At 36.1% G+C, this 144,179-nt stretch overlaps 1 long non-coding RNA gene across 1 annotated transcript; it reads right to left on the bottom strand.

The window, feature by feature from the left end:
* Nucleotides 1-44,449: 44,449 nt before the first annotated feature.
* Nucleotides 44,450-104,036, bottom strand: LOC139827759 (uncharacterized). Its single transcript, XR_011738685.1, has 7 exons — nt 103,683-104,036; nt 102,859-102,935; nt 87,518-87,570; nt 58,656-58,788; nt 54,658-54,727; nt 50,377-50,532; nt 44,450-46,330 (listed from the first exon to the last, which is right to left on the bottom strand). It is a non-coding gene; the product is annotated as an uncharacterized lncRNA (long non-coding RNA).
* Between the last annotated feature and the right edge of the window lie 40,143 nt (nt 104,037-144,179).

The raw sequence follows: 144,179 nt of genomic DNA, 5'->3' as shown, positions 1-144,179 counted from the left end.
TAACAAACCAGTTTGCATTGGAGATTTTCCCTTCACCCTACCTTTTTCTTCTCATTTCCTACAAGAATTGTTTAGCATTAATGATGGCTGCTCCCAAAATTTCAGCAGACAATGCCCTACTTTATCAAGTGTGTAGTAAGGGGAATGTTATGTTCCTGCCAAAGATAACCATGAGCAAAATAAAAGCTTAAGCAGGTCTACAGTAGTTTATTTGGCTATTATGAGGCAGGCAGCCATGTTTTAACACTGGCTTTTTATAGTTCCCACTTGGCACTACCTATCTTTAGTATGTCCCTTGTCTTGCATCAGTAATGACTGCCTTCAGATGCCTCAGGCTTTTCTTATGCTGCTTTCAACTCCCTTTTCTATTATTTCTCTTCAATTTTTCATGATTTTCCAATTATCTATTGACTGTAATCACATGACTTAAGCCTTTCAGCCTGTTTTACCTAGAAAGACTTTGTGAGTATATACAACCACTTTACTTCACTAGATATTTTATAAACTATAATGTAGTGTCAGATATACCTGTCAACATAACAGTTATTATTAGCTTCACAAAAAGAAAAAATGCAGAAGGACCTAAGGCCCTATACATAGGGAATGACTTTTAGAATGAGAAATGTGCAAGATTAATACCTAAAATATATATATATATATAAAAAGGCAAGTCAAAAAGCTGATGGAAGTATTTCACAATATAATGTTTCCATCTACAGGATATTTCACTCATTAATGTAAAATGGAAGCTAAATTACCTAAAAATAATTCCACATTCATCATAATTATCTAAGGAATAATCTAAAACTAATGAAATTGTGTCAAGAGGCAACCAGTAATATTTGAAAATAACATCCAAAAGTTTTTTTCAGAAAAACAGTATATGTATATAAAAATAGTGGTATATTCATTAAAGAGAATGAACATAAACACAGAGAAGGTATAGAGTCATATCTATAAGGTCTACTGCTTTAAAAAAACCTTATTCTAATAGTAGAAATTTTGTGATACAAGCATCACTGGATGATAGTCTATGTTAGGCATTGTCTGCAATCGACAGCAACACAGATATCCTTTTGCTCTTTAAATCTGTGGAGATGATCTTCTTTTTTGTTTTACTCAGTACCTGTGTAAAATGCTTCAGATTTCAAAGTGATGAATTAATTGTCTGATTATTATTGCTATTAACTGATATTATGGAAAGACTGAAATTATTTAACAAGATATCAGAGCCAGTTTGTGCTATGCCCTGTATATCATTGCCACCAAAATATATCCTTTGCCCCAAAAAGTTACAAACTAAGAATAAAACTGTAAAACTTGGTGGATATAAGAAACAGATGAGGAGAGCACAAAGTAACAGCATAGCAATTATGAGAAGTGTAAGAAGCAGAGGTCACAGAACTCCAACTGCCTAGACATAGTTATACGTCTTCTTTCCCCACGTTTTTTCCTCTGTCTTTTAATTAAAAATAAGTGGCCTGATTTTCGAAGGTCTTGAACACTCAACACCTCCACTGATTTTGCAGGCAGCTGTGGGTGTCAGTACATTAGAAAATTAAGTCCAAAGTATTTTTATCTTTGGAAACTTTATAAAACCTCCTTTAAATGTGAGCATCTTAGGGAAAACCTTGATGGCTGTAACTTAAAAGAGTGAAATAGTGCAGGCTTCTAAAAAGCATGATAACTCTAGTATGCTATAGGTACATTTTTTCTCAGACCTTTCTTTCTTTCCTGGTGGTGTATCTCATGCTTGACACCTTTCTTATCCATTTTTATTGAGGAAAGGCCTAATAATCCTGCGCAAAGTTCATATTGTTCTACCCCTATGTCAGGACAGTGTGGTGCTAGGCTTGAAAATTTACCTTCAAGTTGGGAATTTTAAGTAAATGTCAAGTAAACAACCTAGAAGTATCTATACTATCCTTAGATTTCTATTATTTTTTATACCATATTTCTTTAATAATAGGATATATAGGGTATCCCAGCCAATACAGTGGTAGTGACTTCAATATATTGGAATTAAGTATAACAAGAATTAAGGATGCCAAGCTTTTGTCAAAAAGCTATGTGAAATTTACATTATTTTTCTTTATTAATTTCTAAGAAATGGAGTCTCCATTTCTTAAATTACTTTGATATTGACACTAACCATGATAATACACCTTGTTCATATTATACTGTATTAGCATAGTAATCTTCATAGATTTTTATACTAGGATGTCTTACAAGCTTCCAATTCCTATGACCCAGCTTGAAGTAACTCATGTAATGGTCTGCATTATGAACAGAAATCCTCAAGGGACATTATATACAGTTTCCAACTAGTAGACTTCACATAACAGTGACGATCGATGTTCATGAATACTCATGTAAGTAAAAGAAATAAATTCATTTCAGCTGCATTTGAGTCCCTTTTGTGTTCACTTTCTCTGAACATTGAAGTAACTACTCATTGATTAATTTTTGGCTGAGAAGAGTTACTGATAATCTGTCTACAACTAGAAAGAGATGCATATTTACGTTTAAGCATCATGCTGTGTATTTTTTATGTTTTCATGTACATCGATTATAAAGTATCTATTTTGCTTTCTTATTTCAGATACATAACAGTTAATTAAGCAATTTAAATAAATAATAATTGTTTGGTTATTGGCTTGGGAAATGCAAGTGGCTTGGTTTTTAAGGTCTATAGTTAAGAAATGAACAAATATTTCCCACAACTGAAGATAACAAACACAAATATCTGTCTACAAAGTCTAATTCTGTGATGTTATTCAAAGTTATAAATATTTTTTTTACATTCATTCTCTGAGTCTAATGGGAAATATGTTTTGTAAAGAATTTTTAACATTGACTTAAAATCTGTTGAACTCAGGTAAATGAACATAACTTTGGCTTTAATTATCATCAAACAGTTTACATTGTTCTCTCTTCAATTATTAAATGTTATAATATGCCAGTTCTCATTATACATTTGAATTTTTCTTTTCTTCTCTTAACTTCAAAAAGGATATGTTGAAAGGTCATGGAAATCAGCTGATCAGAATTACCAAAGGCCAATTTAATTCCTTTTGCAGACAAACGAGCTTAGAAGAGGGTGGTATTTAAAGCCTACAGTCATTTTTGATTCTCTGTCCATCCAAAATGAGCATCAAGTGCTTTCCAATCAAAAAAATACAAAAGTCTAAACCACAACTTAAAAAAATCTTGATACAACAGGTTATATAGCACTTTGAACAAAATATCAGAAAACTAAACAAAGTCACAAATATATTGATGAAATTTATGCGTTCTGTGTCATGACTTTTTCAAAAACAAGAATAGATGAGCCACAAAGATTGTTTTGATTTAGATATCCTGTAAAATGGTCTAACATTGAAAGGTCAAAGACAGGTGGTGCATTAGTAACATTACTATTGAACTAATACTGGTTTTGCTGAATTAAAACTGTTTAGATATTTTTGGTTTGTTTGCCTCTTAATCCCCACTCTGCCTGGAGAATGAAATGCAGATTAACAAACTGGAGCTAATAGTAGACATTATATTGCCTTGTGCTTTGGCCATTTCCTCAGACCAAAATGTTAAATTAATTTAATAAAATCAAAACCAAACAAACTCTAAACAAAGCTTTTAGCCATAGATCCAATATCCCCCAAAAATGGGATTACTCACTAAAATAAATTTCCCACTGATGTATGTAATCAATTGTATATATGCATAACTTATAGTTGAGCTGGGTCATTAAAATAACAATCTTCATTGATTATGGCTTCTCTACATATATAATTCATCAGTGGATATGATTGTTAGAACCAATTCTAAATAGGCTCATGAAGTTAGACATTGTCACAGAAGTTTAGATCTACCCCTAGAACAATGTTTGAGAAAAGTACTTAAACTAGTAGAAACTCGAATATTATGATCCCTTAGTAAAAATTATCCCTATAAAAATAAGTAATTTCTGAAGAGTCATACTGTGTATAGTGTAAATAGTGCATCCATTTAACAGGTACTCAAGGTTCAGTAGATCATCTCTTTTCCCTGCAATAGGTCAGAACCAAAACCTCAGGTTCCTGTCCAGATACTGAAAACACCAAAACATCTGTTTTGACATTGTACAGTAAAAACATGTTTTCTCATTGAAAACAAACAAACAATCCCCCAGAGAGTAATTTGGCACATTCAAGTGTCGCTCTTCATTGCAACAAGAAATAATCTTAGAGTTCTCAAGAACGGGAGTTTGATTTTCCATGCAAATGTAAAGAATATTGCAATAAAGGAAAGTAAAAATAAGATTCTGAAAGCATCTTTTTTTTTTTCATTAACTGGTGTTCAGAGAGCATTCATTTCAGACACATATTGAATTTAAATAGATTCCAATGTGTGTTTTCAAATCCATTGTTGCCTTTTTCAGGGAAACTATCAGGAAAAGTTTCATCCAGCATTATTCCTAAAGTTTTTAAGATTCATTCCCACATCAGTTTAGTTTGATTACACACAAAGGTCTGGATGAATCCTGCCTAGCTGTATGCACTGAACTGAGTAATTTTGAAACAAATAAAGGACCATGAAGTAAACAAATTTTGTTCCTATCTCAAGAAGCTTTGTTAGCTGCTTGAAGCAGAGGTGGATAAATTGTCACCAGATGTCCCATAACTGAAATTCCTCCTCTTTAAGTCTTAGTGCTATTATTTAAAATTTCTGTGTTCCCCTCCTTTGAATTATCCTCCACTATATGCTGTGATTTTTAAATATATCTTTCCAATATTAGCTGCACTATCATAGTTATATCACTACATCTTCTTACATTTGTTCGTATTGCTTGAGTACTGTTTTTACAGAAAAGAAACAGACCTACTAAATGCAGTAAGACATTTACTCAATTCCTAAATTAACACAGGATATTATAAGAATGAATGCAGTGATTTGTAATCTCCATAGTTGTTCTTTTTTTATTCTACAGGCTTGTACAAGTCATTATATACTTGAATAAAAGTCAGATGAAACAGAAGCTGTTTGTTCTGTGGCTATGCTATCTTATGCTAAGATACCAGTGACAAAGTTACTGAGCAACACCTATGTACTGGTGAGAGACTTTAAACAAAAAGCAACATCTTTAACTGTCATAATTTAGATTAATATATGGGTGCAAAAAAGTGTGATACAGAATCCAAAATACTCTGGAAACATACAAAGGGATCAATTTAATCACAATATCACAGTATCACAGTATTCCAGTATCACAGTATGTTTGGGATTGGAAGGGACCTTGAAAGATCATCTAGTCAAATCCCCCTGCTGGAGCAGGAACGCCTAGGTGAGGTCGCACAGGAACATGTCCAGACGGGTTTTGAATGCCTCCAGGGAAGGAGACTCCACAAACCCCTTGGGCAGCCTGTTCCAGTTCTCTGTCACCCTCACTGAGAAGAAGTTTTTTCTCAAATTTAAGTGGAACCTCTTGTGTTCCAGCTTGATCCCATTACCCTTATCCTATCATTTTTTGCCACTGAGAAGAGCCTGGCTCCATCCTCGTGGCACTCACCCTTTATATATTTATAAACATTAATAAGGTCACCCCTCAGTCTCCTCTTCTCCAAACTAAAGAGGCCCAGCTCTCTCAACCTTTCTTCATAAGGGAGGTGCTCCACTCCCTTAATCACCTTTGTTGCCCTATGCTGGACCCTCTCCACCAGTTCCCTGTCCTTCTTGAACTGAGGGACCCAGGACTGGACACAATATTCCAGATGTGGTCTCACCAGGGTGGAGTAGAGGGGAAGGAGGACCTCTCTCGATCTACTAACCACCCCCCTTGTAATACACCCGCTGGATGGCAGCACAGCCTTCTGGCGTGTCAGCCACTCCTCCAAGCTTAGTGTCATCAGCAAACTTGCTGATAGTACACTCAATTCCCTCATCTAAATAGTTACTTTTGGTTTGATTTTTTCCCAGTTTTCTCTTTCATTGAACTGAATGGCACTGCTCTGAGGTTTTGCCTCATTAATGTCACCATCAACATTCAGATCACTTTCTCAAGAAGAATAATTCTCTACTGCTGCCTTTTAAATCAATGCAGGACTTCCGGAATACACTCAAATGCTGTGTATGTCATCAGCAATAGATGTCTTTGGACTTCTCTCCTGGATCTTTAACTGTGAGAATCAGATTAGTATTAAAAATGGCATGGTGATTTATTCATGTTGTTCGATTAACTTTCTACCATCCACCTTGTGACGACTAGAAAATGTTTCAGTTTTGACAAAGATCATGATGAATCATTATGAAGTGGCAGGGATCCAATAAATGTAATCCTGTGAGTTTGTATTGATTTTCTTACATTTACTGGCTTGTGTTGCTCTACTTATTAATTTCTGTACTTTGGTCTGTGTCAGTGTCTTTTACTATTTTATTTATCTCCATGTTCCTATTCTACTCAGAAATTATTTTTGTAAAATATCATCCTTATATAACTCAGTAGCACTCTTGTTCCTGTTATAAGTAAGGTTCCTGGTTCTTTGTAGGTGTTTGTCACATCTGGTATTACTTAAACTTTGCCTGAATTTCTCTGTAAGGCCTTGAGTCACAAAGTGTGACATTTGGCAACAAGTATCATAGACTCATTTAACAGTAGACAAAAATAGTAATCTGGCCAGTGCAATCAAGAAATGTTCAGGTATTTTATACTTTCAGACCTAGGACAACATTTTTTTGAAACAAAAGATTGATCCTAGTTATAGTTAAAAATCTTACGGATCTTCATATTAAAATTTTCCCTGCTAGACAGTCAGACTTTTGCTCCAGAAGTCTGTCAAGGAAAATATAATATATCTTGATGTCTTGATATTTTCATCATTATTTAGCTGTGTTATGCACATACGTTATGGTACCTATTTGCCCGGAAATAATCAGCTATTAAACAATTTCAATACTGTATTCTTTATGTAGTAAGTAATTAGAATAGAGATAATATATAAGTGAAATAACTTGTTATTATAGTCCATTGCTGGTTTTGTTTGTTTCTTTGCTTATTTTTCTGCAGTAAAATGTCTTGTGATACTATTGCCATAAGTATATAGCTAGGAAATTCTTAGAATCCCTATGGATGAAGCTTGGTTGATATCCTAAGAAAATGGGTCTCACCTTATAACATAATCTACATATATACTTATTTCTGATCAGAGCTCAGATTTTAGTTTTCTACACACAAAATAAGGTGTCTAGATATGTGTCTATATGTGCTATAGGTATGTAAGCATTCAGCACCATTTTACGTGCCCTTATTTATCAAAGACACACACAGGACAGTGTGGTACAATGGAAGACCTGTGCTATCCCAGGGTCACAGCTGGAGGCTAGACAGGGTATTCTGTAGAACTTTAAATAGCACTAGACCCTGAAGGTTGAGCAGCTGAAGGAAGCACAAGAGACCTAGTCAGCACAAGCAACAAGCCAACAAGTCTGGAGATTTATTCATCTGTGTAGCCTCTTGATGCTTGGTTCAGTTGGTCACATAGTGATGTTTAATGCCATGATAAATACCCTAGACTGTCTGAGATATCACATAGGACAGTTAGATATGACATAGAACCTGTGAGAGACTCATGCTCTAAAGTTCTATCAAATGCCAGGCAACGTGTTTAAAGGATTGCAAATGATACTAGACATCTACACATGGACAAATGAATCCCTATGTACTGTAGGGTCAGTTGAAATACTGCCTGGACTCTACTGAGTTTATTGACTGGATCTCTGTTGACTCTGGCAATATGAAAGACTCCTATGTATCTGTAAACTCCTACACAGAATTAAAATCTGATTTATGTATGTATCTGTCTTTCAGACGTCATGCTAGTAGCATTTCTATCTGCATAAGTTGTTTTAATAATCTGGATAGATACAGTTATTGAAAATTTAGAAAAGTAGTTGGCTGAAGGAGAGAGAAAGATTCTGGTATTTCACTACTGAAGAAGATATTTCTGTGTATTTTCAAATCTTATTTGACAACAGAGAATCCTCAAACTAAAACCCAAATTCACAGGAAACTGAGCTTTGCTGGTTCTGCTACTCCAGGTCCTACTTACTTTTCACATAAGTCTAGGTACTAGTTTTATGTTACTGATGCGTCTGCTTTGTCATCACTTTAATGCTAGCTTCCCTTCCACACAGCATAATGATGGTCTCTCCAAGATTTGCTACCTTATTCGCAAAATGTTTGTTGCCATTGAAACATCTTCAGATTTCTATGGTTTCCACAATAACAGTCTTACTTCCAACAAATAAAACAAGTGCAATCATTACTGTGCAGCATGAAGAATAACAGCTGATTTTTCTGTTTCAGAGAACAGAGTGATGGATTAATACTCTTCCTTGGGTGTCTTGAAGAGTTCATTCAACATGGTGAAATGAATTTTGAACAACTTCTAAAATATCAAACTGTGTGTATTATTGAATCCCAGAGCCACAATACTTTGCCTAATTTTCCTGTATGAAAAACACTCAAGTGTTCTTTTATCCATAGTTTCACTTTAATACTTTTCAGAGTACAAACCCTTCACTAACTGTCTTTTCATTTCACAGAGAATTAATATGAAGACATTAAAAGTCCTAATCAACCCACTAAAACATTAAGTATTTTGAATAATGTCAGGCATTAATGCACACTGTAAGATGTGTCTAAATATTCTACAACATGTACTCTCTGTGAGCATTTATTTTTATAGATCTGGTTACAGTACTTGTTAGAGTGATTTTCATTAGTACTACTATAAAAGGACAGTTTCCTATTTCCACCATGATGCTTTTCATAAATTTATGACCTGTCTTTTTTTCCCATGATTCCATATGTTGTGTCAACTGTTTTCAGAACTAGATGATAAACATAGAAATAATTCCATAGGCAAGAACAAAAAAACTCACCCTTTTCTATTGGTTTAAAATGTCTATAAAGAAAATAGATAACATTATTACATTTAAAAGATTTTCAGATTTCAATCATTCTTTCTGAACCTCTGATTTTTACAGATGAAAAGAATTAAGATGGTTGTTTCTTAGTGTTGAAAAATAACTCCTGGGCATATCGAGCAGATAGCTTTATTATGCTGTACTTTCTGCTTCAAAATATTTAATAAATCAGAACAGAACTCAAATAATTCCATTGACATTTGATTATCCTCTAATCACTGACTTATTCTAAATCTCAATAGAAAAAGTATATTTTCATTTTAAATTACTGTTATACGACTAGATGTACAAGAAATAATTGTACTGACTAGCCTGTTATTCTGCCAATAAAGGAACACCATATTGACTTCTTATTTGAATAGGGGTCATTATGTTAATAATAAGAGAAAGTAGGTTTTGAATTGACCCATATTATAACTTTGAAACTTTTATTCTGAGACAGTTTCTTACTTCTTTGTGTGTTTTGTACTTTGGTATCATCAGGACATAAGAAAATGAATAATAAAAGTTAATGTGTAAAGTAAGGTTGGGCATGATTTAGAGTAAAACAAGGAAAATTACTTCCATAAAGCTCTTGCTATGTATATGATGCTTCCTTGTCCCAAACACGCCTGTGCTCATGGTGACTGACACTAAAAAAAAAATAAAATACTGAGGTAGTTAAACATATAGCTCAAGGCAGGAGGGTGAGGGTGTATCTTTTTTTCAGTGTTATCCCACTAGTGTTTTCTATCAACTAAAATTTTTTTTAAAAGGCCTTTTTGGGGATAGGGCGTATACTATTCTCAGCTCATTATAGTGCTCGTTCTCCTTATCTTTTACAGCAGAGATGTCAAACTGTGCAGATATTTTTTCCGCAGCAAATGCTTGTGGGTCTCTGGCAGAACTCTCAGGCATCTGGTCTAGCAGCTTTGGTGTTGTCACTTGGACTGTCATACAGATATGCTGCTGATTAGTTCTTCTTGCTGTTGAATTCACCTTATTGTCATTGTCATTTGTCTTGTTGATGTCATTTTTCTTTTACTATAACTTTTGCTCTTCCATTTTTTTGATGGAGGCTTCCTTGCAACAACCCCTCATAAGATTTGTGTGTGTCATAATTTTTATCTGAGCTTCTCAATAGTCTCATATCAGCAAAACACAAGTAGAAGAGTCGTTTGCTTACCTAGTTTTCTTAGAGTCAGGAATGCCATCTTCCATTGTACAGTGCAATACCTAGGTAGTCATGTAGCATGCAAGAAAAATTCATTTTGCTGTGAGTAGCAGCCCAGCTTTTCAGAGATATAATGTGTTAAAATTCACATTTGAGACTTGAAGGATGAAGATGGTTAAATCTGCTACACAAAGTATTTTAATAATGTCAAAGAGGTAAAATGGACTTCTATTCTTCTATTAGAGGCTGTTTTCTCTGATATACATAATAAGAATTTTACTGAGAATGGCAAACCACTTGAAGTCTGTAAAAAATCCTGTGGTAAGTTCTGATGTTTTGATATAAATCAGTATTTGGCTGAAGGGAATGTCTGGGACTGTATCTGATGAGAAAGACAAATCATGGTAAGGTCTTCCTAGGAGAATTGCTGAAGCATATTAGAGAGGCTTTTAGCCAACTAACCCACAGGATTAGAGCAAAAGAAGAATAATATTAAAAGCAAAAAAGAAAAATGTTTGGTCTCTTTGAGACAAAATGAAGAGGTATAACAAGGATAGGAGATCTAAAAGGCTATGGGGGAATTAAAAGGAAGGATAAGGAGACTGTGACTGTAGGTCACATATGAATTGGGGAAAACCCATCAAAACAGTGCTGTCTGACTATGAAGTCTTAATGTAAGTTTAAAAATGTGTATTCTTCTTACAAAACGAAAGGGCTGCTTGACACAAAAGAGATATTGTAAAAAAGATTTTGGAAATCTAGTAAGAAAAGAAAAGATGGGGAATAGAGGGCAGACTTAAACACAACAGTCAGTCTGAACTCCAAAGCTAATGCTATGAGGAAAAGAATAATGTAACTTCTTTTATGTGTTGATGACAAAGCAGTGTTAAGAAAACTCCCGAGTTGAAACAAAACCCTTTTAAGACCAGTACCAAAAACTGGGAAATCTTGTGTGTCACTAAGCAAGGTCATGAATAAAAAGAACCAAAGGTACACTTCAGGAGATGAAGGAAAGTTCTTAAAGTTAGGAGAATTAAGAAAGCTTGATCAGTTCTGTTTCATGAACGTAAGATTTAGAAACATCATGATAGCATAAAAAAAAATTTCTAAAAATATGCAGCAGTCAAAATCTGCACAAAATATTTCAATGTTTTTTCTTACATTGTGAAGCGGAACTGTATTTGGTTTTGGTTTACATTTCAAACGCTTTCACGAAATTATTCTCCTGAATTTTTCAAAATGACAAAAGCTTTTGTGAGATAAGAAAACAATTTCCCTGCCAGGTCTAATTACAGTGCATAAGTACTTTCATGGGTAGGAAGCAGTAAAGCTTTTATTAATGAAACAGAGAAAAGTGTAATGATAATCAAGGGCTGAAGACTGAAGCCAGACAAATTCAAATACATGAGAAAACACAGGCTTTTAACAGTGAGGATAATTAACTGCTGAAACAAACAACCAGCAGAAGCAGGAGATTTTCCATTACTGAACATTTTTAAAAATTATAATTGAGGGCCCAATTCAGACTGCCTCCATTCATTTCCAAGCCTCTAAATGAGGCTGCATCATTTCAGAACACACAAGTGATGGTCCTTTCTAGATATTATTTGACTGAGTTGACACAAGCTATCACATGCTACCTTGTGAACCAGTGCAACCTTTAACATGAGTACGCAGTATGCTGCATGCCTTGGCCAAATAAAATAGTACTGATGTGAAGGTTCATTTCCCAATACTGAAAAGCTGAAGTGTTTAGATTACTGGACTGAACCCCTTCAACATCCAAAAGTTCACAAACTGTTCCAAATGTCTAAAGTGAAAACTACCCGCCTTCAATAGAATGGATGGCTCAGAGGCTCAGGCCTGACCTGCACTGTACATTCCTTTAATTTTTCAAACATAGCTTTTCTTTGTTGCTGCTAATGATAACTGTTGGATGGCAATACCCAAAGATTCCAGTGAAGATAGTGATGTGTGTTGTACAAATACAGATAAATCACAGAATCATAGAATAATTTCAATTGGAAGAGAACCTCAGAATCAACTCCAACCATAACCTAACTCTCATACTAAACCATGTCCCTAAGAACCTCATCTATACTCCTTTAAACACCTCCAGAGAGAGTGACTCCACCACTTCCCTGGGCAGCCTGTTCCAATGGTAGACAACCCTTTCCGTGAATATTTTTTTCCTAATATCCAATCTAAACCTCCCCTGGTCCAACTTGAGGCAATTTCTTCTCGTCCTATCACTTGCTACTTGGTAGAAGAGGCCAACACCCTCCATGTTACAACCTCCTTTCAGGTAGTTGCAGACAGTGATAAGGTCTGCCCTCAGCCTCCTTTTCCCCAGGCTAAACAACCCCATTTCCCTCAACTGCTCCTCATCAGACTTGTGCTCCAGGCCCCTCACCATCTTCGTCACCCTCCTCTGCACTCTCTAGTACCTCAATGTCTTTCTTATGATGAGGGGCCCAAAACTGAACACCAGTTTCAAGGTGGGGCCTCACCAGCAGCAAAACCAGTGACACAATCACTTCTCTAGTCCTGAAGGCCACACTGTTCCTGATACAAGCCAGGATGCTCTTGGCCTTTTTGACCACCTGGGCACACTGCTGGCTCGTGTTCAGATGGCTGTTGACCAAAACTCTCAGGTCTTTTTCTGCCAGGCAACTTTCCAACCAGTCTTCCCTGAGCCTGTAGCCTGCCTGGGGTTGTTGTGACCCAAGTGCAGGACCCGGAACTTGGCCTCGTGGAACCTCATACAATGATCCAGCCAATCCAGATCCCTCTGTATGACCTTCCTACCCTCCAGCAGATCAACACTCTCACACAATTTGGTGTTGTCTGCAAACTTACTAAGGGTGGACTTGATCCACTTATCCAGATCGTTGATAAAGAGATTAAACAGAACTGGCCCATATACTGAGCCCTGGGTAACAGCACTCATGACCAGCTGCCAAATGGATTTGACTCTGTTCACCACAACTCCTTGAATCCAGTTCTTTAAACATCACAGAATATACCCATCCAGGCCATGAGCTGCCAGCTTCTCCTGAAGAATGCTGTGGGATACAGAGTCAAAGGCTTTACTGAAGTCTAAGTACACGATGTCCACAGCCTTTCTCTCATATACTAGGTGAGTCACCTTGTCGTAGAAGGAGATCAGATTGGTCAAACATGACTGGGCCTGATAGCATGGTTTTCTTCTATGTGCCATGTGATGTCACTCAGGATGATAGACGGTTCTTCTGCAGTAGAGCTTATGATCTGAAAGGCACAAAGAGTTTGAGAGTTAGGAATGGAGATTCCTTCCAAACAAATGAAAACAGTAATGACTGGCAGAATTTTAGTAGCTGAATTCTTTCTTGTTCATTTTTCTTTTCTAATAGGAAAAGAGGTCTGATAGAGAGAATGGCAGGACTATGGGAAGTTAATAAAAAGAGAATAAAATATGAAAAGGAAGAAATAATCACAGCTTGCTGTCTGTCTGGTTCTGTTCTACCTTCAGGAGTAGGGAGTTTCAAGGGATTTAAGAATTCCTCAAGTTTCATTTCACACAGGAGCAGAGTCTTTTCTTTAAAACTAAGGAGGACTTGTGGTAACAGGTTATCCTGAGCTTCCAAGTCTCTATGCAAACATTTACCCAATTATATAATTTAGTAAAACACTGGGTAAAAAAATGTGTCTAACCAAACCCTCAAAATCTAAATGTGAATTTGCTGTATAGCTGGGTAATACCCTTCTTCTCTTCAGGTAGTCATATACTCCAGTGCAGTCTATAACTAAAACCAAAAATAAATAAAAAATTAAAACTGATGTGATGTTTAATAAGCTTGAAAAGGTAGAAATTATCAGCCTAAAAGCACTAAACAAAGTGAAAATCTTCCCAAGTTATTTTAGAAAGCTATGGATGCCAGGAGAGTTTGCCATCTCTTCTATCTTCCCATCTGTGGTATAATTCCTTCAAAGACTTAACTTCTGTTAAATTGCAGATGTGGACTGAAAATTGTAAAACAAATACATCAGAAGTGGGAGAGTATGGTGCACCCACCTGGCATTCAGAGGAGAAAGCTGGTTAGAGCTAGCCAGCAGAAAAGCTTAAAGACCATTCCTTTCAGCACATAAGTGCCTCAATCTCTCCAAGTGACACTAATGATCTTGTCCTTGGTAAAGCTCTATAATCTCCTAAATGGAGTTTATAAATTTTTCAAAAGCTATCCATGCCTACCCTTTAATGTGACAGTGGTCACAGTACCCTGTTTTCCCAGTGCTTAGGACACCTGTTTAGGATGCAGTGCATAAGAGCTCAAGCCCCTCTTGTGTCTGAAGGGATTCAAACCCACCACGCATTCCTCTCTAATGAAAATATTGTAAATTGTCATTAAATTGGTTAAATTGCTTTCATTAAGAGGTGATCTCAGTGCATACTGTTAAACCTTCTTTATGGTGCAGAAAATACAAAGATAAAGACAATGTCACTGCTTAGTGGGACTGAAATTAGTATCCTGTGCAAAATTTCAGGAGTCATTTCAATAGCTGTAATATTAAAAAATCGATTACACACATTTAGAAAAAAGGTCTGTATCTTTCTTATATATTGATACAAATGACACTGATACATTGTACTAAATAGCAATAATAGCTATATTAATATAATTGGCTATATTGCCTAAAGTTCTAACTTTAATTATTAATATAAAAAATTCAGCATACTAAAATATGTCAATGTCTGAAGTGCAAAAAATTTGTTCAGTCACTATTACAGAGCTGGAGTACACCAAATTCCTAAATGACTTACCAAAAATAACTTCAAAAATATCGCTTTTAAACCTGAAGTAACGTGTATTCATACATTTTTCAGCTTTGGTACTTGAATAATGGTGGCAGAGGAATGAATGAACAGTTCCACCCTGTACTAAAATTGTCTTTAAAATATATCTATTTACAGAACAAATAAACAAAGGAATAATTGTACTTTCTTTTGTGCACATTCTCGTGAAAATATATAGCATGTTCTGGCACCTTTGAAACCTTTGTTATTGTAAGTGGGTATCTAAGGTATTTCTTTGTAAACTTCCTCTCTCCATAGATACCACAGACAGTTAACCATAGGCAGGGTGGCCATTAAAAATTATTTTACAGATACAGGGAATAAGAGTCAGAGACGATAAAGAAGTTAAAGGACTTGAACATATATCATGTTATGTGTTGGTGAGTCTGAAAGTTAGACATCCCTTTTAGGAAGCTAAATCCGTAGACCTGAATTAAGAGCCTGAGGGTGGTGTTCATTGATGCTTCCCCCTAGCGGCAAAAACTGTGAGAACATTCTACTCTCTCTCCTAGTTAGTTATTCTTAGCCCACACAGCAGTCTGCTGTTTTCTCAATATGTTCTGATTCAGCTGTGTGCAGAGATTATTATAGATGGGTTCACTAGATTTAAAAAAAAAAAAAAAAAGTTTAACAACAGCAACAACATTAAAAAGGATTTTTTTTTTTTGCAAGCTAACCCACGTTAACTTCAGTGGTCCCATTAATAATGCAAGACCCACAAACCTCAGCTCATACGACAAGGCAATGAACTATGGTGTCAGGATGTATGACATTTTTACTTTCTGACCTGCCAGTGAAAATATGTTCCTGAATCCACACCTGATAATAGGATTTAAAGGAGGCAGATCTATGAAGTTGTGGTCCAGTAGTCATCTGCATTATGTCATTTCATAATGATTTCATACTATGTCTATTGCTGGATCACATAGAACTGCAGATCAGCTTGGAGCATAGGACTGTTTTTCTGTCCAGGTAATCAGAGAATATGATGTGAATTTTATGCTGAGTTCATACTTTTAACCAAGGTTTATGCTTGCCATAAGTCTGTAGATGACGCCTGAAGCAGCATAAAAACAGAGTGGTAAAGACAGGTGATATTTTATCTAGCATAAGGCCAACAAAGAAAAAAGTTATTCCTTCAAAGGCTTATAAACCTGCTTGGCAAAACAGTCATGTGGCTGTAGTTTTTTGATCCAGTAGTAAGTACTCTAAACCCATATTTATTATCGCATCAAAACACAGCATGGAATGGCTTAAGTCAGCAGTTAGCTCAGCTAGTCTGAAGTGCTAAAAAGGGACCTGGTTGACTTTTCCACACATAGCAAGCTAAGTCTGCCCTTTGAGTGTGAAGAATTTTCTTACTGTTTTTTTTTCTATAGAAATATCCACTGATGACATGCTGTTTCTCTGCTTTGCATACTAGGCTAGCTGCTAATTATTTGATCAGAAACCTTAAACTGTGCACTCCAGTTTATCTTGGTGCTAAAGTACTAAAACTCCTCAGCTGAATGTTTACCTGTTGCCCTAACCAAGATGCTACTGAAGATTTGGAGTAGACTGTTTCCAAGTGGGACAACTGGGGTACCAGAAATCACTCGTTCAACCAGACAGGAAAACAGATGAGATAATGTGCATTCGTAGCCTAAAGATTCAAGAGCTCTCCCCACTTGGGAGTTATTTCCTTGTTCCTAAGAGGTTTTGTGACTCTTAATCCAGTGGTTTTTATAAGAATAAGGCAGTGTCTGGATTCCCATCTTTCCTTTTCAGCAGTGTGTGAACTACTAGTATATTGGTATTCTTTGTGCGGGGATCAGGAACTTCTTATACTGTGTCCATTCCCTCCAGAAAAAAAAAAAAAAACAAAACACAAAGAAACCAAGCAGAACCCCGCTCCCCAAACCAAACCAACCAAACACAAAACCAAAACAGAAATAACTAGCTGGAAAACAAAAACAGAACAACAACAACAACAATAAACCAAACAAACAAAAAAACCCCAAGCCAAACCAAAAAAACACACACAAAACCCCCATCAACAAACAAAAAGCCATAAGAGCCTAACATTTTTTTATTATTGGCATGGCCAGTCCAATGATTTACCACAAGTCAAAGAGAAACAAAAAATTATCTATTCTTAGTATAGACAAAGTTGCTTTCCCAATTTTTATTTGGTGTTCCTCTGGACACACTGAGGACAGACACAACTCTACATGCTTCCTTTTCCAGGATAATCATTTTCACAAAACTACAGACTAGCACAAATATTTTAGCCAGAGTGAGAGGTGACTCCTTCCAGACTTCATTAGTGCCATTCATAGGTTGGACAGGCATGATCAATACCAATACATATAGTGCTTGTTTCTCAAACAAACAATACAAAGATAACCTTTTTCTTCAAAAGGTGATTTATGACTGCCTAGAGCCACTATCTTAGACAGCCCACCAGGGCATTTGCAATAAGATATGAAAGTTTTTTATTGACAGGATAATAAAAACTTTATTCTACCTAAAATACTTACCTTGTCTCCAGTACAGTAGTACATGGGCCTCTCTCAACCTCACAAAATGTTTACCTGCCCAGCTCTCTGGGGTAAGGAAATATGATTAGTGCACTTTACAGCTGGGGAATACATATTCATCTCTCTTCCTACTAGAGTGAAATCCATAGCCTTGAGTCAAGTATGCAGGCTTCCTGCTGTGTTACTTAGGTTCTCAATAATTAATTTAAACATTAATTTTGCACTTTTTTACACTAAACAGGAAGACACGCAGGAGAAGGATGGGTCAGACGGGTCATGGATATTTGACTTTAGCATAAGCATGAACCCTAATAACATATTCTAATAAATTCATTTTACATTCAGAACATAACTGGATGAGAAGTCATTTTGTTTCACAGCAGAAGTGACTGGTGTTCTTAAACATTAATTCAGTGATACGGATAGCCACATAGTTTAAAAGAAAACTTGAGTCTTCTGGTTTCTTCTACCTGATATACAGCTTTAATTTCCCAGAAAATAATACATCTCTTTGTAAATGGACATGTTCACCAAAAATGCATTTGAATCTCCTCAGGTTTCAGTGAGCCTATAGCCAGTATCTTTTATTCAGCAAAAACCTACTAAACAGTAGGTTATTATCAATAGCTGTATTTCATTGTCTTCACTTCAGCCTAACTATTAAAGTATCATAATGCCATGATTTGTGCTGTTCTCAGCTCAATAATTAGGCTGGCTAGGCATAAAGGCGTAAAGGCAACATAGAATAACAACATGCCAATTCACTAATTTTTGATCCCCTCCAGATATTGTCAAGAGGTAGGCATGTAACTTCTGAAGTCGGGGTAATTTGGGATACACCTAGAATACAGAACTTCAGAAAGCAGATCTTCCACAGGGGATCCAGCTATGAACCAGTAATAAGGAAGCAAGCTGTGATAGGGAAATGTATAAAGTGAAACATAAGTGGACCCCAAGACAGAGGAGGAAACATCATAAACCTCCTGGTAAACAACCCAAGATGTTAACAACTTGAATACCCTACATACATTCTTTTTCAGGAAGACTAAAAAGTCAGCCATAGCACGCAAAGGGTTAGTGTAAGTGTGAACATAACAACAAAGAAAATTGTAGAAACTAGAAAGAGTCTTTGTTCATTTGTTTTTCTATATAATAACTTTAGGGGTATTATTCAGCAGCTGAACATGGTATTTGTAACACTCTACTGGAGAATGCTAGAAATAGCCATTGGGAAACTCTGAGAAGAGAGTCTAGGGTGCAGGAGCACTGTATAGCCCTAAATTAATGACGTGTCTTACAACTCACAACTCTCTCCATATTGTCTCTTTTTAGTTAAAGGGGACTAAGTGATTTAGCAAGTTACTTTAAAACAAGTATAGGGTACTAACATGAGCAGTTACTGTAGAGTAACTTCTACATGGCAAGTTGTCGTGCTAGCCAAGCTCAACTGCTTTTGACCCTGTGTTGAAACAAAGGTTCAATTTTCTCTTTAAATGAGGACTAGGTAATGTTCCTTCACAGAAACATTTACCAGATGTCTAGATGACCATCTCAGGTTGTAGGCTAAGAAAATATTGCTAAGAAGGCTGAGATGAGTATGAACTCAGGTTACTCAATTCCTGGACCAGGTCTTTCAGGAAATTTGAGCAAGGATATTCTCATCCTTGTAGATTCCAAATGGAATTTGATGTTAGCTGCTCATAGTGAGAAAGTTTATATCTGGATTTCCATGTTTTCCTGTTTCCTTCAGCCACCCTTATTTCTTTGTTTTTTTTCTCATATTGCAAATCTTTGTAATGTCTCACCATTACATCAATGTAGATGTGAAGACAACAATCAATTTCTACTTCTCTGAACTTTCCACATATTTATGTAGGGCTTTTTATGGTGCTAAGAATGCTTTCCCAGTTCTCATAGAGCTAAGTCACATGATACAAGACCCAAAGTTTCAAGTCTGAAGAAAAGTCATTGGCAGCATGATAAATTCATATGAATGTAGTTCCCTCCTTATCTACTTGTTCTACTTCAAAACCAAATTGGATATAAGGAGTGGCAAAAGGTACCAGATAATCTGCAAACACACATTTCTTTCTGCTGTGGTTGAAATCTGTCTCTCAGAGAGAGAATGTTGCAACTGAGTTGAAAATACAATATATCAGTCATTTTTTTAGTACTGTAGTTAGAATTTGCTCTGTAAATGATACCCTACAGAGGCAGAATTAGTGAAAAGGGATGCAAAATCTGTTGACCATAGATGGGTCAAAGGAATAGCACTGGTAATTAGAAACCTGATCCACAGCTATTCATCTAAATGGGTGACTTAGTGGTCACTTCAGGAGGAGCAACATCAGTCATGCAATGTTTATTATGGTTTTATATGCTTCAAAAATGAAGTAAATATGTTTCTTATCTAATGATTTACTGACTAAATCTTCTTCCAAGCAGCATGTTCTGACAATGCTTCTTCTGACAAAGATATATCTTCTCAAGGTATGTTCACATGAAAGAGTGTATGTCCATGTCCAGTGCTAATTTTCACATAATGTAAAATATATTGCACAATGTTTACATTTGTAAATTAAACAAACACTCTGAGTAAAAGTGATCACCAGTTCTCTCGTTTGTTTTTTGGTTATTTTACAGTATTTTACAGAATAAATAGTAACATGACCTTGTTGAAATAAAAACAGATTGTGGTTCTTGTGACATCCATGCTCCAGATGAGTTTTCTTTAGTGATTTTTAGGAAACATTTGAAACAATATCAAGAGGACAGGTGTTCTTTCCTTTATGAAAAAACTTGCACTATTTAAAGTATCAAACTACAGCTGTTTTAAGTGCCCGAATTCATCTGCAAAAGCTAAGGACCAGTAGATTCCATGTGGCAAGTACCTCTTTATATTTGAGGACAGTTTGTCTTATATTGCCCTACATGCTTTAATCCAGTGTTTAATATAATTCTAAAAGAAGATATAATTGTATTTTCCAACCAATTTTCTAATTCTCAAATGTAATAGTCCAAAACATTTTAAGGTCTGTTATCAAACTTAGAGTGTGTGTATGACACCATGTTTATAAGTTAGACATCAAGGCACATTTGTGTTCATGTATGTACATGAAATAGATAGTATATAATAAAGTGCATTAGTTTCAGATTCTGTTCTCAGTACTACTCCTATGTGCAATGAAGAAGAATGGTTTAAATAGCAGAATTTGGTATTATCTTGATGTCAGTCATTAGTGTTTATTATAATAATGTTATTGATATCAATAATTGATATACGTATTTATTGATGCCGATGAAAGGAGAGTAAGTATATTCTAAAGCAGATATTAAGATGACTAAGGGGACATCTGAAATGCAAATAGAAAATGGGACAGAATGTGGAATTTCTCTGGGCAAAAGTAGATTCTTATATTTGAGGTAGTCACCTTGGACTCAAGTCAGTGGAGAGAAACTTACTTTCAAGTAAGTTTCATCTCATAATTACCACAGATATGTAAAATACCTCAGGTGATTAGTCTGTACATGTGCGTTAAGACTCCTGACATAGTTTGAATTGCTTTGGTATTTTGAAATCAAGAAATTTAAACTTGAGTGAGCATATGTAGCTGTCTACTGTTTCACTGAATGCCTGAGTTTTTATTGATGTTATGTTCTCCTAATTCCTACTCCTCTTCTGGATCAGTTACCTTGGGCATCTTTACCCAGGTACAAAGACACTCTGCAAATAGAATATATACAGTCTAAAAGTATCAAGCAATTATGTGTAGGTTAACACACATAAATCTAAATAGGATCTAATAAGCTATGATTCCACTCTCTAGCATAATACTCAACAAGTTTTCACTGGCTGGACGAGCATCAGTGAGGAGGGAAGGGTGAGTGGCGACAGCTCCTGGGAGTCATCCTCAGAGTTGCAGAGCTGTCACTTTCCTCCTGTTGACAGTTTCGATGATTTGACCCCAACCCAGTAATCCCTGACTGCTCCCCCCAGCCACTGCTAGTTGATGGTAAAAAGAAACAGGGCTAGGGAACAGCAGGCAAAGTCTACAAGTTGTAGTTGGTAGCTGCACATAACGCTTAAACAAAATACCACCTAATCCATAAAAACACAGAACTGCTCATCATATTGGGATAATAGCATGTCTAGAGCTCAGTGATGACTTGTTGAAAAGGCACGTAATTAACAGCAATCAAAACATGAGTCTTTTTTCCTTCCTGTGTTCACAGTCCCCTTCAAATATAAACAGATGAGCAGGGATAGCCTGAGGATAGGGGTATATAGCTGCAGTCTATAAAACCTCTTTTATTCCCCACCTATTTTATGTGGTGGTCTACTAATTTTTTCACACAGCTATACACTACAGTAAGCCACTTAGACTCAGCGTATTTCTATCCCCAAAGCTGTTGCATTTAATGGGAAATAATTCCTTTCATTCCATACAGCCGCACCAAATGGAAGTAAACTACCCAACATGCTTGCTGCTAACTTTTTCATCTCAGTGTATTGATTTTAAAGCTTGTACCGATTTCTCCCAAATTAACCTTTTATTTTCTTGAGTTATATAAATAAATAATGTGAAGGAAAGCAAGTGAAACAGAATGGAGAAAAATCAACACCACTGCTTTGAGATCCTGAGCAAACCATTCTGAACTTTCTCCAAAGAAAAACACTTTTATGTCTGTCATCTTATTTTGCTGTTGGATGTGCTAGTTTTACTGATTCCAGTAATATTAACCTGATCAAAATTTAACAACGATAAATAAAGAAATCACATACATAATACATAAAATAAAAATAATGCGATGCTCTGTTGGAGATCTTTTATTTTTATATAATTCTCTGATATTCCCTAAGATGCTCATTTCAAATGCAAAACAGATAAAGAATTTATGATCAAAACTCTAGATCTTTCCTCCTGTGTTTTATGATATACCCTTAAAGAACTGATTAGCAACACTTTATCTTGAAATACTAACTGAAATATAAACAATCTTCTCAGTGTTGTGAGTCCAGGTGGTGCTGCAAAGTCTAGCTATAAAAGAAGTGGAGATTACAATCAGAAATGTTCTATGGCATCCTTGCTAGAAAAAGTGGTCAAATACTCTGGCAAAATTAGTCTAACCTCTTACATTTAACTCAGTGGTGGATCCAAAGTTTTTGTCGTTTCCTACAGAACTCCAAGATCCCTTATCTTCTCTTTTTCCATAAAAGAGACAGAATGTCAGCTGCCAGCGACCTTTTTCTCTTTCTTTGAAGTGAGTTTTGTTTCTGCAGGGCAGTGTGGTGCCTGACCTGAGATGGCCTGTATTGCCCTATGAAAACACGGCTTAGTAGAGATGTGGGTAGGAAGTTTAACTATTTGAAAGGCAAGATCCCTCCCACACCATCCAACTTTGTTTTTCTTCACAAAGATATGGAGAAAAACTTCAACCTGGGAGGACAGAGAAAGAACATTGGAAAGCCCGAAGTATTTAGTGGTGATTTTGAGAGGGAGCAAGAGTTCATGAAGAAAGAAGAGGTAGAAAAAACCTGTGATTTACTTGACTGGCCAAGAATCTCTCACATTTATTATTTTTGTTCTCCAAATTACCTCTTTTTTTTTTTTTTCCTCATTTGTTTGTATCATCTGTTAGCTTTATCTTGTTTTTATAATTATTCCCCTGTAGAGTCTGCAGCACTGTGTAGAATAGCATTGAATACGTATTATTTTACCCTTTGGCTAATTTTCTGAAAACTTTTCTGCTTTTAGCTCCACTTCAGGGCTTACAATCTCAATTTCTGTGCTCATTTCTGAGGTCATTTCCAAACTTGCAACCACACTTCTGTTTACATGGTTATACTCATTACCCTAAATGGGATCATGACCCGTTGCGTTTGAGACTCCCTGTTCAAGGAACTACTGCAATATAAAGGATAAGCAATAATGAGGTGAAAAAAGGGAATGAGAAAAATATAATTGAGAAAAGCAAGCTCATGTCAGAACAGGGAGAAGAAAATGAGCAAATGAACATAAAATGCAAGGAAGACAAACGACAAAAAAAAAAAAAAAAGGTAGAAATTATATGGAGAAGGCTAAGTAAGAGTTTTAAGAGAGAACTTTTTAAATGTCTTGTACTCTAAAATCCTTTTGCATTAGCTTCCAAAATGAAAAATTGCATATCAGCATTCATTAGTATAAAACTTCTTTCATGTTATTTACATAAAGTACATTGTCTTGAATGAGTTTCATTCTTACTCTGGAAATTACTTTGTTCCTTGAGTAAAATTCCTGTAACCCTTCTTAATTATACCACTTCTAAGAAAAAAAAATCGAGTTTTATTCATTTTTTATTAACTGACATATACTTTGTCACCATGTTTATAGTGTGTTTCTGATTCTGATCTAAAATCCCCCAAATGTGAGCCCTGAATGAGTACCTCCGTATTCTAAATCACCTTCAAATGTTAAATGATAACTGTAACTGAAAAAATCTCTATTATGTTAGCTTTCAGATCTTTCATTTGTTAGTATGCAGAGTCAATTAAAATATTACATTAATGCAAAATAATCTGAAGTACTTCCAATGCAAAACATTACTTCAGGTATGTCAAGATTGAATTTGGTAATAAAAAGCACGTTAGGATGACCATAGAAAAGAATCCTACACATTAATGATTTCTGCTATTACAAGATTCAATTGGCTTCTTAGCAACACACATACTGTTTCAAACTGGTACATAGTGGCTGTATAGCAAAAAGTAATAATGAATAACAATAATTTTAAAAAGATCCCTTGCTTCTACCAATCCTGGTGATACAATCAATAATAACTGAAAGTAGGAGATCTTGAAAATATTGTTGATACAGTTAAGACATTGTTTTACTCCAAAAAAATGCAAGTCTCTTCCTGAAAATAATGTGTCTTTAATTTCTTCACACATGAAAGAACTAGTCCCTTGGCATCCTGTAAAAGTGTATGCTGCTTGCTTTGTGTTGTTCATATGGATTTCATGCTGCACAGTGTGTTAGTTCTAAAAGCTGACATTTGGTATCCTAGACTGACTTTGTCTCACAACCTGAATGTTGAAAGACCATGAAGAGGACAAAAAGGATCCAAATAATGGTGTACAGTAGAATTTCTAAATTAACTGTGGTGACTCTTCTCCCAGCAGTACTAAATAAGTCTCCAGAAGTGAATGTAGATGAGTTTTAAACCTTTGCTTTTTGCAAAGGAACAGCTATCTAAAGAATTAAAAGGAAATGCTAACTGAAGGAAATCTTACCACATCTTCCAAAGTTAGTTGAGCCTGTGTGATCCTACTAAGTAGCCCTATGCTTTATTTAGGAAAAGCACAAGCGAAACAGCAGGGGAACAAGCGCTGATGCTATGAATAAATCTATCGTTCCTGCAACAGTTACAAGAAAGTGATATTCCATCCTCTGCTAATTTTATCAACAGCTAGCAGCTAGCTCATGAGTCTGGCCCCATCCTCTATTTAACAGCCTTGGAAGGGAAGTCTGCCTGTCCCTGTTGTGCACTGACCTGCAGGGTTGGATCCTAAATGCTGAGACTATTAGACAGGAAGCAAAAGGCTGAGAAAAAACAAAGATAATGAATTTTGCTTATCCTAGGAAAAGCTGGTCCTATTATACATGCTTCTTCAGTTATCAAAGCAACTGAGATCAGGATAAAAGCCCTGACCAGCCTGCAAATGAGACTTCTCAGAGTATGAGGTGAAAAATATCTTGTCCAAGCCAAGGATACTAATTAACAATTCTAGTCAAAGTATTGCAATAAACATGATTTACAGCATTATACCCAGTTCTCTCCATCTTCAGGAATTCATATAGTAAGTAATTAATTCTCCTGGCAATCCTTTGAACTACATAGACAGCTCCATGCTACATAAAGGGAAACTGGTGGACACAGAAATAGGGTATGATCAGATAGACACAAGTGACTGGGATTTTGTGTTTCATGAAGTTACTGGTGCCCTTATCTCAGAAGAGGTAATTTTCTTCAAGCACATTCCTCATCCATTACAAGTCATATAGTTTAGGCCTAACTCTCAGAAAGCTAAGATGACAAACTGCTGAGCATGGCAGATTATTCAGAATGCCAATGAGTACATCATAACTCCAGGGTAATAATTACCATTTGAGGGACACTAACCTTCCGAAATAGTTCTAACTTGATCATTTAAATTGATTGTGTATCACCTATATCAGGTCTCAATGGTAAAAATAATTCATTTCTGCTACCTTTCCCTTTCATTTTTACACCATTTAAACATAAATTGTAGTTTTAGAATATAATATACATACACACACATTCACACATAGTCTGAACACGAAACAATTCAGACCTAAAAGCTATTCAGTTGCATGCACATCATACACAAGGCAAGTTTCCAGAAAAGCTTGGAAATTATGAATTATGCAAGGACAAAGTATGCAGTAAGAAGTTAAAAATCACACATAATTTCTATTGCACAGTGTTTATCTTCATATTTACAAAAAAAAGGGCACTGTGCCTTGCAATCTAGCTCATACAAAGCCAACTGTTTAATTTGGGGTTAAGCACTGCTGATTTAGAACTAAGAATGTGTTAAAGCACTTTCCTGTCCAGATCTGAAATACGTCTTTGTTATTTCAGTCTACAAGTGCAAAATCTGATAGGTTAGTGATCTCTTTTGTTTTGTTATACCTTTCAAAATAAGTTCTTAGGCTGATTCAGTGGCTAAACAGAGCAATGGCACTTTGAGTATTACTTTTGGAAGCAGTGTTAATACACAAAAATTATATATACCTGTGTTATGATGAGAATCAGTACTGGCCTATTTAACACTTCAGCATTGTGTTATTGGTGACTGTTTCCCTTCAGCTAATTTATTTTGAAATAAGCACAAAGAGAACCTTGGCATTCCTTGGTGTTTTGCGTAAGAGACAGCACATCACTCATCCATTCTAAGAACGTTATCGTTCAGAATTATCCCAAATATATTCGTGAAAATATGTCCTCTGATTCAGCTGAGCAGAACAAATCTGCCACATTTAACCTACATTTGGCTACACTTCAAATGCAAGTGAAGTGAAACTTAGGTATTCTTTATCCAACCCACAGGAGCAATTTAAGTCTCAATTAACAGATGCTAGTATGTGACTTTGAGAACATTAAAAGCTATTACTCTACAGATGAAGAAATAATGACTAATTTTCCATAACAGCTTTGACTACAGAGTAATAGTATGTTAAATGTATAGTTTTGATCCATATATCAAGACACTTACAAGTAATTCATTTGAAGATACAAATTATATGTTATGATATGTGTTCACTTACGGTTTTAGTTATATATTAAAAGAAAGAAAAAAAAAAAAAAAAAGCAAACCACCAAAAAGTGCAGTTACTTGCATAAAGTCAAAATTGCATAAGTGCAGAATATCAATATATTTATTTTCTTCATACAGATACGGAGTTTGAAACTACAATAATTGAGTGCTTTATACTAATGAACTGATGCCTTCTAATATTTTTTTCTTTGCAGAAAGAATGCTTCATTCTCACTGTCGTAGATGTAAGAGACCAATGCTCAGAAATAAATTTAAGAATGTCTAAATCTAACCATGGAAAAAATCATGTTGACTACTCTTGACTATCTAGATATGTAAAGAATAAATTCTCAAGAATCTTGCCTAGTCAGAAATTAAATGCACTAATGACATAAAGTCATTTATTTTAGATACTTCTGTGTTCTATCACCATTTTATCTCAACATCTTACAAAACTCAATCACTTCAGTGTTGAATTGAGATATTCCAGGCAGACTCATGCAATATTGTGTTTAGAGAGGGCATGTTAGTGTAGGTACATCAATGGGGCTATATTGTTCCAAAGTCCAGAGTCATTGCTGCTGGACTGATGTCAGTATTTGTCAGTTGTCCCCACTACCAAATGGCAACCACACATTTAACTTTACACTAGTGAATTTGCCACCCATTAAAAAAATAAATAAATCTATCCATGTATAATTACTTAAGGTACATTTTCTACCGCCAAAGTCTTGTGAACTATTGCTATCTACCTGTAGTCTTAGACCTCTTCAACAAATACCACTAAAATGCTTTTTCGTCCTTTAATCAATATTACCTATCAAGTTTGATGACCCAAACCAAAGCTCTCTGCTTGATGGGCAAATGTTATGTGAGAAAGACAGTGTAAGGCTTTTACTCTAGTATTGTCCTGTATCAACAGTGTTTCATTAAATAAAATGATTTGAAGGGAGTGTCAATGTCCTGATGCCTAGACAGCAACCATTTCTGCTTTACATAATTTTCTGCTATGAATATGAATATTAAATTAAATATTTGCCAAAAGACATCCAACACATTCCAGACAGCCGAAAATATAAAAAGTTTTATGGAGTAATTATAGATTCTCCAGCCTCTGGAACAGGAGGTCCTGATTCTCTTTTCGCTTGTGCTGATGTATTTAAGAAACAGTTTAGTTTTAAGAGAATTCAATTAAGCAGTAATAAAAAGAGAGAAGTCTCTGACACAAGTTTTCCAGTTCCTTCTCTAGCCTATATAATTTCCCCTTGACTTCAAGACACATAATATAGCTGACAATGTATTGATTCCTAAGACCTAAGGCTATCTGGAAAACAAACCTTTTATTTCTTGACTGATTTTGAAGCTTGTTTTCATTCCACCTGAGAACAAAGTGGAGTCTTTTTGTAGTTTTGTAAAAGGAAGGCACAGGGAGTGTAAAATGGGTATGCATACAGTAGCTCAGCAGACATGGTATTCTGAGATACTAAGGAGGCTTTCACTCAAAACTCCTCTTCCAAAGCAAGCAGTAGGGATTAATATGATCAGTTTGTTGAATAAGTCATTGTCACTCCACAAACATTTTAACTCCGGACCTGTAGCTGGTTTTCATTCATTGTCATTCACCAGCACACATTGTTAGAAGAGCTCTCACTGAGGTTTTAAATTCTTCAAACTTCCCTTATAGGTAAAAGAATTTAATCACATTACAAAAGACTTTAAATATGCATAATGATAGCATGCTTCTTAAATGTCTGATGAGAAGGTAATTGTTTATTGTGAATTGCTATCGTATTTGTGTATTTTAGTGTCAGATTTATATTCACAGATTTTGTTTTGCTATTCTGAATATAAATCCTTGGAGCTTTAGTTGCATTTCACTCTGGTTTCCTTTGCAAATATATTCATTTGCTATTTTAAAACCTTTTGCCACAGCAAAATAGTACTTTTTTGGCTTCAGTTCATCAATGAAACTCTGTCAGTGATGTTAAAAGACCTAAAAACCCATTTACATGGTGGAAATGCATGCTATTAAGAAATGTCTCCTTCATAAAAGCTTTGTAGTTAGGCTTATCTGGAAGAGCTATCATTTTGCTGGGAGTTGGTGTAATGCCAGCACGGAGCATCCACATATGGTGCTCCAGCTCTTGTGCAACAGCCTTGTGCTGGTTTGCTGTAGACAGCCACATGATGCTCCAGGCCAAAATGAGAAAATTCAGAAGACACGTAGCCACTATGTATTAGTTTAGCCATGCTGAAACTGTAACAATCAGGCACAAAAATATTCAGAAACATCCCAAATTCATTTTATAATACCAATATTTGAAGTTAAGCAGTGGAGTTCAATGAATTTAACACCTTAAGAATTTTTTTTAAGGCTTGTTTTATGGCTACACAAAAGAAGGTCTCCATACAGGGATGAAGGTACAGTATATCACAGCTAACAGTGACTCAGTAGTACTTATAAAATAAACTGTCCACATGTAAAAATATACGTTTCTAAACAGATTTAAGAGACATAGAATATGATACAGTCCATTTATTTCCCCCCCTGCATGGGTATTGTTCATTTGTGAAGTGGTTGTGAAGTGGTTTTAAGTCTCATTTACTATCGACAGCAACAAGATCATAAAAGTCAGAACACATGGAAAATAGAAAGGGAAGATTTGTTTCAATGTTTTTGTTATATTTTTGAATTCATTCGTAAGTAAAAATGCCACCAGGATCCAATGAGATTCTACTTCTATTTGTTTTGGTAGAAAAAAAGCATTATATTGTCATTTTAAGGATGAATGAATGCCCAAACTGAAAGACTGATATGTCCGAGCCTTTATGTTAGAGAAAATGATGGCCTAATGGTAGTTCCACCATCACCCCAAATCACATAATCTGAACAGTACATGTTGCAGTATCTTCTAGACTCAGGCTGCAGGTCTTCAAGTATTCAAATACATGGACAGCTTTTAAAATTTGAACTTGAGAAACATGAAGTGGAAAAACAACAACAACAAAAAAGAGGAGTTTAAACCAACATTCAGTGACTCAGTAAGAGTACAACGTCTGGAAAAGAACTGGTCAAACCTGTAATTGTAATTACAAAATAGTAAGCTTAAATAGTAAAAGAATGGAAGAGGAGATATGTACCTGCACAATTATATTAATCTAATTACAAATTTTCCAGAAAAAAAAAAAAGAAAACTTATTTTGAATTTGAATATCTGCTTCTTATGCATTTTATTCATATTTTGACAATAACTTACAAGCCACAAAATTACCCAACCCAAACACTTTGGTCCACAGTCAACTTTGAACCAAACAATAGTATCAGAAAATACTTTTAAAATCCTATATACTCTTTTACTGATATTTATAGGTTTAACAGCTGGCTTAGACACAAAGTCTTAGAGTCTGAGCTATTCTCTGACTAGATGATTAACGTAAATTTTGGAAGGGGAGAAACAGCTTTTGGCAGCTTTATTTAAAGGCCAGAACTTATATATTATATCAAACCCATGTAGTAATTGATCATTTGAAATATGCCATTTTAAATAAAGTGTTGGGATGTCTCTCAACCCTTCCATCTAGAATGCCTTCAAGGAAAATATGGAAACATAAAATAAAACTATTGAAGCAATTCTCTTGAAAAAAATCTGTAATAACACAGAATCTAAAGGGTAATCAAATCAAAGGCAAAAACCTCCTGATACAGATGGTAATTTTGATTTGTTTGGGGAGTAAATGTGTAATTCGGAATATTTTTAAACTTCATAAGGAAGAACACAAACTCTCTCTTTTCCATTGATTTAGAAACAAAAAAACCCACCCAAAACCAAAAACCTACAAAGACCTAAGGATCTTGGTGTTCAAAACAGAGATCTACCTAACAAATAATTATTGTTTCCAATTTTCCAGCTGTAAAGACTACAATTTATACATGTTCTGTGTATTTCCATGTCTTTTCTTTGGCACTTCAAATGAACATGGCAAGTGTAGTTGATCTCCTTTCCAACCATCTGTATTCATAACCATGTGCACTTCAGAAGAGGACAGGGATGTTTCTCTGTCATGCGACATGATCATGGTGGTGATTACATCACTTCACCTCCTCTTTTACACTTTTGTTGCATCTGCTCATCAGTATGGTACACTGTGAAATTGCCATTCCGCTGTGAGACAGAATGACACTAGATGAACTGGAAGTTATCTGCCAACCAGGCTGTATACATTTAATATTAATATTGTTGTCAGTGATCCTACAGGAAACTCTTTGGCATTTGTGGTAAATATAGATCATCTCACTTTTGCGAATAATCATCTGGGTTGCTCCATACATTTGTTCTTGTAGTTCACAACTCATTAGATGAAGCAAAATGAAGAAGTTCATGACTGTCAATAGGTGAACTAACACTTGAAAGTCTGGCTCCTATCTAAATAAAGATATGGATACTGTTAAGGTATAGCTGTCTGTATCAAATCTCATAGACTCATCTTTTTATATACCCACATATTAATATGTCTCTGGGATAAGTTGGAAGAGATAGTACTTGGTTATTTAGCTTCAGATGAACCGAGATTTTCTGAAAGAGTGAAGGTTTAATACAACAGAATTATTCTTTTCTTCAGAGATGATAAGATAGATAATTTTCTTTTTTTTATTGTTTGGAATTCCAATGGAAGTCACTGGGATAACTAACTGAAAGAGCTACAATAGATCTAGATCTTTTAAAATTGTGGTTTTATAATGGCAAAATTCCCTAAACAAATATTTACCATATGTGGTCATTTGAAATACAAAAAAAAAATAACAAACTATCAAAAATATAGTTTAATTTCATGCAACTTGTGTAAGTTATTTTAGCAGAACACCTTTGGCATTATAACTTCTGTGTTCATAAAGGACAAGGGCTGATAACTTCTTTGTAAAAACCTATCTCAACATTTTTCTGGTATAAACCAAGACTTAGAGCTCAGTCTTAGAAATACTTACACACACAAGTGTTCATATTACTGAACTCAGTGTGACTGATCATGTTTATATATTTTTGGGTTTTTTTTTTTGTTTGGTTGGTTGATTTTGGTTTTTTGTTTTTTGTTTTTTTCTGAGTGAAAATTTGTTGGAATCAAGCTTTGGTGCTTTTTTAATTATACCAGTATCTTAATTTGGGGAGAAGGATGAAAAGTAAATTAATTTCTAACAAGTAATTGTGTTACTAGCATAAGTTATATATTTCAGTAAAAAAAATTCCTCAGGTAAAAACTGAAGAAACAAACCAGAACTAGATGAAACAAACACACTTACGTTTTTTCAGTACTTAGGTGTTTTCAATAAATGACCTACCTATTTATTATTCCTGAGCTTTTGAGGTTTTCTCAGACAGTATCTGAACCCCAGACTGATCACATGGATGACTCTGCCCTACTAAATTTTAAGCACCGGAATCTACTGCTGCAACTATAACCAAGTAATATTTTTAATACCCTCTAGAAAATCATTGTGCTGGGAGGATACTCAAAAGTAGTCACAACAGTGGGGAAGTTAAGAGTGGCAACAATTTCCATCTTTCTAGAAGTATACACTAAGAATGACTACGAAAGTGTTTTTATATTCTCAGGTGTCAATGTTCACTCTTTTTACAGTTACACCTTTGCTAATGGGTGAAATTAGATGATAGTTTTACCTTTTTGGGAATGCATCTTTCATGGGTGGAAGCTGAACTTTTATATTTTACTTTGTATAAGATTCTGTTTCTTGATGAACAATTTTACCAGCTTGTCGTAGTCGATCTTCGTTCTCAGTTTCTTTTACTGTAGACCTCAACACTGTAGATCTTAATTTGTATTGCATCATATGTAATTAATGTTTCAAAGCTGTGAAGTGCATTGACTTTTAATAATATGTTACTCATTAAATAACATTCTGTGAATATTCTTAGCACAACTATGATTAGGAAAATATACTTTACAATGTCACTATGTGCAATATAAGCCCATAATATAGTCGAATGAAAGCCAGAAATACTACTTTCCTTTGCTTATGCTCTTTGTACCTTAATAATACAGAAGCTTCCTGATTCATTTAACAAATGAACATGCCAGTTGTATTACCTTATGTAAATATAGCAGAAAAAAAAAGAAAAAAAAAACACAAAAACTAAAACAGTTAATGTGTGTGAATATGTAGGAGGAGGGAACGATAATACCAAAACTATGTGAATTGAAATTGGCTGCATGTGTATATCAAGTGACATGGAGAAAAGGCCAGAAAGCCTAACCTCTTCACCTCTGGTGCTGGGAGATTCATGTGGAACAAGTGATACATTTCTGTAGATCTGTGGACATCTGCTCTCTGCATACTCTATTTGTCTGCCTCTCTCTCTAAAAGGATGGTTGGCTCTGTGGAAACAGCATTGTGGTTTCCAGTCCATATGATATCCAACAGCAGGCAAGAGTTCAAAATCACCTCATTTGACTCTGGTGTTCTGTCTGTATTGCATTGCCATGGCACAAGAACCGCAGACACAACAGAAATGTCCGAAATCCTTAATACATGCAATGGGACAGAGTCCTGAGTGTTATGTTAGCTGAGATATTTTTCCTGAAGAAACAAAAAAAAAAGGTAACAGTTTACTTTGTTAAAATCATCAATAAAAAGTGAACACCGCAAGAAGAGAAAAATAAAAGTGAAAACCAAGATTGGTTGCTATGTCTGGCAAAAATAACAAAAATGTGGAATTATTCCAGAACAAATAAACAACAATTCATTGCATTTTATTATTTGGGAAAAGAGTCAGCATATATAGTACTGAGACCAAACTTCGAATCCGTTCATCAGTGTTATCCAAAGTGAATAGGTCAGACAAATCCCCCGAATGATTTTCACCTTTGATTGATTTAAAACCCTGAACTGACATTTCTGGTAATTAATATGTTCTGGATTTTAAGCACAAATAGTACCACAGATGTTAGCATGACACTAAAGCATGTGTTTAGGTGTTTTTTTGGATCAAAACCTCCTGTTCTGTGGCTCGGTTGAGAAATTTCACCGGTTTCCTTTGAAGCACATTCAAAAATGTGATTCAGAGACAGGTCTTTTGCTGTAAGAACTATCAAAACAAACCTTTATTTTTGAATTACCATGAAGATGAGTTATTTTCTGTTTGTCTACATGTTCAGTTGCTCACTGCACAGCTATGCTTCCCAGGCAGAGCAAATGAGGTCCATTTAGCATCCTGACCTTTTCATTAGGATCCCTTCAAGAATGCAGAATTTTAAATTAATGGTAGTTTTGTTCATATAGGGTCTCTGCTTAAAGTGTTATTTTTGTGTACTAGAATCCTCCAGACCATTATCTCTGAGGGGTGTTCACAGAAGCAAACACTAACCTCTTAAAGCTAATTTCATTGGATTTCTTCTTTAAGCAAGGGAAAAAGATACGTTTTCCAGTGGAAAATTGATAGTGGTTAATTTAGACACCTCCTCTGAATCACTCTTCCAAGGACCAATCCTTGCCCATGCATTACTAAGGAAACCAAGGGAGCTTAGTCTCATGAGGCCAGTTAGCCTTTATGATTGCTGCCTGTAGCCTTATGTTTTGTCTATATATCATGAATCACAGCTCAGCTGGTGTTGCCAGGTGATAAGACTCGGATCACTACTTCAGAAGACAGTAAAATAGTCTACTTCAAATCTCTTTCTTTATACTATTTTATGAAAGACTGCTAAATAAACTAATACACATTTCCTTTGTTAAAATAAATATATATTTTGTTACCATTTACTCAGAAAATATAGTACTATACATTCTATGTCATATTTTTGCAGTCCTGCATACCCACTCAGTGCATGTTAATAATGTAAAGCTACCTTAAACATACAATTTTGAATTACAGCCACAAGCATAAAGGCAGTAGTCTTTCCTATTATTTAAAAGACATGAAGATTTGGAGCACAGTCAAAAGCTCCAAGTAGCTTATCATCTTCAGAATGTGAGAAGAAAAAGTTTGCAATAATGACAAACAAAACTAGTCTAGAATACGCAGTACTATAGTAGCACCCTATCAGTTACTGTCTTATTTTAAACCTAGGCAGTTTATCAAAATTATATTTATATTATAAACATAGTGTCTTTCCTAAGCTTCATCCTTAAACAAGGGTGAAAATAGCTCATTTCAAAGGGGCAATTCATAGTTGTTAAACCAGGCACCTTTTCTGAAACACTCTTTCCTAAAAAACTGGTTACTGAAGAAGGCCATGGATGGTAATTACTCATATATCCCAGCAAGTCTGTGGATGACACCAACCTGAGTGGTGCGGTTGACAGGCCTGAAGGATGGGATGCCATCCAGAGGGATCTGAACAAGCTCAAGAAGTGGACCCATGACAACCTCATGAGGTTCAACAAGGCCGAATGAAAGATCCTGCATTTGGGTTGGGGAAACCCCTGGTAATAATACAGGCTGGGCGAGCCTGCAGGGAAGGACTTGTGGGTAACGGTGGATGAAAAATTGTACATGAGCCAGCAGTGTGTGCCTGCAGCCTGGAAAATCAGTCACATCTTGGGCTGTATCAGAAAGAGTGTGACAAGCACACTGAGGGAGGTGATTCTGCCTCTGTACTCTACTCTGGTGAGACCCTACCTGGAGTCCTGTGTCCAGCTCTGGAGCCCTCAGTACAGGAAAGACATGGACCTGTTGGAGAGGGTCCAGAGGAGGCCACAAAAATGATCAGGGGGGTGGAACCCCTCTCTTATGACGAAAGGCTGAGAGAGTTGGGGTTGTTCAGCCTGGAGAAGGCTACAGGGAAACCTTATTGCAGACTTTCAGTACCTAAAGGGGACCTATAGGAAGGACGGGAACAGACTTTTGAGCAGGGCCTGTTGTGATAAGACAAGGGTTAATGGTTTTAAGCTAAAAAGTGGTGATATTCAGACTTAGACACAAGGAAGAGAATGTTTACAATGAGGGTGGCAAAACACTGGAACAGGCTGCCCAGAGAGGTGGTAGATGCCCCATCCCTGGAAACATTCAAAGTCAGGTTGGACGGGGGTCTGAGCAACCTGAAGTTGAAGATGTCCCTGCTCATTGCAGATGTTTCACATGGATCTAAAGAAAAAGACCTACATGCAACTACTTTTGAACATAATTAATTAGATTATATTTTCCAAAACAAAACAAATAAAATATGTACAATTAGAAGTATCAGTTAGAAAAACTAACAGTAGAAAATTGCTTCCCATGGCTATGTGAGCCCAATCCAAAAACCTATTGCTAATGTCAAGGTAGAGAACAACCATGGGAAATTTTACTGACTTTTTTTGTCTTATGTTGTAATGACAGATCTTCAGTTTGAAACAAAGCTAACCAGAACAAATCACAACAAAATAAAACACAACAAACAGTGCTTTCTTACTCCTTCATGTACATCTGCATTACAGTTACTAGTGTGAATTAATTGCCCAAACACATATTAAGCTTTTTCCACCTAGTATGGGCACCATTATTAGCTTGGCCATGGGATTTTACGTTCCAGCATGGACCTGAAAAGTGATTAGGAATCTTTGGCCCTGCATTTGGCGTTAAACTTCATATTACTATGGGTATATTATGGGTAGTTTTACATGAAACTAAAAAATATCATGTCCTTAAAAGTACATGTGCTGAGAACCTCACAGCAGTGGTAAACAGAAGAAATGTATATTAAACTAGAATACGTATTTTTATAGCATTTGTTTAATCTAAGTATATAAACATTATAAACAATTCTTCCCTTACTATTTGGCACTAGTCCTAAGAAAACAAACCGATGACCCTATCAGAATCCTGCCAACCTACAGATAGCTATGGAGACAGGTCAGGCAACATTGTCAAGTAGGGTCATGTTGCCCGGTCAGCTGATCTCTTTCTTATCCTTGTAAACAAAGAAATAAGAACTAATACAGATCATACTGTGTGGCGATGGAAATAATTTCTAATGGGCTATAGTTACAAGATGTTGCAGAAATATGTACATCAATATGTACATTTTTTTCCACAGGTCACATGTGTCAATGAGAATGACCACACTCACCTTGATCTCCCTGTGCTCCATACATCACACTGCTGCAATATTAATTTGACATCAAAAGTATCAGCGCATTGAAAAATGGTGTTGGAAAATGAAAAAAAAATCATTCTTACCTACAGGAAAGATCAAATGTCATAGCTCATGCTGCATATGAGATACTCATGAAAAGGAATACTGTTCATTATTTCTTATTTTTATGCAAAACAAGTACAAAAAAAATATCATGTTCAGTACAGATTGAACTAATATGAGCAAACTGGCTAGAATTACACTTGCAAAGCATTCCGCTAAAGTGTTTGCATTGTCACACTGATTAATGACCAACATCTGTGCCAAGCAGCCTGTAAAAGTGTGTTTTGTTCAAGTCCAGTTGACATGCTGGTGCTCAGGGTAATAAAATAGGTGACATCTTTTTCCCTGAAGAATAGTTTTATCACTTGAATTGGAGTTTATTTCCCCACAGACTCTGTATGTTGATGATAACGTTCCATATTACAATTCCACATGGAACTCCACAAGTGTGAGTAGTGAAAGTATTTTTTCTTCAACATGACCTAATAGCTTGACCTTTATTTAAGATGATATTTACATTAATAACCTTAGTATTTTGGGAATTCACTTTATTCCAACAGCTTCTGTACATATTTTAAAATCTAAATCTTCTGTGGTTTAAGTTATTTTGTCATATTTTGAAATTCTATAAGAAAGTTGATTGACTAAGACACAAGCAAAAGGCAAACAAAATATTTGAAGGAATTACAAAGATAAGAGTTTTAAACCACAAACTAAAGAGATTTTGGTTAAATTAAATGGTCAGCTCTGTAGGATTTAATTCAAAGTCACACAACTGTGTATTAAGTTCCAGAAATTTGTAAATGATTTAAAGCTAAATTAAATGGAATTAATAAATACCACTACAACTGATATTTCCTTCTAAACCCTACTATCTTTTGCAATTGTAATATTAGCCTAGATGTTAAACTATCAGATGTGCTGTTTGGTAAACAATGAATCATTTAACAATAAATTACTAGTACTTAAGAAATACAGAAATTCTACCTGTGTATACAAATAAAAGGTTTGACTGTAAAATAAAATTTAATTAAAAATAAGAGAATGGTTTTGCTTGTAACTCCTCTTTAGCAAACTAAGGCTGAATTTTCTCAGAATCTTCCAAGTACTTGTAGATCTATTTTATTTGCATTTGAATATTTGTTAATACCCAAGACAGAAACCTGCTGAGTCATCTTCTCTTCTTTTTGCATTTGGATTTCTGCAGAATAGAATCCAGACTCTGGAAAAAATTCTAAGCTTAACAGAAGTGGTCACACTGACGCCAGTGAGACCATTCACTCAAAAAGCCAAGTACATACATAAACATCTGCAGATTCAAAGCTGTAAAAGGTCAAAATCAATCCCTCTCTAATTTGTCAGGATTTTGCCTAGCAAGCCATCAAACACCCAGAGAAAACAACATACAAATTGTGATGCTGAAAAAACAGAAAGGGGGGACAGAATGTTTTAATAACTGGTACTAAAATATATAGATACTCAGTGCAAGAGGTATATTAAATACAAGGTATTTCCCTTTAATGATAATTAAATACCTAACATCGCAGGTAATCAGGGTCATTAATTTCACATAACCAATTCTGGAGCAGCTACACCTCTACAATTAATTTTTGTTGTCTTTTTTCTAGTTATGCTATCAGCTATGGCCAGCTTAATCAGGTTGTTACACCCTTCTATATCAATGACTGACCATTTGTATGTATAGTCCTGAGATCATTGGCACCATCCTGTGCCTGTGTACTGGCAAAGCCTCTGCTGTTTTATATGCTGGCTCCTTTGCTACAGTCTTGAGATGGTTCACTTTCAAAGACATTCTTATCCTGGAGTCTGACTCCCGTTCCATTCTACACACTAGGGGTTTCTAAACTTATTTGTATGCAGATCTGTAGCCCTTTCTCAACTACTTGTTATCGACATCTAGTTACAGCAATATTAATGACAATCATCAAAATTGTTCACTTAAATTCATTTGATTCTGAAGTTACAACTTTACTTATGAAAACGTTGAATTCACAGTACCAATAAAAGGTATTATAACAATCCTATAGGAGTGAACATTAAACAGTGAATACTGAAGCAGCTGACACTTGTAATGCTATGTAACTAATGTCCAAAACCAGATGTGTCTCCATTCACAAATGGTTATACTTATGTTCATTTCCAGATGATGAAACAGGAATTACATGACAAAATAATTACACTTAAAGCTTCACCTTTTAAAATTCTATAAAGGAGAAGTATCTCTGGAAAAGAAGCAAAAAAATAAACAAACAAACAAAACATTAGGTAGAAATTTTTTTCACTTTTGCTACAGGACTGCCCCAAAGCACCGAGGACAGGCATATGTTCTACATGACCAGTCTAAGATATGTTTAAAAAATATGTGCAATAAACTCACTGGACTAAATCCAAAGTCTTTGGTTCTTTTCCTCATGTCTACATCACTTGTTTTGTGAAATAAGTTACCATAAACTGTTTATTCTACTTAAAATGTGATCCAGTATTTCCAACTAGGAAGATCTGCTGCTATTTGCTGCATAATTTTTGCTTTCTGTAAGATGAAGCAACCTGAAGATCAATTACTTTCAGAATCTCATTTTATGGGACTACTATGTACTGTATATTAGAAAATATAACCTGATTATCATAGGTCTAGCACTACTCCCACTAAAATAGCTAGGTATTTACCCATCAATTTCCAGTAGAAGTTCAATGAGATTCTCAAAATAATTTCTATTCTACTTTCTTAATTTTTCTGTCTTCGTCTTAGGTCAAATCATCCTCCCTGCATAATGAGAAACTGAAATACTTACTGAAGTGTGGGAGAGACACTATTGATATTGCATAATTTAAATGACATTGTCCTCTAATTTTACATTAAAACTTAAGACAATGTCAATACTTCTTGAAGAGAAGTAATTTTAACTCTTTGTTTGAAGACATTAAGTTGACTAAGCAAATATTTTACCATGTGGGGGTATTTTTCTCTTTTCTGTTTTGTAAACATTCATTCTTTTTTATAAGGTTCAAATGAGTTTAAAATTAGGGTACTTGCAAAGTTTTCTGTTCACATGAATCATTGTTAATTACAGTACTGATGCAGAGAGGACATTGGCTAACATTATCTCTAGTTCATTTACACTGATTCTGATCTCAGGGATAGCATGGAAAGAAGTAGCTTTTCCATATTTCCTGTCCACCAATTTTTTAAGTGGCACAACCCATTCTTGTTCTAGCTCTACAGGAGCAGCCAGTTTGATTTTCTTTTGCTTGCACAATTGCATAAAACCAGGATTTAGGTTTTCTGCCAGTTATAAACCAAAAAGTAGCCTGGAAAATGGCCTGAGACAAACTACAGTTCCTCCAGGCAGACCTAAACATGGAGCAGTGGTTAGTACAGGACCAGGTGGTGAGTTGGATTCAGCTACCCTGTTTTGAAGTACTGGAGTTTGACTCACTGACCACAAGTGGTGGTGTGCCGCTTGTTCATCAGTGAGCAGTATCTGACCTGTTTTATGTAATAATTCAAAGGCATCCTTTAGCAAAACCTTTAAACAGGAGACAAGAAATAACCCAAAGAGGTGGAAACAAATTCCCAAAATATTTCCTAGAGACCATTTAAGGCTTCCAAATACAGATAGACATCTCCAAATCTAAAACCAGGTTAACTCAGTTTCCAACAGTTGCTCTGAAGTAAGACATCTTGCTTATTGAAGATAGCATGCATCAGATACAACATCTTCTGAGTGGTATTTTTTTAGCTGATTTAAGCATTGCAGGACTAAAGTAGTTTGTTTGGACAATATTCCAGAAATTCTTGGAAAATTCTGTGGAAAATTCTACGTCCTTAATAGCATTCATTGTTCTTCAGATCTGCAATGTTGTCACATTTTAGTGACATTTATAGTAAGAAAAAGAGGGACAATTTATGGTATAAGCCATCTAATGTCTAGGTTTGGACATGTTGAATTGTACTGTAGAAGTTCCATTTTTGCTTCACTGGTTATAAATGGAACTTAAGTTATCAGCTCAGCTATCAATATCTACATCAATTGTAACTTAGGCTTTTGAAGCTAACAATCTACATTCTGAACTGTATGTGCCTTTTGTTACTTGTTGACTTTGTTCCCCAAAGTTGTCAAGAATCAACAAGCTCATGCACAGATCATGGCCATGTACTGTAAGTGGTGAAAATGTGAAAATGCTAATGCATTTCTAGAACTTACAAGAGCTTACCATTTAAATTGAAATAATGTGCTTCAAAAGTGAATTAGAATATTGGAATACCAAAACTTAACTGAAAAGGAGAATATACAATTGATGTCTTTCACATACTGTCAAAACCAGAGCTGCTTAGAAAAAAGAATTTTGATGATAGTGTTAAATGACAGGATTTTTTTTTTTTTTTTTTTTTTTTTTTTACCAAAGAAAGATGAGGAAAAGCATCTATTTTGGGAACAGGAATGTTTTAAATCAACTGTCCTGTTGGAAGTATGAGTTGGTTTTAATCGGAGAAGTAAGACTTAATTTTAGTGTTTGTATAACAATTTAGTTAAAGCACTGACAAAAATTTTACACTCATGATGTTTGAAATGTTGGTGCTTTTTCCATCAGTCAGATTACATCTCAGTGATTTCAATTGTTTGGAGCAACATTTTAATTTTTCAGATAATTGTATTTTGCATTGTATAAGTTATTTCGTTTTTGAAAACTCTATTTCTGAGAATTAAAGTTGCTCATAAAGCCAATATCCATAAAGAACTGGCGTCAGTCCTTTCATTTTCTTGCAGAAGTATACTTTTTCTGAGAAAAACAGGAAACCTTCCTTTGCATTACTTTTTTTTCTTAGCAATCTGCAGAGTATCCCTCCAGAAGAATTATGTGAACAGTCTCCAGACAATTTGTGGAGAGTCCTTTCATGGCTCAGTTTTTACATATAACACAATTCATTGCTTTGAAGACTACATTTTCACCTTTGTTTCTTTTTAATGAGATTAACGTGAATGGATTCATGCATGACTTGTCAATGTCCTGTCTCCTGTCTATCATCCAAATGTAGGGTAAACCCTTGCATACATTTTATATTACAGTTGAAGTGGATACATTATTGGGAATTCTGATTTTTAGATTTAATCCTCAGTAAATTACTGGTCTCTTTGGAAGACAAAACCATCTGATAATCACCCTACAAAGTCTCATTAGACAGCTTCACAGTTTCCAGAAGAGTGGAGGTTCACTGTTGCTTTCACTAATGAGCGTCTCTGAAGTAGGCAAATGTATGCACCAGTGTTCAGTTATGAGGAAAACAATACAGTAAAAAGAACACTTTTGCTCATTCAAGAAATCCCCAGACAAGCTGGAGCCAGGTTTTAAAAATATGTTGAAGGAGCCACAACTGGAAAGGACGAAGAGAGCACCACATTCTTGCAGGGAGAATGGAGAAAGGAAGTTTCAAAACTTCATTTTGGAAAGAGTGATGTTTTGGATGTGTTTCCAAAATGAAATCACTCAACCTTTCTGTCATACTAATTTCACGTAATCTTTATTTTCATGACTCTACCTATGTCTGTAGAGCTGATTAGCAAATGGTGAAATTTAGTTCTTTACAGTCTCAGATCATGTTTAAATACTGAGTATTAACACGTCTCTTGCAAATCCAGAGTAAAAAAATGCATTTACATATATAAAATGCCAATACAGTAGAATTGTAGCAATACCAGTACAGTTAACACTGCTATTAATAATAACACATTAAAGCCAATTGTTAGTTTTACTTATTAATTCTTTCAGTTAATTCACTTTTCATGGACAATATGTTTAGACAACAATATCTTATCTAAAAGTTATCGTCATGTTGTGGCCTGGCATTTGACTGAGAAGAGGAGAATCTGATGAAGTTCAACAAGGGCAAGTGTGGGGTCCTGCACCTGGGGAGGAATAACCCCAGGTACCAGTACGGGTTAGAGGTGGACCTGCTGGAAAGCAGCACTGCAGAGAAGGACTTCGGAGTTCTGGTTGACAAGAGGGTCATGGGCCACTAATGTGCCGTTGTGGCCAATAAGGCCAACGGTATCCTGGGGTGCTTTAAGAAAAGTGTGACCAGAAGGTTGAGGAAGGTTACCCTCCTGCTCTACTCTGCCCTGGTGTGGCCATATCTGGAGTACTGCGTCCAGTTCTGGGCTCCTCATTTTAAGAAGGACAAGGAATTCCTGGAGGAAGTCCAATGGCAGGCTACAAAGATGGACCATCTTTCTTATGAGGAGAGACTAAGAGAGCTGGGTCTGTTCAGCCTGGAGAAGAGAAGGCTGAGAGGAGATCTTATCAATGTTTATAAATATCTCAAGGGTGGATGTCTAGAGGATGGGACCAGACTCTTTTCACTAGTACCAAATGATAGGATGAGGGGTAATGGGCACAGACTGAAGCACAGGAGGTTCTATGTGAATATAAGGAGAAACTACTTTGAGGGCAACAGAACACTGGAACAGGCTGCCCGTAGAGGTTGTGGAGTCTCCTCCTCTGAAGACATTCAAAATCCACCTGGACACATTCCTGTTCAATCTACTCCAAATGTACCTCCTTTAGAAGACGGGTTGGAGTAGGTGATCTCCAGAGGTCCCTTCCAACCTTAACCATTCTGTGACTTTGTGATTTAGTAGTTCTAAGCCCAAGTTTGTTACATTCTGCTTTGACAGCTGACACCATATCATTCAGAGATAAGTCTAAAACCATCTTCCTCCCAAAGCTCAATGTCTTTTCAAGAATATAGGCTCTCCTTGATGCATACATACCTCTCCTAATAATGTTAATGGTATTTTATTCATTCACTGATAGAAAACATAATTTGAAGACACTAAATATTTCCATACTGTATAGATTACAACCGTATCTCAAACTGCTTAGTTCTAACTTTATTTACATGGTAGCTCTGAACTTAGAGTAATTTGATATTAATTAGTCAGCTACAGAGGGAAAATACCAGCTCATATGCTAGGCTACCTACAGAAATTATCACCTCCACCACAACCATCTTTCAACCATATTCTTAATTTCACAAAACTGGGGCGGAACCTTAGCTCAGGTACATCAAACTCCTTTTCAACATGACATGTTTCTCATGAGAATATAAAAGAGAGAAAAGGGAATCCAAAATATGGTAGTGTCTCATGTTGCTTTCAGTCCTTCTTAAACTGTTTCTAAGCTCAAAAACTTTGATTGTAGGTGCCTGGATATTACTCCTGCTGAAGTCAGTGAGTCATATCTCTGCTGATGTAACTCTATTGAAGTCAATAGAATTAAACCAGGAAAAAAAAAATGGGTCCAATAGAAGCCTCAGCATGTGTCTCATGGCAGAATACCCATTTTCTAGTGAATCCATCACTGTTGTATTTGTGTCCCAATTCGACTGAAAGGGTTATTTCACGAGTCTATGTATGCATATGAGTGAAAAATTTGGAATTGCAAACATAATTCATTTTATATTGAAATAAGTGATTCAGCAGGTGCTGTGTATTTATTTTGCCAGATAGAAATACACGTGTATCAATAAGAAACATAAAAATCACAAAAATGCTTACAATAAATTAGATTGTGTGAAGGTCAAGGCTAAATCCTCTGTGGTATGCTTCATTTCCACATACCCTGAAGAACTCCCTTTGCTTACTGTCCTATCTTGACTTCTCCAATGTTTTCTCTTTGTATTACTGGGTCTTTCTCATGCTTTTTACAATACCCTTTCTCCTACCTCTGAAACAGAAATTCTGTTTCAATCTTATTGAAAATAACACCACTTAAACACTGCAGGTTGCTTAGGAGAATTCCTTTGGCGGATCCATATTGCACCTGTGCATGGCTGTGCATGTGTAGATTTGGGTATGTGTTTCCCGTAAAGGGACCTTCATTCTGATCAGCTAGAGAAGGGAAATGATAAGGCCATCGGTGCTGTTTGTGTCTGTGTGAGTGCTGTGTCAGCTGTTAATCTGTGTGCCCAGCCATGTACATACGTACTGTGTGCATGAGTGCCTATAGGGAACACGATCAGCCTCAGGCTGGACCTGGAGACAGGGAGACATGGCAGCCTCAGCTACCTACTGGATTCCTACTGGATTCAGCAACTCCTGACACTTTTATTACTGATCTTGCACTATTTCTGTATAAGCATCTCTAGCTCCCATAGTCCAAACCTAAAGAATTAAGGTTTATCCACTAATATTTGCAAGAATGACTGCAGCTTTTGAATCTGAATACCAAGTACTTTTCAGTTACCATTTCTTCAGAAATAGCCATAAAGCGTATCAAGAAAATAGCTTTTCTTTAAATTATTTTTCCTTTAAGTAACAGTTTTAAGTTGATCTCATAACTCTGAACATCCTGTAGTTATTTACATCAATACAATCTGAATGTGATGTGGATCATACATGATGCTAGATCAGAATAGAAGTAGTCTATACTTTGCACAGCAGATGCAAAAAAATGGAAAATACTGTCTACTGCATTTATATTTTGCTCAACAATTATGAATCCAGTTTACAATTTATTTTATTAATAGCAGACAGTTTATTTAGCTATTGTAGCCTAATAGTTGTTACAAAAGAGATCTCTAGCAGCATCTGTAAATATTAGGTTGGTGCAAAAGTAATTGTGATTTTGGAACATGAATTTCTAATCATTATAACTAGGCTCAAACATCTTTATTTATCAAAACAGGAACCATTACAATCAACACATTTTTGCCAACAAGAAATAAATTTGTTTATTTCTGTAGTTTAAAAATCAGATGTAATGGTTTCACTGGGATTCAGAAAACTGTAGTCAATCACACCAGTAGCAGACAACCAAACAGTGACCATGACCATTTTGATGCAAGTTTGGCTTTGGGAAGTGCTTTGGAGTTTATTCTCAGTCCAGCCACTGAGCTGGTCATTGCCAGTTGTTGTATAAAATCTACTTTTTGTCACATGTTACAATCCAATTGAGAAATGGTTCATTGCTGTTGCATAAAGTAAGAAAAGATGGTACTTAAAAGTTTTTTTTTTTATTATTTTTGGTCAGCTCATAAGGCTTCTTGAGCTTTTTCACCTTTCCAATTTGCTTCAAATGCCAAATGACTGTAGAATGGTGGGCGTTGAGTTCTTGGCAACTTCTCATGTATTTGTAAGAGCTTGAGCTTCCATGATTGCTCTCAACTGGTCATTGTCAACTTCCAATAGCTGACCACTGCAGTCCTTATCTTCAGGGCTCTCGTGTCCATTGTGAGACTTCTTGAACTGTCACCACACTGTACATTTGTTAGCAGTTCCTGGGTTGAATTCATTGTTCATGTTGCAAGTTGTCTCTGCTGCTTTCCGACCCATTTTGAAGACAAATAGGAAAATCACTCGCATTTGCCTTTTGTCTAAGACCATTTCCATAGTCTAAAATAAACATAAAATAAAAAGCAAGTAACAAGTCATTAGCAAAAAAAAAAAACATAAAGCGAGAAAAGTGCCTTAAAAATATGTATAACAGAACAACATTTATTTAAGAATGCATTCCAATATCAAATGTCAAATTTCAATGATGCAAAAACTGCAGTTCCTTTGGCATCGAGGATGCATCTAGCATGCACTTGGGCTTGATGTAAACAGGTGTATCTCAAGCCAGGCGTGGATATCTGCTTCTGAAATAACGTATTATTTCAATAGTGTCTATAGCACTCCTGCAGTGAGAACAGGAGTTCCTCTGAAAATACATTAAATCAACATTATATCATAAATATTTTCAGTAATTAAGCGTATGGTGACTCCCTATATACATTTTGTAGTGTGGTGATTTCCATGGTGATGGCTGTGATAAAAACATCTCTAAAACAACAAAAAAAAATCCCAACCAAACACAAAAACATAGAGATGCTGGGAGGAGAGCATACTCTTCCCCTGAATCACTCTACACTGCTCCCTGGGAAAGGAAGAGAAAGGTGAAAAACACATTATTGAAATCTACCGTATTCAGGTATTATTTACAGTGCCAATCCATTTATAATATTACTGCAAACTTTTTGTTATAAAATGTTTACGTAGTTCTAGTAAGGCATTACAGAAAGATCAAAACATGTTGTCATAGTTGCTTAAAATATGTTTGCCTCCTGACACAAAACTGTTTTGCATCCATACTCTTGTCTGCAAAGTAGAAACTTTCACATCTGGCAGGTAGGAAATTGTGAGTAACCATTCTAACTTCTCAGAGTTTTCCAGAAAGATTAAAGGGGATAGAGTCACCTCTCCGCAATGAAAGCATACTAGGCCAGGAGACTGGTCTCAGGAACCTTAATGACATAAACTATAGCTTCTCATGGCTGGCTAGTGTCTGCTGCTAGCAAGAGCAAATAAATAGTTCAGGCTCATACTGTTCATTGTTCAGAAGAACAATGGGAAAATATATTCAGCTTGTTGAGACTTTAGACAGTTCAGGAAAATTCTGATTTCTTCCTATCCATGGAGAGTATTTGATTAAAAGACTATATAGCTGGACAACATTGCTTATTGTGAAAAAGTCTGCTGTAGAAAAGTAGTTTTTATTGGTTCCTGAAAAATACTGAATCTTTAGGAAAATCCATTTATTTTATTCAGAAGTCTTAAGATAAAAAGAGATACCTCCTTAGTTATCTATTTCTTTGTATATTTTTTTTTCCAATTTTAACTTGGGTAGTTTTTTGTGGGACTGACAAAGCCATTAAGGCACAAGTCTGTCCTGTGCCCTCTTACATCCTGTTAAAGTGTCCAGAAATTATTATCTACCTGTACTACAGCTGCAGAACTACAGCTCTCATGAACGGACCCTAACCCTCATTCCCCATCCCCCTGTGCTGCTTGGGGAGGCTGGAGGAGGTAGAGGAGTCATGAATTAAGGAGTGAGGTTGAACCTGGAAAGAGGGGGCACTGAGGAGAAGGAAAAGGAGGTGCTCTGTGATGGATCAGACACAGTCCTTTCCCCTTGAAGGGACTGCACCCCATGGACAACCCACCTCAGAGCAGAAGAACAGAGCACAAAAGATGCAACAGCGATGAGAAACCTTTGTCCTGGCCACAACCACTTGGCATGCTGCCTGTTGCCTCACTGAAAGCACTGAGCATAACTTGTGGCAATAACAAGAAGGGAGGAGAGGTGTCTGGACTGAAAGTGAGCCTTGGAAAAAAGGAAGAAAATCTGTTTTCCCTAAGTGTGTAAATGTTTGTTACTGTTCTTTTTGGTTTTGTTTCCCATTATCTGAGTCAGTAATTAAATATTTATTTTAATTGCAATAAGTTAAATATGTTTGCCTGCAACAGTAACTGTAATCTCCCCTTCTTTATCTCAACCCATAAACATTCTCGCTCCTGTTCTTCCTATACTGTCCCTCTGCCCAGCTCAGGAGGAAGTAAGTGAGCAGTTGGGTGACCCCTTGGATCCCCACCAATGCTAACCCATCACATTTTGTTTTAGCAGAGATATCATTTAGAAAACAGATGTTGAAAACTTCTCTTTTTTTTTGTTTTTCCTCTGCTGAAATAAATTTAACTAGGACTCTCTGACTGTGGAGCAAAGTTTTTTCCTTTGTTACTTATACTAATCAAAGCATTCTTATTAATGATAAGGAATAGAAATAGAATAATCAAACTGATTAGAAACAAACACACAAAAAACCCCTTTACACAGTGGAGGAGAACTGATACAAAACACAAATGAAACTTACTGAGATCCAGCTTTTCATCATCAAATAGTTATTAGACAGCCCCAAAACACATATGAAACCCCAGTATCTTTTGGACAGACTGTGAGCGAGCCTTCAGGTTTGGTTCCATACTTACAGATGCAGGAAATAATGAGAACAGCAAGCACTGGATGGGGCTCTGAGCAGCTTGATCTATTTGATGTCCCTACTCATTGCAGAGGGGGTTCAACTAGATGACCTTTAAAGGTCCCTCCTAACCCAAACCATTCTATGATTCCATGAAATAGCTCAGGGAATTCTCATTTTCCCTCAGTGTATTGTTCCTGCCTGCTGTATGCTCGCAACTCTACTCACTGTATTACCACTCATGTTTATGGAATCATAATACAGACTGATACAAAAACTAATTCTTGAAGCTAAAAAGGTATGTATTCACCTATGACTGGAAGATTCACGGATTGTGCTTCTGAGCACAAAGACCAGAGCACACTCATCATCTTATTAAAAGCATGCATTTTAAGTTTTCAAAGCAGAAATTATTTCCATTGTCTCTTTTCGAAGATCCCCAGCAGCAAACTATGAATGCTACAGAAATATGAAACATATGCTTAGACTTTGATCCTGCCAACAGTTCTGCATAAACCTAATGCTAAGATTGTGCATAGTCCCATTTACTGATGAATACATTTTTTTACAGAACTGAGACTTTATATTCCACTGCCTGCATCATTTGCAAACAGTGATTTCCCTCTAATATTATTCTATTTTTAAATATTTACCATCTCCCATTTCTCTAAATGAAGAATTAGTCTGATTGCATTTTTACTTTACATACATTTACAGCATTAGATCTATTTATTGCCAGCAGCTAAAGTAATCTTTAAAGATAGGGTTGTGGAAGAGTAGGTCTTTAAGGTTGTTCTTTTTTCTCAGCACAGAAATCAAATTGTCCTCCCACACAAAATTCCCAATGAGAAAATTACTATTAATTACAGGATGCAGTGATAGAAACAGTGTAAAATGTAAATGTGCAATAAAAAATTATTATTATTCATAGATCAAACTGATAGTCAGGATTTATGTTAATCAATAGGTGTGCTTTATATAGTACCTTCCAATATAAAATTGAGTATATTGCAATATATCACACTCTTTGTTATTTACAGGATTTTAAATTTTCTTCTAAGGCATTCATCTCCACAGAACACTATTTTTATCATCTTGGTATTCACTAGTGTTGCCATTGTGCATGCATTACGATACTGTAATAAGCCAACATTCTTTGCAGGGCTTACAAGTCAGCTAGACAAATTCAGTTCAAGTTATAACCTCTCACCAGAGTAATCGACCTGTTAGGTAATCTATTGTCATTGTTGATTTTTGCTCAAATTGGCTTAAAGTGTTAAATTCAGGAGCCAATCCTTACTCCATTCATCTTATACGAAGACCCTTTGTATGTCAGGAATCTATCTGGTTTCAACTTGCATTTTAAAGAATTAGAAGGAATTAATTGTTTTTCTAGCTTTTATTTTAATGGGTTTTAAAGATTAAAATGACGGATTAAAAACATGGTATATTCTTGGACTTTTTATAAAATCACCTTAAATACATTGTTATTTGGGGATTTTTCCTTTTTTTGTCTTCTATAATAATGAAATTTTATAGTAAACAGAAAATTCCTGTCATTAGGGTTTATGAAAGAGACTAGACAGTCTGTATAACAAACTGAAAGGAGGTCATGCAGAAGGGGTACAGTGAAAGTCTACAAACCTGTGAGTGGACAGTGGGCATGAAGGAACTTCCATTGCTAAAGCTTGTGACCTTCATTTGAAGCTATTATACTAGAAGCCAGATTCAGAATAGTCAAAGCCAGCTGATTCTCCACATCATACCAAGCAGATCTGTAGTACTCCTTTCCAAAGAACTCTGTGAATAAAAAAAAAAAAAAAACTGTACCTAAGTTTAAAGGGAGACTGAACAAGTATTTGAGAAACACTGGGGGCAAATTTTGGATGGTGAAGTGTTGGCTGTTTCATTACAGCTGTATGTTTTCCAAGTTTTTGCAGCAAAACTAATACAAAGTCAATTGTCATGGTTTAAGTGCATTTCAAATAAGCTTTTTCTATTATATCAGAGCTGACTTCTGTTTCACTAGTAATATCTGTTGCTATATAACTTAATCATGGTACTAAATAGTTCTTTTTACTCTGAAATACAATACATATTGTCTGTTTTCAAGCTGTGACAGTTCTCTTGTCTTAAAAATAATTAAAATTTTCAATTTTAGCAAACTGACACCACTGCCATAATTTGTACCTGACTGCTTCTTTCCCTGTGAAATCTGTGACTGATTTACAATCTAAAAGTTTTAAACAGAACTCTATCAAAGATTGAAAAGAATAACCTTTCAAATCTGAAATTTTAAGGTTTTATTTCCAAAGATGAGTCACATGTTTCTGCATCATCATGCTTTGAATCACTTCCAGCTGTAACAATTTTCATGTGGTCACCTATATATTCTTAACTGATTTGGAGGTCAGATTTGCTTTCGCTTTCCCTCTTCCATTTTTCTGCTAACCACTAATATTATTAATTGGAATTTTTTTTTTTTTTTCCTGCATTGTATCTTTTGAAATGCATAAATATGAGGATCAGGGGGGTTGGGGGGCTTTGTTTGTTTTAATTTGGTAATGTTTAGTTATTCTCTGTAAAAACTATTAAACATTGGTTCATTACTCAGGTTCTTTAAGTCGATTATTTCTGATTGTTTATTTCCCTTTGGTCTACTTCCTTCTCACCAGTTTTGATCCTGCTTTTATTCATTGGTAGTATTCTGCAGAATGGCCAGAAAAAGACAATTCTTATTGTTGAACCAAGACCTCTGTTTACAAAATCTGAGTTTGTTTTACTCAGAATAAGGCTAATCCAGTGTAATCATATATCTAGCACAAAATAAGCAATCTCTACAGCCTCAGTCTAGATCAGTTTTATTTTAATCTTTATATACCTGTGATGTGGTTCCTACCTTTCCTGTTGCCTCTTTGCTATAAGATTTTTCTTTGTCCCATATCCAGATTCATACACTACTGATTTCCTTCTGTTTCTTAGTACATAGTACAGTTGTCTCCTGGTTTTCCTTTTCCCCCTGTATTCCATAAACTCTTTGTCCTTGTAAAATTCTTAACAAAATCATGAGAAGAGGAGATATGGCAAAGATCGTAATAATAATTTTCCTGACACTTTTTATTCATGTTCAGTGAGTGTCTTAAAATTATGAAGATAACTATGATCAGAATGAGCTGGGTATTTAATACACCCTAAATATAATCCTCAGGTACTTGAAATAGCGAGGATTAGAGCTTTTGCTAACCATGCCCATCAGCCAAGGAACACATTTTCTGTGATTATCTACAAATCTTAGCCTGCATTAGAATATGAAAGTGCACTAAAGGATTATGTGTTTGATGTTTCACTTAAGTATTCTTGATCACAAGCAATTTATACTCTACTGTTCTCCAAAGCATTTTAGGAGTGGCACTTTCTGAGCTCAGAGTTGTTATTGTTGTATTTTATGACCAGACTGTGATTTGTAGAAAGTTGTAGTCCATCAAAGGATGTTAGATTTGTAAAGAAAAATAGACATTGGCAAAAACTACCATTTTCATTGGTTGCTCTTTCTAAGTGCAACCCTTTGTTCCATAGGTTTTAGGGGTAAATATAAAACCAAAAGACTTTACATATCATAAATCTCTGTGTGATACATCACTCTATCTCTTTCTTTATGCATTCAGTAGACTGTAAGCTATCTGAATTTCTACAGCAACCCAAGGATGTCTTTCTAATTTTGCAGTTTTAAAAGGATGGTAAGCAGGTTAGTTATTCTGGACATGATTCTGATTAGGGTTTTTTTTTTGTCTGTCTTTGGTTGGTTTTGTTTTTTGTTTTGTTTTGTTTTGTTTTGTTTTGGTTTGGTTTGGTTTGGTTTGGTTTGGTTTGGTTTGGTTTGTTTCGCTTTCCCAACAAGATAATCTGGAGTAACTTAAGTCAAGACAGAGAGGAAAATCAATTGAAACAGCAATCTGTAAAACTGACAATATGCTTTTCTCTGAAAGCATGTATACACTTAATGTAGTGTAGCTGATGAGTAACAGTTGTTACAGTAATGAAGGTAGACATCCGAGCTTTAACAGGCAACTGTCAGATAGTTTTGTTTTATATTAAGTCATGTTACTCATTTTCTAAAAAATTAAACAAAATATCAATCTGAAACATTGCTCCAGTGACGACTATGAATGCAAGCATGCATATATACACATGTATAGTCACACAGAACATGTATGTCCAAAAGCCAATAATATGTCAACCAGTTTACCTCATTAACCTGAAAAGATCAACTGGTCTGTATTATTCAGAAAATGCTTGCAGTGATAGAGGTCAAATATCCTCTCTCAGCAAAAATGTTCTAATGCTTAACTATTCTCACAACTACCAAAAAAAAATCCTGACATAAATAGTCCTTGATGTAATGCAAGTCTATTACTTTTGAACCTGTCTACAGGTGACATGGAGAAAACTGTTTCTTACCTTTCTCTTGGAATATATCTTCTATATATAAAGGCTGTCACATGATCTCCTTTCTTTCTCCTTTTTGTCTAGATAAAATAACCCAATTTCTTCTTATTCTCTGTCCTCATTTCATGCAGTGGATTATTTCCACCTTGCAGATGTCCTTGTAGAATTTCATCTTTTTTTTTTCTGACCATTTTTCTATTTTCTCAAAATTATTCTGAATTCAACTTCAACATGCTTACAGACTCCAGAAGGTTGATGTCATCTGTAAATTTATTCAGTGTACTTTCCATTCTATCAGCCAGGCCTGCTGAACAGTACTACAGGCATCACAGACTCCCTTGGAATTCTGCTCAGTCCATTCTTCAGCTTTCACAGTAAACCTTTAATAATTGTTCTTTTTATACATCTTTACAATCAGCTTTTTTGCTCACCTTATAGCAATCCTATGGCAAAAATATTGTAGGCAGTACCAAAATAATTGCTAAAATGAAGCTATATGGCATCTCCTAATTCTCATCTACAGTTCTTTTTTCTTCCTGCTTTGAAAGAAAATAGCCGGCGTGTGAATAGTTATTGACAAAGGAATGTTAGTGGCTGTCTATTCACCTGCTCATCTTTGGAATGATAAAAAGTTGGATCATTTTCTTTTTTTACAATTACAGACACAACATAATGAACCACAATATTCTTATACTAAATATATTCTTATAATTTAACATTATAACTTATAACGCTCTTATAACTGAACGTACAGCTTCCAAGTATATATTTCAATAATATATTTCCAATAATACATCACTCTCATTCCTTAAAAAAAAAAAAAAAAAAAAAAAAAAAAAGAAATCCTTTTAATAATATGCTTTATACATGCATTTTCCAGGTTTTGTGACCTTGTTAATCTTCCACATTCCCATAGGCAACCATTAAGTATAATCTTAGAGAGTAGCCTGTCAACACAATATGTCATATTTGACTCTTAATAGCATGTTCTTATAATTCTATAATTAGGATTTATACTGCCAGCATTATAAATGTAGCAAATTCACTTAACTTAGATATTATGTCATTACATGTCATTATCTTATTTTTCGTGGTCTGTGTACAAACCAGATAAATAAAAACTAAATCCACTCAATTAAATAATTAATATAACATATATTTAATGTAGACAGAATATTCAATTGTTCTTTGCAAAATGTATTCTAGCATAGTTGATGGTCTTTCAGAAAATTCCAAGTTTTTTCAAGTTACCACAGACAATATTAAGGTTGGTTTTAGTTTTTCAAAAACATGTTTACTTTTTAAACAGTTAATAATTCATTTCTGTAAAATTTCTGGAGAACTATACTCTATAATGTAATTATTAGACAAAAACATTAGAGCAAAGATAATTGTTGAAAGTTGTTGATGCACTGCTTGCAAGATTAAGAATAGGTATTTTTCCTTGGGAATTACTTATGTGACTTAACTGTTTGTCACCTCATTAATGTAGCTTCTCCAGACTGGATTGAAGTTGTCAAATCAATCTGGTTAAGTCCTTCATTTGGGGCTGGGTGGGGAGGAGAAGGGTAAGGTTAATATGGGAATTCTTTATATTATGGTTTAATAAGACTATTTTGTGCAATAAGTGACTAAGCAAGCAAACAGTAGATAGTATTTACATAAATGAGGATTCATGAAATGTACTTCACCAGAAAGGAGTTAATTGAAATATTAACTTCAGATGTATACCAAGCACTCATAGTGCTTAAAACAATAAATCTAAATCTTTGATAAGAAAAATGCCATTCCTCAAGTCTGTCAAAGGTTTTCCGAAAGTTTTCACCACTGTAGGGAGAAAATTCGTGTGGCCAAATCTTGATTAGATTTCAAGCTGATCAGTGCTGTGAAGGACAAAAGAAAGGGCTTTTTAAAATATATTAACAGCAAAAGGAAGACCAGAGATAACATTAGTTCATTACTTGATAAGGTGGGTCACCTCACAAGTAGGGATGTAGACAAAGCAGAGATTTTTTATGCCTTCTTTGCCTCTGTTTTCAACACTAATAATGGGCCCTGAGACACCTGGACCCTGTGTTGGAAGACCATGACTGGGGCAATGATAAACTCCAATCCAACTCTGAAGGTTTTCAAGACTTACTGCTCCGCCTGGATGCAAAAAAATCTATGGATCCCAAAGGAATTCATGCCAGGGTATTGAAAGAACTGGCCGATGTCATAGTGGGATCTCTCTCCATTATTTTTCAATGGTCTTGGGAATCTGGAGAGGTCCCAGTTGACTGGAAGCTGGCAAGAAGTGTAAGAAGGAATACCCTAGTAATTACAGGTCTGTCAGTCTAACTTCAGTGCCTGCTGAAATGATGGAGAAGATTATTCTGGGAGCTATTGAAAAACACCTGAGAGACAATGCAGTCACTGGTCATAGCCAGCACAAATTCATGAGAGGAAAGTCCTGCTTAATTAACTTAATTTCCTTTTAGGACAAGGTCACTCATTTGGTTGATGAAGGGAAGCCAGTAGATGTGGTGGGTTTGGATTTTAGCAAAGATTTTGATATTGCCTCTCACAGTGTACTTCTGGATAAACTGTCCAGCACAAGGCTAGACAAGTCCATAATGCAATTGCTGAGCAACTAGTTGATGGGTCAGGCTCAAAGAGTTATGGTAAATGGGATTACATGAGGTTGGTGGTCAGTCACCAGTGGGGTTCCCCAGGGCTCAATTTTGGAGCCAGTTCTCTTTTTATAAATGTTTATAAATGATCTGGACACAGGAATCAAAAGTACATTAAGTAAGTTTGCTGATGGCACTAAATTAGGAGAACCTTTGGACTCCATTGAGGGTAGAGAGGTCTTACAGAGAGGTCTGGATAGATTAGAGAGTTGGGCAATCACCAACTTCATGAAATTTAACAAGAGCAAGTGGCAGATTCACCACATGGGATGGGATAATCCTGAGTTTATGTACAAATTGAGGGACAAGAGACTGGAGAGCAGCCCCATGGAAAGAAATATGGGGGCCTGAGTGGATGGCAAGTTGAATATGAGCCAACAGTATGCCTTGGCAGCCAAAAGGGTAAGCCATGTCCTGAGGTGCATCAGGCACAGCATAGCTAGCTGATCAAGGGAGGTGATTATCCCAATCTATACTGCACTGGTGACATCTCACCTGGAGTACTGTGTACAGTTTTGGGCACCTCAATATAAGAAGGATACCAAACTATTAGCATGTGTCCAGAGACGGGTGACCAACTGGTGAAAGATCTCAAGGAGTAACTGAGGTAACTTAGTTTGTTCAGCTTGGAGTAGAGAAGGCTGAGGTGTGACCCCATCAGAGACTACAGCTTCCTCAAGGCAGGCAGTAGAGGGGGATGTGCTGATCTCCGTTTTTTGGTGACCAATGATAGGATACGAGGAAATGGAATGAAGCTGCCTCAGGGGAAGTTCAAATTGGACATCAGGAAAATGTTCTTCACTGAGAGGGTTGCTGGTCACTGGAACAGGCTCCCCAGGAAGTGGTCACTCCACCAAGCCTGTCACAGTTCCAGGAGCATACAGACAATGCTCTTAGTTATATGGTTTATTTTTAGGTAGTGCTACAAGGAGCAGCAAGTTGGACTTGATGATCCCTATGAGTCCCTTCCAATTTGAGGTATTTTATGATTCTATAATTGTATTTACAATTTTTTTAGGAACAGTTTGGGATCACACTGTAATTTAGAAATAAATTAAAATTAAATATCATTTCATATGATGTATATTCCATGAGTCAGCTCATTGACAAGGTCCTTAATTTCATTGCATGTAGCAGTGTTTGCACCCCAAAAACCTAACACAGGAATATTATCTGCTCTTGTGATGTTCCAGCTCTCATGAATTTGTTACTTTATATTGTAGGCTTCCAAATTGTCTGTCAGTATTTTCTCGCTTCGTCTCAACTCTACACTAAAATGAGTTCTATAATTGAATTTCTGCGGGTGTCTTCTTTTCCTCTCCTTATTCTAAAACCATTAACTTCAGTCAGAGAAACTGTAGTAAAAATAAGCTATTAGATGGACTACTATTTAGCGAAGACTGGATATTTATTTGTTATACCATTCAGACAGCCTCACTGTAGATCTGATAGCAGAACCAGCCTTTGAATTAAGGTCATCCAGGCACAGGGCAAAGGATAAACTAAAGAGATTAAAACCTCTGCACTGGTCTGTGGCAAGTAACAGTATGTCTGAAAAAAATATAGTGCCCATGAGTCATGCTGGACAGTAGTCTTTAAAATTTTTTGCGTGAGATCAGCTTTGCATTATAACTTAAATTATGTTACAATAAGAAAGTTGGATTGTGGTAAATTTTCAGTCACTTCATTGCTCGTTAAGGAAGCCACTATTCACATCACCATCCTTGGTAAGACTTCGCTTTTTGATCAATCTAATTTTTCCTGATTTACTCATATTGAAAATTTTTATGAATCAGGTCTTTGTGACACAATTTTTATTGCTCAAGCAGGTTATAAATCCTTTCTGAATCATATGAAAGCTATCTTCTGTTAGACTAAGACACCAAAAAAAAAATCTTCAAAGTCTCACTTTCCCATTTTCTTGAATAATGGTAATGTAATCTTGTTAAACTGAAATATGTAATCTTGTTAAACTGAAATCATGTCCATTAACTGATTCTTCAAGCTTTTCTTCCTCCTTCCTTACCTTTTTTGGCCACCTGTTCCTTTTAACAATTCATTTCTTATAATACCAGTACAAAGACTTATAGGAAAAAAAAAAAGTAGCTAAAATCATTGTAACTCTCACACTAAGTGCCTGAGATTTCCAACACATGCTAAACTCTGTAAAACAGTAAACATTAATAAGAAGACTATTAAATCAACTGGACTTCTTTAGGTATGCTGAAATGCCCTAAAATTAAAGATATGGAGAAGATAATGAAAGTTTGAGGACAGTAAGGACTGTAATAGACTGTGATGAAAGGCATTTTGCAAATGAGCCGACTTCAGTCAGACAACTCTCATTATACTGGATTATTCACCATGAGCCAAAGCATCATAATGTTTCCAAGAGACAATGCACTAGATTTAAAAAGGAACATTTTAAGCACTCCATAGCTAAATATAGAGAAGAACTAGTTGATACTAAATCATACAAAACTAATTTGGTCATATCTCAAAGGGCATCTGTATGAGGTATTAAATACACTCTTCACATGTTATTCAGAAGCCACTGGAAAAAAAAATTAAAAGTCTGGAGTCAAAAGAGATCCTATTTACTCTCTTCCCACTTGTCAAAATACATTATTATATGAACATCACTTTAATTCCACTGTTCCTAAGTACTTGGTAGAATAGTTACCCTATACTATACACAGATCTGTCGAAACAGACTCTGTCCAACAGGAAAGAGATCAGTCTCCGTGAGTTACATTTTCTTCCTAAGGGGTACTGGGAGCAATGCAAAAATATGGTGGTACTTACATGGAATGCATCATCATCTTTCAGTCTGGCTAACAAATCACAGAGGAATAGATCTGGGCACATACTCAGTGCTTTCTTCTGTGTGTATTGGCATGCATCTTAAAATATGTTCACTACAACTGTTTTCATGTCCCTGTTTACAGACACATGTAAAAAATTAGTGACTATTGAGCAAATACTAATACCATGAAACAAACAGAAGAGTGATTTCATAAAATTGCCTGGTTGATGGCTCTTTCACTCAATAAATGGGTCTCTTTAAACCTGAGAGTAAAAATATGCCATGTGAACTAAATAGAATTAGACAACATAAAGCAATGCATGCCCTTAATAAATGAGTCAGTACTGAAGACATAACAAAGGATTATCTTACTGTTAAAAAAAAAAAAAGCAATAAAGTCATACAAGAGAGACAGACATATAGACATCGACATCCTGGATAAAACATGACCGAGAAGACGATGACCATGAAGACAATTAAGAGTCTGTAGCATATTTCATATGAGGAGGGGCTGACTGAGCTGGGACTCTTTAGCCTGGAGAAGAGAATACTTGTAAGAAGTAAAATAGAGCGAGACATTCCTCAGCAGTGCCCTCAGTAATGAGTGCAAATTGAAAAACAGGAAATTCCACTTAAATTTAGGAAAAAAAAAAAAGGGTGGTCAAACACTGAAATGGCTTGTCCATACAGATTCAAAACCCACCTGGACCAAACACTTTGCAGCTTGCTGTAGCTGACCCTGCTTGAGCATGGGAGCTAAATGAGAGGATCCCCAGTCATATCATCCAACTTCAGGGATTCTGTGAATACAATTGCATCAGAACTAATGGATTTCCTGAAACAGTAAAGTAATTAGGCCAGAAATGGAAAAAAGATATATTGTTGAAAATTAATGTAAATTAATGCATGTAACAGGGGCTTATCTGTAAGAGGAAGCAATATATAACCTTCTCTATTGTGTTGTGCTGAAAACAAAGTGATCCAGGTAGGTGACCGCACTGTATAAGCCTGTTGTATGGTTTGAGAACATCATAAAACGTGGTGATTAAACGGATCATCTAGATCTCAGGAATTACCAAGAGGGATTGTTCTATGAAATAATATATGTCACAAGAATTCCTTGGGTTTATTGTAGCTTATTTTGGTTGAAACAATGTATGAAGAAGGATCCATTTTCACACAGTTCTCATCTTCAGCTCCTCAATAAGAAGTTTCAAAAAGAGGTATGCTACTTTGATATTTTCAAAACCAAATATTCCTTTTTTTTTCTGTTCAATAGCTTCCAACTTAAAAAAACTGAATAGAAATAAGAAATAATGAAAATAGTAAACCAAAACAAAACAAAATGAAACAAACAAAAAACCTACAAACAAACAAACAAACCAAAAAAAAAAGAAAAAAAGGAAAAAAAACACACCACTTCTGTAGATTCCACGTCCTGCCTTTCTTTAAGAGTGGCAAGAGTGACGTTTTCTTTCTTCTAGTCTTCGGGAACCTCTTCCAATCACCATGACCTACCAAAGATAATTGAAAGTGGCTTCACAGTGGCATCAGCCAACTTCCTTAGCAGTTGTGGGTCCATCCCATTATGCCCCATGCACCCCATCAGGCCCCATGCACTTATGTTTGTCTAGTTTTTCCAAGTGCTCCTTAGCATGATCCTCTTCCACCAAAGACGTAGAACACTTATAATGTGTAAGTGCAGGGAAACATTTGCACACGATGTTTTGTATTATAACTGTATAAGATTTTGTCATAGATCTTGTTTTAATTCTGAGAAGGTATTCTCTCATTTCAGTATGCCAGACGTCTGAAAAATGAATTGAAATTAATCTTTGGGGCATATTCTTTTATCAGACACCATCTGTCAGTGAAGATATTGGTTCAGTATGAAAGTTTCTTCAGATTTATACTTCTTTAAGTTAGTGTAAATTTCAAGTATGCATGTTTATAGATAATAAGATTCTAAACTATCCCGATTTTATAACTGTTTTTATTTAATTAAAAACATATTTATTTTTCTTCCTAGGTTTTCATTTGCCATTTAGAGTTCTATAACACATTGTGATTTTGTTTTGAGCTTGTTTCAGTCTTTTGGGGGCATTTTTTTGTTGTTGTTGTTTGGAGGGGGTGGGGGGTGATTTGTTTGTTTGTTTTGTTATTGTTGTTCTTCCAGTATGCCTTTATTTCAATCGTTGTTTTTAAAATAAAAGTTTTATTCTCCTGGATATTTTACACACCATTTTTCAAGTTAGAATACCCAGATATTTTAATTCAACATTGCTTCTCTTTTAGAAATCTTTGTTCATGTGGGATTATACTTTCAGATATCTTTATACAACGACTTCCAAAATTTTTGAGCAGGAATGCATTAAAGCTGATGCTATCTTGCTAAATAATAAAGTTTTGCTTAAAAGTTAAGAAGGAAAGTTAAGTGAAAAACAGATGTTAGGCAAAGAGATCTTCAGACAAAATCTGCTTAACTTCTGATTACTTAAATAGTTAACCTTTTACAGTGGTCATTAGAAACAGGAAGGTCTTTACATATATGTATGTATTTGAATAGGCTGTGTGGGTGTACTTTGTGTTTTGTATCTGTTGTGTGATAACGTCAGTAGGCAGCTAAGCACCACACAGCCACTCACTCATTCCCACCCACTGGGATGGGGGAGCAACTCAGAAGTGTAAGATGAGAAAACTCACAGTTTGAGATTAAGACAGTTTAATAGGGAAAGCAAAAGCTGCACACTCCAGCAAAGCAAAGGGATTAATTCACTGCTTCCTAATAGCGGGCAAGTGTTCAGTCATCTCCAGGAAATCAGGGTTTCATCATGCAAATGGTTACTTGAGAAGACAATTGCCATAACTCCACAACATCCCCACTTCCTCCTTCTTTTCCCCAGCTTTTGCTGCAGAGCATGACATTATTACATGGGACATCTCTTTTGTCATTTGGGGTCACCTATCCCAGTTGTTTTGCCTCCCAACCTCTTGTGCAGCCCCAGCTTGCTTGATTGTGGATTGAAGTGAGAAACAAAAAAGGTCTTGATGCTGTGCAAGCACTGTTTAGCTAAAACATCCCTGTGTTATCAAAACTGTTTTGTCACAAAGCCAAAACATAGTATTCTAAAAACTACTACGAAAAAAATTAACTCTATTACAGCCCAAACCAGTACAGTATCCTAAATTACAACTGATTTGTAGCTCATTCTTTCCTTTCTATATTCACTATTTAACAATCACAGGAGATCAGAGTAGTTAGAATCTGTACTAATAGTGGCATGGGAGCATACATTATCTAAATCCTTCCATTTCTAAAAGCAGAAATGCTTACTGTCATTGTACATGCAATATTAATCTTATAATTCTAACCTTTATTAATAGTTGCAAGGCAATCTTGTTGCAACAAATATTACTGAGACAAGCATCTTCCCCATCCAGTAGAAGAATTAAAACATTCAAAAACATCAACAGACCCCTCTTCAAAGGCCTCTTAGTGAAAATTTCATTTCTCTCTCTTCAGTCTGTACAGGGGAGTCCATGCAGGAGCAGATTTTCTGGCAGGAACTGTGTCCTATAGGGGACCCATACTGGAGCAGTTCTTGAAGAGTTGCAGGCCATGGGAAGGACCCACACTGAAGCAATTGACGAAAGACTGTATCCTGTGAGAAGGACCCAGTGCTGGATCTGGGGAAGTATGTGAGGAGGAAGAATTGGAATAGATGAAGCATTAGGAACTGATATCAACCCCATTTTCCATCCCCCTAGACTGCTTGAGGGAAGGAGGGAGAGACAGAAGAGTAAGGTGTGAAGCTGAACCTGGGAAGAAGCATGGCAGGGAGAGGTAGAAGGTGGTTTTAGTTGTGTTCTTATTTTTCACTGTCCTACTCTGTTACAAAAAATTGTCAATAAATTAATTTCCCTAAATCAAGCCTGTTTTGCCCATGACGATAACTGGTGAATTATTTCCCTGCCTTTGTCTCAGCACACAAGCTTTTCCATTGTGTTTTCTCCCTGTGTCCTGCTGAAGGTGGTGGGAGTGAAAAAGAAGCTTGGTGGGCACCACCACACCCATACTAAGAGTTTATCCAGCTTTTCATTTTGGTGAGCAATGTAGAAATTTCCTAATTACAGATATAGACATAAAATACAAGACTGCTGTTAATCAGTGCTGAAGAAAATGCAGGATGAGCAGCAAAGGTGTCTGTAGACCATTGTCATAATTCACTAGATTTATACAACTGTTCTGACTTTAAATAGCTGATTGCGAGTGCATCATCACCCCCGAATAGACAGATTTCAGACTGTTCTTGACTTGAGCATTTCTTTTCACTTCATATTTCTTTTTCTCTCTTACAAATCTCTTTCTTTCCCCAGTAGTCTCATATTTACAGAGCTGGATGTTAGACAGCCTCAGTTGCTTTACCAGTATCAGGTCTTGTTGAAGTTTCTGAAGTATGAAGGAATACAGTCAACAAAATATGAATGTAATATAATGCTCACTAAGCAATATTAAAGTTTTTCTTAAATATGACATACAGAAACTCTCACACATCAATAAGATGAAACTTTTTTCTGTCTGTATTTGTGCCTCCCAAATATATGTATAGCAATGTTAAAATACACCATCCTCTGTCTAAAATAGATGCTGTCTCCACTAACAGTAAACACAAAACTGTATTTATGTCTGGCACTCTATTAAATCTAATTTAGCTTAATTCAGTACTATCTTCTCACTGCTCACCCTAAACTTATTATGTGGTTTTCTTTTGTTTATTTTTATTCTAAAAATTATGTCATGTGTTCTTCAATATCTACCAGGAGGAATACTTTGTGAACAAACTCCAGAGAAATTGTTTGAAGAATTTTATTCCTATAGTTAAACAAGAAAGTCCTTCCTTTTTGCCACCTTTGATTGTGATCAAATGTCTGTAAAGGTTGTCTCATCAGTTATGTGTGTTTTTTTCATGCTCCAAAAATTATGCAAAGGACATTTTATAGCTGGATAAAAGGGAAATTTTTAATGTTGTACTTAAACAGAAAATACAAAATCAAACCAATTTTACCTCCTTGGGTCTCAAGAACCTCAGTAATGCATTAGTCAGGAAAATAAAAAATTAACAACAAAAAAAAGCTGTTAATATGCATTATCAACTGCACTGACAACTTCAACAGCTTAAACTAACATCATTCAAGGAAAAAAAATAAAAAGCCCACAAACAATAAAACTTGAAATTAGTCAGAAAGCAAAGGCAAAAAAGTTCTAAATTCATGCAACAGTAAGCATAACATGAAAAAATCAAGAGGGAAAATACCTACCACATTTACCTTAACTACCAATTGCAGAGACAAGAACAGGCTTTTTCTCATAGGAGTAAAGTCAAGTGGTGATTTTTTTCAAGATTTTTCTTCTAACTATATATAATTTTTTTTTACCGGGAAAGTCAATCAAAGCCTGCTTTCATCTTTGAAAAGAGGTCCTTTGTCTTAACCCCTGATTATATACTTTTCACCTGTAGATATGGATGTACTATTCTGAAAAACATGATTAATTTTAGGAATGTAATTTATTTTTACTTTGGCTCATTTGGAAACTTAATTAGCCCAAAGATCACCCAAACTGAACAAAATAAGAGACATTTGAGAAGTCAGATTATGAACCTGAATAGTAAAACTAGTAATAATACAAAAGCAAAATGCATACTGGCTGCAGGGCTCAACAAATGGTCAACCTTTGCTGAATTTTTATTTTCACTTGAGGAAATAGGACATATTGGACAAACATCTGTCATTATTGGTTTTGTCAGCATCTCATCTGGTACCTCATTCTGGAGTTAAAGCTCTGTTCTTGTCTCTGCTCCACTGAGTATCCAATATAGCACACAGGAGTCACTTTCTACAGCTAGCAGACAGGCAGGTAGCCATCAGACGCTCTCTTTGCTCAAATGGCCATCTGGCTTCTCTGTTTCCAGACTCTGGAAAACACTTAACTTTATATTTTCCTGCAGGAAACAGAAAGACTGAAATTAGGAAGCCATGGGAGCTGTATTTCTCAGGCAGAAGATGGCATGGAGAAAACATAAGGACAGAGATACGCAAGACAAGAGAGGGAAAAATATTGATTTCTTGTCTGTTACAGAACAACTATAATGCAGATACCAGTTAGGATTTCAGACACAAAATTCCTTAAAGCTTTAAAAGACATTTCCCACAGGCAGAGCAGGCAACAGAAAGAGTGAAGATTAAAAAAAAAAAAAAAATCACATTTTTGCTGTCCAGTACTAGGCTCTTTGTTTCTGTATGAGCTACACTGATTCACTGCTATCTCTGCCCAATTTCATGGTTCATTGTCCTTGCTAAGAGAAGATTTCCAACTTCATTGTCCTATACAAAAGATCAGTCCATGTTTTCAAATATAAGAAATGGCCATTAGCCATTACTGTGAGTGCAAACACCAAAGATATCTGCAGGTGGAATAGTTAAAATCTGTTACAATTGTCCTGTAGCAGGGTGGTCGGTAGTTGCTAAGGGTACATTTACTATCACTGTCAATCCTACCTCTCTTAAGCAGATGATGAGCAGACTTAACCTAAAAGCAAGCCAACATCTCTTTATACTTTCTTCTCTGTTTCTATTCTACTATTACATCTTCTGTTACACAGTACACATTTTGGGACAGAGATAATTGTTGGTGTAGGGACACTGCAACATTTGGTTGTCTGAGACTGAGTCACCAAGGCATAACCATTATTATCGTAGAACAGAACAGTGTCAGGGACAGTGTATCTGAAAGAAATTCAGATGTACCAGGAAGAATTGAGGATCTTGCACTATTTTAAGAAACACAAGAAAACTGAGAGACTACGGTTGCTTGGGAAATACTTTTTCCTTTTTCATTCTTAAAAGACACATATAGACTGCATTACAGAATTGAAGTAAGTTTGGAAAACAGAAATGAGAATAGTACCATCACAGTATGGACACCAGAGATACAATAGGTATAACAGTATAAGCCATTAATGCTCAGCACAATGTCTCTAAAATTCCATCATCTAATGAATATAATGCCCATATTGATTTACAGCTCATTAAACTCATTGCTATTTGTCCACGGGTCATTGACAGTAAAATAACTTACATCTACCACGATTGTGTTTGGATACATATTTATGTCCAATAGTTTATTGTTACAGTTATATAGAAGGTTTAAAATTATACTGAGTTTAAAGCAGTCTGTGTTAAGGAAAATTAGTTGAAAGGTAAAGTGATATCCTCAGAGTCTTACAGCAGAAACCTGTTATTATCCAATACTGCATTGTTCCACAAAAATTGAAAACCATCTTGTAATCAACACTTTGTTTATTGATTAAACAATGCTTAAAACTGAACGAACTACTGTTGAAACCCCTGGATGATGGAGAGTAATTTACAGGACCAGCCTCTCACATATATTAGAGCGACCCCACAGAAGCCTAAAAATGTACTGATTCTCATTGGTTTTCAAAAGCCAAACTAATGCACTGGAGTAGTGGAATTTTGTATGTGCACCAGTGCTTTATTTCTGGTTGCAGAAGACATCTGTGAAAGGAAAACTTTCAATATTAATTAATTTATTTGATAGGATTTTATATCATTACTAGAAGTAAAGCTATTAGTTGCCATACAGTTACATGCAAAACTTACCCCAATCTTATCTAAGGTGGAGAAACAGACAAAGACCACCTTCAAAGACTAATCCAGAGAAAATGCAATGGCCTTAGGAAGTGAACAATCACTTACGTATGTAGAACTAAATTGTCAGGTTATCTCAACTATGAGGTTTTGTTTTGTTTTTTCCTTTCACCATCTTTTTTATGAATCAATAATGCTCTGCTTTACTGATGGAGATAAGTCTAGTCTATCAACTGCCAAATCAGAGCATGAAAAATACTTCAATCTCAAAAGCTGTATTTTCAGAGTTTGGAGGGGTAAAAAAAGATAAAGCTTTAGCCATGAGAGGCCTCACTTTATTGTAATAAAGTGACTCGGTACAAAAGGACTAACTCAAATGACTGACCCAATACAAATGGAACTGGAAGAACAAACCTGGTCATCCTATTAGTCTCCTACAAAAATGACTGTTATACATAGAGCTGCCTCACAATTCTCACCATAGAATTAATGCAGAATAGTTTGTTGTTTTACATAAAGATACAATTGCTTGTTCTTCCTCTAACTGAACAATGTTCTTGGGAAAGCTATATATCTTCATAATAAACAAATGTGGGACCTGAATTCAGTTCTCCCTAATTTAATTGCTCTACTTAGGCATTTAAGTAAAATCCTGAATCTTAGCTGGAATGAGTTTGGTACATACCCTTACGTATGTCTGGAAATTTAATGCAAATGAGTTTTACTTCTGTCTTTGCTTGATGATTGTTTATGTGTATACTTACATAAATCACATAACTCACGCAACACTTAAACATAGATTAACTGTATATGTACTGCCACGCTCTTTTTCACATCTTTTTCTTGAGACAAGATGATCAAGAACAGTTGTCATGTCAATTCCATGAAAAAAATGTAAAAGCTGAAACTACAAAACTATATTCTGAACAAAATAAGTATTTAGACATTTTTGGAATTTGTGGGTTCTCAAAATTCAACAGAAGTATCTCAAAATTCACACTCATCGTCTACTAGGGGATAAAAATTACAATTAATTTTTCAAAATGTATATATCTTAAGCTTTCTTCCTCACTTGAATTTCCTTCTATGTGTCCTCATTTCAATTTAAAGCCATAGTCGTATTTCCAAAACAGCAGCTTTTTATCCGTCTGTCCCACCTATACAGTTCAGAAAACAATGCTCTGACTGAATCCTGAGCCATCTTTTCTGCAGCTCCTCATTTATTTTCAACCCCACACCTGGTTGTTTGCAAGCAGATATCTAACTGAGGGACAAAGCTATATCATCATTATTACATTTCTTAATAGGAGGTTTAAGCATCTCTTCATAGCTGTGTCTCTACTGTCTGTGTATCAGTCCAAAATAAAAAGGATTTTGACCAACCTTCAATGCCTAAAATAGTTTAAAAAGACTAACAGAAAATAAAAATCTCAATTTCTTGTTTCTTCTCTTGAGCTTCATAGATATAAGTAGTATCAGCTAAAACTTGTCTCACAGGTTTCCAATCCAGATAGGAAATTATTCTTTAAAATCTAAACTATCACTACATGTCAGAAGTGAGTCTACTGATGCCCTTTTTTTTTAATGCTCAAAATCCACATAACAGAAAGAAATAGTTGTTTCAATAAGGTACATACATGCAAGACCACTGATAAGCTAAAGTTGGCATAGTGACCAGTAAGTACACATCACTGATCACAAGAATTCTTTCTCTTGTCCTCACATACTGTTTCTGCTGATTTTAATAAATACTATTTCAATCACAGTACAGGTCTTACATTAGACCAAAACACATTTCCTGCTACTAACAGAATGCCTTTGTTTTTATGATTGAACATATTACCTTTCATCAAGCAAACACTGATCTGCCTTTTCATACAATGTTTTTCATTCACATTAATTCAGGGATCGAAGTGTAGCATTTACACTTCCCATTCTATGTCAGTCAAATATTCCTGGACTAGACCTTAAGACCCTTGCACAGATAAATATTTTCTCTAGACTTTGTTTATACTACCTTAATCTTTCACAAGGTAATGAAAGTTTTCACAGTTTAACACTATTGGAGGATTTATAAGTTTGCTTTCTTTCACATGTCCAGGAACCATCTCATTCTACTTGATTCAGTCCATTCCTTGAAAGAATGAAAAAGTTCATTCAGATTTCATCACAAAAATGAGTTAAGTAGAATTACTGAAGCACCAAGTCTACTAGGCACAACAGTATCAAAGAAAAACATAGGTATATTGATAAACCACATTCACACTGCAATCTATTTAACTGTGAAAAATTTGGCAAGTCATAGCTGTTAATAATATTTGCATATTTAAATGTGTGAATGTATTATGAATTGTATGTTTCACACAGTGGAGTTTCATAAAATAAAAAATCTAACTTGTTCCTTTTGGTTTGCATCTTTTCTTTATTAACATCAAGGTCTTAAGCTTCTGGTCATATACAACAATTTTCAGAATCAATACCTTATCTCACAGAATCTTGGCTTTCTTTCATTTAAAAATTTCACATATTTGCTTTGAAAGTAGATCATAAATATGATTAAACATGTCCAAGGAAAGTTGGAGCTTCACACAACAATCTTCAGATTTTATCAGATTTGTAGCATTTGCTCATATAAAATTATAAAACACTAATCTGTCATGTTATATCATAGATATGGTTCTACGATTCTATAAAGATCATCTAGTTCCTGGGCAGGGACACCTTCCACTAGACCAGGTAGCTGAAAGACTCATCCAACTTGGCCTTGAACACCTCCAGGGACGGGGCATTCACAGCTTCTCTGGGCAGCTGTTCCAGTGCCTCACCATCCTCATGGGGAAGAATGTCTTCCTAAAATCTAATCTAGATCTACCTCTTTCAGTTTAAAATCATTACCCCTTTTCCTATCACTACATGCCCTTGTAAAAAGTCCCTCTCCAGGTGTAGTCACCCTTGAGGTGCTAGAAGCCTGCTGTAAGGTCTCCCTGGAGCCTTCTCTTCTCCAGGCTGGACTACCCCAACTCTCTCAGTCTGTCTCCATAAGAGAGGTGCTTGAGCTCTGTAATCATCTTTGTGAGCTTCCTCCGGACTTGGTCCAACAGGTTCCTGTCCTTCTTGTGTTGGGGCCCCAGACAGAATGGAGTACTGCAGGTGGAGTCTCATGAGAGCAGAGCAGAAGGGAAGAATCACCTCCCCCAACCTGTCACTTACTCTTCTTTTGATGCATCCCAGGATACAGCTGGCACTCTGGGCTTCAAGCACACATTGCTGGCATTAGACAGATATGTGTGGGCTGCTGAGTCGTCACAGATGAGTTCATCCTCAAATTATGTGTTTTCTGGCAACAACCTTTGTCTTTCATAATACTTCTTTTATATTACAGAAGATTGCAAAATAAAATATACACTTGAATGGAAAAAAAATAACTCTTTTTATTATCTTGACTTTTTTTTTGGTGCAATGGACTCATAGGTTACAGCAAATTGTACAGCTGAGAGATTTTTAATTTCTTTTCAAGAATAATTGTTTCTATCTGGATAAAAATATTCAAAAAAGTAATTTATGTTATTTTCAAGGTTTTTCTTCTAGTTTAGACTAGCACAGAAGTTTCCAAATGTACCTGTGTGAGTCCTAACTCAGAGGAAGTTGTTCAATAATTCTGTGACCAATACAGACTTGAACAGTCATCAGTGGGGCTCATGGAATTTCAAAGTAATTGTGTCTACTAGTGCTTTGGCACTTTCAGGAAGATGTTCCACTGTCCCTGCTGTTTGTGAATAGAGGAAGACTAGTGGGTAATGTGATGGTCCAAGGTCATCATTGGCATAGCGATCATTAAATGATTGAGTTTTCTGTTCTTGGAGAAGTGATGACAGTAGCAGCAGACCTGGTACTTTGGACTTCTGAAGAGCAGACTTTGACCTGTTCAGGAGGCTGGATGGCAGAGTCCCTTGGGAAGCAGTCTTGAAGGGCAAAGGACTCCAGAAAGGCTGGTCACTCTTTAAGAAGCTAATCTTAGAGGTGCAAGAGCAGGCTGTCCTCATGTGCTGAAAGATGAGCTGGTGGGTCTGGCTGAATAGAGAGCTACTGTTGGAACTTGGGAATAAAAGGAAAATTTATAAGGGGTCTAGAGAACTAATCTTATGAGGAGTGGTTGAGGGAACTGGGGCCGTTTAGCCTTGAGAAAAGGAGGGTGAGGTAAAACCTCATTACTCTCTGAAAGGAGGTTGCAGCATGGAGGGTTCCTTCTCTCAAGTAGAAACTGATAGGATGAGAGGAAACACCATCAATTTGTGCCAGAGGAAGTTTAGATTGGATATTAGGAAAAATATTTTCATGGAAACGGTTTTCAGGCATGGGAACAGGCTGCCCAGGGAAGTGGTTGAGTCACTATTTCTGGACGTATTTAAAAAACACATACATGAAATTCTTAGGGACATGGTTTAGTGCCAGAGTTAGGTTATGGTTGGACACGATGATCTTGGGGGTCTCTTCTGACAAAAATGATTCTATGATTCTGTGATTCATCCACTTAGCTGTAGTCGCCCTGAAGTCACCTTACTTAAAGAAGTTGTCCAGAATCCCTGTACTGCCAGTAAAGAAAGATCAAACTTCTTATAGATCCCTACTTATCACATTTTCCCTGGAATATGTTCACCTAGAGCAACAGAGTATGCACTGTTGTTTGCCTCTGGGTACTACTTGCATGGTCATTTAGTCTGGGGGATAAGTTGGATGCACCAGAACTGCTTTTCTGTCATTTTTTTTCCCTTTTATTTCCTTTTTTGTGAATCTAGGTTTCCCCATGTAGAAGAACATGAAATGGAGATTTTGTATGTCAAAACCCATTCCAAATGAGGGATCAGGACGTGGTTATAGAGCATTTTTAGATTTAGCTTGGAAATATTCCAGATTTCTACAGTTTAGATACAACCACTTCAAATTTCAATTTCAAACTCCTGTACTCCAGTGATTTTTCTTAAAAAATTAATCCTGCTTGTACATACCTTCTAAAAGTTCCATTTCACAATCAGACATATTGCTAACAAAAATTGATTATCTGTTATATGTTTTTTTTTTTTCTAATCATCCTGAACAGCCTAAGAGAAATATGTATTTCCTGTTAGTTTGCTTATTAGACATTGAAGTACTAAGTGATCACTGGAAAAGGGTGCAAAAGTAGACCTTGTCAGTTTGATTGTCAAACTGAAATAAGTACACCAAGGTAGCTACTTTCAGAAAGAAAAAATATAAAAGGACTATTTCAGTTAAACATAAACCTTTTGAATAATCAGAAAAAAATCTTGTGTAATATGAGAAGTATTTAAAATATATCTCTTATAGCCATTTTAAAAAGAAAAAAAAACTTTTAATGAAAATATAAAATTTATTAAAAGAGATTTAAATATTTTGGTACTTCAATGAAACACTATTTTGACTTGCAAAAGAACAGGTAAGTATTCAGTAAGTAAGTCTGTCCTTAGAAATAATGTTTTGAAAATCACAATAGATCTATTGACTGTAATGATCACATGTGAAGAAAATAAAATATAATTGTATATGTCTATATTCATGTTTCAGTTCACTATTAAGCCAGAGCAACTCAATTGACAGTAGATCAGAATCTGGCACTTAGTTTGGGCTTTTTCAACCCCCAGTAGCATTTTTTATTTTTATTTTTAATTACAATTCTGATGAAAAACTTGGTTCAGGAAAGTAATTATTTCACTTGTACCCCTGCCATATGGATCTGTCATCCAACAATGGTTCAGCATATTCATCACAAGGGGTCAAGCATGGGTAATGAAGCAGTTACGAGCTCGCTGGCAACTACTGTGCCAGCATTGTTCCTGAAATGTAGTCCAATCTTCTGATGACAGTTGCCTATATTAGGGCATCGAATTTGTTCAGAGCCACTGTCTTAGCTGCATCATCATAATTCTCAATACGATTACAAATGTTTTTCTTCAAATCAAACTATGAGGCCATAATTAGTCTACATGTAAAGACAAAGTGTCTTTGCCTCAAAGAGTGTATAGAGAGAAAGGGCAGAAATAATAATGATTGATCTATCCATGGGATACTGAGGCATATTGAGCTTCAACATTTTGTTATTCCAGAATCACTCAGTCTTTTAATAATCAAAATTGTTTGCAAATCATTTACACTTACCTTCTTAAGTAATTTAAAATAGACTTTCATCCTGTAGAAATATTAAGCAGGGTATTTTTTTCTTATAGTTCGAGTTGTAGTTTGGGATGGTCTGTGTAAGATTCAGATTCAGCAATGATCTCCTCTGAGCTGAGGACAGTATAAAAAGGTAACCTTTTTATTCCCTAATCCTACTAATCTTCTGAATGTTGTTTTTGTTAAAGTAATTTTGAGGGACATGTTACTTTTACAGAGACTTTGTAGTCTAGTGCTTATGAATCCTATAATGTAGCTGTGTAACAATTATTTACTAAGATCCAGATTTTCTTTTGAACATCTTACCTTCCAAAATTGAAAATTGTTTTTACAGTACTATATTATTAGCTGTAATCTTTGAGAGGAAAAGACCATTTGAAAGACATAGACAGATCATATTTAGTGTCTTATCTGAGATGGCATCTGAGTTACCAGTTTTACTTAATCTTTTTGTGAATATTGAAATATTCATTGTGTAAGTGCTGCAATGTCACAATTTACATTAATGCTCATTCTAATAATAATGGTTCTATTTTATTTCATTATTTATTTATCCGAGTATAAATGTATTTTGTTTCATATTATGCATATGTCTTATTTTGGTTTTAACTAATATTGTATGCAGATAATCAAGATGTTTAGAGTATAAAATGCAGTCTTTTAGTGGTTTCATTATCTCTTCATCTTTGTGTAACATAAACAAGATAACCCTCACTGGAAATAAAAAATTGCCTAACATAATTCTTCTCTGAGTTCACTGACAAACTCTCATTGATTTCAACGAAGGCACAAAAGGTATAAAAAAAATGTCCTTTGTTAAAAGTGTATACATCTCCTGCTGCAAAATCTTATGTGTTGTAGTCTACTACCCTTCAAGAAAGCAGTGTTAGGAGTTATGGTTATCAGGTATGACAGTGTGGTATTTCCCTGTTCTTGATGAATATGAGCCATTATTCTTTATTTTTCATGATGCTTCGAGTACACTATTAGCTTCCTCAGAAGGCTGAAATAACTAGTCTCCTTCAATCAAGGATTCCTAAAGGAAACAGAATGTGAGTTTCTCTTCTTCTCAGAAATGGATTATATAATGGTGAAGATGCCAGACATAATCAAGCTGAATGACTGTGTATCCAAATAAATGCATTTTATCTTTCTAGATTTGACATTTTTCCTATACTGTTCATGAGTGAAATAGGAACAAATCAAATGCACATCTTCTTAGCAGGAGTCAGAGACACGATAAAGTATACAACATTGTTAAATAACTGCTAAAATCACAGAAGTCTGAAGATCTCCTTCAGATATAATCCTTTCCTTCCAGTCTTCTTAACATCAATTTTGAAGGAAAAAAAAAATGTTTTATGACTTAAATGTGATTTATATGAAAAATCTTGAAAGATTTCCTCATTCAGCAGAGGTAGTAAAAAAAGTACATAGACTCTCAGTCACACTAATGACTTATTAAAAAGTCCCATGAAGCATAGCCTGATCTTTGGTTCATTTTAGAGATGAGTGACTAAGACAAAAAATAAAATAATGTTTGCTGGTATTCTTTACTTGCTCTTTTTACTACTTTGTCACAGAAATTTTAGAAGTCTTTCAACATTGTTTGTTGTTGTTTTTTGGAGTTTATTTTGGTTTTTTTGCTTTGGTTTCTGGGTTTGGTTTTGGTTTATTTTTTTTTAACAACTGGCAGCTAATCCAGCCCATTAGAACAGTTTTCTCAGTAAGTTAGTTTCCAAATGAATTTCAGATGCAGCTGAAGGTGATCACATGCTTATACTTTCAGGTCAAAAAAATGTAGTTTTTCATGTGCCATCAATTAGCTTGCTATCAATAATTTACAAGCACTACATAATATGATAAACCTCTGTAAGTGTAGAGTAATAAGGAAAATCTCCAGATATTATTAACCACTACCAGATTCACTGGAGAAAAGTTGATCTGTATTAGGTATGGCTCTGACTAATCATTTGACATGTGTATGTGGCACTTCAGGACATGATTTAATGGTGGGCTTAGAAGTGTTAGGTTGATGGTTGGACTTGACGATCTTAAAGGTTTTTTCCAACCTAAATACTTCTATGATTCTATGAACTTGAACTAGAACTGCTGTTGGACAACAAGACGTGTGACTCCCCAGGGATCAGGAATGCCTCCACTGTCCTCTGCTTCCTTCAAGAACAGTGTGACTCATATTCTTTTATATGATTTTTGAGTCTAGGTATGATTGTTATAATATAATGTTACAGCAAACCATGTATTAAGATCTGACCTGACCTAGAGAGGGTCCAGGTGATGAGAAGTTATCATTTAACTTAGGGTCAACGTGATTAGAATTAATAAAATAAGTAGTATTATAAACCCTATATTACACTAGTTATAGATTGTACTGTATTGATTCCATTTGTAGAAATCCTGTGCCATTGTAATTGTAAATTCTGTGCTATAATAATCAGTAAATCCTGTTAGGAAAATAAAACTTTAACTGTTATTTGGTGCTGGGGATCCCTAAAAGGACCTGCCTGTCCCGTCAGTGTCAGGTGAAACCACAACAACAGAAAATGAGATAGATACTAGAAAGTTTGAGTACATGAATTTGAACTGTATAATTATCTGGGATGAGCTGCAGAAATTAGGGAATTTGAACTACAACCGCTAACATAATTGCAACTTGTTACGTAACTCTTTGATTGACCTCATAATACCTTAACTAAACCAAAAATAAATGCTTGGCTTTGTATATGAGTAACGTTTCCTTAGTTTAAGTAAATTTCTTGGTAGGTTTGGGCTGATACCCTTGTGTTTGAGACTCACCTGCTCAGATTTTAATATAACATAGGAGAGAGAGTATGACTAGCCCTCCTGAGAGCCCTGAAAGAACTCTCTTCTAATATTTTGCTTAAAGTATGACAACGGATTTTTGGCAATACACATGTAACACATACATTGGTGAAGCATAAAGACAACCTAGGCTGCAATTTACAACACAATGAAAGACAAAGGTCAGTTACACAGAGCTACACAAAGTTGCAGTAGGAAGAACATGACAAAGCAACATGTCATTCTGGTCCTCTTCTCTGGAACTTAATATAGTGAAATATGTGACAAAATAAAAACACGGCAAAGTTTTAAAAAGAAGATTTGTCAGCTGTCATCAGAAAAAGGAACAAGAAGAATTTAGTTCATGGTTATCATAGATATAAATAAATGATTCTATGATTCTATTCTATTTTCCTCTTCCTATCTTATTAAAGGAATGTCATAGCTTGCCTGCTCAGTAACCATAACAATCTTTAATTTAAGAGGCAGAGGCAAATCTTATAAATGGTTAGCATATTTTAAAAGTGTTGAATTCCAAGGTAAATATTCTGCTTTTAAAAATTATCTTTAAAATGGTCTTTAAAATGGCTACAGTATGACTGACACATTCAGCAGAAGTGAGTTGCCACAAGCAGTATTTGAATTCTATTACTTATATTTTTAATTTAGAAAACTTCACTGCATCTAAACTCAAGCAGAAGTTCTTGGGGAAAAAAAAAATATATATATATATCTAGTTTTACTGCAGAGAAAAAGTCAACATTTGCCGGGTGTCTTGTCATCCCTGTAGAAGTATTCAGCCTCAGCCTGTGATCTCAGGGAAATAACTGAGGTAAACCTTTACCTCAGTGGACAGTTCTGTGACTGTGATGGTCCACAGTGGATTGTTGTTTGATATTGACCATTATATGATACCAACTCATATCTGGATCATGGCTTGTTACTTTAAACATGTAGTATTAGGTTGAAGTGGTCATGTCAACATCATTTTGGGCTTTGTCCAGCAATCAGAAAGAGAAGACACATACAGAGATTTCCTCATTTAATAATGCTTGCAAGGGGATATAGCTAAGAATGTGACTCGGATAGTAACAGCTGTTAGATTCAGAGGCTCTACTTTCACTTGCTGCACATGATCCATCTAGGATGAGTGTTGTATTCATAAAAGTACCTCAGAATTAGCATACTGCTCAATGCTGAAAACTTTCACAGCTAAAAAACATTGTTAGATGACAATATAATATATTTATAATCAGCTGTCATCTTGATTTCAGTGGGACAGCTCGCATCAAATAGATCTCATAAGTGTTTAGGATCAGCCTCAGGCTCTATCTCTAAACTTTTGTTAGGCATCGTCAGTTTCTCACATGCAGAAGCATTAAAAGGATTTTCAATTTCTGTAATGTGTGAAGTAGCATACTTATATTTTTTTTTTAATTTTGTTTCTAAGAATTATAGAATAAAATTAAGCCAAGGTTGGAAATCTAGAATTTAAATGGGCATTGAAGAGCTTGTGCAAGGAGGTTATGGAATCTCCATGACTGAAGCCTATTAAGAATAAATAACACAAACAAGCTTTGGTATAGCTGATTTTACCCTGGCAAAATAAGGGGGTCTACACAGCTTTTGAAGTCCTTTCAAGAGCTAATAATGATGATTCTGACATACCCATGTAGAGAGGCAAAGAAATATAAACCACTTCTTTCTTCCCTGACAGGGCTGCAAACTTGCAGACTGCAGAGCATTGAGAAGAACATTGTCTCTGGGCCAGCGAGTTGTCATGAAGAAGCAAATAACTATCACAGCTATAATGCAGTTGTAGACTGCTTCCTCCTTAGAGCAGGAAAGAAATAGAAAATTTATTGCAATTCTGAATCAAAATTAATTCTCTAGTCCAGAAACTTCAATGTTGCAACCTATCCCCTAGAAAGAGTATAACGGGATTGAGGATACATTAAACAATGGTTATATGTGGTGTTATAAAAGATGAGATTAGATATTTGACTACATCTGAAATCAGATATATGGAGATGGATGATTAGGAATTAGGATATATACAGAGTGTGTCAGGTATGGTTATTATAAGGTGAAATGGCTTTTAAAATTGATAGGACCATGACCAAACAGTGTATGTTCTAAAGGGTTAAGGAAGTAAGGAGAGAAATTGAAGAAGCTTTGGCAGACATTTTTATACACTTCTGCACTTCAAAATAGATCAAGTGAAATCTGAGAGGACTGGAGAGTAGCCAACATAATGTCATTGTTTCAAAATGGCCTAAGGAGAGACAAGGGAGGTAAAGACTCGCTAACTCATTGGAATTCTCAGAGGATATGGCTGTCAACCTAGACAAAGGAGATATGCACATCACACACTTTCAGAAAATGTTCAGCAAAATTCTTCATTGTAGCTATTGTTTCGATTGCATAGTCAAGAAATGGATTAAAAGCAGACATATTAAACCACATGGAGTAAACCAGCTGTAATAAATGCATACTGAAAACAGAAAGTTAATGAGGATGCTTTTGATCAAGCAGGCTGTTTAAAAGTATGTATAAATGAGAAGTGACACAGCTAGACTACTAACTGCACTTTCTCTATTCAGAAAGACTTCCCAAAGGAGGTTACTGGCTTGAGATTGACTTGTTAATGTAGCTGCTTTCAAATGTGACATGTTTGTAACACTATTGTTCTACCCACTGCTGTCAGAGCTCCCTCCGCCATACTGCCCTTCTTCACTTTGTGTAAACAGGTGAATTTGCATGCTCATTAAAACATTTTCCTGTCATCTCCAGAAAAGAATTACACTTTATTTGCACCATGGGGAGCTGCAGCATAAGGCTCACACACTGTCATGTGAGACTGAGGGGAAGAAAACTAGCAGTGGAAAAATTTTATAGGTGAGGGCTCTGCCATAGGCTGAGGTCACAAATAAGCATATCATATAAGCATATTCAATTGAATTGTTGTCTAGCAACAATCTTTTACTAAAAATAGTAATATTTAAAACCTCAGAAGAGTGGACTGAGACTATGTGAGAGAAACAAATCTGCAGACACCAAGGTCAGTGAAGAAGTAGAGGGAGGAGGTGTCCAAGGCACCAGAGCAGAGATTCCCCTCCAGTCTGTGGTGTAGACCATAGTGACGCCAGCTGTCCTCCCACCATGGAGGTCCATGGTGGAGCAGATATGCACCTGTAGACTGTGGAGGATGCCATGTGAGAGCAGATGGATGCTCAAAGGAGGCTGTTCCTGGAGGACTACACCCAAAGGAAGGGACCCATGCTAGAGCAGTTTGTGAAGAACTGCAGCCCATGGGAAGGACTCCAGAGAAGTTCATGGAGGACCGTCTGCCAGGAGAGGGACCCAATGCTGGAGAACGGGAAGAATATGAGGAGTCCTTCCTCCTCAGAGGAAGCAGGGAGCAGCAGGGAGAAAGCGTGATAAAGTGACTGCAATGCCCATTCTGCATCCCCCTGTGTTGCTGTGGGGGAGAAGGTAGAAAAAATTTGGAAAATTTGGAAGTTAAGTCTGGATAGAGATCAAGTACTGGAGCTCATGTGGCAGTAAAACAGAAAAAAAAAAATGCAAAATTCAAACTCACTTCTATTTCAGTCCGTCTTTGTCATTAAGTTGTCTCACTAAGCACAAGTATTTTAGGAGTCTCACACTACTACTCATGTAATTATTTATGTTTTTACGATCAGTGTTCCAACACCCAATTCTAAATTAGAAAGGTCATAAGGGAATTTATGTTGTTTTACTTTTTTTTTCTTTCATTCATTTAAAAGAGTTGCTTAAGGATAATTTTTAATACTTTCTGACCCACAGTTATGATGTCTGATTGCTTCCTTCTAATTAACAAAGATAGCTCTGTGTTTTTGCACCCAGTTTTCAGATCCATCATCACGTGAAGATAAATTGTCCAGCCATTAAGTTTACTAATGGGAAATCCTAATTCAGTAGTGTTGCTATACTGAAATGAATACAATGGAAGAAGTGAAGGTGACTTTGTAAAGAAATCCATATTTCTAGCAGGGTACTTCATCATTATTACCCACAGCTTCTAAGGCCTGACTAGATATATTTTGGGTATTCAACCCCAAAGAGCTAGAATAACAGATTTTTTCTCTTTTCAGTTTCCCTTCAATGTGCTAATATTTGTAGACAACACATTCATAAACATGAACAGTGTGTACAAAACACCGAAAAAAATAAAGAAAACCCACTATTCAGTCATAAATATATACATCGTAAATCATTAATTCCCAAATAGTACTATTTCAGTACTGTATTCTCAAAAATGTTTCTGAACTTTAATCATACCCTCTACAGAATTACACCCCTTGGGAAAATATACTGACTTTTCATTTTGATAAGATATTGGATATTATAATTAATGATATAATGATATCATTCTTATTGAAATGGAAGAACTGGACTGCAAAAAAAGGAATTAGCATATAGAAATTATCATCAGGATTTATGTCAGTTATTCTTTTTGTTTTGTTTTCTGCTGCAAGAGGAAATACTTGTGTTGTTGATTTGCTTATGAAGCATATTATCTTATTGGACATTGCAAATATTTCCTAACCTATAAATTACATTAATACATATGATAAATAAAAGTACTTTCAAGTGTTGATTTTCAGCACTTCAACATGCTGCAATTTTATGTTTTACATTGTGGCATTTCATAATATTTAGAAATCTCATAATTTAAAGAAAACAGTAGATACCTAGATGCCAGGTCTTTGTTTTGGTTTGGTTTGGTTTTTTTACCTTACCTAGTTCAAGTAGAACTTGAAAAGTACCCCTCGAGGTTCTTTCTCCCTTACTTTTTTCATATTCCTAACATGAAAATAGGAAGAATTTTAGAGATCCCATTTGTTTTCTTTGAACAGTATTTATGAATACTGGCACAGAATTGCCGAAAGTCACCAGCCAGAATGATTAGAAAGAATCCTCAATAATGCTAATCTTCTATCAGTGGCTGCCATCTAGCCTCTTATCAGTCTTAAAGTACAGACTCTGGCCCCAAATGTTTTCATGTTTTCAGTTGAAATTTTGACTTCTCAGTTATTTGAATGGCAGATATAATGGTAATTCTCCTGCAAACTAAAAGGTCCATGTGAGCTATAAAGAATGTCTATATCCTAATAACTTCCATGAAGTGTTAGAAGACACCAGACAACACCCCATAAGGTAATTAGGATATCAAAGTGAGTGTGCAGCCAGCTCAACATTAAGTAATTTTTTTTTCAGCAGTAATATTGAAAGAAATCCTTGTTTCAGGAAGCAACTAAATCTCTATGGCTCTCACATTGAAAACAGAGCTCAAGAAAGACTACAAGATGTTCTGTTCTTTGTTAGCCACTAAATAAAGTTACTAATCTGACCTCCAATGAAAAAGTGAATCAATTCCTCCTTAGTTCACTGAATACTTAAACTTTTTAAAAAAATGTGAAAGCTCATGAAGCTTGCCAAAAAAGTCTGCACTGAAGAACTACTATGCTTTAGTTGAAATAACACAGAAAAGTAAATTTCTCTCAAATATAAAACATGTTTCTTCATTTGTCCAAAATGTCTAATAAGACTAGTAATGTCCTATATTAAAAGTACACTAATATTCCTGACTTTCTTACAAATTAAGCATCTCCTACATAGCTGTAAAGTATGAAAATCATGTAAAAAACAACATACAAATGAAAGCACACACACAAAAAAAAAACCCAACCAAGCAAGCTCCCAAAACGTAGACAGTCTTAGTATTTCTAGCCTATTTACTGAGACTTAATTTTATTCCAGAGCTTGTTAAACCCCTGATAGCTGAGTTTTAGACAAGTAAAGATGTTAATGCAGTCATTTCACTAAGTATGTTTCTTTTCCAAAAGCTAGATAATTTTCTTTTTATTGCTCCTGTTTCTGTCCTATTTGTCTGTGTTTACCATAAACCTTTTGTAAAAAGTGACTAAATGGCCAAGTCAGTATTTTCTGCTATGGCAAGCTGTTCTACAATGTCAAGTCACCCTCTCCTATGACCTTTAATAAATCTTATCTTCAGTATACCTTAGATGTCTGCTTAAATCATCCTGAACATCAGCATACATTTACAAGGCTACCCCATCATCTGAACGTGAAGCTGAACATCTCCCACAGAGTATTACACATCCCAGATGTGAATGACAGATGAACCAGGAGATGTAACTGTTTATTTCAAGCCTTTCAGCTCTTGCTCTAGCAGTGCAATCCAAAGGCTAGATTTGTCATCTGCTAGTCATACTTAGCTCCTCCAAAGTACATCTGCCTCTTCAAAATATTCCCACGCCTTGACAGAAGATTCACCCTTTATTTAAACAAACAAAAAATAGAAGTATTGACATGCAACTAATCAAGTGGGAAGATAAAGAGTTCAGTCATCCAGCAGCTTGAATCCAAAGATTACTAGCAATGGTTTTCCTTACATATAATTAAAGTCATACATATCCTTCTAGATGAGTTTTCCATGACAAATTTTCATCTTTTTCATTTGTCTACCAACACCTTGCTGCAATTATACATGTGGAAAACTTCTCCTCATTATCTGTTGCTTTTTAAAACTCCAGTTGCAAGCAGCTGTTTAGTTAAATGGATGAAGAGTTTATCATATTGGACATTCAAGTCCTACCAGCATACACACTTCCTATCTTCCTATTTCACAGAGTGCTACAGGACAGCTTTTTTTTTTTTTTTTTTTTTTTTTCCCCACTGGGACAAAAATTTGAAACAGCCTTCGGGTCTTGCAAACACAGGTGTGTTTAGCACAGGTGCCATATTATTAATATTATGTTACTTCATAATACACCTGTCCTATGCTAAGAATGTTTTATGTACTTTCGTTAATATGAACATTTTATTCACATTCTTGTGAGTGCTCTTTTCTTTCTTTTGAGCACAGCTATCCAACAACACTCTGTAACCAGATAAGCTTTATCAAGTAAAAACATATATGCTCACTTAAGATAAGTAATATATGCGAAGACTGACCTAACTGGTAAAAAAAACAAAGGAATTGCACAATAATATGGCTGCTCTGAAGAGGAGAAACAGATAGACATAAAATACATAATAGTATGGAAGAGAGAGAAATCCATCTGGAAAACTCTGTGAAAAGCTGAAGATATTTCCCAACTAAGCTTAAGAAGTAACTTTTAAATTTATACCTTCTTTTAATTAAATTTCAAATTGAGAAATATTTTCAAAGATCACCCAGATATTCACAGAGAACAGAACCTACAGAGTTCTTCAGCAAGTATTCCGTAAACAATATTTAGTATATATATACACACTCACTGTCCCTGTGTTTTAGGGACAGTGCAGAGTTGAATGTCTAATAAGTGTAAATGAACTTGTATTAAGAACACTGGAACAAATTACAATAAAGTTAAAACCAAAGTGTCCAAACTTAGAAGAGAAAATGTTTGATAAGACAAAATGGTAACTAAAGTCATTGAGAATGTGGAGTAACAGAGCTTGATTTTTCAAGGATACCTAGAGTTTTCTAAAGATAAATGTGATAATATTATCAAGTATGTATATTGCAGTGAAATGGATTTATCTTATTTCTTTCTTATCAGTTTCTATGTTCCATTTTTTTTAAAGTGAGAGTTTCCAGATTAAGTGAACTTCTCTGGAGGCAGGGGAAGATTGATTCTTCTGCTAGAAAAGAATCATATGTCCTGAGAAAAAAAAAAAGGACCAGAAATAGCAAGATATGGCCAAGTGAAAGTATCGCAGCAATAGCAAGAGCAAGTCACTTGTAGACACAGAGATTGCCAAGAGGAGCAGAGAAAAGGCATCAAAGTCTTGAAGGTGATACAAAACTGTAATTTTAGGCTTGATAGCAGATTATTTTTGTAATTTCATGATGTTAGGAAGGTATTATAAGATGGAAAACCTGAAAACTTTGTACCTTCACTTGTAATCAGGAGAATTATGATATAAGCCATTGTATGTAAGTTTGATCTCAGTAAGTCTCACAATCCTGGGCTGTAGAAAAGACTTTAAAGAAGATGGCAACACATGGAAGTATATAGAAGCTGGGAGAAAGTGCAACATAAGTTTGTAAAGGTGAATTATGACAGGTTGGTATAACATTATTATCATAACATTTTTCAATAAAATGATTTTTTTCTGGGGAAAAAAAAAGGTGGTGATAAACACCATCAACATGAATTTCAGTAAAGTGTTTAATGTAGTTCAACAAGGGAAATATTAGTTTTATATGAGGAAAAATATGAGAGACTAATAAAGGAATTGTAGAATGAATAAACAGCTTGTAACAGACAGGATGTAAACAAATAACAGTAAAGAGGAAAAGTATCAGACTGGTTACAAGCAGACCAAAGATCAGCCCAGGGATCAATCTTATCTAGTAAATGCATTAGTCATATTGGCATGGATATTAGAAACGTAATAATGAAGTTTGCAAAGACACTATGTTGGAAACATAATCCAGGAGTGGTAAGGGATATTATAAAAAGAACTTGATGACCTAGAGAATTGTGGTAATATAAATGAAATTAAATGTATGTAGCACAGATGTGAAGTCACACACTTTGTGTTTAATAAGCAAATTTTTTGTCAGCAGAATTATCAACTGAAAATTGAGAAGGAAGAAAAGGACAAGAGTTTGATCATAGGATGCCTTTGAACTGCCAGCATTTTCTATCTATGAAAGAGAAATGCAAATGTAAGATGCATTAGTTGAGAATTTATGAGTAGAATTAAGGAAATACTACTGCTATCAAATATATTCATCAGGATACAGTCCTGGTCAAGCAGGTTTGAGGAAAAAAAAAAAAGTCAAAGGAAATCGAGTAGAAGAAAGAAAGAAATAATATAACCAAGGAGCCTAAGTGTATTTTGCAAGAGAAGAGAATAGAAACTTCGCTCATTTAACCTAGTGAATGAAATCTAAGAGTTGTAGGTGTGCCACACAGAAGTAAGATAATCATTTAAGCCAAAATAAAACAGTGCCAAAACCAACCAACGAAAAACAAAAAACAAAACAAAACAAACAAACAAATAAAAAAACTAACAAAAAAAACCCTAACAAACAACCAAAAAAAAAAACCACAAAAACAAAACAGCTGCTTTTAACACAGAGATTTCTGTGTTTATGGAAAGGATAACAGTTTTTAATGCTAGATCAAGGAGCTAAACTCAGTGAATTAAGCTATCCCTTCCAGGTTTGATTTTCCAGATGGAGTCTGTAGAAATTTGAAACTGTTAAAATTATGATGGATATATGTATTTAATCAAAATTGTACAGCAATGATGATTAGTTCTATACACCGAGCATGTGGAAGTTCTAAGAATATTTTAAGACACAGCTTAAGGCTCAGGTGATAGAAATATCCATCAAAAGAACTCAAGTAGGAGATCAGAAATGCATAGTCTTTTGACAGCTTTCTACAACGAATTCTAATCAAAACAGGTGCATTAAAAAACCTTCAATTGAAAGAGCTTTTTAAGAATGTATTCCATTAACACCTTCAGATTTTTCATTGAGGAATGCATCTTCTTAATTCACCTCATTTTACTTTAGATTAACTATAAAAAGAAAACTAGATAGGTAAGTCAAGAAGATACGTAATGATTTTATAAGCAGAGTTATCAAAAAGGTCTGTAGGGGAAACATTAATCTCAAGTAAGTTTAAAGTGATAAAATTGTTCCTTTGCTAAAATTACTCAAAATGCTAAGCAATTCATTGTTAACCATATTCTGCTCGGTGCTACATAAAAACATTCTTCTAGCAGAAATAATGTTACCCACAACATACCAGTCAATAAATTGCAACCAGCTTTGTGAATGGTTATATGATTTGGGAAACATGAATCCATGCCACAGTGAGTGAATTATTTTTTCTTTTTATGGGTTTCCTGAAAAATGACTGCATGAAAAATAGAGGTGGAAATAAATTGACTCAGGATAGCTTAATCTGATGGGATCATCCAGACACCCATAAAAGCTGTGGTAGGGGAAGACAAGGTCAGAATACAGCATTCTGCTAGATCTGCCAAATGTTAAAGAAAGTCAGGGAATCTCAGTGTAGTATTTATTTGAATACCAAATACATTAAAGTTATTTGTGTGATAGTCTCCTGCTTGAATGTATGAAGCATGTCTAGCTCATATAGGTGCTGGTTTGTCTTCTTTGATCCTTCAAGAAAAGGCAAAATTGTTGTGGGAATAAGATATCCTTCAGGGAACTCTATTTCCTATTTGGTTTCATCCTGTCAAAATAGCTTTCCATTACCTTCCACAATCAGGACCTTTGATCTATGCCTCTTGTCTAAACAGAACAGATATGTCTAAGAGGCTGGAGTCTGTAAGAGAGTATCAGATAAAAGGTTCAAGTGAAAGCTGAATGTATATTAAAGTAAATAGACTAGGACTGGGGAGGGGAAAAAACCAAAACCCGGTAGGCTTGCCTTATAGATCTTCCCAAGTAGATATAGTACCAAGGAAATTTTTTTAACACTTTTCTTTTTTAAAAAACAAAACAAACCAAACAAACAAACAAACAGAGCCTGAAAGAGGAAGAAGATGCACAGGATAAGGTTGATTTAACCCTGGGCTTCATGTGTTCTCTCTCTTTTGAGTAAAAAAAAAAAACAACAAAAAAAAAAACAGACTTAGCTTTGTTTTCAGTATATTGATACAATGTTTTGAATGTGTAATTCTAACAGAAGGCAAGAACCAGAAGGCAAGAACAGTATTTTGTCCAATAAATATTAGCTAGCCTGCAGGGAAGATCACTGTAAGGTAAGATCTGGGACTAGGAATCTCCTCTGCCAGGTACTTTGGAGGCTGAGTTTGACTTGTTGGAGGAGTGAAGAAAAAGAGGAGAAGGAACAAGCTTGCTTGATATATTAATTTATATATATTTTTAGCAGTCATTCCCACTATCCAAGATCAAATCATCTCCAGTAGTTATGATTCTGCACCTATATACAATAATATATGTATTTTAAACATATTCATCTGATCAAATGTACATGGTTTATCTCTGAGCTAGTCAGCATAACTTCCTTTCTGTATATATATTGACACTTCTACTTGGAAGCAGAGATCTAAATCTTAATCGTATCCTAAAAGCAGTTATTTTTTACTTGACTACAAAAGTACTATAAAGTGATGGAATCCTATATAAGTTTTTCTACTTAGTCGTATCAGTCTCACTGCTGTGGATGTTTATGTTCAAACCTTGAAAAGTTCAATATATTTCTAACCATGTTTATTCAATCATACTTCTCAGTTAATTTCGTGATGAGTTATGCTTTTACTTCTAACAATTCCTGCCTCAGATCTTTATATACAACAGTGTAATTGGCATTTTATTCAGTAATTCCAGTGTGGCAATTAAAAAAAAACAACAAACTCTCATATTTTTGATCTGTTGATATTGGGATGGAGTTCACAATGCAATGGTTATAACCTTGGAAGGAGCACATTTATGGTGTTCCACTTTGCATATTCTTATGAGTATAAATAGAAGTAGTAACAAAGCTTACATACTTTTATTATATATTGATGTCTTATGTATTTAAAACCCTACAGACACTTGAAAATTGTTTCTATGCACTCTTCCTTCTTTAATTCTTTCTGTATGATACACACTGTCTTTTCTTGTACTAGCACTTGAAACAACTCATGACATTTGTTTTTATCATTTTGCTTGTTCCCTTGAAACACTGCTGGTGCCACTATTGCTTCAAGCTCTTTAAAAGTAATGGTTAAGGGCCAGAAGAGCAAAGACAAGGACAAAACGGCATTGCTTCAGGGCCCTATTCAATTCTCTTTAATCAGGCAGAACTGCCATTGAAATCAGTGACAGCTTTCCTTGAATAAGAAGGGCCAAATAGGGATTTCAGTACTTCTAGCATGTAACTTTACAATCTGCCCTACATGGCAGGAAAGGACTACCACTAGGAACAAAGGAAGAACAAATAGTTTCTCTCTGTTAAAAAACACTCTTTCTATCTTTTTTCTCTGCAATTGAAATAAAATGATATATTTTTTTTGTGGAACAATTTTTTTTCTCTCTTACTCCTCTGTACACATATAAAAAACTCATACAGTTTACCATGTATTGTAACTCAGCCAAAATCCTTTGTGATTATCCCCATACATCTCTTACCCAATGCCATGCCCACTTTTACGTGGGTTAGTTGTCCCATTCAAGCGCCAGTCCTATCATGACAAAAAAAGGGAACAAAGTACAAGTTAGGCATCCTAATATCATTACCTAAGTCAGTAATTTTAATGTAATCAAAGTAGTCTGATAATGTACCATAAAATTATTCAGGAGATAGTTTTAAAATATTATTTCTTAACATAAAAATAAACAAGTTTTTTTTTTCTAAAAATATATTTTGAAGTCTGAAGATATTCTCCAGCAGACTGCTTTGAGAGCCATTAAGTCATGATATTTGAGTCACTTCTTTAGAATACTTCTAAATAGTACCATGGGAATAAAATGTCAATGATTTATTGTCAGAAAATACAGATAAAGAGCAGCTTGGTACTCTCCTGGGTTTCATATGTACATTACTGGTATCCTTATATTTACTCAGACATATCAGATTTTGGTGAAAAATACAGTAGCCATAACACACTGAAAAAAAAGAGCCTCAAATGTGAATTTCCATGCTGCTAAATATATTGTCCTCATTTACTAACATGAAGAGTCACTTGACACTCTCTGGTACAATAGAATTATAGATTGTGCAATTCTTAATCAACTGTGTGATGCACAAGCCTTCTTCACCCAATTGTATCAATTCAATGTAGGTCATTAAAACTGTCACAAGGCAACTTTACTCCTCTAACACTGACTGATGGGAAAGCCATGATTTTATAGCAGTACAAGTCAGCAGCCACCTGCTGAAAAAGCTGGTGTGGCTCATGCTGGTTCAGCACAGGAAGAAAAGGAGTGCTGACTCCGACTGTAATTGTCAGAAGCTCAAGTACTGTGCCTTGAAACATATTAAAAAGCCAAAACAAAAAGAAAAAAGGAAAGAAAAAAGGAAAGAAAAAAGGAAAGAAAAGGAAAGAAAAGGAAAGAAAAGGAAAGAAAAGGAAAGAAAAGGAAAGAGAAAAGGAAAGAGAAAAGGAAAGAAAAGGAAAAAAGAAAAGAAAAGAAAAGAAAAGAAAAGAAAAGAAAAGAAAAGAAAAGAAAAGAAAAGAAAAGAAAAGAAAAGAAAAGAAAAGAAAAGAAAAGAAAAGAAAAGAAAAGAAAAGAAAAGAAAAGAAAAGAAAAGAAAAACAACAAAAGGTAAAAAAAGGAAAGAAAAGAAAAAAGAAAGTTCAAAAATTAATTCATTGATAGGAAGGTATCAAAAAATAAAGAAGAAAAAAATATCTGTTCATATTTTACAAAGAATGACAAAGCTTAGAATAATGGGTAATACCTCTAAAATAAAACATATGTTTTCAGGTTAACATTGTATGGAGTTGATCTAAGTCAATTGAAATCATGTTAATTTGTCTAGTGACCTCAGTCTGTATCAGTTGTAGTCTCCAGCAAACATATAACAAGCACAATATGCAAAGAACCTACACACAATATGCTAGCATTGTGCTTGACAGTGTACCTACAGCAACAACGTATATAATAACATCCATGCATACTGAGTATTATGCAAACTAATGTTTATTTGTCAAGACAAACTAAAAATATTAGTAAATATGAACTGCTTGTTTGGATATATTTGGAAGGAAAAGAAAAAGAAAGAACAGGCTACCATGGAACGTGGCAGTGGGGTAGAGGAAGAAAGAATTCGGTTTGAAAATTCAGCCTCTAACATTGAAGTAAAAATCAAAGACAGTGGATGAGTCTGTAATTGGTCTGGATTTCATTTTTGACTAATTGCATCAAAATAAGCACTAGGAAACACATATTGCAAATCAATGTACTAAAATTATTTTTTTTAAATAAGAACTATGTCAAATGAATGGTTTGTGGGACATTAGTCTTCAGTGAGCAAGTTGTCCTGCCTCAAGCTGATATATTAATTGAACCTGTGTACTGTAGTAGTTTTCTAAGATGGAAAAAGGATTTAGCTCTTGAGATCTCCTCTGAAACACAACAATGTAGAATAATGTTTATTACTAAAGGTAAAATGGATCTGAACAGAGACTGGATTTTTAATGTGATGTTGAACACTTGTGATAAACAGAAATAAGTAAATATGGAATGAAGGTAGCAAAGCTGGAATCTGCAATCAGCAACTCTAGTCATAGCTGCTGACATAGAAACACTGAAAAAATAAGGTGAATTCTCAGTTTCTGGATCATTCTGGTGTACAGGCTTGAATATTTAAATCAGCAGATTATTCAGTACTCTGGTTTTAGCACAAGAAGCATGTTATGGGTAGATAGTAAAATAACTGAATAGAAGTGGTCTGTGGTAAGCTTAGGTCTGAAGTTGGAAATATAGTGAAAAGAATTATTGCTAAAGGAGGCAGCTTATCAAAGATAAATTGGTGAGGGGATGATTTCTTTGGACAAGACAAAGCTAACAATATGCAGAATTTGCCACTTGTCCACACTGCCAAAAATGTGCAGAATTCTCAGAATTCTATATGTTTTTCTGCTATTCTAGATAATTTGGAGTTTGAGTGAAAAAAGAAAAATATTTCTGTCATCAAGATGCAATTTATTTGTTTCAGACTCTGAAAGTTCTTGCCTCGATTGACTTATTTTCAAATTTCCTTTCACAATGGGCACACACATATAGTTCTGACAGAGAACTTCAGAGCATTCTGAATTTGCTTCTTAAAGCAAAACATTGATGTTCCAAAGTTTCATTATCCAAAGGGAGACTGACTAGGACAGTCATAGTGTGCCACGGTAAAACCTTTCTTGACCTTGTATTGTGTACTGACCAATAAAATGGGCACATTAGGAATGGTCTATTTGATGCCACAACACAGCTTTCTTGTATTTGTCATTTTCAATAATGCAACACTCACTGTCCTCCCTTTTTTCAGTTATTGTCCCTTGTGATCACTTGATTTTGCCCAAGTCTCTTTTTCCACTCTTCATTTGGGTACAGGAGACATTTAGTATTTTGATCTTCTTTGTCTTTCTGTACTCATTGTTTGCTCAATCCTAACAATGAAATCAACTCTGGTAGATTGAAGGTGTTTAGGTAAAAAAACAGCACAATAGCAAGCATGGAGGAAAATTACTCTGGGCCTGTGCTCCCTTTTTTCCCTCCGTGGCTTAGGGTCATCTAATAATTATATCCACAATTTAAGTTTAAGAACTAGACTTCTATCACCTTCCGAAAGTTTTAGATCTGAAGAGTGTTTGCATTCAACCTTTACAGGAAAAACTTCTCTCACAACCTACAGTAGCTTTTTCATTTAAGACTATTGAAGGCCAACATGCAAAGAAGTTCAAATAAACCTGTAAAGTTACAATTCTGTAATCATCCAGCAGACCTGGAAATGTACAGCATTTCTTTGAGGTTTGCAGACAGTGCACTAAGCTGAAGAGAATGGATGGGGATATCTAAGGGAATTCAGTGTATACATAAACTGCTCTCTTTGTTCTCCTATTCGTAATTCATCCTTGTTCATCCAGTGGATCAGTAGGCATAGATTTGCTGCAACAGGCTAGAGATAATAGAAGTTTTCAAATGGTGAGATCTTTTATTTAGAATAAAGTGCAACTGTAAGATCTGTATGCTGTGGCACCTCACAGAATCACCATGATAGCATTTTGATTGCAATGGAAAAAAAACCCTAATTGCCTTGTAGAAGATGTTAAAAATAGACTTTGAAAAGTAATAGTGTCTAAGATTCTCAGGTGATGTCATTTCTCAATATATTTTCCATTTTAAGCTTATAAAATCACAGAGAAAATTTCTCTACAATTAGGAATTGGAGATACATATATTTGTAAATGTACAGAAATTTTTACCCAAAGAAGAATGCAGCAGTATATTGTGCAACTAATACAGTGCATTATAGTTCATATGTTTCAACTTTGTCTGATAAAAAAACAATTAATGTTTGTTGTAGTCAATTTTGTTGTATCACAAAATAGCCTGAAGTTTACTCACTGAGTATACCAATAGCAGGGATTTAATAGATTTGTAATGTGTAAACCAAATTCTTCTCTTTATACATTTTAAGTTATTGAAGTTTGTATTATTTCAAACTCCATAATCAACAGACCTTTCATGATTGCTAACTGCCTGCTGGTGTATATTTGGTATGTCTGATATGTCTTTGGTATTAACTAATCAGTCCTCTTCAGAGTTAATTGAAAATATTGCAACTTTTTGATCACTTTGCATGGAAGTAGCAACCATAATTTACAGAATACGCAAGCTATCTGAGGACTATAGACTCTTTTCTGGTGACTTCACAGGATGCCACGCTGCACAACACAAGATTAAGCCAAAGTGGAACATGACAAGTTTCTTCAAAAACTGACTGTAAATGTAAGTAATACTGTTGTCACTCGTTACATCTGAGAGTATTGAAAGTAGAAAGAGCAGTCATGGCTGTGCTACTGAAAAAAAAAAAAAAAAAACAGTGACAAAGCTCCTTGGTAAATTTGCTCATAAAGTGTATGGAAACCATTAGGTAGGAAATGTTTGCTCTTTGTTCATGCTTTAGTCATGGCAAAAAAACCTGATGCAATACTGTTCTTTCACAAAGAAGGTATAACACAGAAATGTCCAGTTCAAACAGCTTCTACTAACAGAAAACTAGGAGTGATTCAAAGCTAGGTAATTACTTTAGCCACAAGGAAAAATTGTTTTGCTTTGTGTTGTTTTATTTTCTTTATGGAAGAAAATTTTTGAACTTAAACTTTTGAAAGTTCAAAGCAGATGCGCAAATTTATACATGTAATTTATAGTCCTGAAACTTGCTGATAGCTGAATGTGCTCATCAGAAATTTTAAGTCACCAGCACCCCTTTCAAAAACAGAAAGCTGCGTTAATATGTAGACTTCAGTTGCAGAAATAAATCAAATATTTAGATTAATATATGTAGTAATTTTTCTATCTACATAATATATTTTCAAATCACAGCTTCTTTGAAGTTATTAATTATTCCAACATATTACCCAAATACCTTATGAAATTTTATATTTTATGAAATAAAAATAAAGAATCAGAAGCCAAGCATATCTAGTTCATAGCCACCCTACACATCTTAAATTTTTGTTAAGAGAGCTGTCCCATCTCATTCAAAATGAGGTTAATGGGGAAACCAGCATCAATAAGCCACCAAAATCCCTTTTGCACTTTTCTAAAACGATCAACACCTCTGAGCAATGTAATTAATTGTGGACAAAGTTTGTCAGTCTACTGATATAAATAGCTAGGCTGGCAGAAGAAAATATCTGCAAAACCACCAACGGATTAGAAAAGGGTTACATTAATCTCTGGGCGCATACAGATAATCCAGTAAAATAGAGGTAATGCTTTATATTTAAATTATCTTACTGAAAATAATATAATATAATTTAAAATAATATAATTTAAAATAATATTAAGGGCATGGCAGCGAGGGAAGTAATAAAGTTAGAAGTCCTATCTGTGTAATTCACTTACATTTACAAAGCTCTCAGTCTGCACTTTACTTGTAATTGGTCACTCACATTTGCTATTTGGGACACTTTCCCTGTGCTTCCTGTCAAAATAACTACTGATAAGTCAAGCACTCAGAAGCTTAATACTGTAACAGCCAGGCTTGTATTTCTATTTTTACATTAATGCATTGCAGACTCCTGCATTCAGAGATTTCTTACCTATGAGTAGACTCAGGCTGAAGGGGAGGTAAAGGAAGTAACTTAAAATTCTGGATAAAAACACATGGGTAAATTTAACCTTGTGCAAACTACCCTGAAGTATCAAGCAAAAGCATGTTACCCCATCATGCTACACAGTCTGAAGCAGGACTCTCTGTTATGATGGCATATTGGGAAGTTCTGTGAAAAAAAGCAGTGTGGCACATTTCAAGATGGTCTCAGCAGGGAAATTCAAGATGGTTACAACATAAGTGTGTGCAAGGTAATTCCATTATTTCCATGTAAAATAACTAATGATAATGGATGAAATACTGTACTGCAGCTTCACTTCTCCATCCTGCTCCTCCCCATATAACTAGAATATGAGTTAAACTGTTGTAAGAAGATTAGTTTCTTGAGGATCAAGATATTTCACAGAAATCAGATTCTTAAGTTGTAAAGCCACTGTTATTCATTCACTGTGTTCCAGAAACTTTATTTCCTGACATCAGCCTCTACACAATCTGTTCTTTTGTGACTGCCTTTTCTTATTAGTAATCTGCATTTAAGTATTCTGTTCTGTCAACACCTGGAAAAATGTAAATTACCCTGTAAAGAAAGGGAGAATATAGACTGAAAACTTGGTGAATTAGAAACAAAAGACCTCTCCTGCTTAAATTGGTTTGATAAATGGTTTTTATTTAAAACTATTATTTTAATCTTTAATGATGTCTTGTTTTCTTTTCCTAAAGAAAAGTTTAGTTACTTTGTCCTATCTGCTCATCAAATGCAGATTTAATGTTCTTAAACAGTTAAGAGGACATAAGACAATGTAGAACAATTACACATAACTTTTAGTTTCATAATGCTAATTTCTGTACAAGAACATTATCCTTCCCAAACATTAGTACAAATATAAACCAGTTCTCAGGCTTCATTAAAATTTTAAGTGTTTATCCATTCCATTAGTAAGAGAGAAATCCGCTTATGTACAGACTGCATTGCACAAATTAAGGCACTTGTAGATAATACAGCAAACATTTCCTTTTTGGTTAAAATAAGCCATCTTCATAGAAAGTTGGCTCTATTTACTGGAAAAAAAAAAAAACTCTCAAAAATTATTAAAAAGAAATAAAACCAACATTTCTCTCTACAAACATTATGGGGCACTGATCATAAACCACAACAAAAGGATATTTTGTACAGATGTTCTTGTTGGTCCATTGAAACAAATCAAAAGGAGCTCTAACCAATAATTTCCGAATGGAAACAGATATATTTTGTGTAAAGAAACACTGATAATTAAACTACAGCTTAAACAAAATAAGTCAATTGTGTGCCCCTGGCAAAACGTTCCCCAGGTGAATTTCTTCAGGATAAACTTTGTAGCCATTTTATGTTCTGGGGAAGTCCTTGATTCAGAGAAAATTGCTTTGAAAAGAGAGAATGCTGGAGGTGAGACAACACCTGATGAGACTGCAAGGTCTACATTTTAAGTTCTTTTCAAGTTTCATTTCACTCTAGCTGTGACAGGCTGTCTTGGAGTAAAAGATACAGATCTAGAAACAAAGACACCCTTTCTAGCACTAAGACAGACAGAAATTGAAGAGAAACTACTGATTTCACAGTGACTGAGTTGGAGGCACTCTGTGAGAACATCCTGTGCCAAGCACCTCTGGAATTACTTCGGTGGGAAACACTAAACACCTCTCTGCACATGGCCATGATTTAATCATCCTAGATACATTTTGTGAGACATCATGTGGTGCATTTTATCAAAAGAGTAAATCTGAAAACACCTCTTAAAGAGAGAACACCTCTTAAAGAGAGAAATCTCTTTCACAGACCATAATCACATTTCTTAACTGCCTTATTTTTGTTCACTGACTGAATGACTGAACCTACAATGACACTTCTTTTATATTCTATGGAAGTTTCTTACCAGCAGGGTTGAAAAAGGGTAGATTCTTAAATAGACTTCCGCACTTAGATATATGTACATGGTTGCTAAGTTGTCACAAATGTTCAATAGGTAAACAAACACACAGAAAAATAATAAATACTTGATTATGAAAATAATTGTAACTGACTCCAAATCTGCCCTTTCATCTAAATTAGATCCTTCTCTTTTTTTGTGATCATTACACTTTCAAGGTCAAACACATATCTGTGTTTAAATAACAATATTATCATCTAAAGACATTGTGGCAGAATGCAAACCCCCCTTCTCTCCCCGGCTCTTCCTTCGATATGGAAGGCGTAGACCCATCTCCCTCCCTCTCTGCTGCTTGAGGCTAACAGCTTCTTTCGTTTGACCCCAGAGTCTGCTGGCCAGAGTTGTTAAGAGAGAGGAGAAGGGAGTGCAGAGGCACCAGGGAGCCACTAGGCACCCACAGCCAGTGTGAGGGATGTTTGGAAGCTTCAGGGGCACCCCACAGCCAGTGTGGGGTGCAGAGAAGCTTCTGGAATGCCTACAGTCAGATCTGATCGGGCCATAAAAAAATGGGATTCTTGTCAAGGCGCGTCACTTGCACGCAATCCTCTTGGAGTTACAAGCTGAGCCGCTGCCGCCAGGAGCTGCTTTTCCCCCGACCCCAGGACAGAGACTCCACTTGCCTTGCCACCATGTGTATGAGTAAAATTAACCCTCACAGGATTGCGAGCATATCTACTTTCCGTGCACATTTGCACATATATTTATACTTTCCGTGCACATTTGCACACATACTTTCTGTGCTCAATAAGAGCACGTGTATAAATTATTTCCTCGCATAATCGCGAGTGTATCTTCCTCCTGTGCTTCCACATAAGCATGTGTAATATTCCGTGCATATTTGCATGTGTATTTCTCCTCGCAGGATTGTGAGTGTATTATAAATTAGTCCTCACAGAATCGCGAGTGTACACTTTCTGTACTCAATACGAGTACATGCATCCCTTTAAAATAATCCCACACCATGTTCAGGCAAGTGTGTACTCTTCCCGGACTCTGGGACGATTCTGGCATTGTTTTGGTGAAGCCACATGCATGCACACTGTGGACCTCCTGTTGTATTGCTGCTCCTTAATAATTTACTCAACTGATATCCAAACCTGTATTCAAGTCACTTTGAAGTGCTAAAACCCCATCTTCCACCAGTCAATCTGCTGCACTTTCTTTTATCAAATAAAAGTTTGTTTTGGACCCTGTTGTCCCTTAAACTAACCTCAGGGTGCCTCCGTGACAGACGTTTACCAACATTACATACAAATGTGCAGAACACTGCAGTGCATCAAGTTTGAGTGTGTACAAAGAAAATAGGATAGTTCCCAATTAAAATATGTTTCTGTAAGAATGAGAATCTGCAAAATCCTTTAAGAAGAAATCCTGCTTCATTTTGTCTTAATTTATTAAAAAAATATTTCAAAGGTTTGTTATAGAGTATAAATCTCATGTTTCAGACTTTTAAAATAATTTTTTGTTTCATCCATGTTTTGATTTTTAAAAAACTCCACAAAATAGTAATATTAATAGTAAGAGTGCTTTGCAAGTGGTTCTTCTTCAGTGCCTATTAAAAATATATGTGAGATCAGGAACTCTCAGATATTATCAGCTTTACAGCTTGGAATTAAATGAGTCTACACTAATCTTTTACGAAAGATCCTCTTCCATGATGCCAAGTCCCTCATGATTTCAGGAGCTTCTGAAACACATGCTACTAGTCCAAAAGGCAACACAGGCACAAAGTTAAAAACAAGGACCTTAAGACCCACCTTGGGAGTCTCAGTCTTATTGACTGTATTATATGGATCAAGAGGCTTCTCTGTTATCCATGCATTTCCCTGGTGGTTTTGTGCTGTCTTAAACCAAAGTCTTTTAACTGGTTCTTTTCCACTTAAAAATTACAAAAATCTGACAACAACAAAAACCCCACAGTCTTTGGGAAGTTGGTCAGAAAAATGCGCTATTCTCTTCTGCTCCTTGTGGATTAGACTAGACTCAAACTAAGTCACATGACAGCTGAATAGTGCAAGAGTTTGTATTTAAAATATCAGTGTAACAACTAAAAGCATCTAACATGTACTCCTTAAATTTTTAGTGTGTATAATCCTCAACCCTATTTCAGGGAATATTAAAAGATTGTTAATCCCAAATATGCATGTTTAAGAAAACAACTCAGGACTGTAAGCTTGGAAGCACTGCATAAGTTTAGTTAGTTAGCTAGTTAGCTAGTTTGTTTTGCAGAATCTGCTTTTTTCCAAGGATTTTAATAAGACTTATTTTATAACGATGCTTTCAAGTAAGCTGTCAGCATGCAACTAGATAGTCAACACAAAGAGTCACTGTTTGCTTAAATTTAACTGATTTGAATAATGAAGAAACAGTAGTTCAAAAACAATTTTATGTCTGTCATAATTTTGTTTGTTCTTCCATTTCATAAAATCATAGAATTGTTTGGGTAGAAAGGGACCCATTAAATCATCTAGTTCCAAACTCCCTGCGATGGGCAGGGAGACCTTCCACTAAAAGCAGTTGCTCAAAGCCCCATCCAACCTGGCCTTGAATACTTCCAGGGGTGGGGCATCCACAACTTCTCTGGGCAACCTGTTCCAGTGCCTCACCACCCTCATGGGGAAGAATTTCTTCCCTATATCTACTCTAAATCTACTCTCTTTTAGTTTAAAACATTATTCCTTGTGCTATCACTACAGGCCCTTGTAAAAAGTGTCTCCTCATCTTTCCTATAAGCCTCCTTTAAGTATTGAAAAGCCTCAATAAGGTCTCCCTGGAGCCTTCTCTTCTCCAGGTTGAACAATCCCAAATCTCTCAGTTTTCCTTCATAGAAGAGGTGTTCCATCCCTCTGATCATTTTTGTGGCCCTCCTCTGGACCCACTCCAACAGGTCTGTGCCTTTCTTGCTCTGGGTATTCCAGAGCTGGATGTGGTACTCCAGGTGGGGTCTCAGAAGAGTGAAGAGGAAGAGAATCATCTCCTTCAACCTGGTGGCCATGCTTCTTCTGACACAGTCCAGGACATGGTTGGCCTTCTGGGCTGCAGGTGCACATTGATGGTTCATGTCAAACTTTTCATCAACCAACACCCCCAAGTCCTTCTCCTCAGGGCTGCTTTTGATCCATTCTCCACCCAGCCTGTATTTGCACTTGAGATTGCCATGACCCATGTCAGCCTTACTAAACTACATGAAGTTCACATGGGCCACCCTCTGAAGCCTGTCAAAGTCTCTCTGGATCGTATCCTTTCCCTCCAACATGTCAAGCACACCACACAGCTTGGTGTCATCAGCAAAGCTGTGGAGGATGCAGTCAGTCCCACTGTCCATGTTGTCAACAAAGATGTTCAACAGTGTCTGTCCCAATACCAACCCCTGAGGAAAGCCACCCAATCAATTCCTTATCCACCGGGTGGTCCATCCATCCTTTTATTCCATCCATTTCAGGCCTTTTTATATATATGTATTTTTTTGCTGTGACTTGGGAGAGGCCAGACTGTAATCTTTTCAAGATACAAACTTTTTATTGTTATTGCTACTCTTATAGAACTTAATCTCCAGTAACAGCGTTATCTTAAACTTATAGGTAAAATTTAAATAAATCATTCATCATCCATCACTTTTCCCATAAGTGAATAAAGTTTCCATTAATACTGACAAGTATAAATTCTGTTAAGCCTTCACATGTATACACAAGGAGCCATAGTGAATTTTAAAATTTAACATACATTTTATTTTATTTAGCTTTGTCAAAAAGATATTATCTACCTCAGCTGTGGGCATGATGTAGGAATTTCTTATTTCACATTGTTTATACAGCTTTATGTATGGACTAGAGAAGGTAACTACAAAGATCTCTTGTGGCTTTTAAAATCTGCCTTAAGTTATATACTGTATTTGTATCAGAGATACTCATACATTTTCTTCCAATATTGTATTGACAATGTTCCAAAATTGTCCTGGTTGGTTTTGGAGTTTCCATTTGAGAGGTCACTATTGACTTGATTTATGCAAGATATTCCTAAAATATGAAAGGACATACTCAGACAGAGTTCTTCCAAAAAATACAGACATTGAGTAAAGGGATTTGGAAAAAAAAAAAAAAAAAAAAAAAGAAAAAAAGACATGAGTCCAGTTCTTAACTACTACAGACTGGCACAACTTGATTGACTGCTGTCTTTATGTGGCAGGGGTATCAAACACTTCATTAATGTCTTCAGCATGCTGTTTGTTTCTTTATCTGTCAAAAAAATCAGAATTCACATCCTTCTATTCATAAGACTCAGAGATGGAAATCAGGACTTTTGGCACATGTAACTACTTCTGTAGACCAAAAATTTATTAACTGCATTATTTTTTGAATGTAAAAACCCAAAACAAAACAAAACAAAACCGAAACCTTTGCACATAGAGTGCTTCCTATAGTAATAACTGCAGTTATACCTGTACATCAGAAGAGCAACTCAACTTTGGACTAAAGGCTTATATTTTTATCTTAATAATTTCTCCTTATGTTAATAGAAACCTACTTGAGGCCTTAAGATGGAAAATGCATTGTATAAAACAAAGTATAGTTGCAATAAGCTGCAATATGGGAAAAATACTTGTCACCATGTAATTTTCTTTATTGAACTTGTTCCTCAACATCTACAAGCAACAAGTACTTAATTAAATGAAAAACAAAAGTTACAAATAGCAAGCACAAAAGCTCAGATCTGAAAAAAAGACATTTAGGCACTTAATTCTGTTTTTTTTGACAAGTGTTAAGTGCCTAAACACTTATGTGGATATGAGTCTTAATATTTACATAGCACTCTACATATTCAAAAAGTACCTCAGAATTTTCAACAAATTTATCTACAAAACATGTATAATTCCCACTTGATAGATAGGTAAACCATAACAAAAAAAAAATGCCTTGCAATGTACACAGGTAGGTAGCAGGTACAGAATTAGGACTCAAGACCTGATTACACTTCACCAAGGACATATTCTCTCACTCACACAAATATATTTTAGTTGAAAGATAAACCAATAAAACTTACAAACAACACAATGACACCTTCCCTGCTTTGACCAATATCTAACCACAGTAGACTGCCATGTTAATAAATTTCATAATGTGTCTAATGACACAAGTTGGAAGATGTGGAGTATTTAATTCAGAACTAGATTTCCTTGGGCTTGGGTTTTGTTCTCATGGCACTAAACATTAGAAGTCTCCCTTGGTGGTTTCATTTTTTTGTGTATGTGTGTATGAATGTAATTACAGCCAGTTTTTGTTATCTGAGACTTTATATTTCATGTTCTGTAATGCAATTCAATTTACAGTTCCTAACAGCAAGCAGTGACTTTTCTCAGTGACTAAATAAAGAGGCTGATAGACATAATTGCTCCTGAAGAGAAGAAGGAAAGAGTAGTGATTCTGTGAGTGCAGTTCTGTTTGTTTCCAAACAAGGGGATTCATGATCAATAAAGCTCATAAAACAAAATATAGTTATGAATAAAACAGTTTTGATCATGTTTATGAAAACCTTGCTTTACAATAAAAGCACCCACAGAGAGGATCTCATAAAGCAGGAAACCAAGTTAATTGCAGCAAAAAGAATAAAAGTCTTCCTTGAACAACAAACACTAGGAAATGAAAGTGGCTTTTCCATTCACCAAGAGATTTGCCTACACTACAGTGCAGAGCAGAAACATTTGAGTTAGTAGACAACATAGCACAGATATCAAGGTTAGTACAGCCGTAACTACACTGAGGTCACAACAGCTTGCAAAACCTGACTGAAAACTAAGTATATCAATCCATACCTGACCTGTTCCAACATACTAACACTATGTGTAAGCATCAACACATTAGTTTCCGTTAATGTTCTGCTTAGGAGTGGAGAGAAGGACCCTGTTACAGTTGTAAAATGCAAACTCAAAGGAAAACACTTTGAATAAGCGATACTTCTACTAAACTGTTATAATGTATGTTGTCAAATGAAGAGAAGAGCTTATCTTACAAGATTCTGTGAAATACTTAATAAATTAAGGACCATCTTTTGATGATACTTGAGTCTACTTTAAAAATTCAAGTATTTAGTGCTGATTTTTCATATTTTATTAAAAAAAAAAAAAAAAGGTAAAATATGTGCTCAGTACGACCTGCATATTGTAACACAGCATCTGTCTTATCACATATTCATACAAGAATGAATAGCTCAAAGGAGCAAAAATGGTTGGATAAGAGGACGTTTCAGTCATTTTCATTTCAGTCCTTCTGCCATAAAAGCTAGGATGTCTTGCATTGGGATCAAAGGGGGGAAACACATGCTCAGCTCACCTCTATTCACATGCACTGCAGTTCAGAAAGAACCCAGAGTTCCCTGGGGCAAACTAATTGTTGTTGGCAATATGTGCTGCTGTTGTTGGTACAAAGGGCAAAGTAATGTAGTAATATTTTACTAGCATCAGATAGTGTTGTGCAGTAAAAGGCTAGGGCAATTTAATGCAATACCATTTATTTATAATGGAAGCCTGAATCTCCATCCACTGAGCTATAAACCTGTATTTTGCTGGATATAGAGTCTATTTCCCTAGATCACCAAAGCTATTAAAATCTGAAGACTAAGTTATTGATATGGAAACCTGTTGCTGAGTTCTTTAGATCTGTCTAGCACATATATTTTGGAGATCTTGGATTTTTTTTTCTTTTTTTAGACTTAAAGCTGCCAGATGGTCACTATTTATCTTATTGATAATGTAATAGAAAATATAGCTTTAATAGCCAAATTTGACAGAAGTTCTTATATTATATATACTGATTTATCTTCAAAATCAGCATGTTCCCATTGAACCCGCATGTTTTAAGAAAAAGGTGAGATATAAACTTGCAAGACAAAGGTTCAATGTCAATGTTTTCTATAGTGAAATTTGGCTTGTAATTGTCATCACTGAACTGAAAAGTTTCATATTAAATAATATGCAGAAACAATGAAGAAAGACAGTCACAATTTTTTGTTGCAGTTTATAATAATTTAAGCTATGCAACACACTTATTGAAACACTGCTTCTCTCTTCAAAACACATTGTTACAGAGCATTATCCAAGCACCGCAGAGGAACTGAGATGAATTCAGGTCTCTGTTTCCAGTAAGTCTAAGATACTCATGCCCACTGGATGATAAACTGTGGTTACAATAAATCATATTCTGATATGGTTCACTAAAAGAGTTCTTCTGTGTCCCACCAGAACCTTAGCAATACCTACTGTTTTTATAATTTTGTTATCACTACCAAAGATACTGCTCTATCTGGTCTTTTTTTAATTTGGGGGGGGTTTAATTTTTATTTTTTTTTTTTACTCAAAGCAGTGTACACTTACTTAAAACTGCCTATATGAAACTGAATCTGTATCACGGTATATAATAGCTAAAGCTTTTACTGAAGTGGGTTTAATTCACAGATACTAAATATACCAAGGACGCCATTGAAAGAATGGAAGTAGAAAACACACATCTATGATGTGAGAACAAAATAGTCCAACATGCTTTTCCTAAGGGTAGTACAAAGTTTGTTCCCAGGCATATCACAGACAATAATGCCATTTTGAATGTTCTCCTACTAGTCCTGCTAACAGCTAGATAGAATTCATACAAAATCTACCCACAATCTTAATTTAAAAAAATCTGGCTCAAATTCCATCTTTGTAACGCCAGAGAATACACTGAAAACTGAGTTATGATTACCTCTGATGATGCAGGTGACAAATAGTCCTCAGATTCTATCGTAGTCTAAATCAGCACAGAGAAAGTGTAGATGAGAACTGTAAGCAGATACATACAGTGTATATTCATTCCTTTTTCTCTAGTTACAAACTTTTCCTTTTGAAAACATTCCTCTTGGACCATCAAAATCAATACAACTGAAAAAAAAAATGATGAAACTTTGGAAGCCTTTTACTGTTATTCCTAAGGTTGAATCGCAGTCACTTGTTGCAAGAGAAAATAGATCTCCTGCATTTATCATCAGGAGTCCTTGGCTTTCAGACAACATTAAACAGAACTGCTTGTTCCCCCAAATATTAGCTAAAGACTTTTGTTTCCACCAGGACTTTCCACATCGGCATATCACATGCCAATGGTTACAGCTCAGGCATGTTACCTATAAGAAGGCAACATATACTGCTGATTAATACAAACCAATGCAAATTACAGACAAGAGCATAAAAAGGGAACCATCTGTGGAACCATGTCTATTTATAGCAGATAAGATCTAGCCTAATGTGCAATGATATTCCCAAAGGTGATTATCAACTGTGAATTAAGAATGCATATAACATCTCTTTGCTCCTACAAGCAGAATTTGGGGTAACTGTGCTTTAAATATTGTCTTAATTGTTTATGGAAATTACAGTAATAGTGGTATTGACAAAAAGAAAAGCAAATGAAAATGTTATGGTATCCATGTGCAAATTTAATAGGGAAGTAAAAGGGCTAGAGATACCTTTCCTCTACTCCTAGTAACAATTGTTTCAATATTAGTGCTCTTAAAAATGTATTGTTGTACTCACCGAGTTTTGCAGCTTTCCTCTTCTTTTCCTATACATATTACAACTTAATGTGCCCTACTAAAAATCATAAGTCACAGCCATACCACCTATCAGGAACACAGACTTCAATTCAAAAAGATCCATGAACCATACCGCATGGTCATCATGTTCTGTACTTTTGAAAAACTAGCAAAATTTAAAGCCTTTCTGTTATTAGCTTTGCAGTTTCCTTAGCATCTGAAGTCAAGCACAACTCTCCAAATCTGATAGTGGTGAAACTCCTGTTTTTGTACTTGATTAGCACTGGTCTGAAGAAAAGAAGGCCTGACATCTCCCTGTCAATGGAACTGAGACTATAGATCCCGTACCTTGACAGAACGAATAGTTCAGTGGCACACAGGGCATGCTAAAAAGAACTAGTTAAAACTACTCTAATTAAGTCAGACCATCACATGATCACATATGCAGGGAGTACAGGGCAAGATAGACAGAAGGTACAAAGTAGCAGGGATTCATCCCTGTGAGTTAACTCCTTCAGCTGAACATTGAATGTTCCAGTACTTTCTTCCTTGATGAGAAAGATTAATAGACTGGCATGTTTTGGTGTGTTTCTTCTTTTTCCTGTGATCATAGTCAAAAATATAGGATTTCTGCTTTTTGGGCCTATAGACATTCTGGGTAGATGAATTAATATGAATATTATGAATATTATATCACATGGGGTAGACCTACTTTGTATTCAGATCTCTAAAAATCAAAGGTGATTGTATCCATAATGAAGACCACAAGGTATGATATAGAAGATGCAAGCAAGAATTATTCAACAGTACACACTCATTCAGGAAAAAAAAAAAAAAAATCCCAATCATGTTCAGCCATTTTCAGCTGAGATTTCTACAACTGAAGGCCTTTGAGCAGTATAGTCTCACAGAATCTAGAAGTTAAAAGCATTTTTGTTCATGTTTAACTGAAAATGAATCCGTGTATGCATTCTTAATTTTATTGGCAGAATGTAATAACTCTGTAATATTAAAATTTAGAACATGGAATAATGCCAACTATTTAATAATAAACATCTCAATTGGTTTTATAATTTTAAATACCACGGACAGTCCTATTCCATCAAATTTCCTTTTGTATACAAAGAAAGATGTTAATAAAGAAAAAAAATGTTTAAAATCAATGCCTGTCTAATTTTGTGAAGCTATTGGGATCTCTCAGTACTTTGATACTTTATGCATTAAGTCACTCTAAAAAATTGCAATGCTTTGTGAGAAGTTTCAAGGACACAATGAAAGAGAATTAAATTATCGAGCAATGTTACTGCTTGTTCTTATATTTACATTTATCCAGGATGAAGGTAATTTACTGGGGGGGAGGGGACAAGGAGAACCATACATCACACTAATGCAAAGTCCATGAAAAATTTGTCCTTCATGCTGTGACTGGACACTGTCAAGCAAAGTTTACAATCTTTTTATCTGCATCTAAGCAAAGCTGCAGTATTTAGTTACCTCATTTGTCACTAGTTACAATATTTTTCCCCTGTTTATACATACGAGGAAAAGGAGGAAAACAATTCATCTGTTAAAAAGAAATAACCTCTAACCCATAACCTGCAGAATCTGATGTATTTATTCTCTTATGTTTCCCCAGATGGCAAAGTGGTGAAACAGAACCAAGAACACCCAGAGGCAGTTGCTGCAGCTTATCTGTGGAGAATTTCAGGAAGAACCTGCTTTTGCTTTCATCGTCCATAATATAGCTTGGGTTCCCTTTACATTATGTGCAAATAAATTCCCCTGTGATATCTGTGAGAAATTAAATTTAAAATAGACTTCAGTCATGACTAAAGAGCTGTCAGTGAAACCCCTGGTCTTAGTGTAATGCTGTAGAGTAGGTACTCAAACTCAGATAGAAATCTCACCGATGTACAGAACAGCAGTGTAGAACAGTGGACAGCTGGACAATAAGATTATGACAAATCCATTATGTGTTTTTTTTTTTTTTTTCAACAAGGAGTTAATCTAAATTAAATTTCAATAAAATTTCCTGTGCAAAAACTTAATCTTGTTTTCACTGATGTTCTATGTTTCATAGAAAAGGCCTAGAATAGAACCTTTGTTCCTGACAATGTATGTTGTATTCTAAAATGTGAATAATCACACATTATTTGTCTTCTTGAAATTAAGGAAGTATTTTTATGGAAGTGTTTACATACCCCAGTATTATAAGTTGTGAAAGGAACCAAAGTGAAATGAAACTGAAGGGGGAAATCAAACAAACCCAACCCTTTGCAAAGACAGCAAGGTGTACAGTTATATTTAATTCTGCCTCTAGCCACATTATTTCCCACTGTTTTTTCCAGCAGTATTTCCATCTCTGTCATTTCATCTCAATAGCTCTGTCTGTTTGAAAGGCAGGGATGCTGTTTTATGCCTGCTGCATCACAGAACTCTCAGCCATATGGATTGTCCCACAGAGACCCCTATGGGCTCCTAGAAAGGCTTTGCAGTCCACATGTGGTCCTTTTAAAGCTATTCTCATCCTTTCTAGACCCATAAACCTGGTAGGTAATGTGAGGAGAGGACTCAAAAAAGCCCCCATGCTGCTAGAGATCATAAATGAATATAAACAGGCTGTCTTCATGAACGTCCTATTTATTAAGAGATCAGTGCATCTGCTAATGAATCTGTAAGCTTTTTTTTTCCTTTTTTTTTTTTTCCATCTGACAGGGCAGAGAGGGTAGTAGCAATAGGGAAAACATTTAGACATGATGCACTGGATAATTTTTTCTGCCCAGAATTATTTCACAGCTCTAAGAAAAACCTATTTAAATGTGGGAAAAGGACCAAAACTATACAATATATCTTGTGAAAACACTCTGAGGAATTTATAATTTTAAAAGGCTTTTGCATTAAGATAAGACCACCTTTAATTGAGGCATCAATGTTTAGTGCATTTTTATATCCAGATTTTATTGTGGAACATCATCTTTGGAAATGGGGTATGTAAATGCAGCTGGATAACAAAATGGCTGATACAGGGAGCTGCTCAAGAACTTGATAGTTAGCCATACAACCCAATACAACCTGGCTTATCCTCACTAATTCACCATTGTATATCACATAATGTTGACGAATTTAATGGAAACTATAAAAATAGTTATTAAAAAACTACTATGGGGAAAGATAATTTTGACAACTATGTCAGCCCCACAGCTGTACTGAGAATGCCAAAATGCCCTGAAATACATTGTGCCAAATATAAAAGCTACAGGACGACTCACGCAGACAGGATAGGATTTATTTATAAAACACAGGAGCCTAGAGCTATAAGGGAGCCCATAATCACAGAATGTTAAGGATTGGAAGGGACATCTAAAGATCATCTAATCCAATCCCCCTGCTGGAGCAGGAACACCTAGATGAGGTTACACAGGAATGTGTCCAAGGCGGGTTTTGAATGTCTCCAGAGTAGGAGATTCTGCAGTCCCCCTGGGCAGCTTTTTCCAGTGCTGTCACCCTCACTGAGAAGAAGTTTCTTCTCAAATTGAAGTGGAACTTCTTGTGTTCCAGTTTGAACCCATTACCCCTTGTCCTACCGTTGGTTGTCACTGACAAGAGCCTGGATCCATTCTCATGACGTTCACCCTTTATATATTTATAAACATTAATAAGGTCACCCCTCAGTCTCCTCTTCTCCAAACTAAAGAGACCCAGCTCCCTCAGCCTTTCCTCATAAGGGAGATGCTCCACTCCCTTAATCATCTTTGTTGCCCTGCGCTGGACTCTCTCCACCAGTTCCCTGTCCTTCTTGAACTGAGGGGGCCAGAACTGGACACAATCTTCCAGATGTGGTCTAACCAGGGCAGACTAGAGGGGAAGGAGAACCTCTCTCGACCTACTGACCAACCCCCTTCTAATACACCCCAGTATGTCATTGGCCTTCCTGGCCACAAGGGCACAGTGCTGGCTCATGGTCATCCTGTTGTCCACCAGGACCCCCAGGTCCCTTTCCCCTACACTGCTTTCTAATAGGTAATTCCCCGACTTATACTGGAACCTGGGGTTCTTCCTACCCAGATGCAATACTCTACACTTGACTTTGTTATATTCCATTAAATTTTTCCCTGCCCAACTCTCCAGCCTATCCAGGTGTCACAGTATGGCAGCAGAGCCTTCTGGAGTGTCAGTCACTCCTCCCAGCTTGGTGTCACCAACAAACTTGCTGATAGTACACTCTATTCCCTCATCTAAATCATTGATGAATATATTGAATAATATAGGCCCCAGTACTGACCCTTGAGGCATTCCACTAGATACAGGCCTCCAACTAAACTCTGCCCCATTGACCACGACTCTCTGGCTTGTTTCCTTCAGCCAGTTTGCAGTCCACCTCACTACCCGGTCGTCCAGACCACACTCCCTCAGTTTAGACATGAGGATACTGTGGCAGACTGTGTCAAATGCTTTACTGAAGTCAAGGTAGACCACATTCACCTCTCTGCCATCATTTATCCACCTTGTTATGTCCTCATAAACAGCTATGAGGTTAGTCAAGCACGACTTCCTCTTGGTGAAGCCATGTTGACTACCTCTAATGACCCTCTTATCCTTGATATGCCTTGAGATGGCACCAAGGATAAGTTGTTCCATCACCTTCCCAGGGATGAAGGTGAGGCTGACCGGTCTACAGTTACTCGGGTTCACCTTCTTGCCCTTTTTGAAGACTGGAGTGACATTTGCTTTCTTCCAGTCCTCAGGCACCAATCCCGTTTCCCAAGACTTGGCAAAGATGATGGAGAGTGGTCTAGCAATGACCTCAGCCAGCTCCTTCAGCACCCATGGGTGCATTCCATCTGGACTCATGGATTTATGGATGTCCAAATTGCCTGATTGCTCCCTAACCCAGTCCTCATCAACTAAGGCAAACTCCTCCGTTGTCCTTTCTTCCTCTGGGGCCTCAGGCATACGAGGCTCCTCAGGACAGCTTCCAGCAGAGTAGACAGGGACAAAGAAGGCATTCAGTAACTCTGCCTTCTCTGTATCAGAAGGCAGGGTCCCCAGGGCACCCACCTCATTCATCAGTGGGCCTACATTGCCTCTGGTGTTAGTTTTATCTGCCACATATTTGAAAAAGTTATTTCAGTTGTCCTTGACCCCTCTCACTACGTTTAATTCTAAGGAGGCCTTAGCTTATCTAGTTGCCTTCCTACATCCTCTGACAACAACCTTATTTTCTAAGTATCTAAAGTATCCATATGCAGCTGACAGATGCAATACAGGGCCTGTGGACTACCAATATCTTTCTAAGAGTGGCTGCTGGAAGTTACTTGAGCCTAGCACCCTTTAGGGTGCCTAAAAAGGCATTGAATCTCCACATTTGGACATCTAAATGACACACAAGTGTATGAAATGCCTGGACAAGCTCTTCTACTAATAAATTTAATTACACGTATACTGGTTTTAAAACCTGAAATAATTATTTCTAATTGCCTGAAATGTGTCTTTATATCTTAAAGGCATCATTACAAAACTAAACCTACTCCACCATTTCTTTAGGAAAATATTTGCCACCCTTGTTTACTTTTGTAGCATTTTAACTAATGAAAGTGAATACTAGACTAAAAAAGGTAGAAAATCTCAAATTTCTTGCTGAAAACAAAAAACAGAGCAGAGTGTTTTATGGGATTTCTGTTTCACATAATTCCCTTGATGCTTCCACTTTTTGTGCAACAATATAACTATTATTCTTGCGCACCATGTACACAGAATCTGGATGTGTTTCATCTCTGCTGTGAAAGCAGTTGCTAACACATTCCATTTGTCTTGCACATGCTAAACCCCTTAACTCCAAAATGTTCTGTCAAATATTTGGTATTTATACTCTAGTTTGGTATCTATACTCCAGTTCCAATTTTATTCAGAATGTGATAAACTTTAAAAGGTACCAACTAAAGAAAAAGAATGTAATCTCCTAGTTGCAGACTGAAATAATTTCTTCAGCTCTCCTAATGTCACACAAGACTGTCTATGAACCTTTTATTTTTTCTGGGATGGGGGGTAATGTCAGACAAAACTCACAGTATGAGGACTGAGAATTAATGGTGCAACTGCTAGCTTGGTTCCAAGTTTAGTTATTGTATTTATCTTAGATATATTTAATCTCTGAGCTCATTATGAAGACCTTTATAAAATTGTCTTACTGGATATATAAAGACTGAATTTTCTTCCTCTATTATCCTAGTGTTTACGATGGAGAAAGAAATTACATTTGTTTGCCATGGTGTGCCCTGTTTAATTTATGCTGATTATTACATATCTTGATTCATATACAATTATTAGGCAACATTTTCTGTTTCCCCAGCATAAATTGAGTTTAACTCTTCTTGCTTTAATAGATTTCTGCTGCATGTACTGTGGTGGCACAGAGAACAGTGCTTTGCTCAGTGATACTCTGCAGATGCTTTCAAGTCTGTTCCTGTGTGGAATCAGGACACGGGCAGAGAATGCAGCCTGCATTTGGGGCTGGAAATCTTTTGTGGTTTCTCCACTAGAGAAAGCTTGGGTGCTCCAGTTGAACCTGTGCTAATGACTGGCTTTGAAAGTGGCACAGAGCTTACAGGTAAGGAGTCCTGGCACGCTTAAAATATCCAAAATATTACATGGAATATGATACACACAAAGGCTAATATTTGGAGATTTCTTTAGAAAAGAGTCAGACAAGGTTTTTATTCCAAAAGAGATGTAACTTTTTCATTGGCCGTTTTTGGTGATGGAAAACGAAATCCAAATCTAAACAGGAATATCACAGCTTTTTCAAAAGATTGAAAGGTAGTAAGTTACCAGAAGAGAATAAAAGACCGTTATACATATTTAAAACACCTACCTGCTCCATAGGAAGCTGTCCTCTTGAGATTTTTAAATGGTTGTAAGAAACGCAGTTCGTGCCAAACAAAGAACAAGGCTACAAATTTTAATTGAAATATTCATTTTCTAGTAGGACACAAATTAATAAATTTAAAATAAATAATAAATTAACTTAGTTACTGCAAACATCTACATTAGCTTTAGGTTTATTCTGGTTTTGTTGCTTATTCAAATGAAAGGATACTTATGCTGCTTATGTTCATGGGATGGTGAGAAACAAAGATAAAAAGTAAAGCACCTTAACACCACCTTCCTTCTTCTGAGCCTCAGCTTCACTCCACACCTCTTTCACACCCCTGAGCAGCATAGGGAGATGTGGAATGGGGTTGTGGTCAGTCCATTACAGCTCTTCTCTGCTAATCCTTCATCATACATGTTTCACCAGCTCTGGCATGGGCTCTGGATATGCCACAGTTCCTTCACAAGATATCCACATGGTCCAGCATAGAGTCCTCCATGAGCTGCAGTGTGGATATCTGCTCACTATGATCTCGCCATGGGCTGCAGGGGAATCTCTGGTCCAGTGTCTAGAGCACCAACTCCCCTCCTTCCCTGGCCTTGGTGTCTGCAGAGTTGTTTCTCTCACATTTCTTCCTCCTTTTTCTCACATCTCCAGCTCAACATTTTTACCCTTTCTTAAAGACATTTTCTCCAAGGCATCACCACCTTGGCTGGGGGCTCAGCTGTGCCCTTCAGTGGGTGGTTGGAGCCTCTGGAACCGGCTGTGTCCAGCATGGGGCAGCCTCAACTTAATAAGAACCAGCTTTAGATCGGTCCCTACCATCAATAGATCCTCTTGGCAATCTCACCAAAATTAGGGAGGACTTAAGTACCTAAATCCACATATAAAACTGCTTCATGAAAGCTACTTAAATTTTGACGACTGTAGAAAAGATTATATCTGTTACAGTTAGCAAAAATGTCACGTGAAACCATGCATGTTTCCTGTGAGTCTCTCAATGGAGACCTGATTTATCAAGGTTCTTCGTCCCATCAGCTGAGTCGTAATTGTGATTGAGAACATAGAGTCAGGGAACACTGTCAATCCCTTAGATACCTGGACTAATTGGAAAGTTCTTATTTTATTTTATTCTAGAAATGCATCATTACATGCAACTTTTTTTTATTATAGCCATAAAGTATCACGTTGATCTGTCATCAGAAATGAAGGAATATTTTAAGTTCAGCTGGACAATCCTATTCTCCCTTGAAGTGCCATTTTCTTCTGAGATGTCTTTGTTATGCTTTATGGCATTAATTAGAGACATAATATAGAAAAATATTTCAACTGTCTGAGATACTAGACAAATGTAATGCACTTTAACCATCAATGTAATCTAACATCTAGATTGAAAGTGCCACTGGAGCATATGAGAATACTCTTCAGACTGTCTATACTCCTAAATATTTACACAGTATAGTACAGGTTGTCACTGTTTTACTGGATGGATATCTTGTATTGTGGAGCAATAGCCAATAATATTTTGTATTGTAGATTACAGAAGAAGTCTGAATTGTTTTGGGCAAACTTACTATGTTTAACGACAATAGAAATCTCAAAATACTTATTGACAATGAATTCATTAGAAGTATTTTGAGCCCATGTTTACTTAGGGGAATACCTCCAAATTGGGGAGACAAGGCAGTTATAGGTAGTTTCCAGGTAGAACAAAATAATGTGCAGTTACCTAGGTAAGCTAATGAAACCGTCAGATACAATTCTCTTTCTCTTTAAAAAATAATCTACCTCTAACTGTGTATCACATTGTTAATTGTCTGGTAACTAAGGTGAAAATATCTACAGGATCAAAGAGCATTCTATAATGATCACTTTAGCCTTTTGCAACTGTCCCCGGGCTATACCTGCAGAATAACACAACTAGCTGCTGTAGTCCAAGTGACCTCGATGCTGGATAGACTCAGCCAGGCATAATTGCTCTTTTGCAGCGGGAAAGCTTGGCTCATTTTTTGCTAGAAAACATTTAGTTATTTGTGTGACAGATTTTATGCAGAAATTAGCCTTTGGATGATCTGGACTGTGTGACATAGACACACACAGACCGAGTATTTGTTAAAAAAATATATTTTTTGTGATCTTGGCACTGGGCAAACTTGTATGGAGAATGAGACTCTCAAACAAGGCAGTCAGTTGCTCTACAGATGGAAACAGGAATCTCCTTGCAATGGTGTCTTCAGCTGGCCCGCATAAGTCTTCCCAAAATCCTGTTCTGTCAGGCTCACAAATTCCAGATGGCCCATGGTCCTACATGACCACTCTGGCTATTGGCTATCTTAACCACACATAAAACCTCTCCTAACTGTCTTCCATATGTATAAAAGGCTGGCCTACACAACTATTTCTGCATTTGCTACAACAGTCTCTATTGACCATTTACAAGTACCTTATCTATGTACAGTTTAGTTAGTTCTGCAGCAGAAAACACCCAAGGGAATCTCTGGAAGTGCCAGATTCTCCACTTGGAATTTTAATCAGCATATTTGATCAGCAGAGTCAGAGCAGGAGCTACCTGGGAGAAATGTTATTGAAAACCTTCTTGAAACCACGTTTAAAAATTCTGTAACTACTACTAATACTTCAATGTTGAGGATGTGGGATCTCAGTCAATCACATTATCTCATGTTCACTGTTTTGTCTCTGCAGAAGAATAGGTGGGGGATTTTCTCACTCCTCAAGGAATTAATGACCCAAGTTAACTGACTGCGTAAGAGGTACAGCTCTGACACTCAGCTCTGCAGCAATTATAACACATAAGCTTGAGTTTTGCACATTTAACTTCATTTCTATAGTTTTGCCATATCTGCAATTCCTCACAAAACAGACATGAAATACCACCAGTATTTTAAATTGGTTTATAAACCAGATTATAACCACTTTTCTAACAGAACTAGAAATAAGGATGTTCAGAATTAACTCTCCATTCCATCTCCTAGAAGCATTTAGCTTCCAATTGTAGCAGGTTCCCAAAGTTCCCCACTCCAGTCCTCATATACATCCACAGAGGCTATACTTGGACTTTTTGCATAAAAACAGATATGTAGAAGACTTTGCAGAAGACAGTGGACATGAAAGCAATTTTAGCTCATACTTTAATCCCATCAAACTTGGTACATGCACACATTTCTATAGGGAGTTGGTCACATTTCTGCAAGTTTTTTACTTCAGGTTAGTTCTTTGTCCTAGCATTACTGCTGCATACTGGCAAAAATTTCGAGCAATTTTAGTCCCAGTGCTAGTCAGGTATATAAAGCATGGAACAAGCAATTGAGTTCCCATTGTCAAAATGAGGAAGTCTTAGATTATGTCAGAAATGAGAAGTTATTTTCTGTTCTGATTTTTTCCAGACTGAAAGCAGCTTGTGATCCTGAGGCCAAAAGTTTTGCCATTCCCCACAGTGATCTTTGTGGTCTACCCCCACAAAGAAGGCAAATCCAAGCTGGCTATTGAGAAGAATCCTACATACAAAATATCACTAGACTGTGCATAGGCATTGTCTGGAAAAGTGGGAATTAATACAGCAAAACAGTACTAGGAACCATTTAACAGCTGAACTTACATAGAAGTATCTATTAAAGAAAAAGAGATGAGAGTTTTTAGAAGACTGATGAATTAAGTCAGTTTTAAACTTTCCTGGACTCATTAATAACACCCTTCCTCCTAATGGCTAGTTCTTATTATCAGTCATTATCACTATGTATTCAAGGTGGTCAGTCCTCAACAATCACAACCAACACTCAATGCTAAAATGCAATATCAAGGACCTGATGCCACCTGATTAGCACTGATGGCTACAGTTCTGGATGACCTTAGTCTCCATAGTGAGGGTAAGGTGGATCTGAAGTGGAAGTCTTTTTCCTAAACCAAAAGAAGTCCTTTCCCAGCTCCCTAGGTTTCATTGTTTCAATGAGCAGTAACTGACCATTGGTGTGTTCTTATACCTCTGGGAGATGCTGTTCACTATCAGTGTTCATATTTTCAAGGACTTCGCTGTTAACCCACACTTAAACTGCACATCATAACAAGAGAAAGCTGGCACCAAGCTGAGTTCACCTTGCAATTTCTCATAACAAGTTGATAACAAGACTTAATAGGCCAGGATTGGAATTTCACACAGTTTACATCCAACAAAATAAGCATAAATCCCATTGTTAGCAATGGGACAGTACTATTACTGTGCTATCGGGTAAAAAAAAAAAAAGTTTGTACAGTTATGGTATATTAGTGTGTTACTATTTGAGTTCAAAACAAGCTACTATTAAAGACTGCTTTGTGTACTTCTATATTATACAGGTACAATATGCCTCTGCTTTAGCTACAGTTGTTTTTTCAACTACTGTAACTGTGGCATCAGGGACTAAATACTACATAAGACCAGGCAGTTTTGTTAAATTTATAGCTAGATAAGCTCCCTTAGGAAAAGGAGCAGCTTCTCAGACTGTCTTTACCAGCAGGGGATCTCTTGCATGTATTGATGACATATTCTCAGTGTCATCTAGGTCCTCTGGAAATCACAGAATCATAGAATCAGAGAATCACAGAATCATTTTGTTTGGAAGAAACTCTCAGGATCATCAAGTCCAACCATAACCTAACTCTAGCACTAAACCACATCCTTAAGAACCTCATCTAAACACCTTTTAAACACCTCCAGGGATGGTGACTCCACCACTTCCATGGGCAGCCTGTTCCAATGCCTGGCAACCCTTTCTGTGAAGAATTTTTCCTAATATCCAATCTAAACCTCCTCTGGCATAACTTGAGGCCATTTCCTCTTGTCCTATTGCGTATTACTTGGGAGAAGAGACCAACACCCTTCATGCTAAAATCTCCTTTCAGGTATTTGCAGATGCGATAAAGTCTCCCCTCAGCCTCCTTTTATCCAGGCTAAACAGTGCCACTTCCGTCAACCACTACTCATAAGACTTGTGCTCCAGGCCTCTCACCAGCTTCATTGCCCTTCTCTGAACTTGCTCTATCACCTCAATGTCTTTCTTGTAGTGAGGGGCCCAAAACTGAACACAGGATTCAAGGTGGAGCCTCACCGGTGCCAAGTACAGTGAGAAAATCACTTCTCTAGTCCTGCTGGCCACACTATTTCTGATATAAGCCAGGATACTACTGGCCCTTTTGGCTACCTGGACACACTGCTGACTCATGTTCAGTCAGCTGTCAACCAACACCCCCAGATCCTTTTCCCCAGGCAGCTTTCCAGCCACTCTTCCTTGAGCCTGTAGGGCTGCCTGGGGTTGATGTGACCCGAATGCAGGACCTGACACTTGGCTTTGTTAAACCTCATACAATTGGCCTCAGCCCAATGATCCAGATAATCAAGTCTCGATCCAAAAGCCAACACTCTTCTCTAGGTCCTGCTACACCTTCATAAAGCATCTACAACTGCCTTCTGCCTCTCCTATTGCACCCTATTAAGCAGAGAAACTACCACAGTTGTCCTTATAGCCATTGGTTGGCTTCAAGGTACAGCACTGATGACTCTGCCATGTTTTGGTACCATAACCAAAGTCCATACTACAGATATCCTTTTGTGACTGAAACTGTCAATAGCTATTGAAGAAGAAAGTAATGAGCTGCTATTTTTGTTTTTTGAGCTACATATACTGCACTACAGTTATTACTTAGATTTCAAGTATTCATTGGTTCTATCCAAGCATTTTCTCAGCCTCATATATTTAAGCTCTGTGGAATGGCTTAACAGTGTGCAGCTGCTTAGGACAAAATCCAAAACATCTATTTAGGGTTCTAAAAATAGGCATTTAAATTTACCTAATTACAAAGTACTGGAAACCCCACAGTACTGCAGCTATGTAACCCTGAAGGCAACAGAAGTTCCCTATGCAGGTTAATTTAAATTCCCTCATCAGATCATCCAGGCACAAAGTACGTAGAGGAGCCCAGGCCATTGAACTGTTTTCTCTTGCTTACTTGTAGATTCTCCCTCTCATCCGACTTTTACTTTCCCAGAAAACAGCAATCTGGTTTTCATACCCAAGTTTGAGAACATTTTTACACACAGACCCTTCTATTCCTTACTCACCTACATCTTGTGTATTGCCTTGTCACTGAATTACTGTACTTTTTTTTTTTTTTTTTCCTTGATTTTACACAAAAGACATAGGAACTCACCTAGTTAAAGATTTATCCTCAGAAGAAGACTTCCCCCATCTGGCTCCCCAACAAAGAAAAGTTATCTCATGATAGTTTTAAGTTCAGGTTCTGGAGTTCAGTTTCTCTCAAGTTCAATTACACCCTGCTATCAGTGGTCTTGGCTCCCCTGAGGACTTCACATATCAAGAGGGACAGTTAATCTCTTAGAGGTATCTAATTGTCTCCATCCACTTTGGTGGGAACTTAGCTACCTTATTTCATCATTTTGCCTGACTAAGTTGGTGAGTTTACATCACAATGTTAAATATAGAAATAGAGGGTACTCATTTTATGAGCTATATCATTATCATAGAATGTCTTGAGTTCAAAGAGACCCAAAAGGATCACTGTGGGTCACAGGATCCAACTCCTGTCCCTGCATATGACAACTCCAAGTTCACACTGTGTGTCTGAGGCCATTTTGTCTGGTCTCTCTTCTTGAACACTGTCAGGCTCGGGGCCATGACTGCCTCCCTGGGGAGCCTATTCCAGTGCTCCACTAACCTCTGGGTGAAGAAACTTTTCCTAATGTCTAACCTAAACCTCCCCTGGCACATCTTCCTGCCATTCCCTCGGGTTCTGTCATTGGCACCAAAGAGATTAGCACCTACCCTTACTCCTCCCCTTGTGAGGAAACTGTAGACTGTGAATGAGGTCTCCCTTTAATCTCCTCCAGGCTGAATAAACCAAGTTACTTTAGCTGCTCCCCATATGGTTTCCTCTCCAAAGCCTTCACCAACTTTGTAGCCCTCTTCTGCACAACCCTCTTCTGCACAGCAGTTTTATATCTTTTTTATACTGTGGCACCCAGAACTGCACACAGTGCTCCAGGTGAGGCTGCACCAGTGCAGAGTAGAGTGGGACAATCACCTCCATTGGCTGGTTGGCAATGCTGTGCTTGATGCATCTCAGGACATAGTTGTTCCTCTTGACTGCCAGGGCACACTGTTGGCTCATGTTCAATTTGCCATCAACCAGAACCCCCAGATCCCTTTCTGCAGAGCTGCTCTCCAGCATCTCATTCCCCAGTCTGTATGTACAGCCAGGGTTGCCGAGTCCCGGGTGCAAAATCCAGCACTTCCCCTTGTTGAACTTCATGTGATTGGTGATTGCCCAGTTCTCCAATTTGTCCAGATCCGTCTGCAGGGTCTCTTGCCAGTAAAGGCAAGAACACCTGCAAAAGGAACATTCTGCAAGGAGTCTTCCCATTAATCAAAGAATGGTGTATTGCTAGTTTTTCTTAGCTGATCAATGCATAGTCCTTCATTATAGCCTCCTAATGAGTGCTAATAGGGATATCTTATTCACTATTTTATCTGTGCTCTCCATTAAGTAACACATCTTGGAAAATAATTAGCCTGATTTTATTTATTCTCATCCATGTAAAAATTATCTTGATTTAGAGTGGAGAGACATTAGAAGTTTAAGAGAAATGATAATGCTCAGCAAATGTAATCCTTCCATTCATGTATTTCACTGGCATTAAACTTATGTCCTTCATAATCAGGTTTGTATCTGAATCCTTTTATTTGGGTTTTGTTATGGCTCACCTTAATCAGGCAGTCTTTTTAGTATTCACACAGATCTAGAGTCAATGTCTAGTTCATGCCAGATGAAAGTAAACGGATTTCAGTTAGCTTCTCGTATGTCAATCTAATTAAACACTTACTGTAGAAAATGGAAGTGACATATGTAACAGAGCATAGAGGTATTTATGCAGTTTACATAGCAGTTTTCAGGTGTTAAAACAACAATGATTAAAGCATTGCATTGTTTATTTACTCATGGGAAAACAACTGGGCTCAGTTTAACACAAAGCAAAGGAAGACTTTCAGTTTAAATCGCTCTTATGGTAGTTAACTATTGCTCAATAATGAAAGTAGAGGAAAAAATCCTGCTAAAACAATCCAGCTGCAAATTGACCAATTCAATTATCCTTCACAATAGGTGGGGCAAGACCAAGTGTTATTGGGTACTAAGTGAGAAGGTGACATTTTCATTGGCTTTGTTGGTCATATTCCCTTGTTCTTGCACTTTATCACTAGTAATGGAGACTGAGGCTGATTGCTACCAAGTAAAGAGTTTAGGCTTTCTCTGAAGTGTGTCTCCATTAGGAATCCTACCTGTTTCCAATGCAGCAACTCACTCTCCAGGAACATATTGGGTTCATTTCCACTTCCTAATCAAAAGCAGCTGGTTAGGACACTGTTCTTTTAGGACAGTGTTCTCCAACCTATGCAACAACTCATTTATAGTTAATTTGTTCTTCTCCTTCAGGCCTTACTTTTGTTTTCTGGATTATCTTAAATGCTGAATGTCATGGTGTCCAGTTGTCCCAGAAAGTTCATCTCTTATACTCTGCCATCTTAAAAAAAAAAAAAAACAGTGGTCTTACATACAAACCCAACCTAGAACTTCCTATTAACCTTTTATATCCATAAGTGCTCTTTATGCTGTTGCTCGTCCCTGTAGAAAAAATTTTGCATTTACATCTGTTGTATCTTTCAGATCTTCTGTCTGACTGATAAACACATTTCTATTTACTAATGGCTTCTTGCAGTGGACTGTCTAGCATAATTTGTGCTTGTAAATATTAACATACATTCTTTTAGCATGAAAGGCAGATTTAATTTCTTTTTTGTTCATCTGCACATCAATCTAAATTTAATACAGTCTCCAATCTCTTGGAGCACTTCCTCCAGATGTTCTAGATGCTTCTTTCAAGTGGTGCTAGATACTAGCAAATCACTTCTATATGCAGCTGTATACCCTTCATATCTCTTCAAAGACTATCCATGAATCAATGAAATACTATTGGAGATCCTTGTAATACGAATGAGAGGGCAGTAAATAAATAGTGCCCTTTCCTAATTCTCTGAGTTTTAAATGCTACATTAATTTGACTCTTGAGAGAAAGGAACCTAGAAATAATCTATATTTGCATTCAGAGTTCAGGACCTCCAATCTATTCAACTATTTGTCTATAAAACCTGGACATGCTATTTGAGGTTCTCTTCATCATCATAATACATTTATAAGTTAGTTGTGCTTTTTAGTTTTTTTGAAACACAGCTCTCATACTTTAGTGTTCCATACCCCTTTAGGTTTTCATAAGACTGTTGTTTAAGTTTGCCTTCTTGAGATGGTATGGCAGCATGTCAAGTCAGTAAATTCTTCAAAATAATTTCTGATCCTTCAGGAATTTTTTCTATTATGTTTAAGCTCTCACTGTCTACTCCCTGCTCCTCAAATTAATATTGTACCTGATTCAGCTCCAAGCTCCTAACCCTGGACCAGAGCTCCTTCATGACTTCTACTACCCTTTGTGACCTCCTGGAACCTTCCTTCCCTGGGTAGAGACAAGCAGAAGAAGCAAAGAAACAATATATTCCTCATTCCAGGAGGCCACACCTAGCTCTGTCATTGTTAAGGAACATAATCTCTAACATACTAGTAAAAAAAATGTCATTTACTACTGAGAGATGCCAAAGAGTTCTTCCATGTGTGCTTATTTTTCATTTACAGTTGTTGTCTTTCTTCTGACTTTCATAGACCTTACTGAAAAAAATTCAGAACCTTTTCTCTGATTTCAACCAGATGATCTCTCATTTTGAGCTGTTAGTTCAATGTTCATTCTAGTCATCTGGCCTTAGCCTCCAAATTTTTCTTTAGTCCTTTTTTTTTTTTTTCTTTTTTAATGATACCAAAAAGAGCTGACACTTGCTGGCCAAAGATAAGTTCAAATAATCAAAAGTTTAAGCATGCTTACACCTATTCTTATATATAAAAGACAGTAAGTTGATCCTGTGTAAAAACAAGGTTCAATGATTTTAACTGATTTACATTTCTGCACATTTCTCTTTGAAGAAAAATTAGATGATCTTTATGTGTTTTTTGGGAGAGAAGGAGGCTCAGAAAAGGGGATGGGGGGAGAGGTTGCAAACATGACTATACCATGAAAGTATTGCATCTGATTACTTAGAGCATTCTCTGGTGCTCCAACCCAGTTAAGACTACCTCAACCTATTGGCGATTTATGTCTCTCACAGAGTATTCTTCTGAGTGTCAAATCACAGAGGATCAGGAAGGCCTTTCAAGCTCACTTTTATCTGTATTTGCTACAGATTACACTCTCTATTTTCATATCGCAGTAATAACTCTCTCTGAAACTGCCAAGAGAAGAACAGTGAAATAAGTTTTGATTTCTGGGGTTACTTTCTGATGCTCAAAATAATTTCTAAAAATCTATTAGTACAGCTATGTGGTGGGCCATGAAATCTCATATTTGAATGAGTCTTCTTTTTTTCTCTGAATATTACAAAGGAGTATATGTCCTCCTGCTAGGATTACTTCATTATGTATTTTTGTGTGTTACCATTGTGGTGATTCTACATTGAATCTTTCTACTTGCAGAACACATTCCTCGTTTATAGCCCCATCTTTTATAGCTTTTATTCCTGGTACAAACATTCGGATTTTCGTCACTTTGAAGTGTCACATTGAAGGGAGTAATCTTCACCTTAAAATCCCTTTGCTTATAGGATCTGATTCCACATAAATTGTGCTTCTATTTTTTTTTTTACCTTAAAAGAATTTTATTTATGTCCTCACCCCTGTATTTTAGTCTTTCCCAGTGGTTCCCACATTCCCTCAAAAGATCGTGATTTAATTTGGTTTGAGTTTTATTTCAGTTACCGAACAAAGACAATTTCTCTACTAAAGGCAGGAAAATAATGTCCTAAAAAAAAAAAAGTCCTATGGGACATCCATAAATTACAATCATCTGTTTTCAGTATGACAGATTTATAATGCTAAGTATTTCAGAAATGAATAATGTACTCTAGTCTTCAAGCATGCAACCCAGTTTCTTATTTCTCTCTTGTTTTAAGTCATTCACAGTAATCCACTGACTGAATTCAGTTTCTATTAATACTAACTTACCATTCAGTTACAAGAGCGAAAAGTCATTATTGTATTTGTGCAAACCAGTTTCTTCGTGGGTTGTGTAAAATAGCCTTTGATTAGTAAACTATCACTCCCTATGTACAATAAAAGCAAACAAACAACACAATAAAAAACTGTAGATGCTCCAATATACTCTGGTGTTAACAGTGCTATTGAATATATAAGAAAATATTATAGAGGGTCTGTTCTGATTCAAAGAGTGACTTCTGGTGAAAAAGTGGTAGACTGGCATTATACAGATGGGCTACTACAAAGCAAAGTTGATTAGATGTGTCTGTAGTCTAGCTTTCTGATGGTCCCCACAACACAATTAAAGAATTGGTGATAGTGTCTGCTTACTAACAACTGCCTTCTTTTCCTTCCTTTTCTTCTTTGTTCTTTCTGACTTACCCCAAGGCTGAACAATTACTGATCTATTTTTCCATTCCCAATGATTATCTGTTTCTTATTAGCAACTTTTTGGCCATTACAACGCTGTAAATGATACAATATTACACAACCCTTTTTACTGTATTTCTTCCTGCAAGTTTGTTAAATTGAAATAGGTGCTGAAGTAATTTAGGCTAAGGCAGCAACAAAATTGAAGGGTAGATGGTCAAGAGATATAATGATGAAGAGATAAGTGGGTAATCTAGGGTCAGACATTAAATTTTAATTAAATATCCCAATAGACAGCAAAGAGACTTGGGCACAATTCAACATTTATTTGTGTTTTTTCTTAATTATCCTTGTATTGAATATTAAAATTTTCATAACATAAAACATGAAGACAGCACTTAAATACATATTTATATATATTTATTTGCATGTGTGTGCATGTATGTCTGTGCATATCTACCTTATTACTAAAATAGTCAATGTACTTAAAAATAGTTGTCTGTTTTTCAGTCAAGTTTAATTCTTTTTGTCTTGAGTGAGGCATCATTTTATAATTTCATCAATGACTTTGTTGACTAAGTGCAGGGTGTTCTTATTAACCACTCCAAAAAGCTTAAGCCAACAGGGGTAGCCAATATGCTACTGAAATGAAAGGAAATTCAAAATAATTTTCAGAATTTGAAGAAACAGTTGGATGAAATTCAACACAAGCAAGTGCCAAGTGATTAATTGTCTGCATAAACTTGTTTCAAAGACATCTGGTTAGGTAATAGTTCTGTATAAAAGAATGTAGGCGTTGTAGTAGATCATGACCAGAACCTAAGTCAAAATGCTGCGATAAGAAAACAAAACCAAACACCAACCAACCAAAAATCACCACAGAAACAAACCAGACAGAGATTATAATGGGACACATAAAGAGCAGTATTGCCTGTAAGATATATGTAGTAATTTTTTCCCTCTACTTATTATTGGTAGGCCTCAGGGCTGAAACACTGGGACCAGAGAGTATAGGGGAGAGAAGTGAGAATGGTCAGAGGTCTAGAAAACATGACCTATGACAAAACATTGAAAAAATTGGAATTGTTTAGCCTTAGGAATACTGAGGTGGGATGAGATAAAAGGCTGCTGTTGGAAAGAAAGGAATACTCTATTTATGACCACAGTGGACAGAATAAATAATAATGGATATAAGTTTCAAAAAAGAACAGATTTCTATTTAAGAAAAAAACTATTTCACAGTAATTTTTGTGAAGATTGCTTATGAGACTGTGGAATCTAATAGCTTTTTTCTTCTTGTGAGCTGAACTAACATCTCTTAGAAATAACTGGGGGAAAGTTGCTGCTGTCTGTGGTATTAAAAGGATTAGGTGACCTACTGAAGTTCCTTCCAACACTATGAATACATGATTACAGGATAATTATTTTTCTTTCTATATGTTTCTTATGTTACTTCTTGAATATAACAGATATAACATGGAGAACTTTTTTAAGCAGAGCAGCAGAGCCTTTAAAAAGTACTGCTGTGGTATAGGTGAATGACAGCATATTTAAATGGGTTTTTTTCCAGATCGACATGTGTGATCTTTACTTTGTGTCATACTTCTTAGAAATTGAAAACAACAAGTTGCATCACAAGGCCGGATAGTTCACACATTAATTCACAGCACTAGAGTATGTAAAATTTTAAATAAAACATAATTTACAGGAAAGAAACATCAAGTCTGTCCTTCCCTATCTCATGAATTTGTAAGCTTTTTTGAACTTCTTGAAAAGTTCACAAGCCTTTGAGCCAGGCTTACATAGCTTTAGTTAAGACCCTGCTGTGTTGAATATGTCAAAACCCATTGAATTGCTGACTGCAGCTGGCTTGATAAACTGAGACGTTTATTTCTGGGAATTTTATGCATTTGACCAGTTTTGCATTTTTAATGAAATGCCTATGGCTTAACACAGCAGAAAACAATAAAGTAAATGGCATTGATTCTCCTACTGCTTACGTCAGTTTGTGTTTGAATTAACTTCATGAATGACAGTGGAAATTCTTCTGGATTACACTAATGAAACCAGCTAAGAATCAAGCACTCTTTTTATAACAAATAAATCTATGTTGATTTTAAAAAATTCTTCATCTCCAAATGCTTTAAATACATAGTTAAACACTATGTTAATAGCACACAACATTGTTCTCCCCAGCCTTGGATAAATTTTCTCACTCTGATTAGCTAGCAATTTGTACAATTACACCTAAATGGATGCAATGCTGATTTCAACGGTTATTTTATTATAGCACTAAGGCAGGTACAGAACTATCTGCAATGCTTGTTTACAATATTACTCATAAACAATTTTTTACACACTCTATTTCAATTTCCCAACTTGATTAGCTGCACCAATCTGCACTAAAACACTCAAGTTAAAAGGAAAAGCTAATTGCTCTGAGTTTCTCAGATCATTTATAGGCAACAGGATTTACTGGTACTAATGAAGCTCCAGAGCAAGATGATTTCTGTCTCACAGCCTTTTTCTGCCCTTCTACTTCATAATAAAATACATAAAACATGTCAATATGAGAAGGTTATTTTAGACGCATAGGGTTAACTGATCAATCTGTCAATTCCTCAAGTCTGTGGAAAATCCACTGAAATCAGTGGAACTCTAGGAACTCTAACTGAGAAATATCTCAGGGCCAATTATTTAAAGAAAAATATGCAGTTCCAGAAAAAATATCCAATTTCAGCATATGAGGTTGCTCTTCCTAGAAAAATCCATCTGATTTTTACATAAATCATACGTATTTATTCAAGCGTTGAGTTTTACAGTGATATTGATAAATTTGGATCTTACATTGTCTTTTCCTTTTTTTTTTTTTTTTAATACAGGGGAAAGCAAAGCGGGAAATGCTAAAAGAAGAGCTCACGAATATGATTTTTATATAATCTAGTTGCTGTAGTTTGAAATATCCCCTGATAATATTTTGTTCACTTCAACACAGGCTAATTTTCACTGCCTAATATTTTTTTCTTTTCTCTGCCTTGTCTGATGTGCAATGTCCTGCAATGTGCAGTGTATTTCTCCTGCTGTGCAACTTCATATTGCTTCAAGAGAAGGGACATAATTCTCATGACACCAACGACACAGTTCATGGTATGAAAAGGCAAGGCTTCTGAGCCTAGAAAGGCAGAGATCAGGGAAAACACAGATACTCTAATCATTGAGAAACTGTGGTAAAATCTTGTACTGGTCAGTTTTGCAATACTGAAGTCTAATTGTGAATCCACAGTCTAAAAACCAGAATAAAATCAAGGCAGTTTTCTAAAAGTTTCAGCTAGCCAGGGCAATGCACATCTCAGATATCCAGTCCCGATGTACTGAGAGACAAAAAAAAAGAACAAAGTCCAAAACCATGAAGAGACCGATCTGGCTCTGAGGTGCTCTGCAAGGGAATGGGGAGGCCAGCATTCATCTGTGCTTACTCTACTTGCCTGTGAAGTGTGAGTACTGTGATCTAGAATCATCTTGGACTGATGAAGTTTAAAGCCATAACTGCCTGGAAACTGTCTCAGCTGTCAGTTTTATCTGTGTTCCACTATTCCTAATGGAGATGGAATGGTATGGATCAAAGTTTTTAACAATCAGGCCCAGAAAAAAACAAGAGGAAATTTGACTTGTGTCCTGGATCTGACAGGGATTAAGTTAATTTTCTTCATAAAAGCCCTTATGGTGCTGTGGTTTGGATCTGTGATCAAAACAGTGTTAACACACCAGTGTTTTGGTTATTACTCAGCAGTACTTGCACAGTATCAAGGCCTTTTCTGCATGTCACACTGCCGACCCCCAAGAAAATCCATTGAAGTTATTTTATTTTCCTCTTCATTTTTCCTACTCTGCCCCCTGAACAACTAGGTGATCCTGTTGTCTCAAAAATAGGGTTCTTTACCTGATGTGCATACAAATGAGCCAAATTTAGCACACAGAGACAAGATATTGCTTATTACAGAGTTGTGCAAGTCTGGATGTTGGAATAAAGACAGCATGCCAGCACAAAAAGGTATTATATACAAAATCTTATCACTGCATTCACACCCTAAAAAGCTAATTGGCTACACATTTGCATATTGCATTGCATGATTCTTTTAGCTTATCATAAGCAACATTCAGCTAAAGGACACTTTATCCAACAGTTTTGAGATATGTGTTAAAGCAAGACTCAACTAAGTGTGCAGGCTTCAAAATGTCTAAAACTGCAATGTCAGTAGTTTCTGTAGTTTATGATGATGTGTTTTGCAAGTCACTCTTATCTTTGTTATATGAGCAGACTGACCTAAAACCAAAAGGGTTTACATATCTTCAGGTTATCAATTGCAGACAGGATTAATTCTTTTAAGTTACGACAAAAACCCGAATTAACCAAAGAGATAGTCCATACTGTGTGATGTAATGCTCAGCAAAAAAGAGCTGGGGAAAGAGGAAGCATTGGGGTGATGTCTGGAGTTCTGGTCTTTATCTTCCCAAGTAACCGTTCTGTGTGATAAAGCCCTGCTTTTCTGGAAATGGCTAAACCTCTGCCTGCTGATGGCAACTAGTGAATGAATTCTTTATTTTGCTTTGTTTACACATGCAGCTTTTGCTTTCTCCATTAAAATATCTTTATCTCGGCCCTCAAGATTCTTCTCATTTTTGCTCTTCTGATTCCCTTCCCCATCCTGCTGGGAGAGAGGGTGCGTGGGCAGCTGTGTGGGGGCTTAGCTGCTGGCTATGGTAAACCCACCACAACTTTGTAGCCAAGCCATGAAGGCTGAGCTGAATTTGAGAGGCATGAAATACTCCTCCACACTGGTGTGAAGCATATAAATTACTTAAGGATCACTCAGATCAGTGACAGTGTTTTAAGTTCCCCCCCTTCAAAAAAAAGAATACAGGGTTGTTATAATAAAAATGTTAAGAGTTTTAGGCTATTGGCCAGATACCAACTAGCACTCTAAAACACTTGCACTCACCAAGCTGAAAGTTGTTCTTCAAACAGAGAGGCTCAATGTTTTTTTTCACTGATTTATTCATAAATAGAATATGTCCCTGACATGTCAAAGTCACTGGAGAACAGCAAATAGAAATTCACAAGTGAAGTTTTTCAGAATTAGAATATAGAATTCATCCTCTTAAAATTGTCAGGGATATTTCTTAGAAAATGGATGAGATGAGATGCATGTGTGAGAAAAGAAGTATCCTTTGGTATATAGATGATAACAAATATTAATTAAGAGTTCATTGAATTCAACAATGTTACTTGCACATTGGCAGGAGTAATTCTATCAGTAACCAAATACATGCTGTGATACCTAAAACCTAGAAAAAATATCACAGAAGAAGCCACTGTCAGTTTGCCGTTTATTTTTATATGAGCTCAGAAATATCTTATTTCTCTCAGACAGACCAAATGTCAGTGGTTTTCTAAAATGTTAAAGCTTTTCAAAAGACATATTGTGATGGCATTAGAAATTAATGTGATAAGTTCCAGTTTCAGTAAATTCCATCCTGTTAAAATGTCAACAGTTAGGCAAGCAAGACCAAACTATACATGTTCTAATACAAATTTGTACCCAGGGTGAAACTTCAGAGTTTAAATATATTGCAGAATAACTCTTTTCAAGCAAATGAAATTAAGTTCTATTTGGAACTTTTACTTTTTTCCTGTATGTCAGATCTTTTTACTTACGGTAAAAGGTGCTTACTCTTTTAAACTCCATAATAAAACTAAATAATGATAAAAAGTGTAAGCAAAGACTAGTTACAGGTGTTCTGATAAAGAACAATATTACACACTTTGTGTAACATTACCACTTATTTGCTTTTCATACATCCCCTCAAAATAACACCTCTTACTTTAGAAGTTTATAGCATTCTCTGAGAAAAAAAAAGCACTTCATCTTCTTTTGGGCTATTTTACCCTGCCCCAGAGGGCATGCCCACAGTGCAAACAAATTAAAAGATGTATTTTTAAACTTTCAGTGTCTTATCTGTATTACGTAGCTTAAGCTAAATTAAGAAAGAACTATTATTTCAAACATGCAGTATCCTCAAGCACTAAAGGAAGAATGTAAATATAGGAAAGATATTTTAAATTAACTCTAGCCCTCAGCCACAGCAGGTCATTCCCTAGTGAACATTCTGTCATCATTTGTCCATTTTAATTCAAACAGTCCAAAACACAATGGGTTTCCAATAGAACAGAGACACAATAAAAATGTAGCACTGTCCTCCTTTCTTACTATATACTATTGAACAGTACAATGCATCTCCATGTATTTTAGAGGCAGATGTCTGCAGACCAATAATGTAGTGATTAGGAATATTTAAAAACGAAAGGAACAATGTGAAAGAGCATATTCGTGTACAAAATTTTATACCACTGAGAAGCCCAGTTCAGTTGGTCAAAATAATACTTATGCTACTTGATTCTCATGGCCTTACTCAAACTTAAATGATGATTTTTCCCAAATCTACAAAGAATTTCAGTTTTACCATGATTTTCTCTCAGTACCTCCCCACCATTTACATAGCACATAATCAGCGGAATCTGTCTGCATGTTGCACCTTAGACGCTGATGTGGAGCTACATTATGCCTTGACTGAAGAGCGTCTCTTTGGAGAACGGGTGTGTCAGTTCTTAAAATTACTGAGTGGAATAAGTTCTTGAAAACTCTCTTTAGCTACATACAGGTCACTGAAAAGTGGCAAGAGCTCCACTGTGTGTGGCAATGAGCTGCCAGAGACTTCTTGGCATGATTCAGTGCACTGTGCACACAGAACATGTGTCTGTTAAGAGCTTGGTGCTGCTTGTCTGCTTGCTATTAGATGACATTGAATATGATTGAAGTGGGAAACTGATAAATGTGGAAATGAACAGTTACAGAAGATTCCCAATCCATTGACATGCAGTCAGTTAGCTCATTGGTAACATCTATCTGAAGATAGAAAAAGACACAGAACAAATATGCAGAATTTATATTATATTCTTTTAACTTTTAATGTGGGGCAGGGCAGGGTCTGGGGGAGCTTTCAGAGCATAATGCAGCTAATGCAATATTATCTTGTGTAAATAGGGCAGTTGTTCAACAGAAACATAACAAATTTCTTTTTGACCTTTATTATTGGTATTTTGGTGGAGGAAAGGGAGTGTGGGAAAATTGAGTGTGAATGGCTGTGAAGCTTTCAGTTGTTTAAAAGTAATTGCATTCAATTATTTTTTAAACTGTTGAAATTCAAAATAATGCTGAATAATACTGATCAAAAAGAGGCAAAAGGTATACTGGGAAAGAATTCTAAAAAATTGTTGACTGTTTTGTCAAGAAAACCAGTCAAGCCAACAAAGCCAGAACAGCAGAAACTAGAAGAAATAGAAGACTGTAGATATAGTACCTTTGTTTTCTTCCCCATTTAGACACATGAAATTTAAGGTTTGCATTTTCTGAGGCAAGATGAACCTGCATTGTTTGGCCTAATTGTAGATTCAACACCACTTTGCTAAAATTAAAACTCTACCATTATTTTCTTTTAAAAATAAGAGAACAGAAGTTCGGCAGTATCCTTGTGTTTTAATAAATCTCCTGTGTAGTGTAATGGAATGATACAGCTGCTATAGAAACAAGGCCATTTCTTTTGACATTCAATTCAATATCTTTGTATTCATTTCATATTTACAGTTTGATGGTTATATTTTGTATTTACAGTCCACTAATCTATAGCTTTTATGTTGCCAATAAAGAATTGCATAAGATATTTTTTTTTAACTGGATAACTGGGGATCTGACAATGAAGTAGAGGAGTGATGGATTTTATTAAATTTCTTACATTTTATTAAATTATGATTGTGTCATCCAAATGCTATTCTCAAAACAATTGTCAGTAATTGACAGCTCTGGCTTGTATAGCTGAGAATTTCATAGGTGGCACTGTGATTAGGCTCCAAGTTCCCATTGATAGCCATATGCCTATTTTTTTCCACTTCTTCTGAAATTTTTATTATTTACAGTCAACTTTATACAACAAATAACTGAAATAAATTAAGCATTCCATGAGTAAATCTCAGGAATATGGCATTCCATTGATTTTTTTTTCCTTTTTAATTAGTTTTCAATATTCTCTATACAGCCAGAATTATGTTTTCCTGATTTACAGGGTTTAAGACAAACAGCTTTCTCAGAAGTACAATATGTAGAAACACATTTTCAGAATTAGAAAGGTTTTATTCCTGCTTAGCATAACTGTTAACAGAACAAGACCAAAACACTTGGTCAAGTTAGCAGAAGTAGTTCTTGAACACAATCATTTTATAACAAAAGATCCAAAGTAGATATTGGAAGAAAAGTTAGGTGGTAATTTACCATTCACATATCTCAAATTCCTATTAATTCTCTGCTTTCCTGAAGGTATTTCCTTCTCCAGAGGCATTATGAATGGGATTTCTCTCACCTAATTGTAGATGTTTCTACTGTAAGCTCTTTTTTTCACAATTAGCTGTGTTAAAATTATTCCACAGTTAACAGGAAAAAAAAAAAAAAAGAAAAGTTTTGATAAAATGCTTTGATCTCTGCTTTTGAATATGATAATTTTCCCTTCAGATTTTCTACTGATTCTCTCCATTGACCATAATGAGAGCCTTGTGTGACTAGTTCATACATAGAAATGTCTCTGTTTGGTTAGATGAGCATGTCTTACCTTGATCCAAAAGAGCGGCAGCTCCACATTCAATAGCACTTTCAGAAATTACTTGAAATTAATATACCATCCTTCCTCTCCAGGTACAACTGGTTGTTTTCCCTGGTCCTACTAGGTGCTACTGGTCTCAGCTTTCTCCAGTAGAGTACTTCTGATCTCTGCATGAAGGATACAGGATACATTCAGGAAGACCCTCAAAAGGAGGTCATATGGTCTGTGCAGAGGATGGAATCAGCGTTGATGGAAGAGTAAGGAAAATGGTTATCTTATGCAGAAATGTAGATATATCTAAATCTTCCCTCCTTCAGTTTAAAACCACTACCCCTTGTCCTGTCCTTGGCCTCTCTCAATCCTTCTTACAAACCCCCTTTATATATTGAAAGATTGCAGTAAGGTCTCCTTGGAGCCTTCTCCAGGCTGAACAACCCCAACTCTCTAAGACTTCCTGCATAGCAGAAGTGCTCCAGACCTCTGATCATCTTCATGGCCTTCCTCTGGACCTGGTCTCACAGGTCCAGCTCTTTCTTGTGCTGGGGATCCCAGAGCTGGATGCAGTACTCCAGGTGAAGCCTCACCAGAGTGGACAAGAGAGGGGAATCATCTCCCTTGACCTGCTGGACTGCAAGCACATGTTGGTGGCTCATGTCCAACCTTTCATCCATCGGTATCCTCAAGTCCTTCTCCACTGGGCTGCTCTCAATCTATTCATTCCCTATTCTGTACTGATATTGGGGTTTGACAGACTTGACCTTGTTGAACTTCATGAGGTTTGCATGGGTCTCCTCAAGCCTGTAGAGGTCACTCATCAGCCTTCAAATTTAAGAAACCATGGGACAAATTTGTTAATAAAACAAGACTAGTTTAAAACACAAGACTAAATTATAATAACAACTTTCAAATACTTTTAATTGTCCTCTGATACTTATTTTCATGTTTTTCTTATTTCTTCTGTATCCATGAGGACAAGAAATTATCATCTGTTTTTTAAATAAAGCTCAGCTTTTAAAATAATTGACATTTCTAGAATGACTGCACTATCAGCAAAGAACTAAATTTACAATATGATAAATTATGAGCATTATCAACATCAAATTAGACATACTGGAAAATGAGCAACATAAACCATTTTATTAAGTAGCTGCATGATCCAGTAATGGCTGAAGGTTTGGAGAGAAGAAAAATCTTGACAGAAAAATCATCCAGAAACTGCATAACACAGGTTTCAATTTCCCAGCCACTTGCATACCCAACTAAGACAGCTAACTCAGGTAGTTTCAATGAAGCTAAGGGAACTGTTAGTGGAAGATATAGCTGTCTGCAAGCCTGGGGCCATAGAGGGCAATTCTATTTTCTCTAATAGACAATGGGAGAAGAGTTTTATTACACAAGCAAGAATTGGTTCAGAAAATAAATGGGCAGACTAATCTTCAGTTGCCACCAATTAATGTATCATAAAGTATGTTGCAAGACTGATTTTATTTCCCTCTTTGCTTTTTGTAAATATTCTTTAGTTATTGTTTAAGCTTTTCAAAAGGAAAAACTCAGAATTTTCAGTCATGACAATTGTTGCAGAAAGGCATAGGGAGATTCAGACCAAAGAGCACACTGTCCTATAAAGCAGAGAATGAAACAGAAGGAAAAAGTGTACAAACTACACACATATGGACTGATATAAAATTGCCACAGCCTGCACTTAATAGAATAAAAACAGTAAGTGACTAAATGAGCATGACTGAACAAAATATTTCTACTGAAATAAATATTTATTAACAACATTCAACATTTCAGAAATGGTGCTAGAAATTATTTCTTACAGGATAAGCTGTAGGAATATATGATTCATTTATAGCATTTTATTTGAAAAATTTATGAAGGAAGGTATCAGAAGAGCCCTTATAAACAGGTTTATTTACTGGTCAATAAATGGAGTTGAGTTAATCTACCAAAAGGAATACTGAATGCATCTCACTTATGATGATGAACATCAGAACTCAAGCTTTTAGTCATTCTGTGCTTTCAAGGTAGGGGAAGTAGAAAGCCATGAGTAGCTAATGCCATCTTTTGCTGAATTCTCTCCTTTCTAGGTGGATTTCAGCAGCACAGCGGTGCTAATCTCCAGCAAAAATTGATTTTTTGCCAGGGGAGTAAACTTTTTTTTCTAAATTAAGGATCAAAGACAGGGTGGGTGTCATAGCTGTAATTTTTAAGTTCTGTCCTGGTAAAAGTGCATTCCTCTGTGGAAGGGATAGCAAACTACCTGGCAAGTCCTGGGCCTGCTAGTCCTGGCTTCAAAACCTGGAAAATGAAAAAGCTGTATCTGCTGCTTTATAATGGAAATGAAATCATGCAGTGTACATAACTGTCTGCCAGTGCTGGGGCGCAGCATGAGGACATATCATTGCTGTTTGAGTGCTCTGCACTTTACTGCTATGAGTGGTTTTTTGTGGGAGCTCAGGACTGCTTCTCACTGTAGGTTATTCACCAAGTATGCACAGGTGTCCAGGATTATAGAATAAATAATCATAGAACCATTTTGGTTGGAAGAGATCCTCAAGATCATCGAGTCCAACCATTATCCTAACTCTGACACTAAACCATGTCTCTAAGATCCTCATCTATACATCTTTTAAACATCTCCAGGGATGGTGACTCAACCACTTCTCTGGGAAGCCTGTTTCACTGCTTCACAACCCTTTCTGTGAATAAATTTTTCTTCATATCCAATCTAAGTATTCCCTGGCACAACCTGAGTCCATTTCCTCTTGTCCTACCACTTTCTATTTGGGAGAAGAGATCAACCCCCTCCACGCTACAACCTCCTTTCAGGCAGTTGTAAACCGCAATAAGGTCTCCCCTCAGCCCTCTTTTCTCAAGGCTAAACAGCCCCAGTTCCCTCAACTGCTCCTCATAAGACTTGTGCTCCAGACCCTTCATCAGCTTTGTTGCATTCTCTGAACACTTTCCAGAACCTCGATGACTTTCCTGTAACAAGGGGCCCAAAACTGAACCTGGCATTCGAGGTGCGGCCTCACCAGCACCAAGTACAGGGTGACGATCACTTCCCTAGTCCTGCTGGCCACAATATTCTTGATACAAGTCAGGATGTCATTGACCTTCTTGGCCACTTGGGTACACTGCTGGCTCATGTTCAATTGACTTTCGACCAACACTCTCAGGTTGCTTTCTGCCAGGCAGCTTTCCAGGCACTCTTCCCAAAACCTGTAGTGTTGCATGGAGTTGTTGTGTTGCAAGTCCAGGACTCAGCATTTGGCCTTGTTGAACCTCATATAATTGGCCTCAGCCCATTAATTCAGCCAGTCTGGGTCCTTCTGTAGAGGATGAGTACCCATGAGGTGTTATACCCTGGCATAACAGTGGCAGTGTTTCTAAACCCACTCAGCAAACTGATATTTTGTCTGCAAACCCAGGAACACCTTTGAAACAGTTCCTATAGGATAGATGGGCACAACCCTTAGGCCTAAACTCCAAAACCAGAAGATGCGCCAGAGGGAAAACTGAATTTCTGAGATTGTTTTGAAAAATAAAGCTACCTTAAATCTACAAATCACTTAAGAAAATCTTGACTTCCATCACTTTCCTGGGAATCCCAGGAAGCAGTACCCTGCATTTTGACACACTTAAGCTGTCTCTAATGCTTCCTGACTTTCCAGTTGTTCTCTGATTATCCTCAATGTTTGACTGCTTCTCTCAACTATTCACCCTCATCCTTTGTGACAGACTCTCTATGTTTGAAGCTGTGATTTTCTGCCACGTTTTTTCACACCTTTGTGCCTTTCTTGCCATTCTCAGTCTCAAGGACTAAACTTGTCTCTCAGATTTTGTCAGTAGGGATTTAAGGTTTGGCTTCAAAGAAAATCATGCTTGGATGAAACTGATGCACCACTTAAGCTCTTAACACAAGACTAAAGCCTACATATGTGTAAAAAGACTTTCCCCCACAACACCAAACGATGCTTTTAGTGAGACTGAAATGTGTAAGTTTAATAGGTAATGTAAGTAAAGCAGTAGAAATAATACGCTTTTGCTTCAAAATGTCACACAGTAACAGCAAGCTAATCTTTACTGCATTGTCCAAAAAATCTCACAATCTTCTGGAAGACATATCTTCCACTGCTTGCAAAATTTTTAATGTTTTTTTCTTTTGAAACTTCTGCAAACCAAGAAAGGAATCAATACCTCCCCTTCTTGGCTCAGCCTTTCCAAATTCTCTACATTGTCATGATCAGGTTGTTTCCTCAGCTGCAGCCTTAAAGTATCGATGAGTAAAGGCAGCCCCACAAAATGGTTATTACTGTGGAACAGACGGGGCCTAGGGTTACATTAAAAATACCAATTGGGTATTTGGCTTGTTTTTTTCAAGAAAATATAAGCAATTGTAGCATTGTTTACTGTGCAAGGTGCCATATCAAATCAATGTCAAAGGGAATTTTAGGGCTGCTACAGGAAAGAAGGATTGCTTACACTTGTGTATCCTTATAGCTGCTAGCTACAAGTTCAGTTTATTCCACTTGTAAGCAACTGTTGTACCTGTGCATGAAATTTCTTTATAAAAGAGGCAGCCAATGTTTTTATGTCTTGACCTACTTTAGCTCTTAGAAAAATGCATAACTTCTCTAAACACTCTATTGCTTGTCTCCTGACAAACTGTTCTTGCACCTGCTAAACTTCATCCAAATTTTTTTTCTCTGCCTCAGATTACTACTAAAGTTTGTGTTTGTGAGATCAAATAAAGTCTTCCACAGCTGCAGAATATTACTTTTTCTTTTCCTACTTGTAAGGTGTTTGTAGTATTGTATTTCATACTTAAGGTTGACATTTGTAGTGTAAACAGGAACATAAAAGGTTACAGTGGCTCCCTTTTAGCCAGTTTTTAGATGTAATTACTCTTTCTTAACAAGTAATGCTTTTGAGAAGCATTTTTAAGTTTTGAACCTGACAGCACAGTGCTGTGGATTTCATCCCTCCATTCAAAATTTCCCGTGGCTGCCATGGTTTTTAATGTACCACATTAGCCAGTGTCAGCAGTAGTAAAAAAAGGACCAAATCAAATTTAATTTAAAATCTGCACTGAACTAGAGATTCAAGCTCTGCCATGCATCTGGGGGAAAGAAACTACCTTTGGGTATGGTCAGCAGGCAACAGGTTCTCCTCGTCCTGGTACCTTGGAGCTTCTGTGAGCCTACAAACCATAACTATCAGAGATTTACTTTTCCAAGCAATGCAAATGGCTTTTTTTCTCCCTCATTGTCTGCCTGATCCCCTTTCAAGCTTCAATTGCTCACAGATACATAACTAGACTTCAATTATAGAGCATATTAATTAGAGTGCCGTTGCCTTTTACAAGGGTTGGAATATTTCATGATCTCCATGGTCAAAAGCTAGACTTATTTTAGCCCAGACGCTCCCCTATATCACAGATATTGCTCCTTTAAATTACAATGATCTAGTTAATGTATGGCTATAGATGCTTTTTTTTATATAAGAACTTTAGGTCACAAGGTTACAGAAGTAACACAGATTAAGCTACAAATGTTATCCCAGGTTCTTCAAGAAAAAATGCCATTAGTGTAACAGTATAGGAACATGCTATTTTTAAAATGGAAATTATATATAATTGCTAAAAGGGTAGTTAAGATGTTGAGTGCAAAAACATAGCAGAATTTCCCATCCAGAATAATTTAGTTCACTTTATCCCACTGCCTTGGGCCCTATTAAATAACATCACATACCGTTCAAGTTGGCCATTTTAAGAACTTACATATCAGGAGAACTCTTGACAAAGGCAAAATTGTATAAATAATAGCCATTGATAAGTCCTCAGGAAAATCACAAAACTGATGAAGACATTATTTTTTCCTGAGCTCCAGTTTCTGTCTTTAGTGTCCACAAAAGAAATTCAATTTCCTTCAGGTTTATTGTTTCCTTTCACAGCTTCTCCCCAACATTTGTTGCAGAAGATCATCTTGAATGAGCTACCCTCAAAATTCATTCTTGCTTTTTCTGTCTTCTGTCAACTTCAGTCTGTCCACAAAAACTGTTACAGTTCTAGACCTTAGTATATTTGCTAATCTATGTCATTGAAACTTCTCTGTTCTCAAATTCTGTCTATCTAAAGAAATAGTTTCAATTTCCTTTGTTAATTTGATTATGTCTTCTTGTATGTATTGAAAATAATTTATTTCCTTCAGATTTTCCTCTATGATCTTCTTCCTCAGTTGTATGGCTATGCTGTGAAGCTTGAATCTGATTATAAAACAGTATTTATTTGTGCATCCAGTATACCTTATAATGCCTACTCATGCAAATATTCCACTCATTAATTTAAACATCCAAAACTGACAGAATTAAAAAAAAATATACAAAGAAAACTCCACGTTAAGTGTCTTCGATAGCTTTTTTTTTTTTTCATTTAAATGGCACAATGGAATCTAAGCCAAGAAGCAAGCAAAGTATTAAAAAAAAAAAAAAAAAGAGGAAAAGCAATATAGCTCTTAATTCTGGTAGCTAAAGGAAAGGCAAACAAAATATATGCCAGTTTCTTCAGATAAATGTGGACTTTTATGTCATTCTGGAAGAGGAAACTGAGTGTAGACAGCATGTATGTCCACATCCATGGGTTTGAGCAAAGCATCACGGAGTTTGTATCCGGCTATGGGGAATTCTGTACAGAAAATTAGTTATAAGAGAGTGCTTTTGTTTTCTTAACTCTCCTGAAAATAAAACAGAAAAAAAGAGAGAGTTCTTCAGAAAGGCTTAAATATATATACCAAATTATTTCAAAATGAAGAATAAGTACTATCATTAATAATTATTTGTAGAAGTTGCATACATGATAAAGATTATGATCTCAGCACAATAACATCTCAGCACAACAACCTAGCAGTATTGACATAGCTTACACTCAGATGCTAGAGTTTACTGGAGAGTATTAAGTAATTGAAACAACACATACAGATTTTCCCACACAATCACAAACATGCACACACATGCATATATCCATTTCTTTCACTTACCTGTCTATTTCTGTTTTCCATGGAAACACTGACTTACATTTTATCGTGGAAAGAAGAAAACAAAGCTTTTGCAGGTTGATGCAAGCCTGAAGTGATCTATCACCATTGACAGCTATACATGTAAAGGAGACTGCAACATTAGTCTGAAATCAAGAGATGTGCAGGTTTAGCTGCTGGCTGAGTAAAAAGGAAACAGGGAGGCTGTGGCCCAGGGGCCTGCCAAATACAGGGCACATGTACCACTAGGAAATGAAAGCCAAGTGTGGTTGACCTACTTATGTTGGATCTGCTTTAATACTGTCTTATATCCAGCTCTTGAAAGTGTTAGGTGTTTTCAGGGCCCTGAGTGCATTCCCCACTATTCCCAGTGTTTGGCTGCTTGGGCTCAGGGCCAGCTTTGAAGATTCTCCTCTCTGGCCATGAGAAGGCCTAGTTGTCACCTGCCTTCCTGCCTCTGGGAGCTGCTTTTAAGCTCAGGGTCTTGCCCTTGATCTCTGCCTGAACAATACTGAAGGTATGCCTATGCCCAGTTCTGTGCCTTCCTAACTCAAATCCAGAGACTAAATTGCAGACATGACTTTTTTACTTGACTTGGTGCTGCTTCATCTCTATGGATCTGCCTAATGTTCTGGACTCTTGGCTGGACTCTTGGCTGAACCCAATGACCACTGCCAGAGATGCTATCCTGTGTCTACCCTGTGTGTTCCCTGCACTGCCACCACTGTCTGCCACCAGGTCACCTGTCTTTGCAAGAGCTGCCTGCTCTTGCTCCTTCCTGGCAGCTGTAATAGCTGGAGAAGCATAAGCATCTGATTAGCAAGTGCAATCACTTGTAGAGCACAAATGTCCTATAAATGCCAAGTGGAAGGTTAATAATAAATAAGCACAAGCAAAATAACCCTGCCTAGCACTAGGTGCCTTGAACTCCTCTGTGCCTACTGTGTAATGGGTAGCTGCCTGGTCAGTAGAAATGGGGTTGGGTTGGTCTGATTTTGCTTAATTTTCTACTTGCCATACTGTCTACATAAAGGAGTCTGGGTGATGTAGCCAGCATGGAAGTGATCTGGTGACTGGATGCACTGGGATCTCTGAAAGAGATGGGAGGACCCCGGAGCTCTTGGGTATTGCCCAGTATATGAACAGCTGAGCTCTGGAGTAGTCGGCAAACAGAGAGGTCCCTGAAAGATGCTGAAGGGAGCTGCAACATCTTTCATATTAGAAAGGACATATGTTTCTATGCATGGCACATTCTGCATCATGCTTTTCTATCACATCTAGAAAAAAATCTGAGATCCTGGCACATCCAGCATTTGCAGTATTGAAGAGCTTGTGGCTACAGAATTTATATGAAAAGAGAAAAAGAAATATCTTTAAAAAACAAAATAAATAAAAAAATAAAAGAATTGCGTAAGTGTAGAACACCCGGTGGCTGAATTGTCTTTTTATGGTTTTGACCTTGATCCAGTTGTATAAAACTATTCGACTTTCAGGGAATTCCCTGCAGTTCTCTGCAAGCTCAAAGACTTTCAACTCATAGATCTTCTGCCAGCATACTGACCTGAGTTGTCTAGACTGAATCTGGGCATTAGTCTTCGTTTAGCTGAGATCACTGGCTGTGATCTCCACTGCTGCTGAACCACCGTGAAGAGTTCAGTGAGAGTGACAATCAGTTCTATGTTCAGTCTAAAATGTAGAAAATGTGAAAGAATTATCATAACAGGAAAGAAGAGAGAAATATAGGCAGGTGAAACCTACAAGGGAAGGCTTTTTTGTTTGCATGTTTTGTTCAGGACTATTGTTTGTAAGAGAAGAGGATTTCTTTTTCTGCCTTTGGACAATGTAACAACTCTGACTTATTAAAAAGAGAATGTAATTGTTCTCATGGTAGTGATTCTATGAGCAGGCTTACAGGTTGAGTACACACACATAACGCAGCCTCTGAAAAACAATCTGTCTGATGTCATGTCACATGAATGAGTCATGAGTATTTATCAGTGTGTCTGAGTATTTACAGTGGAAAAGCAAGGTTTGTTTTATACGGTACCATGCTCTTTGTCAAATAAACTTATAAAACTAGTAGACAGTCTAATACTGTCATCGCTGTAGATATCTAATTTTACACATCATGTACATGCTATGTGTTATACATTAAAAATAGCATTCCATTATCTTGCTTTAGATAGAACTTCTGCTGTAGTCTGTAATGGGTCTGTAGGAAATCTGAATGTCACCTCCTTTACTCCAGCAGTAATCATAAATTACTTCATGTCAAGTATGTTGAGAGTCCTCTGTGGGTTTCATATCATTATTTGGTTGTGTATATACCTACAGCACAAGCAGTGTTCAGTTACCTGGGGTCATTTTCATTCATAGGTATTCTGTAGACCTGTCATTTATAAATACCTAGAGTCCTTGTACAATCAAGTATAAACAGTTCATTATAGCTCAAATCATTTCACACTTATTAAAGTCAATAAAATACTGTACAAAACATATTTCCACTGATTTTGTTTGCGAACACTATCCAAAACTCTCAAATTTTATGTCACTATTTCAGTTTTTTTTAATTTGCCTTAAAAATAGGAGAACCTGCATCTTAAAGCAAAACAGTATTTAAGTAGAAAAATGTGTGAACAGCTTTATTTATTAAGCTTCAGACATACTGTCTCCAAGGTATCTTAAAACACATGCTATTGCAGACTTTCCACAAATACCTAAACAGATTATCAAAAAAAAAAAATCTCTATACTTTTGTATTATATTTATATCTTCCTTTGGCTTAAGATAAACATTTCATACTACTCAGGTTTTATCCATGACCAACTGCTGATAACAGCCTATTCAACCTCCCTTAAGGACTTATTCTTAACATTTTTCTTACATAAAGAATTATCTGTCCTGTAAAAATCCAGGGTTTCTGTTTTAGTCTTAGTTTTCTCTTTTTATTTTATAGGAAACAACCATGGTAAGGAGGCATGGTCAATTATGACTGCAAAGGTCCACCTGGTTAATAATAATTTAGTTGCTATAAGGACCTTTTAGGACACCTCATTCCTTCCACAGTAACAGAATTTTCTTATCTTCCTAATGGCTGCTTTGCTACTGCTATAAACAAGATACTTATCTTCTTCAAATATCAGGCTTAATGCTACCTCAACACATATATCCAAGCCCTGTGTTTGGATGGGAAATTATATATTAGAGTCTAGGTTTCTAAACATAATTTTAAGCATAATTTTGTTAAATCTGTAAAAAACTTGTCACAGCCTATTTTATTTTATTTTATTGGTTGTAGCTTTTCGGGGACTTTGGGCATTTTTATTATTTAATGTCTCTCTCAGAAAAGAGAAAATGGAACACATTTTATCTACTATCTTGTGAATCATTAGGAAGACTTTATATCTCAATTTTTTGTGAGGATGGTCAGTCACAGAGTCTTAACTCTTCTTGATCATTGCTCTCCACAGTTCCTGTACTGATTTTCTCTCAATCCAAGCAACATTTTTCTAGATGTTCAATTAGAAAATCGGCTATAGAGAATTAACATGCTGATGCTCAATATTTTTTTTGCAGGGCTTTATGCAATGTGAAAATAATAATAAGAGAGCTTTTGCAAAATCTTAAACACCTTTTGCAAAAATACACAATAGTATATCCTCTTCTAGGTTCCTAGAAATCCAGATGGAATTATTGGTAAAGGACATAAGTTGAGAGGAGTGAAAAATTTTGTTTGAAGATAACTTATGAGAAAAAATAATTTTCTGTGCACCAAAGAGACTGTGTCTACTATCTGTTTTGTAGCGGCTGCTAAACAGTGAAAAATTTGTTTTGTTCTTAGCCAAGATGTCAGATGTGTTTGTTTGACAAAATGTGGATGTTCCACTTTCAGGCTTGGTCTCCCTCTCTGATGTGAATTAAAATGAAATATTGTTGCTGTTTGTTGAGAATGTCTCAAGGCATTTCTTAACTCTGTGTGTTATAATTTAAAGAATCTTGCCATGGTTTCTTATTTTTGCTGTATTATTTTTCTTCTGTCTGCATCTCTCCTGATGTTATGTATCTCACACTTTAATTGCAAAAAGAAGCTGTATCCATTAGTTTAAGAGAGCATGTCAAAATAAAGTAAAACTTGTAATGATTAAATTAAAACTGTGGGTAATACCTGTGATTTGAACAATAAAAGTTCAGCGTAAAGAATACCTAATCTATTTTCCTCTAGTATTGCCTAGTATGAAACAATGTAATTTTATATGCGGAATATACACAGTGCAGAAATAGATTGACGAAGCTTGAAATTATTAAATTCTCTTCCATTAACACAAGATCATTTGTTATGCTCAAACACAGAAAGTATTGGGCATGTTTAAATACCTGTGGACCCTCACACACATACATACACATGTGTGCATTCCAAAAGGCAAATGTACACCTCTCCAGCCTCAGCCTTCTCTTCAACTTCTGAATCACTAAGTTTGCCTGTAGGACCACTTTCATCCTTTTTCATTCTCCCACCTAGTCAAGCGCATGAATTTTTTCCCCAAGAAAGAATTCTACTATCCAAATTAACTGTATAACCACCTTATTTTTAGGTGAGACCCACCACTGATAAAGGAGACAGCTCAGCTGTTTCAAGAACAGGGACTGAAGTTGTTTTCAGACACTTCTCTGTAAGAAGTAAGCAGCAAGACCAAGAAATCTGTCAGTACTGCTTCTGAGTCTCATCAGAGATGTCCCAGTAAATATTGGGGTGTCCTAAAAGGAAATCAGATAGGTAAATGTGTTAATTCTGTTTAGCTGCCTCTCAAAGGCAGTGCTTTTGTGGTTTCTCCAACCCCTTTCATTGCAAGCTACAATTAATAAACTGTTCCTGTGTTCTGTTATTCATCCTACATGATCACACCTGTGCAGAAAGAAGATTCAGGGGTCTTGTGGCACCATGTCAAGAGCAGTTGGTGCTTTCCAACTTACCAAGAAAATAGCTTTTTTTCTTTTCTAACTAGTATTGTTTGAAAGTAAACTTCCAGTTACTTCTGTTCTCCAGTGTGCTGGATCTCAGTTGAGAATCTGCCTCCGGCTACTCCCTGTTCCTTGACTGGTAGTCATCTCTGGACAGTGTTGAGGTCAGAGGGGCAACAGTTACTCATAGTGTAGCTCTCGATCAAGTTCAATTTATGCAGATCATATTTGTATTATGATGACCTTCCTGAGTGCATCACTACTGTTAAGAGTCTTCCAGATTTTACTACTGTGCATACATTATCCAACAAAGAAAAAGAGAATAAAATATCAGCTAAAGACCGGAATGGTCTTTTTTTTTTCTTTTTTTTTTCTTTTAATTATTTGGAGCTGCACATTTTTAGGGGGTTGATTTCTCTAATATTGTGATTTTAAGTATGTAAGTATAGGTGTCAGCTTTGCACTGAAAGTAGCTTCCATTAAAATATTCTGCGTGTTACAGAGAAACATACACAATGATTTCTTCTTCTGTAGCAGCTCTTTCACTAAATAATAACCCATTAAAATAATATGGCATAGGTAGAAGACATTAATATGTACAGTTGTGTTTTATATTTAGGAAGAAATTTGAAGAAAAGCCACAGCAAAGATATCTGTTGGATGCTGATGGAAGTATTGTGGGGAAAGAAAAAAAAAAAAAGATCAGAATCTATCTAATATATATGAATAAAGAATTAAACTTTGCACTCAAAATTGCATCATCTAAAACACCAAGCTGAAGGAGCAGATATTTCTGAACTTCTGCACTACTGAGGTAATCATTGCATTCCCTGTCACTTCTTGCTGCTTTATGTGTTGTCACAACTATGCGGAACCCAACGTCAGAAAGGTTGTACAACGCTTTCCAAAAAAAATATCTCATTGGAAGAAAGAGTGAATTCAGAAATAGGCTTAGGCTGTACCCATATAAGCAGCTGATTAACAGCTGTTTACCAAATAATCTTCAAAAGGCATCTCTGTTCTTTATATAGGTATCTGGCCATGCTCCACCTTAATAATTTGTTTTTAAGTTTAGTCTGCTAGAAGTTTATATTACAACTGTTCCTGAAAATGATTTTCAGAAAGAGAACTGCATTTTGTCTTTGTACTGTTTCTTATATGTGCAAGAAAATTCACATTTTCAGGAAATGTTTGCAATATTTCTGTAGACCAAAGAAGAATGAAGCGATTTTTCTTTAAACTGACTGCAGTTTCACTAGCTTAAGTTTCAATATATTTCTTTTGACAAAAAGTGTGCAGCAGTGTGTTTCATCCTTATTCCCTTTTTTTCTGCTAAATATATGACCATTATCAC

Source organism: Patagioenas fasciata, chromosome 3 (assembly GCF_037038585.1).
Source record: "Patagioenas fasciata isolate bPatFas1 chromosome 3, bPatFas1.hap1, whole genome shotgun sequence".
Lineage (NCBI taxonomy): Eukaryota > Metazoa > Chordata > Aves > Columbiformes > Columbidae > Patagioenas > Patagioenas fasciata.
The sequence above is the reverse complement of the archived record's forward strand: the minus strand, read 5'-3'. Positions and strand labels throughout refer to the sequence as shown.